This window comes from Gymnoscopelus braueri, assembly GCF_963280865.1.
Source record: "Gymnoscopelus braueri genome assembly, chromosome: 13".
In the NCBI taxonomy this organism is placed as follows: Eukaryota; Metazoa; Chordata; class Actinopteri; order Myctophiformes; family Myctophidae; genus Gymnoscopelus; species Gymnoscopelus braueri.
Genome location: NC_137615.1, coordinates 52,239,522 through 52,354,401, shown reverse-complemented (window position 1 = coordinate 52,354,401; position 114,880 = coordinate 52,239,522). Strand labels below are relative to the sequence as shown.

General features: G+C 42.0%; 4 protein-coding genes, 1 long non-coding RNA gene and 1 pseudogene across 6 annotated transcripts; all 6 read left to right on the top strand.

Annotated features, from left to right (window-relative positions):
- Positions 1-46,304: 46,304 nt before the first annotated feature.
- On the top strand, positions 46,305-50,914 carry LOC308098251. Its single transcript, XR_013934278.1, has 5 exons — positions 46,305-46,409; positions 47,261-47,389; positions 47,868-47,950; positions 48,508-48,704; positions 50,557-50,914. It is a non-coding gene; the product is annotated as an uncharacterized lncRNA (long non-coding RNA).
- A 1,187-nt stretch (positions 50,915-52,101) lies between these two features.
- On the top strand, positions 52,102-53,763 carry LOC308099688 (E3 ubiquitin-protein ligase arih1-like; the record flags this gene model as incomplete). Its single annotated transcript, XM_080448421.1, has 1 exon — positions 52,102-53,763. One exon carries the CDS (start codon positions 52,102-52,104, stop codon positions 53,761-53,763), a length of 1,662 nt encoding a protein of 553 aa, XP_080304547.1.
- A 3,729-nt stretch (positions 53,764-57,492) lies between these two features.
- On the top strand, positions 57,493-59,088 carry LOC308099687 (E3 ubiquitin-protein ligase arih1-like; the record flags this gene model as incomplete). Its single annotated transcript, XM_080448420.1, has 1 exon — positions 57,493-59,088. The coding sequence occupies one exon, from the start codon at positions 57,493-57,495 to the stop codon at positions 59,086-59,088; it is 1,596 nt and encodes a 531-aa protein (XP_080304546.1).
- An 11,859-nt stretch (positions 59,089-70,947) lies between these two features.
- Positions 70,948-72,576, top strand: LOC308099686 (E3 ubiquitin-protein ligase arih1-like; the record flags this gene model as incomplete). Its single annotated transcript, XM_080448419.1, has 1 exon — positions 70,948-72,576. One exon carries the CDS (start codon positions 70,948-70,950, stop codon positions 72,574-72,576), a length of 1,629 nt encoding a protein of 542 aa, XP_080304545.1.
- Positions 72,577-82,480: 9,904 nt separating this feature from the next.
- nfatc2ip (nuclear factor of activated T cells 2 interacting protein) lies at positions 82,481-114,663 on the top strand. The gene is made up of 10 exons (XM_080446473.1): positions 82,481-82,527; positions 85,862-86,173; positions 90,455-90,583; positions 92,445-92,505; positions 93,268-93,385; positions 93,856-93,945; positions 107,010-107,211; positions 111,138-111,282; positions 112,504-112,619; positions 114,381-114,663. The coding sequence occupies exons 2-10, from the start codon at positions 85,862-85,864 to the stop codon at positions 114,546-114,548; spliced, it is 1,341 nt and encodes a 446-aa protein (XP_080302599.1). The 5' UTR covers positions 82,481-82,527; the 3' UTR covers positions 114,549-114,663.
- LOC308098646 (type II inositol 1,4,5-trisphosphate 5-phosphatase-like) lies at positions 97,578-100,505 on the top strand (annotated as a pseudogene). Its single transcript has 3 exons — positions 97,578-97,585; positions 97,775-98,237; positions 98,429-100,505. The product of its transcript is annotated as a type II inositol 1,4,5-trisphosphate 5-phosphatase-like (transcript).
- Positions 114,664-114,880: the final 217 nt, after the last annotated feature.

Here is a 114,880-nt window from a genome sequence, read left to right as displayed (position 1 = left end):
AGGCCCACTTTCTTTCCAACATGGCTGCTGCTCGTAGAGCCTGTTGCAAGAGGTTGGCATTCCATGGAGTAAGATCTCCGAACTTTTGATTTATATGTCATAATTTGGTGGCGTCGTGTGCCGAACATAGCCGATCCATAAGCTCACAACGTGGCTATTTTCGGCTGTATGGCCGAGTATAAATTAAAGGGGGTGTATGTGATATGTTTTGATTGAATAAAGTTATTTGTTAAAAAAGCCAAAGCTCTAATATTCTGATTATGGCTGTGAATCATCTGCTAGCTCACGATTCAATTTGATTCCGATTCTTGGGGTCACGATTCCGATTTCTTCCGATTTTTTCAAAACAAATGATTCTCGATTCAAAAACGTTTTTTTCGATTCAAAACGATTCTCCATTCAAAACGATTCTCCATTCAAAACGATTCTCCATTCAAAACGATTCTCCATTCAAAACATAGGATTTCAGGATCTACTCCAGTCTGCTGGCATAGGAGCAGAGTACATTTACATAGCTTTTATAATTGTAAAGGTTTTATCAACTAAACACACAAAGGTAAATCCAAGACCCCCCCCCCCCCCTAAAAAAAAACGTTTTTTTTTTCCTTTTTTTTCAAAGAAATATAAAAAAAAAAAGAATCGATTCTGAATCATCCAACAGTAGGATCGTGATTTGTATTCGAATAAAAAAAATTCTGACACCCCTAATTCTGATAGTACTCATTGCTAGAGAACCGTGGTTGTCAACCGGCCCACCCATCTGACCACTCAACACGGCAGCCAATCAGTGCGTTTTCAAATCAAATCGGCTTTTGGATAGACACACAGTATTACACTTTAAATGTTCATATTTATCGGTATCACAATGATAAAAACAAAAAGATATCGTCTGTGTCGGTTGGAAACCTCATATGTCCTAAAACTGTCACTTTTCAGCATTCAAATTCAAAAGTAGCAGATCTACAAGCTCGAAACGCGTCGCTTCGCCCCGCATTTCGGCAACAATATATTATCGTCAACGATCTTTTCGCCAATGATTTGGGCTCCCACAGGTTAGGAATTGCTGTGCTATAGAGTGTTTGTTCAGTAACGGAAGGTCTCCCTGTCTCTCCAGCTCTGAACACACAATCTTACATTTTCAGGCTGGGATAACAATTTAATCCAATCAAGGATAAGGATAATTCCTTTTAACAGGTCGTTCATGAAAGTCCTTGCGGTCTTGTTTCCAATGGGGTTAAGAGTCTTGCTCAGGGACAAATTTCATATCATCGGCACATGCTGGGATAGCCTGGAATCGAACCTGGGGCAACCAGGGCCTCTGGTTCCCTAGGCGGGCTCACTAACCACTCAGCTACTGTATGGCCGCCCCATCAGGAGGCCCAATCAGGAGCGAGATCGCCACAAAGATCATTTATCAGCTAGCTTGTGTTCCGATTTAGTTTTCTTTTGTTTCATCAATTTCAATGTCACTTGTTCATTTTGTATCCTGCATGAGTTCTCTCCTGATTGGATGAAATTGGAAAATGCATTTTCTGTTTATTAAAGAGCTGGGGAGATGGGGAAAAAACACTATATAGCAATGATTACTATCACAATATAGAGCTATATAACAATTATTTTAACAGAAATGATCACTCACACCCCCTTAAACCCATTAAAACTGGGAAAGCATCTGTGTCATTTTCCATTTTATTGTTGGCTATTCAAAAATAGCAGATGTACAACATTTTTTGAAACATTTTTCAAGTATGAGAACTACTGATTTAGAAGGCATTTGCCCATTAAGACCGGGAAAGCTTCTCTGATTTATATTTTAGCCACTTTAACCATTAGCTTATACTTTGGCTATTAAAAAATAGCAGATCTACAAGCTCATGTGCCGCACTATGAGCTTGTAGATCTGCTATTTATTGATAAATCATGAACATTTGTGCATATCTTTGAATATATATTTTTTAAACCGATTTTTGAAAAGAAAACATGTTGCTGTGATCAGTGGTTCTCAAACTTTTTCATGTCGAGGCCAAAATTATATGTATTTGACCGTGCCCCCCCCCCCCCCCATCTCAAAATATGTTGTTCCAGGGACCCCCCAGAAGCAAAGATTTTAGTACTTTTTTTTTCTTCTTTTTTCGCTTTATAAAATATATATATATAGTTCAAAGACTTGCAAAAATGTTCACGATTTTCAAAAAATAGCAGATCTACAAGCTCATTGCGTGGCACTCGGTGCCACGCTATGAGCTTGTAGATCTGCTGTTTTTGTAATAATATATAGATGTAGAGACACTGGCCAGCTAATTCATCTGTTCTGGAGTTATTCTCTGGCCATTAGACTCATGCCACACATTCCAACTTTGGAGAGTCCCTAGACCATTGGTTCTCAAACTTCATGTCAAGGACCCCCAAAGTAATATGCATTTGCCTGCGGACCCCCGTCTGAAAATGTTCTGTGCAAGGGACCCCCATACAAGATTTGTGTTGTTGAAATGTTTCCGAAAATAATTTTCACTTTTTTTTTCTACCAAGACTTTTTGAAAATTGCAGATCTACAAGCACACAAGGATGCAATGCTTGTAGATCTGCTATTTGCAGACAGCCGGTGTATATAGAGTTAAAGAAATTAAACTGATTTTGATGCTATTATATTAAGACATTTTGCTGGGGACCCCCTCAAGGACCCCTGGGGGTCCCCGAGCCCCACCTTGAGAACCACTGCCCTAGACCACCGATTACCAATGTTTTGACCAATATTTTCTATTCAATATGAAAACCTTAGACTCGATAAAAGTTTCTATTTGAGAACTTTTAACTTATTAGCCAACACATCCATACATGTTTTAGTTAACTACTTAGCCCTGTTTAAAAAAGAAAACTGATAAGTTTGTAGATCTGCTATTTTGGAAAATGTATGGAATTATTTTTAATATTTTCACATACGTTACAAAATAGAGACAACAGGTGGTTAAACATCGGATGCATAATTGCGGTTAACGATGTTGCAAAAAAAAACTAATCTAATAGTCTGTTGGATTCTAGGCCAACGGTTCTCAAACTTTTTCATGTCAAGGACCCCCAAATTACCACATAATTAGCCCGCGGACCCCCATTTGAACACGTTTTGTGCCAGGGACCCCCAGAAGAGAAAATGTATGTAAAAATAATAATATCCAAATTTAGATACTGAATCTGAAATAGCAGATGTGAGCTTGTTGTGTATCTGCTATTTTTGAACAACCAAAGTATAACATAATATGGTTAAAATGGTCAAAATGATGGAGATGCTATCCCCCCCCCCCACTTTGAGATCCAATGCTCTAGTCGTCCGTTGTTGTGAGACTCAAGATGTGTGGATATAGATGTAACGCATCGTCACTGTCGGGCAGACACCTCGTATCTCCGTATTTCAACTTTGTATGATTGTTGGTTTAATTTAGTTTTGTAAATGAAAGCCCTACATCAGCATACTAATAGTGTCTCACACAAGTAGCAAAAATAGCCGATCTACAAGCTCACAACGCGCCGTGATGCGACGCATTGTAAGCTTGTAGATCTGCTATTTTTTAAACGTTTCACTTTGAAAGAGAAAGTGGTTAAGTGTGGTTAACAATGCAAATGTACATACGTACAGTACTTGAGTAAATGTACTTAGTTACTTTACACCACTGCTGAAAAGTAACAGTTTTGGACATGCAATGTGTTCTCATGTTAGACAGTACAGCTGTGCATTGTACCCGCTCATGTTCTTTTGTTGTTTTTAGTTGTTGTTTTTTTTACAGCGGTTGATGTTGAGTATTGCATGTAATGAGCCAAATCATGTATTTTTAACATAGCAAAAATAATAAACCAAAATGACTTTGTAACAAAGTTTTGTTTTGTTTTTCATAGATAAGACGGGAACATTTTGGTGATTCAAAGGATGGTTTCTCGGGTGGGTGACTACGAAGCAATATATGGAGATATATATTTCCAGATAGAGGTGTCTTGGAGATTCTTGATGGGTCAGTGAAATGGATACATGTATGGGGATGAGAATACACTGCTTTAACCCATTTAGACGGGGAAAGAATCAGTGTCATTTTTAGATTTATTTGGCTATTTCTTTTTAAATCGTGGAAAATGTGTGCAAATCTTTGAATATATATATATCTCTGCTGTCCGGCCGGAACCAGCTAAATCCAAAATGGTAATTGTTCAGGAAATGAAAAACAAAATATATTTTTTTCTGAAAATGAAGAAAACCTTATATTTTTAAAACAAAGCAATACTGCCTCATCAAACTTGGTATTGTGACTTTATATATTATCAGATACTTGCATGTGTCATTATATTATCACCACTTTACCCAAATCCAGCTCAAGTGGAGTTAGGAGTTTTGTCCAAACACAAATCCAGCGCAAGTGGAGTTAGGAGGTTTTGTCCATCATTGATAAGAACAGCTGGCAATGGATCTCAAAGCTCACAACACATCACAACGCATTGTGAGCTTGGAGATCAGCTATTTATGGTGAGCGCCATCCTCAGATACTAAGTATAGATCAAGCTGAATTCTGTACTTAAACAACTTTTATTTTAACATGCATTGTAAACAACCATGGATCTAACTGTTACCACTGTTGTTCTTCTACAGTTGAGTGCAACAAACAATTCTGCCTCAATACTCAATCATGTATTTAACAAAAGCAATCATGGCACACCAACAATAAATAAATGGCATATAAATACAAAATACATTCATGAAAAATAGAATCTGTAGCCTACTGCACTAACAATAACAACCACAGTTGAATTTACCTATCATATACCTACTGTATCAACATTTTATTATCACACTGTTGTGTGTTGTGTGTTTGGTGGGTGTTTCTTAGTGCTTTATATTGTCATAAAAGCTGTGAAAGTCCTTTGGCATGATCTCCTTGAGCTCTTGGAGATGTTTGAAACAAACTCCTGCACACACTCATTCTCTGTCCATTAACATTTAAAAAGAAAACACGAGCAGATGACCTTTGTGAAGACACCCTTCTCCTCTTTACTGGGGTGACATCTATCAAACCTTGCACATACATTCTCTTCTCTTCCCAGTTTGTTCTCCCAAAAGCATTGAAAAATCTTCTCCCTGTCTGCCTCATACAGAGCAGAGCTTCTCTGAGAGCCTGAGAGGAGGGGGGAGTTGTTTGTTTTTGACGGACAGTTTGAGGGTCCAATGGAGTTAGGAGTTTTCGTCAGAAGCGCTTTTTAATACTTTTCATATGTTATTATTACAAAAAAAATTACACAGATGTAGAGGGGGTTCAATAGCATTGATTTATGAAAAAAAAAAATGAAAATGGAGTTAGCTGGTCCCGGCTGGACACCGACGACATATATAACGAAAAAAGGGGACTCCTGCACATCCAAAAAACCCCGTTGGAGGTGCAAGTCTAGTCAGCAGGCATATAAATTGTAAAAAAAAAGGGAATAGACCTTCAAGGAAGGGACTGCACACCCCAGGGAACAGATGGACAACTTACTACTGCATTATAGTATTTTATTAGCACTGCTAATAAAATACTATAATGCAGTAGTAAGTTGTCCATCTGTTCCCTGGAGTGTGCAGTCCCTTCCTTGAAGGTCTATTCCCTTTTTTTTACAATATATATATATATATATATGTGTGTTTTAAAGCGAAAATGTTTAACTCCGATCTGAGCTTCTGGGGGGTCCCTGAAACAACATATTTTGAGATGGGGGGCCCGTGGCGAAATACATATCATTTTGGGGTTCAAAAGTTTGAGAACCACTGATATTGACATACGTTTTTTAGGATTAGGATTTAGAAGACATTTGTAGAATCCCCCAGAAGCAAAGATTTGAGTTACAAATGTTTGCCTTTAAAAAATATATACAGTATATAATCAAAGATGTGCACAAATCGAGTGCCGCGCTATGAGCTTGTAGATCTGCTATTTTTCAATAGCCAAATTAATCTTAAAATGACACAGATGCGTTCCCTGGTCTTAAAAGGTTATTATCGTACAGTATTTGCTCTTGTCATCATACAAGGTCACATTGAGTCATCCGTGGCCCGAATACGTAGAGATCCATGAGCCATGCCCAAATATGAATATGAGCTTGTAGATCTGCGATTTTTGACTAGCCGAAGCACTGTAGGTTAAGGACAGGAAGAGAGGAACGACACAATCAAAGGCAGCTGTAGTAACCAGAATCTGTTCACGTTCGGCCACCACAATTTGAAAACTATGGGGAAAAGCACAGTGCTAATCAGTCACCATTTCAAATCAATAGCCTACATACTAAATGACCCCAACATGATGGTCTATGGCAATCGTTATCAAACTTTTCAGGCTGTGACCCCCCAAAATAATCATATTTGAACACCCTGACAAGCACTTGGAATGTAAGAGTTGAGGCATTACATTTTGTTTGACTCGGTTCCACTGATAATTGTGAAAATAGCCAATTTACAAGCTCACAGCTTGTAGGTCGGCTATTTTCACATTCTTTGCCTCTTTCTTATATTATTTGACAATTTGGCCAATGTTTGACCAATTTTGATAGTAGGAATAGTGTGTTGATTACTTTTGATGCAGCAATGGTCTTTTTCTTTTCAGTTTTCTTTTGGGGTATGAAAAAAGGTCTTAAAAGTCTTTAAATTGACACTTTAAATTTCACTCTATGAATATTGATGACAACAAGATAATAAAGGGAGATGTCAAGGACCCCCATTTTAATGTTTTTGTCCACAGACCCCCATCCCAAAATACTTTGTGTCAGGGACCCCCTACCCATTTTCTGTTGTTAAAATGTTTAAAAAATATTCAAAATCTTTAATGCTTTTTGCGATAAAAAATTAAAATAAATGTGTGTGTGTGTGTGCATAAGTATAAACAAACACAGAAACAAAGACTGAATCAGCTGATCAGTTAATGCAAACTAAATGGCAGTTTTCCTCAACCTTTTTTCATGTAAAGGACCTCCAAATGAATATGTTCTTGTCCACGAAGCCCTGTCACAAAATATTTGGTGCCAGGGAACCCCACACAATATTTGGTTTGAAAAATATTTAAAAATCTTTCCATTTCTTTTTCAAGATTTTTTGGGGGAAAAAACTGATCTACAAATTCACAACATGTTCTGATGTGGCGTGTTGTGAGCTTGTAGATCTGCTATTGTGAAATAACCAATGTACAATATACAGAACAGGTTGCCTCCCAGTGCACAAAGCATGTAATGTTATCTCTGTCCTAAAAATAAGCAGTGACTGGATTCAAGTGACAAGGAGCACAGACGGCAGATGTGTTTGTAATGATAATTTGGACATAAATTTGCTTTCAGTAAAGGGAAGTAAACCAAGGAGGAACATAACACACATCTATGCACATATCTAGCCTACGTACATACATTACATACATTACATACACTCAAAACACCCCTCACACATGTCAATACATAAACACTGGCACATGACACTTTCATATATTATACACACATACATTGTACATACACATGTAAATACATAAACACATTCTTACGCACCCTATACCCCTTTTTGTATTTTTTGTTAAATTCATATTGCCGTTTAAAGCACTGATTGCATTGCATCTTACTTGGATGGCTGTGATTTCTCCATTGAATGTAGGGATGTTATGTGGTTGTGTGTCAATAGTGAGTGCTTCTACTGATTTGGGAATGGACAGATTTGGACGTGCAGCTATTTGTGAAGATTTGGAGCATGAAAGTGAGGTGGTGGGATATGTGTGGTAGGTTAGGTTTGTAATGGTGTAGTATGAGCCACCTTCTTGGATTTGGTTACCCCAGATGTCTTCCATGTTTGGTCCACGATTATGGCGTCTATTTTCTCTGGTCTGGCCCTGGTAGGTCAGGACCAGTTCAGTGTCACAATGCAATTGTGATGTGAGCTTGCAGATCTGCTATTTCTACTATTTTTCAGACCTTGTTGAAGCTCGCCTAAAACTAACACAATAAAACGAATCCATAAAAATAAACTCAAGTGGATGCAAACTCCACACCACAATTATTTCAAAGACAATGGTGAACAATATAGATATAAGTGAGTTATTGTTATAGATATAGTGCTTTGATGGGGAGCAGGCCCTTAATGAAAAAGTTTGCAAATAAAGCGATTATTTTCCATGTAGCTGGAGTGCAGGCTCTACTTTACTCATTTTTAGCCTTATTGGCCCAGCACCCATAGTCAATGCACATATACCTTGTGTAAAAGTGAAGAGAAGAAAGCAAGATGCAAAAGCTGACCAAATGATATGCAGTTTCACAATTTCATTATTGTGATACATATACATACAGTAGATCCATCTGATTAACTGTGCAGCCCCTTTCCCTAAGCCATGGTGTAGAGAATGAGCACAAGAGTAAGGAAATGAGTGAAGTAGGAGAAATGAATTACATTTGGGCCACCACAAACCAGACTCTCTGGTGCTGGTGTTGGTGGATTGGGTGGTGTACTACACACAGCACTTGCATCATCATCATCATCATCGGTGCCGGTGGAGGTAAACCTGAAGCCTGGTTGGTCAGTGGTGATGTGGCTGTTGATCCACCACTGGAATCGTGACACACGAGTATAGACTCCTGGGAGATTGGGCAGAGCACAGCCCTCACCGAAGCTCACCACCCCAGACTGGATCCATCTATTAACGTTGTAGCTCACCATCGGCCCACCAGAGTCTCCCTGAGGAAATGAGAGATTTATGTATTTTTTAAGAAGTTTATGCCCTTGATACACTTGATATTCAAAAAGCCTGAAATGAAAATGCACGGTATGAAGGCTTCATTGAGACATTACCGTGAGTTATGAATAAGTTACATTTGATTGCTGGTTCGAAGGGGTTGTCATAAATTAGAGAGAATGATAACGCTATATGCACAGAGGAAGGGTAGAATATGTCACCTGACATGAGTCCTTTCCTCCAGCTTCGAGACCAGCACAAATCATGTTCTCTGTGACGGTGAAATTTTGGTCATAGAAGTAGCCACACTGCTTGTTTCCCATGACCGGCAGCTCTACTTCCTGAAGAGTCTTGGGAGAGGGTAGGGGGACTAATGGAAGACATACAGTATGAAAACGGAATCATTTGTATGGTTTGCATTATTCCTAGTGCTTATTCAAATATTAATATCCATAATAGTGCGGCAGTTAAGCAAACCAACTGTGCATTTTAGGAAAGAAGCATAAAACTTTCAGCATATCATCTACATACCCCAAGGTTTGATTTCAGACGTGGAAGCACTTTCAGATTGACCTCTGGTGACCTTGAGCGGTCATTGACCTCAGAATTGCATTTTTGGCACTTTTTGGCCCATTATTCTCCATTATAATAATATATATGCTTGTTAAAATGACAGTTTTGTTCTAATAAATGAAAAATGAAACCTAATAGTCACTCTAGAGAAATGGTTATTATTACTATTATGACATTGTTATGACATTAAAAAACATCTAGGAGAGAGAGAGCAGCAGTAAAATAAAGAAAAACAACATTGGTAAGAAAGTGCTAATGCATTCAAAGTGCAATTTAGGTACAATACTATTCAAAGGTGCTATTCATCTCATGTTGGTTTTGGTTTTGGGGGCAGTATATGGTGAGCGTTCAGGGAAGGTATGGAAGGTATTGTGCATTTTATGAAAGAAGCATGAAACTTCCTACAGTGTTTCTACATATGGAAACCCCCATAGGGCCCATGTTAAACCCAGAAATCTTGTTTCCTGTAAACCTTTATGATTAAAATATCATCTATAGGCTTAGCAGATGAGTTTAAGCTTGATTCCTAAAAGTTGCATATTGGGCAATTTGAGTAATAAGCATAATCAGCAAATGAATCGCTTAATGAGCAAATTACCTGGGAATGACTAACATTTTGCGTCCAGTTAACTTAGAAAGGTGACTTAAGAGTCAAAGTCCATGTTTGTGATGTCCAGAAATTCATCTATTATCATGGTGAAGTCATGCAACCTTTCCTCATTTGCACAATTTGCATGTAATAATTAGACCCAAGACCAGGAAATAGTCTTGTTTTAGCATGTAGCCAATTTAAAAAGGTGCTCTTAAGCCCCCTTTCCACTGCAGCTTAAGCACCACACCACACCACACTACACCACACCACACCACACCGCATCAAAATATCTTCCGTTTCCATTACACAAAAGTACCCCCTCTCAAATCCACAGGTATGAGTAGCAGACTCCGGTCATTGACACTCATTTGTAATGTAAACATAGATGGAGGTCATTGCTTTTTGTCTAACAATGTAATGTAATAATTAGACCCAAGACCAGGAAATAGTCTTGTTTTAGCATGTAGCCAATTTAAAAAGGTGCTCTTAGAGACTAAGGGCCCCATTCTCAGGCCAAAAAATCCCCGTTAAATCGGGATAATGGACCTGCGCGGCCCCAATAGGTTATTCTAGCACCTGCTCTACCCGTCACCATTATGCCGACGCCGTTATTTGCGCGTGGAGGTGTGCCTGTGGGCGTGTTGTTGCTATATCCCCCACATTGCAATTCTACAGACACACATGGGTACGGCTTGGGGACGGGGGATAGTGGATTCTAGAAGCACCCGCTGGTTTATAAAATCACCCGTCAAGTGCACACAGACACTACAATGGCTTTGTGCGTTGGACCATGAGCCGTGTTGCCAGCCTTGGAGAGAAATAAGCAACCGCAGTCCGCAGGTCTATGAAAACAAAAAGAAGCAACTCTAAGGCCACATGAGCACTTCAAACTACTAACTAGAGCTTTCATATCCCCTAAATATTTCAGCCTGGCTCGACTAATAATTGACAAATTAGACCCAGCCCAGCCCGTCAGACATTTTTCTAAAGAAGCCTTATTTCTCATTAAATCTTGGTAATTCGTTAAGAACAGGAGTCATTCTACCCTAACAGTCTATATTTTATTTAAAAAACAGCTTGGAGCAAATAGGGCTATATAAATATATACACTTCCCCATAACCATTTTAAAAATGATTATGGTTATTCTATGAAATATATGTTTCATAGAATAACCGTAATCATTTTTGCAATGGAGAAATCACATCCAATCCTTCTGGCCGCTGCCTGTGCTTTCATTTGAAGAAGTAATCCAACATTTACTTTGAGGTGAAAAAGACATGAAGAAAGCTCTGAAGATCCATTATTTATGTCATGTTATGGTTTAAACTTTAAAGGGGGCTCTCTACTGCTGCGTCATGACAAGACAGTGATTGATTTGACCTAGGCTACTTTAGCGTTGCGCTGCCCTGTTGATTAATTATTTGGCATCAGCTGTGTAGGAATATATAACTATTTTAAATGGCTTTCATATACTCTTGGGGATCTGACTAATATGACAAGTTGCTTATTGTGAACACAATAGCCTACGCTACAAATTAATTAATATGTGAATTTATTTGGATGTAAAAAAAAACGTAGACCCAGCTCAGCCGGTGCCGACGGGCCGGGTCGGGTCCCGTTGGGTTTGGGCTAAAATCTTAAGCACTTACATTTTTTATAAGATGATCGGATCATAGTGTGATTTTCATTTTGGCTGCTGTCTCATTAAACCCCTGCTGCGGGACGTGCGGGTCAATATTATATTATAGCCTATATTATATATATTAGCCTATATTATTATTATATTCCCCGCGTAAACGCTACGTTCATGACCCCCCAAAATAACCATATTTGAACTGGGGACCCCCCCATTTTGTTTGACTCGGTTCCACAGATAAATATTGTGAAAATAGCAGATCTACAAGCTCGCCAGGCGTTGGGTGCTCCATTGTGGTCTCGACCCACAGGTTGAGAACCACTGCATTAAGCTCCAAGCAAGTTACATGTCTAGTATGTTGTTGACCACGTAATGTAATGTTTTTGGTTTAGTGATAGGCTACTCCGTGGCGCGCGCGCGCCTCATTGTATGCTGTCCAAAATAACAGATCTGTAGCTGTCGACACGACATGACGCAGCGCCGTTGATAGCTTGTATGTCTGTTATTTTGGGTAGCCGACGCACATACGCATCGCAGCAATGTGTCTGGGTTTGAGAGGCTTTGATTGATGTAAACTTAAAGTTTAGCTCTGTTCGGGATTACTGAACAAAGGTGGATGATGAAAGATAACGGGGACAATATGGATGTAAGTTAACTTTAACTGCGTCACTTCAGAGGAAACTATGGAGCAACTTCAGAGATGTTTACACACCCCTGGAATCCATTAGAACGGTGGAAATAGAACGATAACAGCCAACGTGAGTACATAGGCTATATAGACCTTTCCTAAAACTGTCCAATTTATTATACCCATGTGCTACTGTTTGTCTGTGTACCACGTAGGAGCGTTGTCGCAACATGATGTAATTAATTATTTGGGAGCAGCCAGTGTGTACCAATAGTATACATATTTTAAATGGCTTTCATATACTATTCCGGATCTGACTAATATGACAAGCTTATTGTGAACATAATAGGCTACAAATTAATATAAAAATGTATTTGGATTAAAAAAAAAGAAGGAAAACAAGCCCAATGTGGCTTATAATAATCAGACCAGGCAACAGTGCAGACAGGTAGATAGGCTAGAGCATATATTGGATCGGGATGACGGCTAGCGCAGTCTTCTCTTAAAGGCAATGGCTTCTGGCACGGTGATTGGTTTTATCATTGTAACGCCCAAACCACACCTATGCATAATGTAACGGGTAGCTCAGGTGTTTGGCGGGTGAGGGGGGTGCCATAGAATACCGAATTTTGCGGGGAAACGCCTCTTGCCTAGTCCGAAATCCCTAATTAGTGGTTTGTTCAAATGTCCCTGGGAATAGGGCCCTAAGTCTATTTTTGAATGTCCAGAAATTAATCTCTTTAAAAAAAAGCAATCCATGTCCATGTATCGATTCTCCACCTTCTCACTCGGATGTGCTCACAACCCTTGTACACCTTGAGAAATCAGTGACCTAAAAGATACCGGTGCAGAGTTCTTCTTCGCATTGTATTGACAGACGAATATGATTTTGCACACAGTATACTGCATGTTCATCTGCAGGTCATGTTGTGGAAGGCTGCAGATCAGAGCGAGCCACCTGCAGAGGAAAGAGATATCACTACATTCGGGTGGGAGGTTGCTATAGGAGGGGCTGTCATGCCCGCTGTTTACCATTCTGTAAGACTGACTATGTAAGTGTGAAGGAGGTGAGGTCCACTAGAACCCATTCACAAGAAGGGGGGCCATAGCTGAATGGGTAGAGAGGCCACCTGGGAAACAGAAGGTCCCAGGTTTGATTCCCAGACCTGACAACGTGTCGGGGTGTACATAAGCAAGACCCTTAATCCCTGTGGACAGTTGCCTACCAGTGACATCATCAGTAGGCAGGTTTGGTCATGTTTTCATTTTATTTTGTATTAATGCAAGAACAATGGCTTCTATCATAGCATGCAAACTTTCCAGGAATATAAAGCCTGCAGTTTATATTAGCTTGGATTCCCCATCGATGTCACTTTTAGACAGGTTTCTGACAGAAATGGTACCATATTATCTCCCTCCATATCCTTGAACTCCTGCCATCTGGTAGGAGGTTTAAGAGCATCGGGACAAGCACCAGCATGCGGTCCAACAGTTTCTTCCCCAAACCATCAGAACCATATACTGCACCCAAAACCAAAACCAACATCATGAGATGAATAGCACCTTTGAATAGCATTGTACCTATATTGCACTTTGAATGCATTAGCACTTTCTTACCAATGTTGTTTTTCTTTATTTTACTGCTGCTCTCTCTCTCCGAGATGTTTTTAATGTCATAACAATGTCATAACAGAACTATCATAATAGTAATAATCACCATTTCTCTAGAGTGACTATTCGGTTTCATTTATTAGAACAAAACTGTGATTTTAACAAGCATTTATATTATTATAATGGAGAATATAATATAATAATGGGGTAAAAAGTGCCAAAAATGCAATTCTGAGGTCAATGACCACTCAAGGTCACCAGAGGTCAATCTGAAAGTGCTTCCACGTCTGAAATCAAACCTTGGGGTATGTAGATGATATGCTGAAAGTTTCATGCTTCTTTCTTAAAATGCACAATACCTTCCATATATGAGCTTAACTGTCGCACTATAACCTTAAAATAGGGTTATACTACAGCATGAAGGTCAAAATGAAAAGGGCAATTCATCCTCTGGCCAAACAGGCATTATTTCATAGCTCAACAGCAGAAATGTGAGATTTTATCGTTCAAACAACACAGGCCAAGTCTTGTCCAAAAAGGTCTTGATCATTGGTGTAGTGGTGACGAAACCGCCATACCGGCGTACATGGGCATAGAAACTTTAAACTCTACTCTGCAGCTCACCTGAATTGTTGATATCTCCCCAGCCAGTGACCCAACTGCTGGTTCCATTGTAGAAGGTGCTCTGCGATGCTGCCAGACAGACAGGGAGAATGTATCCGGTGAAGGTGACAGGGCTAGAGAGCTTCAGGAGACAGATGTCGCTGTCGAACTGCACTGCCTTTTCATAGTCGGGATGGACAGTGATCTGTGTGACCATTCGGCTCACCTCATTGGGGTTTGTTCCTTCTTGGCTCTCGCGACCCAAATAAACGGTCACCGTGGACATAATGTCCGTTCTGAAAGAGAGGGGATTTTGATAATTGTTGAAGATCATTTTTATTCAAATGCTTTCAAATGCTCTCGCTCTCGCTCTCTCTCTCTCTCTCTCTCTCTCTCTCTCTCTCTCTCTCTCTCTCTCTCTCTCTCTCTCTCTCTCTCTCTCTCCCACTAATGACGGTGTCGAAAATTATACCTTTATACCTTATAAATGGGAGATATAGAAAAAAGTGCCCACACACTGATTGTGAGGGAGTGTCCTCACAGGATACAAGGATACAAATATAGTCTCAAGTATTTAGTGGTCTATAATGCAGTACAAGACAAAAGTACCACCGGGTTCGAAAAGAAAGAAAGCAACCTCAGTGTGACATTCCTTTTGTTCAGTGTGCAAGCATTTTCCTATGTCTCATCTTATGTGTTCAGCTTACGTATCCGAACCATTGTAAACCTGGTGTCTCTATTTTGGGCATGTCATTATTGGCGGAAATGTTCTAAATTTGTACATATACAAGCTCACAACCATTGCTACATGTTGCAATGGTTTTTTTTAAGCTTGTAGATAAGCTATATGTTGCTATTTGTCGTACAACAAAGTATAGGGCTCAAGTGGTTAAAAAAAGTTGTTTGGACTGGAAAAAAAGAGTGCAAACTATTTTCCTCTTATTAATGAAATACAGCCAAGTCTGCCTTGACATTGATTTCTCACCTTGGGAAGCAGTGAGCAGCGGTCAGCACCCATTCTTTATTGATAAGAGAACCTCCACAGAAATGGCCAGCACTGTTGTGTATACTGGCCTGCCAAGGCCAGCTTCCAGGGGTGGCATCATGGCCTCCAACAATTTTGCTCTTCCCAGGGCCCATACCGCACACTAATGAAACACAGATGAGGTTGAGTTAGTGCTTTGTTAATGTGCACTATTCGAGGCCCGGGCCGCTGGCGTAGTAGTCCGGGCACCTGTAGGCTGTAATGCCTAGCCTGACAGCGTGTCACGGGTTCGAGTCCGGATCCTGACGACCTTTGCTGCGTGTCACTCCCCATCTCTCTCTCCCCATTCCCTGTCAGTCTACCTGTCCTATCAATAAAGCCCCCCCCCCCCCACCTGTCATTCCTCTTTCTGCAGTATTTAAAACTTTTTTAAATAATATTTAGATTATATATATATTATATTCCTTAAAGAGGTGGTGCCATGGTTTTGCACTTTTTCAGTTTTTCATGTGTCTATGAGGTTGATAGAACTTCATTAAGCCCCCCGGTGGTGTTTTTATGGTGTTTTATGTCTTCTCTGACTATTTGGAGTTTCTTCCTGGAGGCTGAAACCTTGAGGGTCAAACGTGCCAATAGTGACATCACAAAGCCATACCCTCCCCCTCATTATCATAACACAACAGGTGTGGGCATGAGGAGGAGGAGGGACAAGGACAGGTTGGTGGTGCTAAGGTGGTGGAGGAGGTGCTAAGGTGAGAACCAGGTATACTTAATGAACTGGAGGCGTGTCCACATAAAAACATAATTTTAACAATTTCTGTACACTTTTTTGTTGTTGAAAAAAATCCTTACATAATAATAATACCTTATGATCAGGTTTTAGGGTTGAAAAATATCATGGCACCCCATCTTTAACCCATTAAGACCTGGAACGCATCTGTGTCACTTTAGATTTCTTTGGCCAATAAAAAATAGCAGATATACAAGCTCATAGCGTGGCACCGAGCTTGTAGATCTGCTATTTTTGAAAAATCTTGAAAACATTTTTGGGGGATTTTTTTCAAAAAACTGTTTGGATTTAGAAAACATTTTTAAGAATCGCCTCAGGTCTTAATGGGTTTAATAAAACTAATAAATAGGATGCCTATACACTTTGTGCTTGGCACTTATATTAAAAGTACAAGCAGCGATGAGCAAGCCCTCAGATATTTATGCACCTCGGGACATGCAACAGTTAACGTGGAGCAACTTAAGTCCAATCTGCACCAAACTTGGCACACACACTGTTGAGGAGTTTGCCTTTAGAATATAGTCACACCAATCTGCATCAACCGTGTTTGTGCCAAGGTTGATGCAGATTGGAACAACAGCGCACTTCAATGTACTATGACCATGCCGTTAGACCTGTGCACCTATGAAATAAATTAAAACAAATCTTTAAAAGATATGTGTTAAGATGGCAAAGATGGCAACACATATTTACCTTCGTTTGCAGGCAAGGAAGTGGATGGAGACCGTGTAGAACTCATGGAGTTACCTGAAGTTTTAATTTAACAGCAAGGAACAAAAATGAACAATAAAATCTTCAAATTATCAACAGAATGTCGGTCACAAAGAAGAAGAAGAAATTGTCTTTTAGTTCATATCTTGCCCGTTTTGCATGACACTACCATTTTGCAATTGCCGTTGCTACAAACTGGACCAAACTTGACACAGACACTGTTCAGGGGTTGGCCATGAGAATACAGGGGCCACAGGCACACTGTTGCTCCAATCTGCACCAAACTTTGCTAAAACACTGTTCAGGGGTCTGCCATGAAATGGGGCGTTACAGCAGTGTTAACTAACACTTCAAATGGCCATAACTTGGTGACCATTGCTCTGATCAGTGCAATTTCTGGATTTCTGAAAATCTAGTGTTTCAGGCCGGGATTATCAAAAACCTATGACATTTGAGTTGAGATATAAAACCCTGTTTATGCTACCTACTGGCAACATGAAACATGGCCATATCGCCACCTATTGGCAGTAAGTGACTGTGACCTTCAAGCATGTTTCCAGTAGGTTGCACTATGACAATGATTGGCACATATTGTATTATGTTTTCAGGCTGGGACTGTTATTAATGTGAAGTTTAAGGCAGATCTGAGCATGTGGAGTCAGGTAAGGCTGTGGATGGATACCTTGTATAGCTCATGGAGTTTTCTGAAGTTTTCATTTAACATTAAAGAAAATAAACATTAAAATCTTCAAAGCCAGCAAGCAACTTTTACTAAAATTATAATTATAACTAGAGGTTCGGCGGCCCGAACACCTACGCTGCACCGCCGGGCCAACTGATATGTCTGAGTCATAGTGTCTGGGGCTTTGTCAGAGTAGCCGTTGTACCCGTCTGGCTGTGTCCCTTAAGTGCCCATATATGGAGATCTCTGTATCTGCTAGTCTACCCGTATCCCTTTTAAGGCCATATATGGAGATCCCAGATGTCATCAGTATATGCCCATATATTGGCATGTCCATATGGGCATCATTCTCTAAGAAATAGTACCTGCTGGTGTATTCGTGGTGATTGTTGTTAAAGGTGCTGCTGTGGTGGGTGCTTGAGTTGGTGGCAAAACCACTGTAAAAATAAAACTTATATCGATACTTGTGCAGACAATAATTATTAAAAAGAAATAATGTAATGCCATTAAACATGTCATTAAAAAGGCACATTGTGAGCTTTTATCGGTTGAGTCAACAATTCTTACCAGTGGCAACAATAGATGTTGTGTTCACAAGAATGGAGAAATTAGAGCTGGATGCAGCCCCCACAAGAGTATTAACCACAGAAGTGGCATTTGGTGCTGAAATCCCGTTGAATATCAATTCAGCCTGCACCTTAATTGATCCTGATCCTCTATAAAAGTGACGTTGAAAAGGTTCTCTTTGTGTTATTAATATCATTTATTTATCTTACTACATTAATGTTTTTGTTATAAAGTATATATGTATAATATAATCAAAATGATTAATGACTTCTGTTAATCAATTAATAAAACATTTCTAAGTAGTACAGTAAAGACCAAATGGTGCCTACCTGAAGCCTTGTACAACAGTGCGATTGAAACTGGAAAATCTTGCTCTATAGACATTGTCCATCTGAAAACTATAAAAACTAATATGAAGTCATTGAAAAAACTAACTAATAATTCCAGAGGAATTCACTATTAAGATCATTATGATTGATCTGAAAACATGAAAATGAAGTCATTGCGGGACAATGAAAAATAAAAAAGCAATAATTCTAGATGATTTGTAATCACTGTTATTCCACCAAGATCATTTCATGGGTTATGAAGTATTTAATGTTCCTGAGAACAGGTTGAAAGCAGGGCGTAGGTATTTATTAACATTTCAATCAATTAGCATTTTTCTTACATGATAATTGTACAAAAAAGCAAAACATTTCCATATATTATGTTTCTCTGTAAATATCATTAGTGTTCCTTTGTCAGATAACTAAATTACAGTTACATTCATGCTATGAGGAATTTCTGAAGATATGGGGACTGTTTTATTGACACTCTGTATATCATGATACTGAACTTACCGCTGAAGCTACTTGGGTTGCTAAGGTCTGGAATGCAGCAGAGGATGTGTTTGCCAGGTCTGGTGTGAAGGTTTGCATTATTTTGAATTCCAACATGACCTTTGACTCTGCTGGTGGTGCTGTTGTTGTAGTTGCTGGTGATGCACAATGGGTAGAAAAAGTTTTTAACTGCTACAGTTTTATTGACTCAGTCTTCTTGAACTGAGTAGTGATTAAACGTTAGGGTCAAATATCGACCAATCAGAAAATGGGGCGGAGCTAAGTAACTCCAATGAAGGACAAGGACTCTAAACCAAATCAAGAGACCCAACTCACAAGTCTGTACGACAAACCCTGCAAAAGTGTAGCAAAAATAGGAACTATAAAATATCGACGAATCAGAAGAGGGGGCAGAGCTAACTAACACCAATGAAGAACAAGGACTGTGATCTGAGTCCAATGACATCACCCACTAGTCTGTATGGCAATCAGTTCAATAATTACATAGAAAAAAAGGATACAATTTGACCTTGTAGATCGGCTATTTTCACTTCCTGTTTGACGGTGAAACATGGAGGTTTGACACTTTGCCATGGTCACGTGGTCACTCTCTACCAATCTGCAACGTTAGCAACTGATCGGTTAAACCAGAACTGCAAAAAGTGGTAGAAGAAGAAAGAACTGACACGAAGTGTGCCTGCACGTAGTGTGCTTGCCCCCTGTTAAAACTAAATGATACAATAGGATGCCTATGCACGTTGTTTTGCTTGGTCCTGTAATTAGATCTGCAAGCAGTTATGATCCCTTTACCCTTTCTTTTCAAATTATGTTTTAACTCTTAATTTGTGTACTATTAAAACACATATTATTAATAAGTAATACCACCAGTATTCAAATATACCTCATATCTACTATGACTAATTCAAAATTAGCCTGTAGATCTGATCTGGACAGGACCAATTCGCTCCGTTCAGTTTCATTAATCCATTGTGCAGGAAAAATTTAACGTATTAAAATAATATAACATTCTCTATAATCAGTAACATGTGGGTGATACTTCTGTCTATAAAATATGGTTTTATTGAAAGGCAATCAAAGGCTAGAGTGTATGAAGCAAACGTCGGGTGTATAGTGTCCAATGTTATAAGTGCCTCAGTGCGGCCGCAGAGTGCACTTCGGAATTAAGTGATTGTGAATGCGATTGTCATTACAATTTTACTGTAATCCACAAAAGTGTGACTGTTAATTCCTTGGGTCAATAAATTGTGTTTTTATCTGCAGTTGCCAGTTAAGCTTATCAAAGACTAATACAATGTTGTTTGATCTGCGTTTGCTATAACCACACCAGACCATTTTGTTTAATTAATCCAGAACACTAGGAGATTTCTGCAATTTAAAGTTATCTATAACCGGCAATGTGTGAGTGATAATTCTGTGTATCAAATATAATTTTATTCCATGACAACGCCGCTCTTCCATGGGCAGAAGTAGATAGTACAAACCGGAAGTGGTCATTTTTTATGAAATTCAAAGTCTGTGGGACCACCCATCAACTTTGGAGCCTGTAACAGGCCGGGAACTGGAGTTATGGGGAATACGTGCATTATTGCCAGATATGGTGCCTGCAGCCTGGTTGTGCTGGCGAAAACTACCTCACCACAGCTCTGAAAACGTAACCCTTTGGAGGCTGGTATATCGATCATGTGTTTGTATACACACGATCCGACCATGGATTATAATGGATATAACATTTATGTGACGGGTTGAAAAGGTTATAAAACACGAAAATCGCTGGCACTGGGGTGAGTATATTATGAATTTACTCTGGCAGTTAATGTGTTAAAGCCCAGCAAGTAGCAAGCTTAAGCAATTAAAGCCTGTCCCTATTGGCCGTCTTAGAGCACACACAAAGTTTGGGGCATTGAGCATGCTGGGAAAGTTATGGCTGTTTAGAGCCCAACAAATAGGACCACAGAGGGGGAAAGACAACATACCAAGTGTGGGGCCTTTTTAATGCTTTGAAAGTGTGTCATTGTTTGTCAAATCTATATCTAGATTTTAAGTCATTTAATCAAATTTATTTCATACCTGCTTAAAATAACCTAACAGGTCAAAAGCAGCATTGCAATGTTTTTGTTGAAAATCTAGTCACTTGTAGTCAGTTCCACAGCTGGACTTTGTTCACTGTGACAACCTCTATCAACAGCTACAACACTGACAGAGTAGTTTTCACCACAGTCTAGATCAGTGAAGGAGCATGAGCTTGCAGTGCTTGAGTTACAGGTGTGGTTGTGTCCATCATGTGCTGTTGCTGTTGCTATGTATGTTAGCGCTCCTGAAACAGGGGACCAGTACACTGTGCTAATCCTGCATACTGTATTAACAGAAACATTACTGGGAGGGCAGGGACCTGGAGAGATGGAGGGAAGAAGTTGATGGAAAGAAAGATTATTCTATGTCATGTTTTGTAAAACTGATCAAACAAAACACTTGTTTAGCAAATCTTGATTATTCTAGCCAAATTAGTCTGTTGGAGACTGTTCAGATATATAGCTTTAAGATGTTAAGTCTTGTTCTCTGTCCATACCTGCAATTAAGTGATGAGGAATGCTGGGGATCCCAGCACATGAGTCAGCATATGGTGTCACTGTGATGGTATAGTTCTGGCCACAGTGCATGTTGATTAACTGACAGCTGGTACTGTTGGTGTAGCAGTCAAGTATGTGTCCACCCTGACCCACTGCTGTCACATTGTAATCTGTGGCACTGGGGCTTCTTACCCAGGTCACATGGACTGCGTTTGGACACACCAGACTGGCACTAACATTCACTGGGGAACATGGGACTGGGAAGAGAAAGCGGCAAAAAATGAATTTTATGTAAGGAATTGTATATATTTATGAGAAATGTTTACATTATATGTTCAGGGAATAGAATTGCAACTTAAAGGATCAACACACACTTTAAGAAACGTAATACATCTTTTACCTGAAATGTACATTGTAACATTCATCCAGTCATGCATTATTTTAGTAATTAAGTCAGTCATCCATACCTAGTTTCAAATCATTCATTCAAATTAAATCGTACTGAAGAACGTGTACATTCTACAGTCAAAATCAGCGTTACACTATCTTTGATGAACATCTTCTCACCTGTTTTCAGTTCCACAGCTGGACTTTGTTCACTGTGAAAACCTCTGTCAACAGCTACAACACTGACAGAGTAGTTTTCACCACAGTCTAGATCAGTGAAAGAGCAGGAGCTTGCAGTGCTTGAGTTACAGGTGTGGTTGTGTCCATCATGTGCTGTTGCTGTTGCCATGTATGATTCTGCTCCTGAAACAGGGGACCAGGACACTGTGCTAATCCTGCATACTATATTAACAGAAACATTACTGGGAGGGCAGGGACCTGGAGAGATGGAGGGAAGAAGTGGAGAGAAAGCGAGATTATTCTCTTTAATGTTTCCTTGAACTGATCAAATAAAAAGCAAGTTGAGACAATTGGATTTAGTCTCATCCCAATCTGGGAACCCAGAACCAAATAAGAATGAAAAACAGCGCCCTCTGCTGTTTGTACTATCTTACTTGGCTCTGGGGCAATGGCGACGTAGCACCCGTGCGCAAAGGAAACCGGGGTTTTGGTCTGCCTTCAGCTTTCACTTCCGGTGGTGCCACTATTTTTTCATTCCCACTAACAATATTTCTACACAGAACACTAACACCACTTCTCCCAGAGAACATGGATCGTTTTGGTTATAAGCCCACTTGTTTCTATGATGAAAGAGTAAGTTAAAATGTGAATATCTTTCCGTGGTTTTGTCTGCTCCGCGGACGCTATTGTTAAATTAGTTTGGGTTTGTTTCGAGGGGGAAAGATCGACGGACACGTGAATCCCGCCCACTACATTTGATTGGGTAAAGCGCGGCCTGCTTCCTGATCTGAAGGCACGCCCACTTGTAGCCCAGTGCGTACATGTTATGACGAGCCTTCACGACAGATTCCAACGCAGAGCAGAATCTGTTCTTGAGAGATTAGTCTCATCCAAATCAGTCTGTTGGAGTCTAACTACCTGCAATTAAGTGATGAGGAATGCTGGGATTCCCAGCACATGAGTCAGCATATGGTGTCACTGTGATGGTATAGTTCTGGCCACGGTGCATGTTGGGTATCTGACAGCTGGTACTGTTGGTGATGCAGTAATGTATGTGTCCATCCTGACGCACTGCTGTCACATTGTAAGCTGTGGCACTGGGGCTTCCTACCCAGGTCACATTGGCTGTGTTGGGACACGCCAGACTGGCTCTCTAACATTCACTGGAGGACAAGGGACTGGGACGAGACAAATATATAAATAATTAAAAGGTTGTTCCTATGTGGAGGGTCATGTTTTTACATGATTTAAGAAATACAGTCACATTCTCAACGATCAACACATTCACACACTGTTACAACTGCATTTCTTCTTTTCTTGAATCGTCCTTCATGGGATAGGATTAATTAATGTAAATAAGTCACTCATCCATATACATTCAAATTCATTCATTCCACTCAAATCTTCCTGAAGAGAGCATGATTAGACCCAAGAGGTCAAAAGCAGCATTACATTGCCATTGTTTTTAGTGGGTATACATAATATTCTCCATGTCTTACCTGAGCTGAATGTCTGGGACTGACTCTGGTCACTGGAGCAGTTGCCATTAATAGCCTTCACCGCTACAGTGTAGTTGGAGCCACAGGTGATGTAAAGAGTACAGTTGAGATCAGAGGACAGGCAGGTGGCATTGCCTTGACTACTCCAGGCAGAAACAAAGTACTGTAGCGCCCCCTTGCTGGCAGACCAGGACACAACAGCATTGTGGCTGACACAGTCAGGAGCTACCAAGACGTTGGTAGGAACACATGGCACTGCAAAGAGAGGATGGATACAGTTAAAAATCGATAGAGTTAAAAATTACACAGAAATAATATGGTGATGGAACATTGGGGAGGAAAATAAAACAGAAGTGGGTGGGCTCTGAAATATCATGTAGGAAATGTTATTTCTTACGATTAGAATGTCCAAATTAGTGACAGGACACGGAGCAATAAGTTATAAAAGAAATTAGCTCAGCTGAATCATGATGTATTGTTTATGCATTCCCAATTCAAAAATAATTGTACATTGTGGGGTGGCAAACTCAATATTTCCTTCCTCCATTTACTAATTTCACAGATTGATACATATCATTTGTCCACATTCAATCTAATTAAGTCGACTCAGAGGGAAAAAATTACCTAATATGTCTTAAGCAGCATTACAGTGTCTTTGATGAACATCTTCTCACCCGTTTTCAGTTCCACAGCTGAACTTGGTTCGGTTTGACAACCTATTTCAACAGCTACAACACTGACAAAGTAGTTTTCACCACAGTCTAGATCAGTGAAAGAGCAGGAGTTTGCAGTGCTTGAGTTACAGGTGTGGTGGTGTCCATCATGTGCTGTTGCTGTTGCTATGTTTATGTCTGCTCCTGAATCAGGCGACCAGTACACTGTGCTAACCCCACATTCTGTAGAAACATGAACATTACTGGGAGGGCAGGGACCTGGAGAGATGGAGGGAAGAAGTTGATGGAAGGAAAGATTATTCTATGTCATGTTTTGTAAAACTGATCAAATAAAACGTTTGTTGAGCAAATCTTGATTATTCTAACCAAATTAGTCTGTTGGAGACTGTTCAGATATATAGCTTTAAGATTGTATGTCTTTTTCTCTGTCAATACCTGCAATGAAGTGATGAGGAATGCTGGGGATCCCAGCACATGAGTCAGCATATGGTGTCACTGTGATGATATAGTTCTGGCCACAGTTGTTGGTTAACTGACAGCTGGTACTGTTGATGATGCAGTCAAGTATGTGTCCATCCTGACCCACTGCTGTCACATTGTAATATGTGGCACTGGGGCTTCCTACCCAGGTCACATGGACTGCGTTTGGACACACCAGACTGGCACTAACATTCACTGGGGCACATGGGACTGGGAAGAGAAAGCGGTAAATAAGGAATTTTATGTAAATAAGGAATTTTATATATTTATTAGAAATGTTTACATTATATGTTCAGGGAATAGAATTGCAACTGAAAGGATCAACAAACACTTTAACGTAATATATCTTTTACCTGTAATGTACATTGTAACATTCATCCAGTCATGCATTATTTTTGTAATTAAGTCAGTCATCCATACCTAGTTTCAAATCATTCATTCAAATTAAATCGTACTGAAGAACGTGTAAATGCTCCGGTCAAAATCAGCGTTACACTATCTTTGATGAACATCTTCTCACCTGTTTTCAGTTCCGCAGCTGAACTTTGTTCACTGTGACAACCTCTATCAACAGCTACAACACTGACAGAGTAGTTTTCACCACAGTCTAGATCAGTGAAAGAGCAGGAGCTTGCAGTGCTTGAGTTACAGGTGTGGTTGTGTCCATCATGTGCTGTTGCTGTTGTCATGTATGATTCTGCTCCTGAAACAGGGGACCAGGACACTGTGCTAATTCTCCATACTGTATTAACAGAAACATTACTGGGAGGGCAGGGACCTGGAGAGATGGAGGGAAGAAGTGGAGAGAAAGCAAGATTATTCTCTTTCATGTATCCTTGAACTGATCAAATAATGGATGGATAAAAAAATTGCTTTGCAAAAATCGGCCTCCTAGTGGTGCTATAATAGGGTAATGTTGAAAGTGTGGCATTTGCCCCTAAATGTAGTGTGAATGTGCGTGCAAAGTTTCACTGCAATGATGTGCGGCATTTTGTTCAAAATGGGCCACTCCTGCAAACTTTAGATATTCAATCAATATTCAGTCAATATTATTAGCCAATCAGGATGGAATATAAAAAAATAAAACATATTCGTCTTGATCACATGACTATAGCGATCATGTGTACCGATTTGCATGAAATTTGGAAAAAATGTGAAGAAGTAATGTGTTTTACATAAGTCGGCCTCCTGGTGGCGCTATAAAAGACATGTGTGAAAATCCAGGGCAAAGGTTTTTTCCTTGGCCTCTAGGGAGCGCGCACACAAAGTTTTACACAGATCGGTGCAGTTATAGCTAAAAACACAAATCAGCCTGTTATCGCGCCACCATAAGGCTGAATTGAAAAATTTCAAGTGGCATTTCAGTGCAAAATTGCACGGAAATTGCATGCTGTGTTCATGATGTGAGGCATTTTGTTCAAAACGGACCAATCTTGCAAACTTTGGAAGCCAATCTTAGCCAATCAGGATGGAATATGGAAAATCGGACAGATCCGTGTTAATCACATGACTATAGAGATACTGTGTACTTATTTGCGTGATTTTTGACAAAATCTGTAGGAGTAATATAAAAAAATATGTTTTGCAAAAATCTGCCTCATGGTGGCGCTATGACAGACTGATCTGAAAAATCGGGACAGAGGTTTGGAATTGGCATCCAGGGAGTGTGTGTGCACAGTTGCACTGCGATCAGGCCAACGGTGCCAGAGATTAGCTGCTCGCAGACAGACGGACGGACGGACGGACGAACACACGGACGGACGGACAGGGTGCAAAACATACTCTCTCTCGCCATGCCATTCGGCCTGGCGGAGACAATTAGGAATAGTAATGTGACATTGGATTACTTAAAATAATGTATTATGAAAATGGCATAGCAATAGTATTGTTTATGCTATTGCATTGTAGCAAAACAAGCAAGATCACATCTCAGATATTCCAATGAGTAAAAACAGACATCATTCATAGCCATACAGTATCATGACATTTCCCTCATGTCACAAACAATCCAACTCTCCTATGCCAACATTTTAGATCAGGAGAACCTGCCTATGAAGGTCGTTCACTGAAGTTTGTGGACTTTGCATGAGGATATGCTCTTCTTTGGGTGTGTGCAATAATGTACACTTTGCATGCATGAGTATGAATGGGTATGCATGTGGATGGATAAAGAACTCAAACATGTTTTTGGATGATGTATTGCCATGGTATGATGTCATTGTCATGATTGTACATTTCCATTATTTGAATACTAATTTATAATCTTCCTTCTGTCATACCTGTTGTAAACGGCACCTGCTCAGTGATGGTGCTGTTGCACTTCAAGTTAGTCGCGATGACGGTGCCATTGTAATTTTGCCCACAGTCAAGGCCCTCAACGATGCAATTTGTTGATGATGAATCACAGCGGTGCACCATGCCATTCGCATGCTGAGCCACAGCTCCATTGCTTGTTGTCCATTGAAATAATGCAGCATTTTGGCTGCAGCCCACATGCTACAGACATGTTTTCGGGGGTACATGGTGCTGGAAGGGAGAGAAGGGAACTATTCCATCATCATAATATAGCAGTAAACAAGTTTGCAAAGAAGAAGCCCAACAAATGTCTCAGAAACCATGCATGATGTTAAATGGTTGACAGTATTGGACATAATACAGTGATATTTTCCAGTGCCTACCAGTCACAGCCTTTTGTCCCAGCAGCACCCTGTTGGCACATTCACCGGCAAAGGCAGTGACCCACACGCTGAGGCGTTCACCGCATGGAACACTAGCCGCAACGCAGGTGTCGCCGGTACTGGTACAACTGTATTCGTCTCCATTGTTCCCAAAAACCTCCACCAGGTAGGATTCAGCACCGGCCGCAACATCCCAGCTTGTGGTCAGATTGTCAGAGTGGCAGTCTGATGATGTCTTCACATTTGTTGGTCTACATGGAGCTAGAAGAGAGAGAAGGGGAGGAGGAGCAAAAATTTTATGTATAAGATTTCATCTGAATATCCATCCTTCTGTGTCAGGAGGATAATAAGTTAGACAGTTTACTAGCTCACAACAAGTGCACTTTGTAATTGATCACCAAAGCTTTAAATTAATACTCACAGGCATGTACTATTGTAGGGGGGCTGACTTCACTGTCACACTCTGTACTTTTGGCGTACACAGTGTAATTGTAGGATAGACCACAGTGAGTGTCGGTGAAGAAACATGACGTTTCGGTGGTCCTGCATTCAACTTCCACCCCATCGCTGCTCACAGATTTGGCCACGTAGAAGATGGTATTGTTGGTGGCCTGCCAGCTGAAGACGACAACATCACTGGCACATTCTCTGAATGCCGCGTGAGTATCAGGTGTACAGGGAACTATGAACAACAGGGAAGAGAAACATTAATTACACAGCGATTCTGTGTTCTTTGTGACCTGGGAGTTGTGGAGGATGAGTTTCATTTAGTTTTTCACTGTCCACTGTACAATGATGTAGGACATTCTTTATTTGAAAACAATCCAGGATAAGAATCCATATTTGTTTTGGATGTCTGAATTTTGTATGTTAAGTTGGCTGTTCACTAAGGACGTTTTGGTTTTAGTCAAATTCATAGAGAAGGCATGGCAGTTGCCATGCCTTCTCTATAAAATGCCTACGATGTATCCGTAACCCACAGCCTGGACAATAAAATTATGTTTAGTTTATGTATTCTGTTTGTCGACATCGGTGTGTGTTAATTTTGTGAGTGTCTAAGCCCTTGTGAGCTGGGCACCTTGTGGTGCAGGACACTATAATACAAAAATTCTATCTATCAACACATATATGTGTGTATGGGGTTCAATCATACACCCACGTCAAGACTAAATCTATTTATTGCAATGATATATTGTGTTTGGTAGCGTGGCCCAGCTCATGTGATACTCCAAAACAATCTGCACAAGCAGTACAAATTCTGAGATAAACCCCCCGAAGCAGAGCCTACATAATGCAATTTTATTAAACGGGCATGATAACAGATATATGAACCCCTCGAAGAGAAGAACCTGAAGATACACACAGAATTAAAGAGCATGATACAATACATATGAACCTGCATTGAATGATATGCTGACTTAGTGGAACCCTAAATTCTACTACAGGAGGAAGCTGCACAGAGAGAACCATTAGGATTGTGGCCATACAGTATGTGTTTGTAGAGCATATGAGTGTGGGACAAGTTCCAGTCCACACTCATTGTTCATTGTCCATATAAAAAATATGACCAAAGATTATGTACAAAATCCACTGATGACAACTAGGCACATGGCTGTACAGTATCCAGGGCACACCTTTCATAGCCAAAAGATCCCAGATCCCTAAATATATATATATATATATATATATATATATATATATATATATATATATATATATATATACACACACACACACACACACACACACACACACACACACAGTGTAAAAAAAGTGCTGATAGGGCACACCTTTCATAGCCAAAAGATCCCAGGACACACCCGGGACATTTATATGTTTACACTGTGTGTGTGTGTGTGTGTGTGTGTGTGTGTGTGTGCGTGCGTGCGTGCGTGCGTGCGTGCGTGCGTATATGTATGTATGTATGTATGTATGTATGTATTGTGGAGTATCGCTGGGAGATCGCCTGTTAGGTAAGCACCGCACCTCAGAGAGGGAGCGGGACAGAGACAGAGAGAGGCTTCACAGACACAGTTACCTACCAATTGCCCTCATGAATCAGCCCCATCTGAGCGCACCTGTGTGATCGCCTAGGTGTGGCACCAAACTACAAAACAGTCGCTCTGTCTCAGTCTCAGCCTGGCTCTCTTGGTGAACAGACGGGTGCTCAGGCGGTAAGCGATTCTCCACTGTTTTCCCTCACAACTGTGTGTGTTAGTGAAATGTAAAACTAAAGGACATTCTCTGTTATCTTCATAGGCAACCTGCAGGAGGAATGACAACGGATGTTATGATGAATGACAACAGAGGTTATGATGAATGACCATGGAAATTAAGATACATGACAACAGAGGTTATGAAGAATGACCACAGATGTTATGATGTGATGCCCCGGACTCGGGAAGGAATTTATGTTGAAACGTTAATATTATTTACAAATATAAACATTGCTCTATGAGCCTGGCTGTTTCCTCCAATAAACGCCCTTGATTGGGTTTGTACCCTGACTTTTGCGTCTTGGCTTGTATCAGTTCCCCACATATGGTGGAGAATACGGGTAAACTGATCCACGCCAATACGTACAATGATGGAGCAGACCAATGCCTTAACGGCCCTGCTAAGAAGCCAAACTGACCTACAAACAGCGGTACAAAAGTGAATTGATAGAATCAGCCGAGATGTAGCCAGCACTCGCGCACCACGGGAGGTGCTCACCAAACTATCCCCAGAAGATGACATCGAGGCGTACCTGGAAGTGTTCGAGCGCACCGTGGCCCGAGAGAAGTGGCTGGTAGCAGACTGGGCCTCCCTCTTGGCCCCGTTCCTCACCGGCGAGGCCCAGCGTGTCTGTCGAGACCTGACCCTCGCCGATGCCCGGGACTATCGAAAATTGAAGGAAGCTATCTTGGCCACCCAGGGCTACAGCCTACCGGCTCATGCGCAGCGCTACCACAGCTGGGCCTACAACTCGGCCCAACCACCCCGGCCCCAGGTGGCGGCGCTCCTCCGCGCCGCGCACGGCTGGCTGACGACCGGTGGAGAGCCCCCTGTAATCGATCGACTGGTGATAGACAGATGCATCCGTTCCCTGCCGCCTGACGCCCGAAGATACGCCTCACAAGTGAGCCCGAACTCACTGGAGGCGCTCGTGGCCTTGTTAGAGAACCACCAAGTGAGCGTGGACATGATGAGGACCACCCGTACCGAAGCAGCCAAAACCCCCGGTGACGAGAAGCCCGGCCGAGACCGAAGGAGGTCGACGGCCCCGAACCCGTCCACCGCCCGGACTGAAGCCGCCGTCGCCGAAGGGCCCACTCGGGGCCCACACCAACGGCGCTGCTACGTCTGTGGCCAGGCGGACCACATATCCTGGACGTGTCCAGAGAGAGAGAGAGATGTTTCCATGGGGACCGCAGCCAGCTCGGACGGCACCCGGCCCTGCCTCCACACCGGTACCAGCCAGCGACGCCAGACGCGCCTGCCGGTGAAGATTGGCCGCACCGACACCCACGCCTTGCTTGACTCCGGCAGCGCCATGACGCTCGTGCGGTCCGACCTGGCGGGGAAGCTCAGCACGACCACAGTCCCCGTGACCTGCGTGCACGGCGACGTGCGCCACTATCCCGTAACCCGGATCCACATCCAGACGCCGAGGGGAGACGCTGTGGTGCCAGCCGGCGTGGTGCCGAACCTGCCCGTACCGCTCCTAATAGGCGCGGACTGCGTCCTGTTCGCGCGCTACTGGGACCCCGTTTGCTACGTGGGACCCCCCGCCGCCGCCGCCGCGCTCGGGGCCTTCGGGACCGCTGCACGCCTGCCCGGCGTTCCGTGCCACCTCGCCGGGAGGCGGGAGTGACAGTTCCCCGGGGGGAGACGAAAGGAGTGAGAGAGACGAACGGAGTGGAAGAGACGAGAGAGAAAAGACAGCCGAAAGCGGGGACGGAGACCAGAGACGCGAGGCGGAGGAAAACCCGACCCCGACAGACCGGGGAGTCGAGGACCCCACTGAAGCCGCGGACCCCTTCGCCGAGTTCCCTGGCGCCGAAGTACTCGAACCACCCCGGGTCGGGGAGTTCGCCACGGCGCAATGGAGCGATCCGAATCTGGACATGGCGCGCAAGAATGTAGCCGCCATCAATGGAAAGAAATGTGACGGGGTGAGTGCACTGAATCCCCCATTCTTTCTAGTAAAAAAAGACCTATTGTATCGAGGGGTGTTAGACAAGGGGGGGGACCTAATTGAACAGTTACTGGTTCCGAAGTCATATGTTTCACAGGTGTTGTACTTAGGCCACACGCACCAGTTAGGCGCACACCTTGGAGTGCAGAAGACATACGAGCGCATTTTGGCCCGCTTCTACTGGCCCGGTGTCAAGCGGGCAGTAGAAGACTTTTGCAAGGGCTGCCCTGAGTGTCAGAAAACCGCTCCACGGCCAACGTTCCATAACCCACTAGTACCACTGCCGATAATAAATGTGCCGTTCTCACGTCTGGCCATGGACATTGTGGGCCCTCTGCCAAAGTCCAGCCGGGGCCACCGTTACATACTGGTCATATTGGACTATGCGACTAGATATCCCGAGGCCATTCCACTGCGGGCGGCCTCGGCCAAGGCAGTGGCCCATGAGTTACTCATGCTGTTCAGCCGGGTGGGAATAGCGGAGGAAGTACTGACCGATCAAGGCACATGTTTCATGTCACGAGTTATGTCACAATTGTACAAATGGTTGAAAGTGAAACGCATACGGACCTCAGTCTATCACCCCCAGACAGATGGGTTAGTCGAGAGGTTTAACCAGACGTTAAAAAAAATGTTGAAAAAACTAACTGATGTGGACGGAAAAGACTGGGACCAGTTGATTCCGTATGTGCTGTTTGCCATTAGGGAAGTGCCACAAGCGTCCACGGGGTTCTCGCCATTTGAATTGGTGTATGGCAGGAGACCCCGTGGGCTGCTAGACATCGCCAAGGAAGCCTGGGAGTGCCAGCCTTCCCCCCACCGCAGCGTCGTGGAGCATATCGAGCGCCTCCAGGCCCGGGCGAAGACGATATGGCCCCTGGTGCGAGAGCATATGGAAAAAGCGCAACGAGACCAGGCCCGCACCTACAATCGCGGTGCCACACTTCGCGAGTTCCAGGTGGGGGAGAAGGTCCTGGTACTGGTGCCCAGCAGCGAGTGCAAGTTCCTGGCAAAGTGGCAGGGGCCATACGAAGTCGTGGAGAAGATGGGGCCCGTGGACTATCGTGTGAGCCAGCCCGGCAGACGGAAAGGCCACCAGATATACCATGTGAACATTCTGAAGAAATGGAACTCAGCCCCTCCACTACCGCTGCCGGTGCTGATGGCCACTAGCTCCCCACAGACGCTGCCCCCGGTGCCTATCGGAGACGATCTGGCCCCCGCCCAGACTCAAGAGATCAAGGACCTGTTGGGGCGGAACCGGGACATATTCTCCGAGCTCCCCGGGCGAACCACGCTCACCCGTCATGACATACGCACGGACCCGGGCAAAGTGGTGCGCCAGCGGCCGTATAGGATCCCCGAAGCCAGACGCGTCGCCATAAAAGAGGAGGTTGCGAAGATGTTGGAGTTGGGAGTCATCGAGGAGTCCTACAGTCCCTGGTCCAGTCCGATAGTGATCGTGCCCAAACCAGACGGGACGCTGCGCTTCTGCAACGACTTTCGGAAGCTTAACGACATCTCCGCCTTCGACGCGTACCCGATGCCACGAGTAGATGAGCTCATCGAGCGCCTGGGCCCGGCTCGGTTCGTCAGCACCCTGGACCTGACCAAAGGCTACTGGCAGGTACCGCTGACGGACCGAGCCAAGGCGAAGACGGCCTTCTCCACGCCTGACGGGCTGTTCCAGTATACGGTGCTGCCCTTTGGAGTGCATGGCGCGCCCGCCACCTTCCAGCGGCTGATGGATCGGGTGCTCCGGCCTCACCGTGAATACGCAGCAGCCTACCTCGATGATATAGTTATCCACAGCCCCAGTTGGAGTCTCCATCTGCAGCACCTCCACGCCATCTTGGACACGCTCAGACGGGCCGGACTGACGGCGAACGCAAAGAAATGTCGTATCGGCCTGACGGAGACCGACTATCTCGGCTACACCATTGGACGAGGGTGTGTGAGGCCCCAGACGCGAAAAGTGGAGAGGATCCGAGAGTGGCCTCGTCCCGTCACAAAAAAACAAGTTAAATCTTTTCTAGGACTCATGGCATATTATCAGAAATTTGTAAAAAATTATTCTACTATTGCAGCCCCTCTCTATGATCTGACGTGCCAGAAGCGGCCTAACCACGTCCTCTGGACGGCCGAGGCGGAGGCCGCGTTCCAGAGCTTGAAGTGTGCGCTCTGCGAGGAGCCGGTGTTAAAAGCCCCCGACGTCAGCCTGCCCTTCATCCTCCACACGGACGCGTCGGGCACCGGGTTGGGGGCCGTCCTCGCACAGGTATTTGAGGGCGAGGAACACCCAATTACCTACGTGAGCAGGAAATTGTTAGATCATGAGAAAAACTATGCGACTGTAGAAAAAGAATGTCTAGCGGTGAAGTGGGCCATACACCACCTCCGCTATTATCTGTGGGGCCGTACGTTTACTCTCATCACAGATCACGCGCCTTTGAAGTGGATGGCCACCAACAAGGACCGGAACGCCAGAGTGACGCGCTGGTTCCTAGAGCTGCAGGACTACCACTTTAAAGTAGAGCACCGACCCGGGAAGGACATCCCACACGCAGACGCCCTGTCCCGCATGTATGAGGTGGCAGAGATGGAAGCCCCCGGACCAAGCGGTGGGCTTAGGGGGGGGATATGTGGAGTATCGCTGGGAGATCGCACCACACCTCAGAGAGGGAGCGGGACAGAGACAGAGAGAGGCTTCACAGACACAGCAGCAGGCTGGGCTGCGTCATAGAGGGGCGTTACCTACCAATTGCCCTCATGAATCAGCCCCATCTGAGCGCACCTGTGTGATCGCCTAGGTGTGGCACCAAACTACAAAACAGTCGCTCTGTCTCAGTCTCAGCCTGGCTCTCTTGGTGAACAGACGGGTGCTCAGGCGGTAAGCGATTCTCCACTGTTTTCCCTCACAACTGTGTGTGTTAGTGAAATGTAAAACTAAAGGACATTCTCTGTTATCTTCATAGGCAACCTGCAGGAGGAATGACAACGGATGTTATGATGAATGACAACAGAGGTTATGATGAATGACCATGGAAATTAAGATACATGACAACAGAGGTTATGAAGAATGACCACAGATGTTATGATGTGATGCCCCGGACTCGGGAAGGAATTTATGTTGAAACGTTAATATTATTTACAAATATAAACATTGCTCTATGAGCCTTGGCTTGTATCAGTTCCCCACAGTATGTATGTATGTATGTATGTATGTATGTATGTATGTATGTATGTATGTATGTATGTATGTATATATATATATTGTGGAGTGTCGCTAGGCAACCGCCTGTCAGGTAAGCACCTCAACGGGGAGAGTCAGTGGGGCAGAGGCCAGCCAGGCCCCGCCTCCAGCTGGACTGCGTCATCAACGGGCGCTACCTGCCAATCTATCTGTGGAATCAGCCTGAAGTGAGCGCACCTGCGTTGCCCAGCTGGGGAGTGCACAGACAAACCAAAAGCACCGTCTCTGCCTTAGTGTGGCCTGACTCTCCACGTTGACCAGACGGGTGCACAGGCGGTAAGCAAACCTCCACTTATTCTCCTCCTCATTACTTGGTGTTATATAACTCTGAGTCTAATTGCTAAATTTCTGTTCAAGGCAACATAGGACCCGACACTGTCTAAACGGAATGTTCATGGACTGGAATCCCACGCAGAGGGCGTGAAGGAGAAACGCATGGACAATTAATGACACAAGAGCCCTGAAGGGGTGAAAAGTTTATTAATTTACGAGTCATATTAATTTATGATTTGAATATGCCTTCACCAAACGGCACCATGGGGGTTTCCCCCCTGTGGACGTGCCATTCTTTCAATAAAAAGCCCTGTGAGCCCTTTGCAAATACTGTCTCCGAGTGTTGGTTTGGTTCAGTCTTCACAATATATATATGTATATATATATATATATATATATATATATATATATATTATATATATATATAGTGCCCACAAACAAAGACACACACACACCTGCACGTGCGTGCACACCCACACACACAAACCTGTGTCGAAGAGGGTGGTGGTGATGGAGACGCTCTCGCAATCGTCGGAGATGGCTGTGACGCGGACCTGGTACATCTCACCACACTTCAGACGGCTGATGGTACAACTAGTGGAGGCGGAGGTGCAGTTGAGTTCTGCGCCCGTGCCGTCGCTAGCCATGGCCTTGTAGGAGTTGGCCCCAAACACCGGTCCCCAGGTCACCGTCACTGTGCTTGTCGTACAGTTGTAGGTCACTGAGATCGAACTGATGTTGTTTATGGCTGTGAGAGAAAGAGAAACATGTACAGAGCTTAATAAACAAGATATGACACAGTCATATTATACCAGGTTGCTTATTTCTCTCACTAAACATGGCAAAGTTTTTAGGTCTCATATGGTTGCTTATTTCTTTCACTAAACATGGCAACGTTTTTAGATCCCATATTCTGAGAGGACATTGAGCAACAGCGCCACTTACCATAGAGTTACATACAGTGGCCGAACACAGTATTGTGGGTCGTCTTTAGATCCCATATTCTGAGATGACATTGAGCCCTCATTGGCTAAAGGATCAGTCAAAGAGGGCAAAGTCACGCAAAACTCAGGACTAGCGAGTAAGTCAGAACTAGCGAGTGTAGCTGTAGACCAGGTTTTGCAACCTGGTAAAAAGGATAATGCCATTTTTGGTAGGAAGATGAAGAGAGGAGGGAGATGGCATGTCCCATAGTAAATTTAATGCAGCTTAAATTAACAACTCCTGATTCTACTGTGTACACAGTGCTTAAGCCGTGGACAGGGTCCATGGCACTGCAGCAACGTAGTTGACAAATTGACTGGTTGATTCACCAGTACATCAGGTAGTTGATTTATAAAACATGTAGCATTGACTGAAAATCTCATAGTGCAACAAGTTTGAATGCAGTTTGGAGAAACCATGCTGATAATCAGATGATCAATATACTTACTGCTGGTTATGTGTGAGATCTTAGCAGGCTCGCCAGCCACCAGGAAGTTGTTGACTGATGACACTCCTACTGTGTAATTGGAGCAAGGCTGCAGATCAGTGATGTCCATAGTTGTAACAGAGGTTCTTTTGACAACCGAGGCGATGCTGGAGTCATCGTTGTCACTAAGGGTCACTTGATACAACAGGACATTGCTCACAGCAGCCCATGTGACTGTGGCTGTGCTTTTTGATGTTGACGTAAGTTGCACATCTGTTGGTGGCTGTACCACTGTGAGGAAAGAATATGGGCTGTTCAAGCTCCCCGCCATTTACAAATGTAATTTCTAGTTGTCCTTTACATAGTTTGCACACTAAGTTTAACTAGTGTATTTGGGCAACTTCTAACTACTTATATTATTAATTCATTCAATAGGGCCTATTGTCATTACAACTTTCATGCTGACTTACATGTTGTGATTGTCTTAGATCTGCTCCTGGCCCCCATGCCAGCACTATTAGAGGAGTAAACGTAGAATGTGTAGGTTGTGGATGGAGTTAGACCATCCACCTGTCCACTGGTGGTAGTGAAGCTCTGGTTGAAGATCGGTACTGGGGTCCAAAAAACCAAGAAGTACTCATTCACCCCTGTAATGTTGGACCATTCAAACTTTATGGAGGTACTGGAAATGGCTTTGGAAAGGGTGAATTGGGATGCGGCCGGTACTGTAGGAAAGTAATACCAAGGATAGTAGGCGGGTTTCTGAACTGTCCACAGCCCTCCTATGAGACACAGACAGAGTAGATTTTTTTTTTACCATATCATAACTAGAAAGTACTGTTCCTGAAGAAACAGTGTGGGATCGCTAAGAATGTTAATAGTATTAAGTATTGACAGTATTAGTAGTGTTAAATGTGTTAAAGTATTAGTAGTGTTAAAGGTTTTAAAGGTTTAAGAGTTGGAACGGAGTTTGTAGCTAAAAGTATGAAGGACTAGTTAAGTGCCAAAAAACGGGCGGAATATATAATAATAAACAGTGGGAATAACATCCCACAATAAAGAAATAGTGAGGATAACATTAGTGTCAGCCACCAAGTCTCAGCGAGGCAGATGCGGAGGCTCTAGACAGTTCAGTCTCCATAGTGGAAATAAAGGAAGCAGTTCATGGGATGCGCAAAGGCAAGTCTAGATGAGATACCCCCTGAATTTTACACAGCATTTTGGGATGATCTGGGTCCGGCAATTTTTCAATATGTTTCAGTATGCTATTGAAAAGGGCTCCTTATCCAGGGATGTTAATGTAGCTGTTACAAAGATGACGACATCGATATCCGGTACTACGCCCGTATACGGACACAACGCCAGCGTGACGTAGTCTTACGACCGCATGGCATCATATCCTACCCATAAGTACTACGACTCTCAGACAGGATGGTGTCGGCAGTCATAAGTAATAATAGCTAATAGCAACAATAGCAATAACTAGATAAACACCAGGGCCTTTTCACCATATCTAAGGTGTGTGATTAAAGATCCATCTCCAATCTGGGCCCCTGTCAATCACTCGCGGCGATCAATAGAAAGAGTCAGCACATTAGGAAATACAGTCCTTATATCTTTCAGCATCTCTGCAACAGTAGCCATTATATCCTTGCTGTTGAAGAACAAATATCCCACGGATTGTGCGCGCTACAGACCTCATTCGCTTCTGAATGCTGATCTGAAAGTTGCTAAGGTGCTTGCACGACGCTTACAGGTTTACATGACTAGGTTACTACACTCGACCAAACAGGCTTTATAGGAACCAGATTGGCCTCTGATAATGTCAGTTGCATATCATTGTATCATCTACTGTATGTATACTGGCATAATTGTATTGCTGTTGTAATTTGATGAATAAAAACAATTGAGAACAAAAAAAAAGATAGGTTGAAAATGGGTGAAGTTGTCCTTTAATGAGCTGCAGGCACACTTTATCATTATCTAGTTTGTCATTGCACTTTATAATGTTCTACATTTTATCGTGAGAAATGCATGCTTTATATTATTCTTCTGTGGTAACTTACCAGAGGCCACCATACCTGCAAAGTAAATAAATCAATGCATACAAACAAACTTTGGATACAAATAAACACCCATAAGCACATAATTTAGTTAGCTAGTTAGCTTACATTTCTAGATAGAAACAGATCAGACAGAAATCTACTCACTTATTGTCCCTAAAAGCAACACAGGCAACATGATTGGCAGGATTCCAGTCTGCTCACCCATCTGCTCAGAACAGAATTGTTAATTAACCCATTAAGACCTGAGGCGATTCTTAAAAATGTTTTCTAAATCCTAACAGTTTTTTTGAAAAAAAAAAAAAAAAAAGTTTTTCAAGATTTTTCAAAAATAGCAGATCTACAAGCTCATAGTGCGGCACTCGGTGCCGCGCTATGAGCTTGTATATCTGCTATTTTTGAATAGCCAAATAAATCTAAAGTGACACAGATGCGTTCCAGGTCTCCACCAGGCCGGACGGCCAAAGGTGTTTACCCTTGTCCATAATATGGACACTGCCGCTCATTGGCGCCAGTGGTGCCGCCGATGAGCTGTTCACAGTCAGACAGTTACACATACTGTATACACATATTATGTGTGTACAGTATGTGTAACTGTCTGACTGTGAACTGTGAACAGCTCATCGGCGGCACCACTGAACCAATCGGCATGAAACTTTGCGCAAACACTCCCGGCAGGCCAAAGAAGAACATCTACCACAAATGGATTATTTGGCTGACACAGCTCCCCATATCTGCGCCGCCCATTTCTGCTTGCCAAGACTTTCCGACATTTAGCATTTTCTTCAAAACCCACTTGTTGCAACTACTCCTACAGAGTTTCTCTAAAACTCGCAAAAATCGGTACACATTATCTCTGTAGTCATGAGATCAGGTTCTATCTGTTACATTCCATTCCAAATGGCCTCAGTTGCCTATCAAAGCTTGCAGGAGGGGCCCGTTTTGCAGAAAATACCACAAATCATGATCAGCATGAACTTTGCACACACAATAACTGCAGGCCAAGAAAGAACTATCGCCCCAATTTTTTCAAATCTACCTCATGGTGGCACTATTAGTGGTCACTTAACTTTTCTTCAAAACAAAAGAGTTTCACACACACCCACACACACATTCGCAAGCCCAACTGCGTGTGCATTTTGGAACACTGTGGAAACCGCAGTCTTTGCCAGTGGGATTACTATGTATTCCGTGACTGTAAAATCTTTGTCAAGTAGTGCATGAATCAGTCACATCATCATGAATGGAATACGTTTATATATTAATTTAACCCATTACCTAGCGCAGTGCCAGTGCGCGTGCGTTCTAGTTACACTAAAATAAACCAATCATGTTTGGCCCGTGAATCCCGGGCTGCCATGATGCCACATTAATGAGATATCAATTCAATTTAATCTTTATTTCAAACCCAGGGAGATCCATATCACAATACTAGCCAGGTCAGGTAGGTTAGTGTGGGCCAGCAATGTTCGGAATGTGCCAATCAGGCTGGAATGTGAAAAATCGGACAGAACGGACGTATCCGTCTTGATGACTTAACTAAAGAGATAATATGTACCGATTTACCGATGTTTGGACAACATTTGTAGGAGTCATATACATATATATATATATATATTTTTAAATCAGCCTCCTGGTGGCACTATGATTTTATTTATTTATTTATCAGGGACAGTGCACATTAATCAACATATTTTTCACATCCATGAAAATGAGCCAGAGTTAGCCAAAGGCAAAATTTCACCTGTAGTCCCATGATAGGGCAATGTTGAAAGGGTGGCATTTGTTCCTCAACGTAATGCGAATGTGTGTGCAAAGTTTCACCGCAATCGGACGCTGCGTTCATGATTTGCGGCATTTTATTCAAAACGGGCCACTCCTGCAAACTTTAGATGTCAATCTTAGCCAATCAGGATGGAATATGAAAGATCAAATAGATTTGTCTTGATCACATAACTAATTAAGATCATGTGTACCGATGTGCGTGAAATCTGGATAACATTTGCAGGAGTAATATCCAAAAATGTGTTTTACATAAGTCGGCCTCCTGGTGGCGCAACAAAAGGCAGATGTGAAAAATGCAGGGCAAAGGTCTTTCCTTGGCCTCTAGGGACTGCACATACAAAGTTTTACACAGATCGGTGCAGTTACAGGTAAAAACACGAATCGGCCTGTTATAGCGCCACAATGAGGGTGATTTGAAAATGTTCAAGTGGCATTTCTTCCTCGGCCTAGTGGGAATGTGCCTGCAAAAGTTCACGGAAATTGCACGCTGTGTTCATGATTTGAGGCATTTTGTTAAAAACGGAGCACTCCTGCAAACTGGATGGAATATGAAAAATCTGAAAGACCCGTTTTGTTTAATGACTACTTCTAGATACTATGTACCGATTTGTGTGATGTTTGGACACAATCTGTCAAAACAATTCTTTTGCAAAAAGCGGCCTCCTGGTGGCGCTATAACAGGGCCATGTGAACAATTTGGGGCAGAGGTTCTGAATTGGCATCCAGGGAGTGTGTGTGCACAGCTTCACAGACGGTCGTCGGTCGGACACATGGATACACGGATACACGGACGGACCGACAGGGTGCAAAACATACTCTCTTGCCATGCCTTTCGGCCTGGCGGAGACAATTATACAACACAACACAATAAAATAACTAGCCTGGCGGTTTTATATCATTAACCCAGGTTACACAAAACTCCATAGGACACGCTACTGTATATAAGTTTGGAGACCTCACTGTCCATGAAAAGATTAGAGCGGCGGCACCGCGCCGGTCCCGACTCCCGAAAATGCTCTCGCATAAGCACTCATATATTTTGAAAATAGGAGATCTATAAGCTCACAACGCGTCGCAAGTCGCATTGCGACAGTTGTGAACTTGTAGATCTGCTATTTTCAAATAGCCAATGTAGCCAGATCTGCAATCTTATCTGAACGACTGTTGAAGCAGTTTGTTTAAATGAGTGAATGATTACCTAACTTGTAACATTTCAAATAGGCTATGTTAGATTTTATTTGCTTGTCATTGTCACTTGGAAATAAAATAGGCGTGCATGTCCATGTATGCCTTATTTTATCAATTTATATAATGTTATATTTTCACATGGATTATTTATTAGTGTGTTAGATATACATTTTGGAGTGGAAACATGTGTCCAGATGTCTGTCAGATGGCCAGACAATGCTGCTCCACAGGTCTAAGATGGAATAAACAGGTGCAGCCAAGGTCTACTGTACACGCCCTCAGACCTGACATGAGATCTGAGCTGAAGTCAAAGTCACGATAGATTGATAAATGCCGAAAATTGCGGCGATCTCGCCGTACGCCCATTATTTGGTCTACACCACTTTGATAAATGAGGGCCAATATCTCTGGAGTGATGTGATCAAGATGCTTATGCCAAATTTTTCATAATTCGTCACCTTGCTAAAATAATGGCCTACGTAATATTTTTTTGTTTTTCAGGAAAAATAAAAAACTGATCCAAAACAAAACTATATGATATTTCTTAATAATTTCACCCAAAACGTTTATAAAAAATTATGACTATTAAAATAAAAATAACACTGTCTGTCAGTTATGTAACATAAGAGATTTAAATAGGTTTAAATAGGATTAAATCTGATTTAGGCCAAAACAAAATCCTAAAAATGGCCGAAAATCAGTAAATAATTTGGCCTAAGTCACAAAACCATGTGACTTAGGCCCAAAAAATGGCCTATTTTGGCCTAAGTCACACTAGGGAGTTAGGCCATTATACTAAAAGGGGAGGGAACAGCATGATCCTTTTCAATTAGGAGACAGGCGATTTTACTAGAGGTGGCCAGTGTCATGAGGAGCTGACTTAGGCAAAAATATAATTTTCCTCAAAAAATTACTTAGGCCATTAGTTTAGCAAGGTGACGACCCATTTCAAAGTGTGCAGGCCCTGGGTAGTCAACCCGGCTTGGCGGAGATCCGCACTCCGAGGAGCACACTTTTCTAGTTTGGACCTATTTTTGTAATAATTAGTAATATTTATTTACTAAACTTTCCATAACATTATAATTACCATGATAGGACAACTTACGAACTCCTACTGAAAATGGATTAGCTGTCAACAGTCAGGTGTTGACTGATTGATTGGCGGACAGCTGTCAATCAGTGACTGTCAATCAGTCTAGCAACACCTGAGAGTTTATGGCTGCCCAGTGAGAAACTTACTCTCTCTGCTCTTTGGATACCTAAATGAAATGTAGAGTGTACATGGAAAAACAAGACAGCAGAAAAAAATGTGTGATATGTTTTCTTTTCTTTTCCAGAAGCGATTATTTTACAATGGTCTCAATCATTCAGAAATAATGTTTGTTCATGAGCTGGTCCAGCCGGCTCCATCCACTGCAATGTAATTCAACCACCTTCCGGTAGGAGGTTTGCCACCCGTGAGTGTCACGTCATATATCTAGAGACTTTATGTCCTTTCCTTTCAAAAGCTTCCTTGTATGAAATAGGGAAGTGGTCAAACTGATTTTGGTGCTATCATAGCCGACATATTAAAATTGGCCAATGGGCGGGCCGCTAGGCCGGCCGGCGGACCACTGCTTCAGTATGACTCAGACATAGCCATACATAGAGCTCACTATGACTAAGACGTAACCATAAATAGAGTTCCCACTGCAGCTATACACCCACATATGGCGTGTGTCATGCTGACTGTCCCAAACAAACCGTGTCATCATGCCATCAGACTCAAACAAACCATATAAGGATCCATATAAATGTGGGCAGTGGTGGAAAAAGTACTCCAATGTTTTACTCAAGTAAAAGTATCAATACTGCAAGGTAGAAGTACTCTGTTACAAGTAAAAGTCCGGAATTCAAAATTTACTTGAGTAAAAGTACAAAAGTATTGGTATCAAAATGTACTTTAAAGTACCAAAAGTAAAAGTACTAAAATGTTGCGACGCGTTGTGAGCTTTTTTCAAATAGCATAGGTATAAAATAGGGCTAAAGTGGTTAATGTATGTTTTATAATATAATGATTTATATCTGCAAAGTAACAAGTAACTAAAGTTTTCAAATAAATGTAGTGGAGTAAAAGTACAATATTTGCCTCTGAGATTTAGTGGAGTAGAAGTAAAAGTATAGACAATTGGAAATACTCCAGTAAAGTAAAAGTATCTCAAAATTGTAGAGTAAATGTACTTAGTGACTTTACACTACTGCAAATAAACCGTGTCATCATGCCATCAGACTCATATAAGGATCCATATAAATGTCCCTGCTGAAAAAACCAGCACAAACCAGCTTATGGTGGTTGCTGGTTTTAGCTGGTTTTAGCTGGTATTAGCTGGTCTTAGCTGCTCTTAAGCTGGTTTAGATGGCATACCAGGCTGGACAAGCTGGTCAGGCTGGTCAGGCTGGTTTGCCAGTGTAGTTGGTTAGCTGGTCACTAAGCTGGATTCTGCTGGTCTTTGCTGGTCAGCCAGCTGGCTGGCTGGACTGACCAGCAAAGCCAAGCTGGTAGCTGGTCTTTGCTGGTCAAATGGGTGGACTGCCCAGCAAAGACCAGCTTACCAGCTAGACTTAGCTGGTCAGATGGCTGGACACTGGACAGACCAGGAAAGACAAGTTTGGTTAGATCAGTGGTTCTCAACATGTGGATCGGGACTCCCAGGGGGGTCCCCACGTGATTTGGGGGTGGTCCCCAGATGACAGTGAAGTGATAATTTAAGGACCTTTAAGACCTTTTTAATGCTTATTTGCATGTCATGTGTATTTTTTGTAAACACTGAATAATTCCAGTAAAGTACATTTTTAAAAAAAGAAAAGAAAAGTGTTGAGAACCACTGGGTTAGATCACTGTTTCCCAAACAGTTGGTTGGGACCTATTTGTCCCAGGAAAGGTCCCTTTTTTTCCCGTTTCCTACAAAAATATATTATATTATTCTTTCAAAAGATTTCCCACCCACAAATCTAAAATCTTCATAAATAAAAAAAAAATATTTAAGATTTCTCAAAAAAATTTAATTAATAAATAAAAAAGAAGAAATTCCATCAATTAATAAATAAAAAACACACACAGTGAAAATAGCAGATCTAACAAGCCCGGGACGCGTTGTGAGCCTTCAGATCTGCTATTTTAACTGTTTGGATCCGGGGAGACATCATACCTGCCAACATTAGACTTTGAAGATTTTCTTCAGTTACAATTGCCCCAACCAGTATATATACAGCATATTATTATTATTATTATTATTATCATCATTATTATTTATATTTTTTGTCCTTTTCTTGTGATGTGACACAAATAATATATGTAATAATAATAATTATTATTATTATTAATATTAGTTTTAAAAAGGGTAATAATAATAATAATAATAATAATAATAGTAATAGTAATAATAATAATAATAATAATAATAATAATAATAATAATAATAATAAATTATTATTATTATTATTATTATTATTATTATTATTATTATTATTATTATTATTATTATGACAACATGCATCCAATGACTTATTTACTTAATATGGCAAATGGCAAATAATATGCTAGATTGATTCTAAATAACACTTGGTGACCAAAATGAACAGATCTAAAGATCTACATCTTGTCGCAATTCGACACGTTGTGAGCTTGTAGATCTGTTGTTTGTTTTTTACAAGCAATGCATTCTGGGCCATGAGCAGTGTTGCCATATCTGCTTATTATAAGCGACTTTGGTCTTGTTTTTCTGTAAAGTTGCTTGTAAATATTGGTAGTTGCGGGTTGCTTTTTTGGGGGGGCTTGTTTCTAAAGTGTAGTTATTTGGGCTTGCTTCCATTTAAAACATTTGTTTAAACCAGTTCTCAAACATTTGCATGTCAAGGTCAAGGTCTTTTTTCAAATTAATGTATTTTTTCCGCAGACCCCCATCTGTTTCAAATAATATTCCAAATATTTCACCTTTTCTTTTTGAAAACGGCAGATCTACAAGCTCACAACGTGTCGCAAATGCGACGCACGGTGAGCTTGTAGATCGGCTATTTTCAAAGAGCCAATGTGTGGTTTAAAGTGCAGACTTGTTTTCATAGACCTGGCTCCTTATTTCTCTCACACAATCTGGCAACACTGGCTGAGCGCTCGAGAGATTGGCTCGAGACACTGGCTCGCGACGCAGCGGGAAGATGGGAAGACTGTTTAAAGAAAGTTAGACAAATTGTGTTGCTTTGGATTCATCAAAAGAATTATAAACCGGCTTCAGAGAAGATAAAAGAAAGAAGAAGAAGCGGCGGACATTTTAGGTGAGTGTTGACACACAGAAATACTATTTATGTAGGCTTTTTAGCCTACTATTACTGTATTGAAGTGCGTAGGCTGCATGTCTGGATGTTTTTGAAGTCAATCACAAGTCATCATGACCCAACTCTATGGTCAGGACACATTGTTTAGTTATTTAATTTGTCTTGATAAAGGGATTATGACAATAATTACAAGAAATGATAGTGGGATATACAATATAATTTATGATATAGGCTACTGTCTGTACTGTGTGTGTGTGTGTGTGTGTGTGTGTGTGTGTGTGTGTGTGTGTGTGTGTGTGTGTGTGTGTGTGTGTGTGTGTGTGGACACACGCTTTCAGTGATGAAGCTACAGAGTGTTTTAATAGCCTATCTCGTGAACTCTGAACATTAATGATTCGCTTATCTCTCTGTGTGTGTGTGTGTGTGTGTGTGTGTGTGTGTGTGTGTGTGTGTGTGTGTGTGTGAGAGAGAGAGAAAAAAGAACCCAGGAAGAGAGAACCATTATGTGTTTTGCCACCCCCCTCCCACAAAGAGAAGAAAACAGTTTGAAGGTAAAGTGATATTGTTTTGTTAAATATTAAAGTAATCATTACTTGTTCAGTAACAGGGGTCTCCCAGACTCTCCACCTATTTAGTAAGCCGAAAATGCATGTCCAGGAATACCAAATTTAACCAATCAGAACTCATACAGGATACAGGATAAATAAGTGCAATTGGAAGTGATGACACAAAGAAGTGGGCATACACAATTTGAAACTGAATTGTCTACTTAATTAAAGAGATGGAGAGACCCCTGCTTTAACCCATTTAGACCAGGAACGCATCTGTGTAATTTTTTTGATTTCTTTGGCTATTCAAAAATAGCAGATCTACAAGCTCATAGCGCGACACCGAGTGGCACGCTATGAGCTTGTAGATATGCTATTTTTGAATACATATTTTTTAAAGCGAACATTTGTACCTCAAATCTTTTTCCTTTTATGTTCAAAAAAACTTTTAGGATTTAGAGAACATTTTTAGAATCGGCCTCAGGTCTTAATGGGTTAAAGCTGCACTATGTAACTTTCCTCTTCTTCAAGTGCTGTAACCTTTTACCATTGAGCTAATAGAGCCTGTCTGCTTGCTCAGGTGATACATTGAATCTTGACCATGAGATCAAAATTCATGTCAGATCCTGTCTGTGTCTAGGTGAGAGCAGGGAGACGAAATACAACCACCCCAATTGTATAAGTTATATAGTATTATTTGTATTAACATACTCTAACATACAGATTGTATAAGTTATATTGTATTAATATACTCTACGATACAGATTGCATAAAATTACATTTTATTCCACTTAAACTTTCTAACAAAAAAACATCTTGTTTAATCCAAAATATATCACTTGCACTACCTTTAGACTCTGACTCGTCTGAATACGGTGGAGATGCTGTTGTACCCCAAGCTATCCACGACGAAATGTCAAGTACAGTCGTACCCAGAAGAAGGCCAAAGAGTTGGACCTGGACCTACAGCATCTTAAAACTAAGTAAGCAATGACAAATTTTAACGAAATATTTGCATGAGTTTGCTCTTCTCTTTTTGTATATATATATATGTTGGTTATTTGTTCTCATGTTCTTTTTTACTTAGATCTTGACCACAAATGTTAAAAAAAAAACATTATATAGAAAGCATGTTATATGGAGTGGACAGATGCTAGGTTCATTATTAAACTGGTATCCTACTAAGGCATACATCAATTCAGTTTTTATTTTTTATTTTTCCGTACCCTGTTCATGCTTTAAGATGCAACAAATTAGAGATTGCAAAACAGAAACTGGAGGAAGGGCCCCAATATAGCTCTGCAGCAAAGCCTGACATCCCTGCTGCAGATAAGCAAACCAGTGACAGCATAGGTGTGTTTAGACAGTGATACTGTTCTATGGAAAATGGTGACAATGTGTACAATATAAGTACTGTGATACTGCCAAAAGGAGCTTAAATATGATTCTCTACATTTTCAGTTGCAACTCCCTCCGTTTCCTCTTCCCCTGAGTCAGACGATTTGGCATCGACACCTGGGATGTTTGACACCAACGGTGACGAGGTATTGAAGAAACATACTGTGTAGGACAGTGGTTCTTAAAAATAGGGTCCCCAGGGGGTTCCACAGTGTCCCCAGCTAAATAAGAAACAGTTAAGCACAAAAGCACTATTTCAAAAATAGGCAACGTGTCATGATGCATCGTGAGCTTGTAGATCAGCTATGTTTAGCTATTTCTGAACTATTTTTGAACAGTTTTGCCTATGGCATGCACAAAATAGGGATGCCAGGCATAAAGGGTTATTACCAGCTAGAATGTAATCCAATGACAATGTACTGTATAATAATTAATTTAACTCTCCCCACCTACAGTATAGACAGTTGTAGAATTCTGTACTAAATCTAATCCAACAATTAACATCTTCTCTATTGGAGGTCCATGGCACCAACTCTTTTACAAATGGGGTCAACATTTGGGGGTCCTTGACATGAAAATGTCATTTCTTTACAGTAAACTCTGTTTGAAGTGTGCCTGCTTTTGTCCAAAATGAAAGTCTGGGAAATGTCATGGTAAAATGTGTTTTAATTTCTAAAACATGTCTTGTTTTCTTCTGTTTCAGGTCCACATTGGCTCTGGTGTGTGGCTCCAAAAGGAGATCTGGAAGATGGTGGCAGCAAACACCAAGGACTCCCTGTTCATGAAGGAGCTTGCTGTTGCCATTTGGGGAACAAGAACCTGAAGACCACGAGCCTTACAAACAAAGAATGCCCCTCTAGCAAGGGCGAGGTCAAACCCTCCTGACCCTAGGACTCAGAGGTATGTTTACTGAGGGGTGGGGGTGGGGGGGGTTTCATTATGACTTGATCTCATAATTCAATCTGTTTTGGCTCTGTGCATGACTGTAGTTCTCTTTTCCAGAAGGTGGAATTCCTGTTAGCGTTACTGTTCATACCTTCATTTGGTTGTCTCAGTGGCATCAATTTCAACCAGAAACACATATAGAGATGTTGGGTGTTTCCAATGTATATCTGCTGCCGAGCCAATCAACTGAAGCTATGAAAAACTGAACGGGAAATGGGAATGTCACCTTCTGGAAAAGAGAACTACAGTCATGCACAGAAGCCTATTATTAGTTTATTATGCAAGTCTTATTAGTTTATTATGCAAGCCTTATTAAGCTTATTAATCAATCATAAAAGAAAATACTCTATTGTAATAAAATAATCGATTTTAGGGCTGAAAAAAATGCCGATCTACAAGCTTGCAACTTGTTGGACGCGTTGTGAGCTTGTAGATCAAAAAAGTTATCAATAGAATAATCGTGTAGAATAATTGATAGTGGCAGCCCTACATGCATGTGTGGCAGGGGTAGCTTTTTCCCCCCAATTGTTGTTGTCCATTGTAGCCATCTGGCTTATTGCCTGCCCACTGCCCACCCACCTTTTCCATTAAAATGCATTTTCCATAACTGAAACAGGGGTTTAAAAAACCACTTCACCCCATTTTCAATTCATCTTCATATAAGTGGTCCTCACTAATACACATTTTAAGATGGCACCATTTATGTCTACTCACTCTGTGTTTCATTGATGGTTCGTGGACAGTTTAGAAACCTGCCTACCTTTGACATCATCGGTAGGCAGGTTTGGTCATTTTGAACAACATTTTAAACTTTTTTATTTGTTAATTATTAATGCAAGAACAATGGCTTCTACTTCTGGCATGCAAACTTTCCAGGCAGAGACAAACTGTAGTTTCTATTAGCTTGGAATTTCCATTGGTGATGTCACTGGTAGGCAGGTTTCTGAACGAGTAGACAGAAATATTGCCATTGTATAATGAACATTAGCGAGGACCAGTTATATGAAGATAAGGTTGAAAATGGGTGAAGTTTAAGTTACATTAAAGGATCTACACCATGAATTTAAAAAAAATATTTGATATTTAATATCATATGGTGTATGTCCCTCTGAGCCTAAATCATCACTCAGATATACTCAGTCATCCCAAGTCAATTGTCTCTGGCTTATACAGCACTTTCAGCTGCAATACCAAAACGTCCTCTTGGGCAGGGGGGGGGCTACTGAGCTGTTAATAAAAAAAAGATTAAAAAAAAATTAAAAAAAAAAAAAAAAAAGGAAAGATTCTGCATAAAAAGAAGCATCTAAGAAAAATACAAAATCGAAAAAAAAACACTTTGAACATTTTTGAACAATTCCACCAAGTGTTTGAGGTGCCTGTTTCACCCACTTCCGGGGGGCGGAGCCAAAATCCGAGCCCGAAGTATTTGTTCGTAGACCCCCACTTAGGGGGGGTAAAAAAAGTTTCGGAGCGATTCGGGCACTTTTCATTTAACATTGGGTTTGCCATCATTAATGTTTGTGACATCAGAAACATTTCCATTCTGAGATCGCCTGTTCAGACACGCCCATTCTGGAAATCCATGAAATGAGAAGGAATGACTGAATTTTTTAAAAAAAACATTTTTTGGGGTACAAGAGACACTGGGGACCCCAAAAAATACAAAAAACCAAGAAAAAGGTGATTTTCATGGTGTAGACCCTTTAAGTTATTCTCAAAACATCACAATTCATACAACTCACCCCATGCATGTCTAAGCTAATTATATTTGTTTTATTGGTGGGGGTTCTTGTTTGTTTTCTTTCAGACTGTTTCCATTGGTGGCTGGAGGGGCAGATCATTAATGGGGAAGATCTCACAAAGAGGAAGAAGGCCATGGGGAGATACATTTCAGAAAAAAATCCAGGACATCAATAGAAAGGACAAGAAATTGTGTGTCTGTGTATGGGGGGGTGATATGGGGGTAATGCGTTATAGCGCCACCAGCAGGCCGATTTTTGCAAAAACATTTTTGGCTACAACTCTTGCAGATGTTTTCCAAACATCACACAAATCGGTATACAATATCTCCATAGTCATGTGATCAAGACAGATCTGTCAGATTTTTCATATTCTCTCACTCTTTTCCAGTCATTTGAACACTGTGTGTGTGTGTGTGTGTGTGTGTGTGTGTGGGTGTGGGTGTGGGTGTGTGTGTGTGTTCCTCAGGTTGAAGTTTATGAATGTATTTGTTTATTTACATAATTATTTGTTATTTGAATGTTTTTTAGGTTTTTTATAAGAGTTTAATAAATTATTGTTATTTATTAAATTGATTCATGATTATTTATTCCTTTGTGGATTTTGCTCACTTTTATATAGGCTACTGTTTTTTAAATATACCACGTGCTGTGGGCACCTGGCTGAAATTCACCATGATCATGCATCCTCTCCAGCAAAGTTGGTCACTGCATATCAGAATACACTTGAATACACATAAATACCAGATAGCAGCTTAAACCAGCTTAAACCAGCTACCAGCTAAACCATCATAAATACCAGCTACCAGCTTAAACCAGCTACCAGCTTAAACCAGCTAAACCATCAAAAATACCAGCTACCAGCTTAAACCAGCTACCAGTTTAAACCAGCAAAACCTACCACCTTAAGCTGGTCAACCACCAAGACCAGCTTAAGGTGTGTTTTGGACGTCCAAAACACACCTTAAGGTGGTCAACCACCAAGACCAGCTAAAACCAGCTGGTCCAGCTTAGGCTGGTCTAAGCTGTTTTTTTCAGCAGGGGTGGTTACAACTAACGTAGAGATCAGGTCGTTATGGTTACCACTGTTAGTCAGTCAGATCTGACCGATACGCCCATATATAGGCATATACAGTATGGAGATCAGGTTGTCCAGAGGCACAGATCCCACTGTTATACCCATATATGGGTATGACCATATATGGGCGTATACAGATGACATCAGGGATCTCCATATATGGGCATATGGATCGGATAGCGACGTAGGTGTGAGGGCCACGTAGTGGCGTGAACCTCTAGTATATTAATAACTAATTTAGCTGGGGACTGCCTGGTACCCTCTAAATGACCCCTGGGCCCAATTTGAGCACCACTGGTACAATGTCTTTGAACATGACTAAAGTCTGTTTTGATCTCTGTTAACTGGTAGAAACCATGATGACATCAAAATTCTTCGTCCAATCAGCGTCTAGCTGTGACGCCCCAGCTTGGGAGAGTATAAGTAAACATGGCACGTATCCTAAATCATAAAGAACAGTCTCCTCTCCCGAGACCAGAAGGTTATCGATTTTATAAGGACGTGAGTACGAATAGAGAACGTCATTACCCTGAAAATGGAAACATCGGAGGAAGTGCAAGTAGAGGAGACAAAGAACTACCAGATGATGGCAGCCCTCAGGGACGAGAGGGAGGATGAGAGGAATGAAGAATGGGAGGATGACACAATCCAACCGGTTCTGGAGAAGGACGACTTGGCAGAGCAGGATGACGACGACGTCACTCTTTATCCAGGAGAGTCAGATCTCATTGACACCGTGGTGGACGCAAGGGAATGGGAGGACGAGAGCGCCGCTTACAACGGAATTCGCCACGGACCGGGACATGAGGAGAAGAACTACTGTTATGAGGTGTTGACCACCGAGCAGCTCGTCCGGCATATGGTGGAGTGTATCCAGGAGGTCAACGAGGTCATTCAGAACCCTGTGACAATCACGCGCATTTTTCTCAGTCACTTCAACTGGGATAAAGAGAAGCTGATGGAAAGGTACTTTGATGGGAACCTGGACAAGCTGTTCTCTGAGTGTCATGTGGTCAATCCCAATGAGAACTCGCAGACCCGTCCTCCGATCAACATGACATCAACTGCACAGGATGTGTCATGTCAGATCTGCTATTTGGACTACCCCAACACTTACTTTACAGGCCTGGAGTGTGGACACAACTTCTGCACGGAGTGCTGGGGATATTACTTGACCGACAAAATCATGGAAGAAGGAAAGGGACAGACCATTGCTTGTCCTTCTCATCGATGTGACATATTGGTCGACGACAACACGGTCATGCGTCTCATAACAGATTCAAAAGTGAAGTTGAAGTACCAGCATTTAATCACTAATAGTTTTGTAGAGTGTAACCGACTGTTAAAGTGGTGTCCTGCACCCGGCTGCCATCACGTCATCAAAGTCCACTATCCAGATGACAGGCCTGTGTGGTGCAAGTGTGGCCGCGAGTTCTGCTTCAGCTGTGGAGAGAACTGCCACGACCCCATCAGGTGCAAGCGGCTGAAGAAATGGATCAAGCTGTGCAACGAAGACGGCGAAAGTGCAAACTGGATTGAAGCAAATACCAAGGACTGTCCAAAATGCTCCACCCCAATCGAGAAGAACGGTGGCTGCAATTGGATGTTTTGTGGGAAGCAGAGCTGCAACTTTGAGTTCTGTTGGGTCTGCCTGCGTTCAATGTCACACTATGGTGCCCATACGTGCAATAATTATGAAGATGCTCCTGGGGCAGCCAAAGAGCGCTCCAGGCGAGCCATGCAGAGGAACAGGTACCTGTTCTATTTCAAACGCTACATGAACCACACGCAGGGCCTGCGCCTCGAGCACAGTCTCTACGCTAACATCAAGCAGAAGATGAAAGAGGTGATGCTACACACGTCCTGGATCGACGAGCGGTTCCTGAAGACGACCGTGGATGTGCTGGCACAGTGCCGTTCCACACTCATGTACACCTACGCCTTTGCCTTCTACCTCAGGAAGAACAACCAGGCCGTTATATTCGAGAGCAACCAGGCGGATCTGGAAAACGCCACCGATGTGCTGTCTGGCTACCTAGAGCGGAAAATCTCCCAGGATTCCCTGCAGGACATCAAGCAGAAAGTACAAGACAACGTCAAATACTGTGAGAGCAGGCGAAGAGCGCTGCTGAAGCATGTGCACGAAGGCTATGAGAATGACCTGTGGGAGTACATTGTGGATCTGCATACAGACTGAGTATTTTGACAAAATATAGAGCTGATGTAAATTTATTTCATTTTATTGATTAATTGATTGATTGATTGATTGATTGATTGATTGATTGATTAATTTGAATAAAATAATGAATAAATGAATACTTTATTGACGGTACAGCAGTACAATGAGTAAAAACAGACCAAATGGATAACACAAGAAGCCAGAGGCTTATTTCCATTGTGGTCCATTAAACATTCAACACTCAACTGGAAAAAAACGACAGTGAAGCAGAAACAAGTAGACAATATCGAAAATCTAAATATACAGTAAGACAGTGACATAAAGTGTGTGGGGGCCCCGGTAAATGGCACATCGAGCCGTTTTCAAACCCGGGAGAGGTCAGCCAGGGAACGAATTTGGGCCCACTCTTTAAGTTTGTGGAGCCATGCTTTTAGTTCTTAAACCTGGATGGGGAGGTAAAAAAGGTAGAGCATTGGTAGGGCATTCCACTGTGTTGTGGCTGCGTAGTAGAATACCTTTTTACCTGTAAGCGACTTGAACTTTGGAGCGGGAGGGGGGGTACTTATACTTACGAGTACTTATGAGCATCCTCTACTCTAGAAGTACTTGGGAACTGTACCTTGTATCTTTAAAACCAGACCCATTATAGCTGGGAAACTCTTCCGCCTTGAGCCATTAACAGGGTGCCATTCACACTGAGCACTATAACTATAGGCTAACTATATCGTTCACCATTGTGTTTTTACCAGGTTGCTCGAAGAGTAGCCGGGTCTAAGAAGAGGCTGAGCACTAGTCATTCTCATTCTCGACATGTTTTCGATCATTGGCTGTCCTTTAAGCCAATGGGGAGACTTCCCCGACACTTCCGCATATTAAGCCAATGGGGAGACTTCCCCGAGACTTCCCCATACTCTGAACGGCGGCCGTCCTCCCTTGCTATGGGATCATAACCTTACTACACACGCCTGCTTGCAAGGGTCTTATTTGTACCCTCTGAGAGTTAAATTAACACCGGTAAGTGGCCGCTGAGGGATCCCATGGGAAATAAACACAAAGAACTGCTGTGCTAAAACAAGAAGAATCTCAGTAAAACACTGTCGTACATGGAGAAGTCTCTCTCTGTCTCAAGGCAGTGTGCCTGCTGCTAAACTCTCCCTCCCCCCTCCCCCACACACACAACGAGAGAGAGAGATAGAGAGAAAGTGCCCGCCGGAGAACTACAGGTAGTTGACTCCGATTTGACCAGGCACTGTCACGTTTGATCGGGGCAAAAAAAAGCAACCTGGTATAATATGACTTGTCATTTCTTTTTTTTATAGTTGTTGTGAACTCTATATTTATACCCACCCCAATCTCCAACAGCTGAGGAACCCAGAGAAGAGACTCACCCCTGTCCCCAAAACACAGAGCAGATCTGCTTTTAGATTTGCACACATTTTCATGATTAAAAAAAAAATAGCAGATCTGCAAGCTCATGGCGCGGCACTCTGTACCGCGCTATGAGCTTGTAGACCTGCTATTTTTGAATAGCCCAAAGAAATCTAAAATGACATAGATGATGCTTTCCCGGTCTTAAAGGGTTAAGTAGAGGGCAAAGAAACTAGGATACCTGGTAAACAGAAAACACAGTCTGCTTTACACTTCCGGGGTGTGGCCTGTACTGCTGCTGCCGAAGCGGTTTGCCCACAAGCTATGCTTCTCTTTTATTTTTTTTAGGAATTGTGTTTATACTGTTCAGTGTTCTCTATACATAAGCAATGTTAAGCCTCATTCAACCCACATTGACGCCCGCTCAAAACGCATTCCCCCTTCGTTCTTCAGACAGAACATCTGAACCTACAGTAGGCTACTTAGCAGGTCTCACAAATTCACAATGGACCATTGATATGCATCCAGCCAGGTCGGTTATTTCTTGTTAACAAGAGGTTTGGGCCGCTTCGCGGCTGTCAGGGGTTGGTCAACACACGAACACTCCACTTGACCCGGAACTTGCCCCGGACTGTTGATCAGAGCTCTGGCTATAATATAGGCTTCTTTTCCCTCCTTCAATGTACTTACATATTGTACAAGACACGGCAGCTTTCCTTCTGTCTGGCCGCAGCATCTCTTTTATTTTTCATCGGGCCTAGATGTGAGGGCCGCGAAGCGGCCCAAACCTCTAGTTTTCCTTTTATTGAGATGCTGGTGAGACTTTACTAAACAACGAGTGAAACTGTAGAACAGACACACAAAATACACAATCAGCTCAATAACATAACATAAGCACATACTAAAAGCATTTAGTAGTTTTCCCTGGGAAAACTACTAAATGCTTTTAGTGTTCTCAAAGTGGGGTCCGCGGACCCCTGGGGGTCCGCGAAATAATTCACAGATTAAAAAAATATATATTTTTTGATTGAAAATATGTTTTGATTCAAAATATTTTTTGATACTTTTTTGATTATTTTTATGGGGGGGGGGGGCTAGTGAAAGTTGCACAAGTTCTAACTGTATGGTGTGTGTGATATGAAATGCGAGTTTACCATAATCACAGTAATCCTCATCATATTCAAGGGCTTTTGCAGAGAAATGAGACAGACTCCAGTCACTTTCAAATTAGAGCACTGCAGAGGGCAGGTGTTTGTGTCTGTTTCCAGCTGATGCTCGTTGACGCTCGTTAATGTTATAGGCATCAGAGGCAATCATGCTTTTGCACTGTCAAATAGGCCAACATCTAATCTAAGATTAGTGGGATTCATTCAAATGACCACCAGTGAGTCCCGGGACTTATTTAATTGAAAACCTAACAACATCACTGTATAAATATTAGATGTATTAGATATTTATTAGATATTACATTGATTTTATAGCTATTTTATTTGATTAGATATGTGATGTTGTTTAAGAGAAATGAAGAGTTGGACAATATCGGAATATCGGATATTGGCAAAAAAGTTAATATCGAACATCCCTAACAATAAATGTATTATTTTTTAATTGAAGCACCTACTAAAAGTCATCTTTAGACTGGTCATTTTACATGTCTGTTTTTATTAGGACTATAGAAGTGTTCATTTTCTGAAGTCTGAACCATTAAGATCAGTTACTTGAAAAGTGTGCTGTCAGGTTTTGCACAAAAGCAATTTGAATAAAATGACTATTGGCACATGATTCATATAGTAGTAGTGGTTTCTGTTTATGGCTATGACATGGGTCTGAATGATTTTGATTGAAACATTTTTTAATACAAATAGTTCCAATGGCATCTAAATGTACACATGTGGTTGTAAGTATATGCTTATCGGTGCTGCGAGGACGAGGGGGTACCTGGAAAAATGTGTCCCCTCCAAGGGGTACCTGGGCCAAAAAAGTTTGAGAACCCCTCTACCCCACACAAGGCAAGCAATCAATCATTAAAGTTATTAAGCATCCCACATATAACACAAGAAAAATCTCAAACAAAGTTGTTTTCATGACTGAGCAAATTTACACAAACAAAAAAGCCTATCTATAATAAACTAAATGCCTATGACAGCACACATGGCAATCATGATGTCATCAACATACTCTTTCCACTCAGCTTGTACTGTAGCTGTGATGCACCAACTTCAGAGAGTTCAGAGATATTAATAAACGTGTCAACGCTTAGTGAATCATAAAGTCTTGTCTCTCCAAAAGAGACGGTTAAAAGGATTTGTAGCCAGGTCCACTAGCCAGGGACAGCAATCCTGACAAGTTTGGAGGAAGTGAAGGACAAAACTCTACCAGATGATCGCAGCCCTCAACGGAGACATGAGGGAGATGAGGAACAAATGGGAGGAGACAGGTCAACTGATTCAGAACAAGGAGGCAGAGATGGACGATGAAGACATGACGGAACTGGAAGAGTCGGATCTCAGTGGCAGCATGGTGGACGGAAGGGAATGGGAGGACGAGAGTGGCGATTCCTGCGGAAGTGGCCACAGACCGGGACATGAGGAGGACTACTGTTATGAGGTGTTGACCACCGAGCAGCTCGTCCAGCATATGGTGGAATTTATCCAGGAGGTCAACGAGGTTATCCAGAACCCTGTGACAATCACGCGCATTTTTCTCAGTCACTTCAACTGGGATAAAGAGAAGCTGATGGAAAGGTACTTTGATGGAAACCTGGACAAGCTGTTCACTGAGTGTCATGTGGTCAATGCCAGTGAGAACTCGCAGACCCGTCCTCTGATCAACATGACATCAACTGCACAGGATGTCCCATGTCTGATCTGCTATCTGGACTACCCCAACACTTACTTCACAGGCCTGGAGTGTGGACACAACTTCTGCATGGAGTGCTGGGGATATTACTTGACCGCCAAAATCATGGAAGAAGGAAAGGGACAGACTATTTCTTGTCCCTCTCATCGATGTGACATATTGGTCGACGACAACACGGTCATGCGTCTCATAACAGATTCAAAAGTGAAGTTGAAGTACCAGCATTTAATCACTAATAGTTTTGTAGAGTGTAACCGACTGTTAAAGTGGTGTCCTGCACCCGGCTGCCATAACGTCATCAAAGTCCACTATCCAGATGACAGGCCTGTGTGGTGCAAGTGTGGCCGTGGGTTCTGCTTCAGCTGTGGAGAGAACAGCCACGACCCCATCAGGTGCAAGCGGCTGAAGAAATGGATTAAGCTGTGCAACGAGGAAGGCGAAAGCGCAAACTGGATTGAAGCAAATACAAAGGACTGTCCAAAATGCCACACCCCAATCGAGAAGAATGGTGGCTGCAATCACATGCATTGTGGGAAGCAGAGCTGCAACTTTGACTTCTGTTGGGTCTGCCTGCAATCACTGTTACACCATGATTACCTTAAGTGCAATAATTATGAAAATGATCCTGGGGCAGCCAAAGAGCGCTCCAGGCTAGCCATGCAGAGGAACAGGTACCTGTTCTATTTCAAACGCTACATGAACCACACGCAGGGCCTGCGCGTCGAGCACAGTCTCTACGCCAACATCAAGCAGAAGATGAAAGAGGTGATGCTGGACACGTCCTGGATCGACGTGCGGTTCCTGAAGACGGCCGTGGATGTGCTGGCACAGTGCCGTTCCACACTCATGTACACCTACATCTTTGCCTTCTACCTCAGGAAGAACAACCAGGCCGTTATATTCGAGAGCAACCAGGCGGATCTGGAAAACACCACCGATGTGCTGTCTGGCTACCTAGAGCGGAAAATCTCCCAGGATTCCCTGCAGGACATCAAGCAGAAAGTACAAGACAACGTCAAATACTGTGAGAGCAGGCGAAGAGCGCTGCTGAAGCATGTGTACGAAGGCTATGAGAATGACCTGTGGGAGTACATTGTGGATCTGCATACAGACTGAGTATTTTGAAAAAATATAGAGCTGATGTAATTTTATTTCATTTGATTGATTGATTGATTGATTGATTGATTGATTGATTGATTGATTGATTGATTGATTGATTGATTGATTGAAAACTGTAGGATTTAGAAGACACTTGTAGAATCCTCCAGAAGCAAAGATTTGAGTTAAAAATGTTTGCTTTAAAATATATATATTCAAAGATTTGCACACATTTTCACGATTAAAAAAAACATAGCAGATCTACAAACAAATATCAATACAAATAATACGGAAAAAGATAATACTACTACTACTACTAAGATAATACTTTTAAAAAATTAAAACAATTTAAAAAAAAGGGGGGGGGGACTATACAAGAACAGGGGGGGGGTTGGCTGTCTAACGGGAAAATGGTACTACCTCCTCTTTTGGCCCCCTGAAAGGTGAGTTTTTAAGGCTCTTTTAAATGAGCCCAACGAACTGCATTTTTTGGGGGATGGGGTTAGACTATTCCAATCCTGGGTGGCAGTGCTGTAGAAGGAGAATTTGCCCATGTTTGTTTTATGGGTGGGTGGTACCAAATTGTTGTTAACGCTCCCTCTAGTATTGTGACTGTGGTTGTCGCTAACTTTTTGGAGGTTTTTACTCAGATATGGGGGCATATCCGGCAAATTTGCATTTACAATTTTGAAGACCAGTCCCATTTTGTTTAACTAAAAATGTCTTCCACCCTGAGCCAGCCTAGGCTGGCAAAATGGGTGGGAGAAAGGTGGGTCATGGGCCCCAGTCCGAGGAGTAGCCGAATCAGTTTGTTTTGGGAGGTTTGAAGCTTAGTCTTCAGTGACACTGAGGTGTTGGAGTACCAAGAGGTGCAAGCATAGTCAAAAAGTGGCTGAATCAGGGCCCCTGAGAGGGGCCTGAGGGTTGACAAAAGTGGAAACTCTGCCCATAAATTTGGTTCTCTGGTTTACTCTTTTGACCACCTTTGTCGCCATGCTTTCACCTGTCAGGTATTTGTCAAGAATACAACCCAAATAGGTAATCTCTTCTTTGCTAGAGGTAATTGGGTAGCACTTTACAATAATGACCCGTTATAAAGCATTTATAAATGTTTATATGCAGTTTGTAGACTATTAACAAATCATTAACAACCTGTTTGTTGACATTCGTAAATGATTACTAAAACCTTTATAACTACAGTTACAAATCATTTATTAAGGTATTAGTAAGTAGTGAACTATTCATGAATAAACCATTTATATACATCTGTAAATGATTATTAAATCATTTGTAACTGATGTTATATAATATATACAAGCTATTTGTAGATAAAGAACTAATCATAGACAAACTATTTATATACATTGGTTAATGATTATGAAATCATTTATAATAACATTGTAGAACATTTAAAGGTAGGGTAAGGGCAGGTACACACTGCAGGAGATTTGGTCCGATATTGCTGTCGCCGACATTTTTTGGCGCTCGCCGACAAAACCTCCCGATCTGACACAGATCGGCCTTTGATCGGCGAGCTAATGCTCGCTGTGTGTGAAAGGCTCCGCGAGACGATATGGCCGCGATTATCCGCTCTGCGACGGCTTTCCGACCGTTTTCAGATAACTAGCATGTTAGATATTCAGCTATGTCGCCGACTAGACATCTCACAGTATCATACAGTATGAAAGGGGTCTGCGAGGAGATCAGCGCCACAGCCAATGAGAGCACATTACAGCCACCCTGGCTATGGAAGGTCCACAACAAACAGATCTCCCGCATAGTTACTGTCCAGTCCTGTATTAAGTTCAACATTATTATAAAACAGAATGAGAGTGAGCGAGTGTGTTCAAAGGGGGCTGTTTATTTGAGACTATTGCACAGAGATAGAGAGAGAGAGAGACACACAGAGAGCGAGCGATCTGTGTGTGTGTGTGTGTGTGTGTGTGTGTGTGTGTGTGTGTGTGTGTGAGTGTTGCCAGATTTTGCGAGAGAAATAAGCAACCAGGTTTGTGAAAACAAGCCCAACAAGCGACTATGCATGAAGCCTATATACAAATACATTGGATACTTGAAAATAGACGATCTACAAGCTCACGTTGTAGATAGGCTATTTTTAAAGAAGAAATCTTGGGGGGGGGGCGGGGGGGGAATTGAAATATTTTCCAAATCCACGCAGATCTTGTATGGGGGTCTATGGTACAACATATTTTCAGAAGGGGGAGGTCTGCGCCTCTGCGGACAAATATTAATTTGGGGGTCCTTGCCATGAACATTTTTGAGAACAACTGGTTCAAACAACATTAGGAAACAAGGCCAAAAAAGCAACTACACTTTCAAGCAACTTTACAGAAAAACAATCCGAAATTCGCTTATAATAAGCGGACATGGCAACTCTGTCACTAACTGCTTCTGCGCACTTGACGTGCGAGAGAGAGAGAGAGGGAGAGGGAGAGAGAGAGGGAGATCGAGGGGCATATCACAGGATACGTCGATTAAAATGAATTGGAATAAACACAAATGTATGTATTGGGTCTGACTCTGGAGATAGCATCCTAGTGAACTATCCTACAGTGTGTAATCCCTGGTCGGGGATCAATCTATAGTGTGAAAACCACAACGATATATGACAGCCGATTTCAAGAAATAAACTCCTGCAGTGTGTAATGCTTAATGATCAGATGACCCCCGACCACTTAAAGGTCCTGCAGTCTGTACCTGCCTTAAGTGATTTTCTTTGGTTAAAATAAGTGTTAAATAGCTCTATATTCTGATAGTAGGCCTCCTCATTGCTATAGAGTGTTTGTTCAGTAAAAGGAGTCTCCTTGTCTCTCCAGCTCTTTACAAAACAGAAAATGCATTTTCGTTTCAGTTCCAGCTTCATTTCCAATTTTATCCAATCAGGATAGAGAACTCAATCAGGATCTATATTAAACAAGTGAAATTGGAAGTGATGACACTAAGAAATGAGCAGGCAAAATTGGAAGTGGAACACTCTAAAAATGAAGCTTAAAAATGGGTACTTTCTCCTGATTGGCTCATCATAGGTCATATACCTACCAGAATATGTATTTTCTGTTTATTAAAGAGCTGGAGAGACGGGGAGACTTCTGTTACTGAACAAACACTCTATAGCAATGATTACTATCAGAATATAGTGCTTTAACCTTTTAACAAAATACTTTTTGTTTTAACCCAAAAATATCACTTACCCTACCTTTAAGAATCATTTAAACATTATTTAAAACACATTAAAACATTATTTATTAGATTTTGTTCATCATTAAATAATGTAATTTAAAGGAGGAGTTCACCCAAAAAATTACTTATTTTCTATCAATTACACAGCCCATGAAGCCTTGATTTCATGGATTTATTTTTGTTTTTGTGGCATTCCTAAGACAATAATTTGATGACGTGTGTATTTCCGGTAGGAGACACAAATAACTACTTTGTGTCTCCTACCGGATACATTAGCCGGTAGGAGACGGGAATCAAATTATTAGCTTAGGAATGCGACAAAAACAAAAAATAATCCATGGATTCAAGGCTTCATAGGGTGTGCAATTGATAGAAAATAAGTCATTTTTTGGGTGAACTCCTCCTTTAATGTGTAGGAAATCATTTGGAAATGATTCATATAGTGGTATAAATTTAGTTTTTTAGGGAGTTTTTCTCATGTTTAGCAAATGATGCGTAAGACATTCGTAAAGAGTATGTAAACCATTTGCAGACGTTATCATGGGCCTGAGCCTAGTTGCTTCTTTTGGGCTTGTTTTCATAGACCTGGCCGCTTGTTTCTTTTGCAAAATCTGGCAACACACTGATTACCTGCATTACACCTGCAGTAGCCTACTAGGGAGGAAGTGAACAGTGATGCAGTTGCAGACTGGACAGAAATATGTCTAATTCATGTTTTATGTGTTTTAACTGTCTTTGTTGCAGGTGATCAAGGTAACATAAAATGTCTAATCTTACACACATGAAGTAGCATTATGACCATGGGGTATTTTGATGGTGGCCGTTTGTATCCACAATGTTTGTTTTGATGTGTAGGCTAGTAATGTCCTCCATGCTTAGCAGTTTAGCTTAGCAGCTAAAGCTAACTTGCACTGGGAGATGGTGACTGCAGAGGCTCCAAGCTGCTACTCTGTGATTCTGTTGTAATGAATTTCTTTGTTTAAATGTCAGTGTGTGTGCTGTGTCCAAAAGTTGCTACATTTTATATCTTAATAAATAGTTTTATACTTTTATACTCTATAATGTTACTTCTGACACTTTTTGATGTCACATGTTTTATTAATCATTGTTAAACATGAAATAATAATGCATGGTCTTCACTTTACTATAAGGCCCATGATAACGTTTGCAAATGGTCTACATACTCTTTACGAATGTCTTACGAATCATTTATTAAACATGAAAGATAATTCTGGAAATTGTTTGGTGTCTGCATTCATGAAAGCCAGGTAGTTTGCAACAGGTAAGGAGAAAGTCACATTAACAGACAGTTGTGTTTTGAACAATGATTAAATGATTCTTAAATATTCTACAATGTTATTATAAATGATTTAATAATCATTAACCAATCTATATAAATAGTTTGTCTATGATTAGTTCTTTATCTACAAATAGCTTGTATATATTATATAACATCAGTTACAAATTATTTAATAATCATTTACAGATGTATTATACATGGCTTATACATGAATAGTTTTACTACTTACTAATACCTTATAAATGATTTGTAACCGTAGTTATAAAGGTTTTAGTAATCATTTACAAATGTCAACAAACAGGTTGTTAATGATTTGTTAATAGTCTACAAACTGCTTATAAACGTTTATAAATGCGTTATAACGGGTCATTATTGTAAAGTGTTACCGATAAGGGTGTCATCGACTTTGACCTTGAAATCATTTACATCCATCTGTCTGAGGGAATGTTTGGCCCCAAAGAGAATGGATTCAGTTTTCCCAAGGTGTAGTGACAGTTTGTTATCGGTAAGCCAAGTACGGATTTTGGTGAGTTCGGAGCTGAGCGCTTCCTCAACTTGCAACTTGTCCTCTCCCGAGATCAGGAGTGCAGAGTCATCAGCGAACAGAAACAATTTGCAGTTACAGGCAGTATTCATGTCGTTAATGTATAGAAGGAACAGTAACGGCCCTAAAATGCTGCCCTGAGGAACCCCACAGCTCACTGGGAGGGATGAGGACATGGTTCCGTTGATGTCAACCACTTGTTCTCTACCCTCCAGGTAAGATCTCATCCAGTTTAGTGATGTGCTATCAAAACCAATCACCCTCAGCTTATCAAGTAAAATTGAATGGTTTACAGTGTCGAACGCTTTTTGGAGGTCCAACATGACCATGCCGCAGTATTTGCCCGCGTCTACCTCACGTTTGATGTATCGGTCAAATATATTATACAAGTTTTTAACTCTATTGTAAATATGCATGCCCCTTTTAAAAAGCAAAGAATACAAGCTAGGACTAATCCTTGGTTCACTTCAGAATTATCATCTCTGCTTCAGGCGAAAAACAAGACCTGGGTTTTAGCCAAGAAGTCAGGAAACCCCTCTCATTGGCTTGCTTTTAGGCAACTGAGAAATGCCTTCACATCAGCTGTAAGGAAAGCGAAATCGGATTATTATCTAGATGCTATACTTCGATGTGATTCTAACCCAGCTAAATTCTGGAAAACTGTAAATTCAGTCAGAGATAAAAAAGGTACCTCACTACCTGCACATGTAAACGTCGGTCAGTGTGTCTTTTCTGACCTAAGCGATATATGTACAGTTTTTAATTAACATTTTGCTGCTGCAGGTCACCTTTTTGAGAATGAGGTCATAGCAAATGAAAATTCTGGAAGCACACATATGGACGTTGTGAGCCATGTCTCTAACATTGAGAGACATGACTCTCATTTTTCTCTGAAGCCTTTTATTGTCTCCGCCGGAGGCGGAGAGTATGTTTTCGCTTCGTCCCGCTGTGTCCCCCCCCCCCCCCCAGCCAAGCTAACATTGGTCAAGCTCCACTTGACACGTGACAATATGTTGACACCAACGCTTTTGATTGGCTAGAGGGACGCATGACAAAAAAAAAAAAAAAGGTGTGTCACTTCAAAAAGCCATTTATGTTTTTGAAGTGAGGTAAGACAGGATCAATCAGTCTTGATTGGAACAGTACCTTCCAGTACAAATCACCCGTCCGTGCGTGTGTGTGTCCCTCTGAGAACACCTAACATTGGTCAAGTTTCACGTGACATCACAATATGTAATATAAATATATAAATAGCTTAGACAGCTTAGACAATAGCTGTCTCTGACGGACTGTCCAATGGAGTATGCGGAACAGTTGTTCACATCCATCAAACAAACACAACAGTCGAAACCATCCTGGTCAACTTTGATAGTGATCGTGTAGGAAAAGCAGCCAAAACAGCCAGTCAGTACAAAGAACACTTTCCTGAAGCGGTACCCATACAAAGGCACACTGCGCAATTCTACACAGGTACCAAAAACACTGTAGAAGCAATACGAGTACAATTCCCACTTACTCTGGCATGGGCATGCACAATTCATAAAGTCCAAGGAAGAACATTGGACAAGATCGTAGTCACCGTAGAGGAAAAGGGCATCTTCAACCCGGGTCAGGTCTATGTTGCACTCAGCAGAGTAACATCACTACAAGGCCTGTACCTCCTCAGCTTTCATGACAAACAAATCAAAACTCACCCTGCTGTACTCGAAGAAATGACTCGACTACGCAAGACACAACTACAAGTATCCCAACAGATCCCACTTGCTCCAAATGACTCCACCCTAACTATCGCCATGCTGAATATCAGATCATACTTGCAACATTTACCTGACCTCAAAAAAGATCCAACACTGACAGAATTTGATGTGTTATGTTTCGTGGAAACATTTCTGAAATCACACCACAACTTAGATCCAGATGCCCTCATCCTACCAAACTCCACGTGCTTCAGAACTGACAGAGAAACAGAAAAAGGAGGCGGGATCATGACAATAGTATCAAATGACCTTTCTCCAACAGATAGATATATCTTTTACCCTATTGTATCTCATTACTTATTGTTATGATAATATAATTGCTATGATATAGTAACATGTTCTATTTTACGTAAGAATTAGAACATTCCTAGAGAACTATGGTTAAAGATAGGGTAAGTGATTTCATTTGATTAAAATAGCACGGGTCTGCTGGCGGAGACTTGTGCTCCGAGGAGCACATTTTCTAGTTGTAAATGATATTGCTTCTGCTGTAGATAAAATAAAACATTGTGCTGCACTATTCATAGATGTATATAAAGCTTTCGACACAGTTGATCATTCATTACTCTTAAATATACTACACAGCACTGGGTTTGATGGAGATACCTGCACTTGATTTCAGAGCTATCTGACTGAGAGATCCCAGTGCGTGAAAGCTGGGAGAGCCCAATCAGGGTTCTTACCAATCTCCAAAGGCGTCCCTCAAGGGTCAATTCTGGGCCCTGTTTTATTTACTTTATATATAAACAACATGGCTTTGTCTCTTGGTAGCTGTCAAGTCCATTTTTATGCAGACGACACCATTCTTTATTGCATTGCTGAGTCTGTCCAGCTGGCAACTGAAAAATTGCAGTTGTCATTTAATGCGTTTCAGGACTCCCTTAAAGAGCTGAAACTTGTACTTAATACAGGAAAAACTAAATACATGTTATTCTCTATGGCCAGGGAAATAGATTACAATAGCCTACATATTACTACCTCAAATGGAACCATCATAGAAAGGGTTACTGAATATAAATATCTTGGAATCTGGCTTGACGAAAAATTAACTTTTAAATATCATCTAGACAATCTTGCCTGCAAGCTCAGACAAAAGATTGTCTTCTTCTACAGGAATAAAGCTAGTTTCCCAATGACCTGTAGAAAAAGAGTCATTGAAGCTGTTGTTCTCCCTGTTTTGGACTAAGGTGATGTCATTTATAGGAATGCTTCCCCTTCTACCCTCAAGGTTTTAGATTCAGTTTACCACTCTGCTCTGCGCTTCATTTCTGGTGAACAGTTTAGGACCCATCACTGCATCTTATATGACAGAGTAGGTTGGCCATCCTTGGCTGACAGGCGAAACAAACATTGGTACCTATTTATTTTTAAGGCAATTGTTGGGACTTTGCCATTATATATTAATTCTTTGATGGAATGGAATCCTGGAGCGCATGGGACATGCTCAAATAACTGGCTGACGCTAAAAGTCCCTAGGGTAAAAACTGAACTGGGGAAAACAGCCTTTTGCGTTAGTGCCCCAACTACGTGGAATGACCTGCAGCTGAAATTTAAGATCAGTTCGCCCATAACATATGGTCAATTTAAATTTTTGATTGCAGATCTACCCACAAATGTCTGTAACTGTTTTTAATTTTGTTTTTGTTCTGAATCTGTTATTTATATGAATATTGATGTTGTATTGATGTTGTACTGTGCTGTATCTCGACGACACTGCAAATGAGGGCAACCTCAATGTCTTTCGAGAATAAATAAAGGTTTGAATGAATGAACAGTAGGCATGTGTCAGTGGAATGGGAGGTTCTGAAGCCCGATTGGAATTCAAACAACAGTTTATGCTCGCTGAGGTAGCTGTTGATTTGTTCTTGAATTAATCACTCTACAACCTTTGAGATGGAACAAAGGATGGAAACAGGCCTATAGTTGCCAGGTTCTAATTTGCTTCCTTTTTTATGCAGAGGGATTACTCTTGCCAACTTGAAATCTTGTGGGATGTGACACTGGCTGATGGATAGGTTTGTGATTTTGGCTATGGGGGCAATAGCAGTAGCTGCGTCTCTGAGGAATCTGGTGGGGATATTGTCAAGGCCGGTGGCCTTGTTTGGCTGGAGGTCAAATAGTTTTTTCAGCACATCATCAACATTTACTGGTTTGAATGAGAAGGAGTCTTTTTTAGCCCCTAGTTTGTCATAGTGAGCATGGATGTGGTCAGAGCCGTACAGACCTGAATGCTGAGGAAGCTTGTATATCTGCTATATATCTGCTATAGTATATCGGGACCGTACCGTATCAGGAAACACTACCCTTCCTCTCTGCCTGACCTACTTGTTGTTAACTAGTTGTACGAACGCTTGTTTTCTATTGTTGTATTGTTTATTGGATCTTGTTTAGTCGATACACTTATTTGTTTTAGCTCATGCTCATTTGATTTAGCTATTTTGTCTCATCTGTTTAAGGAAATAGGTAGCTGATATATTTCACTTTTACCCTAGCGCTAGGTATACTCTTGGTTGCTTGTTTTTGCAGAAAATGCACTAAAGACTTCTGGTGATTAGTAGTTTTCGTTCCCTACCTATGTTGAATACACTTATTGTAAGTCGCTTTGGATAAAAGCGTCTGCTAAATGACTGTAATGTAATGTAATGTAATGTACCTATGTTCCCCGGGTCCTATGTTCCCAGGGTTCTATGTTCCCCGCTTTCCTAGGGAGAGCGGGGAACATAGGACCTAACCTAAACCTAACCCTAACCCTAACCTTAGTGGGGGAACATAGAACCCGGGGAAAATAGGGATGACCCCTAGTATATCTACTGGTAAACATAAAACACAGTCTGTAAAAGTATAATATTTGCCTCTGAGATGTATTGGAATAGAAGGAAAAGTATTGCAAATTGGAATACTCCAGTCAAGTAAAAAATACCTTAAAATTATACTCAAGTACAGTAGGTACTTGAGTACATGTACTTAGTTACTTTCCACCACCGTCAGCATTAGATTAATTACTTAAGTTACTCACCTTCTACAAAGATGACGAAAGAGAACACACTTTTGTTCCACAGTCCCACATTGTCTTGGTTTCAGAGAGCATGGTGGTAAATATTAACTTTTGCCCCAAAGTCTTTATATTCCATAATGTGATGTCCCACGTCCGTCCGGTGTTGTTTACTTTTTGAGAACGTCAACGTAAACTTTCGTAAAGGCTTGACGCAGACGTACGTTAGTCAAGGAGCCCCCAGAAAGCTGTTTCCATTCAAAAAAAATCACATTTCAAAATAAGAGTTATTTTAATCTATACTTGTAATGTTATAATTCAACATACGTTTTATTTTGAAATACTACTGGAAATAGAAGTAGCCAGGTAGCCTACTTCACGCTATTGGGATGAAATCAGCAGCTTTATGTTATGGAACGGGAAAAAAAGAAAAACAGACAGACAAAAAGTGGGGGGTATGAAATCACGGAGCTGTGAGAGTGAGGGTGTCGCGTCGTACGCACAGTGAATGGGCGTGACGCCCCTGGTTCTCTATACGTATAGCAAGGTTAAGCCTCATTCAACCCACATTGATGAAATTAAAGTTGAACTTGTGCGAAGCCCGCTCAAAACGCATTCCCGAGTCCTTTAATGCAGCTCCCATTATTATAGCGCTTGCCTTGGACTGATGTCTGATGTCAGCACTATGACATTAGCGATGACAGTGTACTGTAAATGCCTATTGCAGACTATATTATTGTAGTAATGTGATATATTGTATGTATGGGATTTTGTACTTATTGTTTCTGTCTGTGTTTATTGCAGAATATTGCTCATTCATAGTCGCACTCAGTGCTTGTACCATCCATCCATTCTGCAAACCCATGCCTGTATGCGACCCCTGGGGGCGAATGATGCATAACCCCATATATAGGCTACAGTCCTTTCCAAACCATCTCCAACTATGCCCATATATGGGGACCTCTGTATCTGTCAGTCCTTGTCCCTTTTATGCCCATGTATGGAGATCCCTGATGTCATCAGTATATGCCCATATATGGAGCTGACTGATTTGTTTGGGCCTGATGCCATGATGATGACGACACATCGAGGTTAGACAACACACTCCATATTTGGGCGTAGATGCATTGGGAACTCCTTATATGGTTATAGCCAGGGGTGTGCTGTGGATTTTTTTAGCTAGTGGAGCGCTACGTCGTGCGCACACGCTCGCACACGTGCGCGTGCGTGCGTGATCCCCGATTGAAACAGCCTCTTTAATATATAGGCCTATTTATTAACCCACAAATACTGTAAATATTTGTATTCTATTTACTTGCATAATGGGGACACTTTAGTGTTGTCATATGCATTTACCTTGCAGACGTCAATTTAATTAGTTCATGAATCCATCAGCCACTGTTATTCTACTCTTTTGACTGCTTCAGACAGAACATCTCAACCTACAGCAGGCTACTTAGCAGGTCTCACATAATTCACAATGGTAGCCTCGCGTAGCCAGACTATATCACTGCGTGGATATGAGTCTGGTGCTTCTATGAGGACGTTTTTTTTCCCAAGGGGTGGGATCAAAACAATGGCTCTGGACGCAATTGGTTAGACCTACAACTATTTACCAATTACAGTCTCCCATATTTGAATACTGGGCCCTGATTGGGCCCTGATTTTTGCACTAGCAGATTTGTCTGGTCCCAGGCTATCACAATGGACCATTGATATGCATCCAGCCAGGTCGGTTATTTTTTGTTAATTCACGCTGGTGAAAGACTTGACACTCGGCAGCTTTTGTTAGCGAGGTGTGAAAACTGCAAATGGATGTTTTTGAGTGTCAGAGTGTGTCATGGTGACATGAGTGTGACATCAGAGGTCTGACTTGTTTCGATTTTTGCTACCATGGCAATCATGATGTCATCAACATACTCTTTCCACTCAGCTTGTACTGTAGCTGTGATGCACCAACTTCAGAGAGTTCAGAGATATAAATAAACGTATCAACACTTAGTTAATCATAAGTCTCGTCTCTCCAGAAGAGACGGTTAAAAGGATTTGGAGCCAGGTCCACTAGCCAGGGACAGCAATCCTGACAATGGAAAGTTTGGAGGAAGTGAAGGACAAAACTAACTACCAGATGATCGCAGCCCTCAACGGAGACAGGAGGGAGATGAGGAACAAATGGGAGGAGACGGGCCGACTGATTCAGGACGAGGAGGCAGAGATGGACGATGAAGACATGACGGAACTGGAAGAGTCGGATCTCAGTGGCAGCATGGTGGACGGAAGGGAATGGGAGGACGAGAGTGGCGATTCCTTCGGAAGTGGCCACAGACCGGGACATGAGGAGGACTACTGTTATGAGGTGTTGACCACCGAACAGCTCGTCCAGCATATGGTGGAGTGTATCCAGGAGGTCAACGAGGTCATCCAGAACCCTGTGACAATCACACGCATTTTTCTCAGTCACTTCAACTGGGATAAAGAGAAGCTGATGGAAAGGTACTTTGATGGGAACCTGGACAAGCTGTTCACTGAGTGTCATGTGGTCAATCCCAGTGAGGAATTGCAGACCCGTCCTCCGATCAACACGACATCAACTGCACAGGATGTCCCATGTCAGATCTGCTATCTGGACTACCCCAACACTTACTTCACAGGCCTGGAGTGTGGACACAACTTCTGCACCGAGTGCTGGGGATATTACTTGACCGCCAAAATCATGGAAGAAGGAAAGGGACAGACCATTTCTTGTCCTTCTCATAGATGTGACATATTGGTCGACGACGACACGGTCATGCGTCTCATAACAGATTCAAAAGTGAAGTTGAAGTACCAGCATTTAATCACAAATAGCTTTGTAGAGTGTAACCGACTGTTAAAGTGGTGTCCTGCACCCGGCTGCCATCACGTCATCAAAGTCCACTATCCAGATGACAGGCCTGTGTGGTGCAAGTGTGGCCGTGGGTTCTGCTTCAGCTGTGGAGAGAACAGCCACGACCCCATCAGGTGCAAGCGGCTGAAGAAATGGATCAAGAAGTGTAACGATGACAGTGAAACTGCAAACTGGATCGAAGCAAATACCAAGGACTGTCCAAAATGCCAGACGCCCTTCGAGAAAAATGGTGGCTGCAATTGGATACAGTGTGGGAAGCAGAGCTGCAGATTTGAGTTCTGTTGGGTCTGCCTGCGTTCAATGTCACACGATGCAGTAGGTATCCATAAGTGCAATAATTATAAGGATGGCAGCAAGGCAGCCAGAGTAGATCAATCCAAGGCAGCCTTGGAAAGGTACCTGTTCTATTTCAACCGCTACATGAACCACACGCAGGGCCTGCGCTTTGAGCACAATCTCTACGCTAAAATCAAGTGTGCGATGGAGGAGAGAGAGAAGAACATGTCCTGGATCGACATGAGTTTCCTGAAGACGGCCGTGGATGTGTTGGGACAGTGCCGCTCCACACTCATGTACACCTACGCCTTTGCCTTCTACCTCAGGAAAAACAACCAGTCCATTATATTCGAGAACAACCAGGCGGATCTGGAAAACGCCACCGATGTGCTGTCTGGCTACCTAGAGCGGAAACTCTGCCAGGATTCCCTGCAGGACATGAAGCAGAAAGTACAAGATAAGGGCAGATACTGTGAGAGCAGGCGAAGAGCGCTGATACAGCATGTGCACGAAGGCTATGAGAAGAACCTGTGGGAGTACATTGTGGGCTGAGTACATGTCCCCCATGCAAACAGACTCGAGTTTCTCTATAGAATTTAGAGATAATGCAAATTACAAGGTGCTAAAAATTGCTATTAACGTATTATAACACATTTCAAAACATTGCCCTTGACCCCTTCCCCCAGATCATCACCACTAACGGAATGTTTCAGCCCAGATCCACTTGGGGTGTGGGCATGCATAAAAACAAGACACACACACAGACAACACAGGTTGGGAATGCATGCAAAATCCACCTGGTTATGCAATATCTGTGTCCCTATAATGCCCATATACGGAGAAATCTGTATCTGTTTTTAAGCCCATAGGTCCCTGATGTCATCAATATATGCCCATATGTGGGTGTATCAGTCGGAACGCAGCTCTGGACAACCATAAACCATAAATATTCGATATATGTATTCCCCGAATTTGAAGTAGATCGGTATGGCTCTGCTTTCTTGAACGATTCAAGTTGGGAATGCAAACCCCTCTCGGTTATGCAATACCCCTTGTACCCATTGTACCTGTTGTCAGAGTACCCTTTTTACCCATCTGTCTGTCTGTGTCCCTGTTATGCCAACACATTGAGATCTCTGTATCCGTCTATCCGTGTCCCTTATATGCCCATATATAGTCCATGGGCCAGACCAGAATTCGGGGTCACCTAAGGCGGAAAAATTTCTTTGGTACCAGTTTGTTTGTAGGGTCCATATAAGTACTTTGAAACATGATAGCCTTTTCAAATGAGTGGCTGTAATACTTTTTTGGGACCATTTGGGATCATTGTTTATCCATTATCTCCCATTATATGCAGAGTAGGATTTTGGCAGTTTACTGTATCCGGTATTATGTGACAATTAGGTTTGAGACACACACACGCACACGCACACGCGCGCACGCACACACACACACACACACACACACACACACACACACACACACACACACACACACACACACACACACACACACACACACACACACACACACACACACACACACACACACACACACACACACACACAAAGGCTATAACATATAAAAGTATGTTATAAAAGAAGCCTATATACATGTAGGCCTATAATAATAATAATACATTAGCATAATTAGCTAATTATTCCCCCAAAACAGGAAATGACTGTAACTTTGCTTCTACTTAGAAAGGTTATCTAAGAGTAAGTCCATGTTTGATTTCAAAATTTTTAATGTCAACTTAGAAAGATTATCTTAGACTCTCTAAGACTCTGAGTCTATACATATCTTGCCATAATTAAAATATGCAACCTTTTGTCACCAAGCACATTTGCATAAATATTATGAAATAATTAGGCTGAAACCCAGAAATAACTATAAATATATTTTTGTTGTACAATTTCCTCTTTGTTTTATTATTTTCCGGTTTTAGACATCCAGTGTCAGTCATTACAATAAAACAGTTAGATTTTTTTTATCCCCCGTTCCCCCACCCATCCAGGGACATCAACCACACAGCAGAATCACATAAACAGACACATGAAATCGAGAAAAAAAAATATATACAAATACGGGTACAGATGCAAAACTCAAGGACAAAAATAATAATACAAATAAAAACGAAATAGGATAATAATAAGTACCACCATCGGCCAAGACGTAGGAAGGGGGAGGCAGAGGCCCAGTAGGCCGACGCCAGCCGCCTGGGCCGGCAGCGCGCGAGCATGATCCAGCCCCGGAGCCGCCAGTGTCGTCCCACACCGCCAGCGCCAATGGTCTGGCACCCATACATCTGGCCCACCCGGTGCCAGCCCGACTAAATATAAATGTTTTGCTTTTAGTTTATTGAGAAGGATCTTACAGTCTAAGTCTGTTTAGATGTCCATAAAATGTCACAATTAAGTCATGTAACCTTGAAGACTTTAAACCCTGGGACAAGCCTTGAAGGAATCAAACCCTACTATGCACGAGACGTGCTCTGGCCCTACTTTCAAGTTTTGTCATCCGCACAACTGAAGCTGAGGATGTCCAGGTCGTGGGCACCATGTCAACAGATGACCTGTCACCCTCTCGGGGTTCCTAGCAAGTCCCCTCTAAATTGCTTAAATGAAGGCCCTGCAGACCACAGATATACAGAGATATACCAATAATTTGTCAATGGACATTTCACTTTTAATAAGAATCAGATGCCATTCTGTGCAATTGGGTGGAAAATGCACTTGATCACAATCACATCACGAAGGTCACTGGAGGCCTTGTGGACTTTATTCAGAGGAGAGAGCAAGGTCAAGACCATAATCAAAAAGCTCTCCAACCAGAAGAGGACTGGCGATGACTTTGGTTATGTTGTACAGCAACCAGAATGCTAACACTGAATGATTTCCCCTGCCAACAAAGACCAAAGGTTATAGCGGAATCCATGTAGTTTGACCGCCATGATCTCCCATCTTCCATGAAGGAGGCCACATGGAAGAGATGCCAGGGTGTCAAGCCCCCAACTACTTATCATGACAAGACAGGACACCAACAGGGAAGTGTCAGGGGAAAACAAGTTCCTGTCAAGGACCAGCACCAAAGATGAGCTGAATGTTTATCTTGCCATGCAAACCCTCCAACACTTTAAGGGGAAACCCCAGGTTTTCATGGTAACGGCAAGGCAGGATATCCACTCAAATTGTATCTCAATAGCTCAGAAGAAGAGACTGACGTGGATATTCCTGCTCAGCCTGGATTCTGTCGGAAGTGGTACAAAACTCTAGCTCGAGTCCACTGACACTGATGTGTTTGTTCTTTCAATGAAACTATACCATCAGCCATGCAATCTGGCGTGGGAAACAAGAAATGCATAATCCCACTGGAAACCGTTGTGCATGTAATTGGTACGGGGAAACCTGCAGCAATCAGAGGGAGGAGGAGGATGTAGAAGTTGAAGGGAAACTGATAGTATAATATACTGAAAGTATAATAGTACTGTATAATATGGAGTTTATGATGATGTTCATTGATTAACCACTTCCTTCGTTGAGTCCGCGTTCTATACGTGGTTTGCTCCTTTTTCCCTCTACACCAAATCTCTTCATTGAAAATAGCTGCTCCACATGTTCACATCGTGTCACAACGTGAGGTGTTGTGAGCTTGTATATGCCACTTGCTGAATGTTTGCCCCAGAGGCATGCTAGGGTTATAAAATGAGTTCTGATAAAGTAGAACATACTTCATAATCAGAATACATCCTCCTTTCTCCCCTCCTGTGTTTTTTTTTGCATTAGTGTAGAAATGTTTTCACAGCTTTACTTTCCTGGGGAGGAGGTAAAAAAAAATTAAACTAGAAAAAGTGCTCCTCGGAGCACAGGTCTCCGCCAGGTCAGCTAGGATAGTGTGGGGCAGCAATGTTCGGAATTCGCCAATCGGAATTCATTCATCAGAATGTGAATCATCAGAATCAGGCGGATCGGACGGATCCGTCTTGATCAGTTGACTATAGAGATCGTGTGTACCGATTTGTCTGATGTTTGGATAAAATCTGAGGGAGTAATATAAAAAAATGAGTTTTATATAAGTCGGTCTCCTGGTGGCGCTATAATAGGGCAATGTTGAAAGGGTGGCATTTGTTTGTCAACGTAGTGCAAATGTGCGTGCGAAGTTTCACCACAATCGGACGCTGCGTTCATGATTTGCAACATTTTGTTCAAAACGGGCTACTCTTGCAAACTTTAGATGTCAATCTTAGCCAATCAGGATGGAATATGAAAAATCTAACAGATCCGTCTTGATCACATGACTATAGAGATCATGTCTACCGATTTGCGTGAAATTTGGATAAAATGTGAAGGAGTAATATTTAAAAAATGGTTTTATATAAGTCGGCCTCCTGGTGGCATAAAAGGCAGATGTGAAAAATGCAGGGCAAAGGTTTTTTCCCTGACCTCTAGGGAGTGCACACAAAGTTTTACACAGATCGGTGCAGTTATACGTAAAAACAGTAATCGGCATGTTATAGCGCCACCATGAGGCTGATTTGAAAATGTTCAAGTGGCATGTCTTCCTCGGCCTAGTGGGAATGTGCAAGCTGCAAGCTGTGTTCATGATTTGAGGCATTTTGTTCAAAACGGAGCACATCTGCAAACTTTGGAAGCCATTTTTAGCCAATCAGGATGGAATATGAAAAATCTGAAAGACCCGTTTCGTGTAATGACTATAGAGATACTCTGTACCGATTTGCGTGACGTTTGGACAAAATCTGTAGGAGTACTGTAAAAAAAATGTGTTTTGCAAAAAGCGGCCTCCTGGAGGCGCTATAACAGGCCCATGTGAAAAAATTGGGGCAAAGGTTCTGAATTGGCACAGTTTCGCTACGATCAAGCCAACAGTGGCGGAGATAACCTGTTCACAGACGGACACACGGACGGACGGACGGACGGACACACACACACACACACACACACACACACACACACACACGGACGGACGGACGGACAGGGTGCAAAACATACTCTCTCGCCATGCCTTTCAGCCTGGCGGAGACAATAAATAAACTAATGAATGAATCAGTATTTGCATGGACGTTCAAGAGCAAGAGCAATAGTATATGTACAGTCTGTCCCGCACATTTAGCCAGCCCATTTAGCTCATCTGAAACATGCTCCTTAATCACTCCTATCCAACCAGTATGGGCCCAGAAGATGGCAAAATAGCTGTGTACGCACGCAGTTGGGACGGACAGTGCAAGGACCCACCAACTTCCTCAATCACTCCCGTATATACTCCTCAGTAGTCACTTCTCCCTCGGTCCAGTATATTCCCTCGGCTGAGAGGCCTACTAGCCCCACAGTGTCAGAAGAGCCCCGGAACCAGACCTTTGGTGCCCACCTAAGCACAACTGACCAGCCAGAGACAGTCCTGCATGGGTCAGCTGCGCTCCCTATGTCTGCTTCGGCCTGCATTGACACAGAGCTCAGCTCTCTCTCATCCAGAAGGCCCAAGATAAGAGCTTCCCAGCAGAGGTAAAGGCACTACAACTGGGTCGGCCGGTTTACCCAAACAGTCAACTCAGTACACTCTCCCCTGAACTAGACCCAACAGAACAGTGGGTCTCATCCCTGTCGGCTACTGGTCTGCCCGACGACAGCCTTCAAACCCCATCGTAATCGCTCCTGATCATCTGACCACACAGCTTCTGGTCAAGGACTCTGACCTAGTTGATCCAGACCCCATATCTCCAAACCTGCTGCTGATGGGGCGACTGGATTCATCTCGACCCCAGGCTGTGTACGTGCCCCCATCGTAGATTCACGTACCCAAATGGCTAGTTTGCATAACAGTTTTACAAGTGAGTGTGAAATGTATCCTCAGATTCCTCACACCTCGCATCTATCGGCTACAGTGTAGCCTATAGATGTTAACCGGCTCTGCGTGTAGCCGCTACACGCAGAGCCGGTACACAGCATGTTGGCTTCAGTAGCTGCTGCTGCCAGTGCATCTGCACGCAACAATGCCTCAGCCACCGTCGAAGAAGAGAAAGATACTCGCTCAAAGCAAACTTTTAGTTTCAGCTCTATAATTCAAGGCATTCCTTGAATTTGTATTAGTTTAACCCTTTAAAGGTCACCCCAAGAAAAAAGCATTGGAAAAATTATTTCTTTGCATTTTTTATTTATTTGGGGCAATAGTAACAACAATCAATTATAATTTCTTTAACAGACCCAACAGTTTTCCAAATATAGGCCTCTACCAAACGGTTGAGATGTCACTTTATGGTAATGGTAAAAGTTTCATGCATTAACATTGATTTATATGCATTCACTGAGAAATATAGATATTTCTATTCATACATATCTCTGTCTATGATCATGACTACAGTATGTATACAAGTTGGAAATGTAAATAATCAACAAAAACAAAATACATTATCATAGCGAATGTATCAAAATACATTCAAAAGTGCAAGCCTATGTAGAAATAAACCAGTGTGGTGTGGGTGGTGGCTGATTTAGGCAATCACACCTGGCCACCACCCTCCAAACTAATAGGCTCTATGCACAGCAGACATATTTGAAAGAAATTGGGCCTCTTCCTTACTTGCTTCAGTCACAGGCATTACCAATGATGCTAATGAAGGCTCTGGTCCATTTAGTATAGCACAGTGGTTCTAAAACCTTTTAATTTCAAGGACCCCCAAAACTTTGAGAGAGTACAGATGGAACCAAATGTACCCTTATTTGTACACTTTCAGTGTTACACACCTGTAAGGGGCCATTTGGAATCCTCTCAATAAACCATGAGGGTCGCAGGACCACACTCTGAGACCCACTGGTGTAGCAGAGTGTTTCCAGTGAGCCAACATGCACAATATCAGCACTCTGTTTGACCAGAATGGAACAGAGCCTTCATTAGTATCTTTGGAAGGGGCCCAAAGTTTTTCCAATATGGCTGTTGGGTGCCTGATTTGAGTGTGGTGCAACAGCACAAATGAATTGGGGTATTAGATACACTGTCTTATCTGGTGGTACGCTACGAAGCATTTCCATTTTGGATTCAAACACAGGAAAACCATGCATTTCTGGCACCTTCATCTGGACACACCCTTTGGACAGAGTATGCGTTGGCCCTGCTTGTCACAGCGAAGTGGTCAATGTCCACAGTTGTCATAGTGCACATCTGGTTGTGGTTGTGATGGTCTTGTTTAGCGTTTCTTCTGAAAAGGCACCTGTGGTGGAGAGGAAGATGATGGCTAACCAACTATGAATGCTGGTTTGTTGACTTGCCAGCCAGAACCTTTTGAGAGACATTGGTTTCCCGTTCAGTAGAACACAATCCCACTTGTAGACCAGCGAGGAATTTGAGATGCACAGGTTTAGGATGTATCCAAACAGGGGAAAGTACCATCGCCTCGACTTGGCTGGGCCTGGGGTCTTGTACCAGAATGTCAGAAAGATCAATGTCTCCCATAATGTTCCCCAGGCTCTTCTGCTTGTGAGAGTTGATCAGCATCATCTGTTTGGTCATCTTCTTCATCACTCAGATCATCAAATTGGTCCATTTATTATTTCAGCACCACTGCCTTTACCACTAAATGACAATTCAACCATTTGGTTGAGCATGTTTTTTTAGATGGGAATAAAATCATACTAATACATTTTTTTCAACATAAATATAATGAAATAACATTACATGTATTATATTAACAACACTTAATTAGCAGAAGCCCTATTTATCCATAGCAAATAGTACATTTTAATTACTTTAGTTTAGCTTCACTACTTTTACCATAAAGTGACAAACAACCCGTTTGGTAGAGCATGTTTTCAGAAAATTAATAGACCATTATTAGATTTTTTTTTTAATTATATCAAGTTACATAATCAGGTTCAGTAACACCTCTGAGATGATAATATGACAAAAATAATCTTACTTTCAACCAAAAAAGCCCACCTTTCAGGAGTGGCTTAATTGATTTTCACTTCCTAAAAAGTGGCTACCTGAGAATCCATGTGACTGGGAAACAGTGATATCTGGTGGACCTTTTTTTGCCATAACATACCTCAACCAAATGGTAGAAAGGGCTCAATCAGTTAAGTTCAGCAATGTTTTCAATGAGACTTAGTGACTTAAAATGTGCTCTACCAATTGGTTGCGCAGACTGTTAAAGGGATAAAAAGACTAAAACTAAGCTAAAAACATTTCCTATACAAACAGGTTTCCTAATTTAAGGTAAAATAAAATGCGCGTGGTGTGCGTGTGCCGTCATTAAAATACCGTACGTCCTGCCAGTAAAAAAATCACCATGACAGCTGGTGCTGACGGTAGAAGCCGATGAGCTTCCCTTCCATTGAAGGGACAGTATATACTCCCCTGACCAAACTCATCCAGCTGCCGAAGATGCCCAAGGATGATACTATAGCCCCACTTAGCACAGCAGGATTTTAGCTTATTACACATTAATATGAATGTGGGGGCGGCTGTGTAAAATTATTTTACAGAATGTAGAATGTATCTCTGTATGTCTATCTACATACACTTTATTCCAATACTCTGTTACTGAGCTGTCAATAAACACTGTTAATTGGAATCAACGGAATTAGCTGCATTTCTCTGACCGGAAATTAGGCCATGTTTATCCAACAACAACTATCATAATTATCATTAACTTTCACACTAGAAGGTCCTGGGTTCGATTCCCGCCGGGGACGCTGTGGGCACTGGGGGTGTGTCTTCTCCGCGTCACCAGCGCCCATACCCTAGGTGGGGTTGGCGAAAGGGCCTACTCTGTGTGGAGTTTGCGTGTTCTCCCCGTGTCTCCTAGGGTAGTTAATACCCTCACAAAAACATGTAGTAATCCTGGTCACTATACTGCCTCCCCCTGGTCAGCCGGGGCGCCTGATGGAGGGGAAGGGAACTGGCTGGAATAACGTGTTCCTTCCACGCGCTACGTCCAACCAGGGAAACTCTACCCTGTCAGGTGACAAGAAGGTCAGTTGGCTCTCATGCATTGAAGGAGGCATGAGCTCGGCCCTAGCCTCCCTATAGGCTGGTGGGGGGAGTGTAGTGCCCAGGATCACTTAGCAAATTGGCACCGGGTGAAAAAAGGGTTACAAAGTCGAGGGATAAAAATTAAGAACTTTCACACTTGCGTAAATGTCTGTATCACTGGTTTCCAGTGTTGGGCATTATTACTCAGGAGAGTAATATGTTACTTATTATATATTACTTGTTAAAAAAAGTAGTAATATTGTATTACTTGGAATCAAGAGTAATATATTATATTACATATTATATATGTTATAGTGTTGTTTGAGATATACAACAACACAATCTGTTTAACCAGCTCTTTTTAGAACTGAATACATAGTAATATGGTATAATATTACTGTTTTGGCAGTAGTAGCCTACCTTACACTACTCGTTAGTGGGTAAAATTGATTGATTGATTGATTGATTGATTGATTGATTGATTGATTGATTGATTGATTGATTGAATACTTTATTTAGAAAAAACATGGAAACAGTACATGGAAGTACAATTCCCAATACAAGGTCCTCTGAAATGGATTGCTCATAAAAACACAAAGGCTTATTTAAAATGAGATCCCCATGCACGCACTCAAATCATGATGACATTTAAGAAAACAGACAGATATACACTACTACTTCTTTGACAGGGCCCAGGGGGCAATTTGGAATTGCAGCCCATGGGTTGAACATGATCAGTGGAGCTGCCTCTGGTGTTATGGATTTCATTTACGTTTCTGAAGTATTTAGACAGGTACACGGGTATCCCAATGTTGTGGTGCATCTTAGGCCCATTGCAAGTTGCTGTAGGCTACTCAACCCTGAGCCATAACCCTAGCAAAATGAGCAGGGGTTAGGTAAAATAATAATATTACAGTAATATATTAAAAGTAACTCGTTACTGCCCAACACTGCTGGTTTCATTCAAAGCAGTATAAACTAAAAAGTTGTGGTGGCCTATTAAAACCGCCAGCAGAGGGCCTAATAAATAAACCAAGGCTGTTGTACTTATATCTATCTACTGTATCTTCCATCATTGAAACTTCGAAAGCAGTTCTATTGGGTCACTGTCACATCCTTCATACATTATGATTAATTTATGCCCCGAAGGTAAATAATATTTGTAATCAACAAAAAGTAGATTAAAATGCGCGTGACACATTGGATTTTGGGCTAGGAGGCTCGCCTCGCGTCACTATGCGTCACCTACTTTGACCTGCGCGGCGGAAAGCCTGTTTCTGTTCACTTCTCAGTGCTCGGATCCGGTCTAAAGCCCGCCCTATTGTATCCGGTCATTTCAACTCACATATGCATTGACGCAGGCGGACCGTTTCCGTATCCGCTTAAGACCGGATATGAAAACACCCAACGTGAATGGATCCCCAAGTCTAACATAACCCGGAAGTGAAAGTGTTAAATAATAAATAGCTGTAAATAATAAAGCTTTGTCGGGACACAACTATAACCTGACGTCTGGCCGTGAGTCTTTATTCGTTTGTTTTTGTTATATTGTTCTTTTTACTGATATTTGTACAATAACAGAGGATATATTCCGTTATTGTATAGTTTGATATGAATAATAGACCAATAGAAAAACGTTTAGTTTTTGCTTTATTGTAGTTTTTTTGTTGTTCAAATCTGTTACTCAGACTGTTATTCAAATTCAAAAGTAGCAGATCTACAAGCTCGAAACGCGTTGCTTGTAGATCTGCTACTTTTGATACTTTTGTGTGACTCTGTACTATGACCAAGTAGCCTAGTTAATTTACGAAAAAAGTTAGAATATTATGGAGATCTAGGAGGTTTCCGCCAGCAACGATATAATAAGAGCTAAGGGAAAGAAAGGCAGGTGCGCTTCCTCTGGATGCCGCTCAGCTATGAATATGACTTAGTTCAAATACCACCGAAACACGTTTTAAATCTGTACTGAGGATAGCCCCATTACGAACCTCTCACTCCGTTATACAGCTCCGAGATGAGGTTCCACTGCGAACTCCACCGGAATCGGTGGACTGCTCGCTAAGGGTCCGTGGATTACCCTTTTGGCCACATCGAATCCAAAAACTAATGGTAGTTTCCAAACTGTACAGATGTTTGAGGATGTTCCGGAACGCTAACTTTTTGGACCGGCCCGAAACAACCTTTTAAATCGCTTAGTTAGTCAGCTTGGGCCATGTTTTCCCATTGTAGCCGAACCGGGAGCAGTACTGGCACCTTACGTAGGGGAGTTTTCCGGGTTGAATGGGAAACATGGCCACAGGCTGACTAAATAAGTAATTTAAACGGTTGTTTCGTGCCGGTCCAAAAAGTTAGGGTTTCGGAACATCCTGAAACGTTTGTAGAATTTGGAGACTACCATTAGTTTTTGGATACGATGTGGCGAAAAGGGTAAACAGCGGACCCTTTGCGGCCGTTCAACCGATTCCGGTAGAGATCGCAGTGGAACCTCATCTCGGAGCTGTATAGCGGAGTGAGAGGTTCTTAATGGGGCTAGTCTGAGGAAGGCTGAGGCAGAGACGCTTATTTAACCCTTTAAGACCGGGAGAAGCATCTGTGTCATTTTTTGATTTGACCTAAAAAGCATTATTTTACACTTTGGCTATTCAAAAATAGCAGATCTACAAGCTCGCTTGTAGATCTGCTATTTTTGAGAAATATTGCGAAATGTGTGCAAATCTTTGAATATATATATATATTTTTTTTAAAGCAAACATTTTAACTGAAATCTTTGCTTCTGGGGGTCCCTGGAACAAAATATTTTGAGATGGGGGTCGGTGGCCAAATACATATAATTTTGGGTGGTCCTTGACATGAAAAAGTTTGAGGACCACTGATTATAGCAACATACTTTTACTACAAAGACATTTGTAGAATCCCCAGAAGCAAAGATTTGAGTTAAAATGTATGCTTTAAAAATATATATATTCAAAGATTTGCACTCATTTTAATTTTTTTTCAAAAATAGCAGATCTACAAGCTCATAGCGCGGCACAAAATCTTTTGAAAATAGCAGATCTGATGCCACGCATTGTGAGCTTGTAGATCTGCTATTTTCAAATGGCCAAATGTATATAGGGCTGAAGTGATTAGTGCAAGGGTCTTCAACGTTTTCAGCCCAAGGACCCCCTAGCTGAAAGAGAGATGAAGCAGGGACCCCCTCTATATTGTATACAATTGTGTTTCAGATTCAACTTTTTTTGTTTACGCGGTCTGCTCTTTTTTCCCTCTACACCGATAGCTCTTTGCCAAAAATAGCCGATCTACAAGCTCACAACGCCTCGCAGCGCGAGGCGTTGTGAGCTTGTAGATCGGCTATTTTTGGCTAAAGTTCTCCTCAGAAAAGGGATGCTAGGGTTCAAGTGGTTACGGTAAAAAAATACATATATCACACAAAGATTTTGGCGGACCCCCTGTAGTAACTCTGAGGACCCCCTGTTGAAGACCCCTGGATTAGTGTATGTTTTGTTTTGTAATAATAATCCAAATCTACAAAGTAACTGGTAGCTCAAGTTTTGAAATAATTGTAATCGAGTAAAAGTATAATATTTGCCTCTGAGATGTAGTGGAGTAGAAGTAAAAGTACTGCAAATTGGAAATACTCCAGTAAAGTAAAAATACCTCAAAATTGTACTTAAGGACAGTACTTGAGTAAATGTACTTAGTTACTTTACACCACTGGGTCTCTCCTTTTACGGAGTGAAACTGTGTATTGTTTAATCTGCATATGTGGATCCACATGGACATTAGTATTTGTGGGTATTGAGCCAGGTATTGAGCTAAATAATTAGCTAAATAATTTGCCAGGCCAGATATTAAGTTAACACTTAAACAAATCGATATATAATTTGCAGTGCCATTAGGGTGATTTTATTTATACAGACTATGAAATAAATAAATAAAAAGAGCTGTTTGCAAAGTAGGCCAGACTGCGGGGCACATTGAAACCAGTGGTGGAAAAAGTACTACCACAATATAAAAAATACTCTGTTACAAGTAAAATGCCTGTGTTCAAAATGTTACATGAGTAAAAGTACAAAAGTATTGGCATCAAAATATACTTAAAGTACCAAAAGTAAAAGTACTAAAATGTTTGAAAATAGCAGATCTAGAAGCTCACAACGGGTCGCGATGCGACGCGTTGTGAGCTTGTAGATCTGCTATTTTCAAATAGGGCTAAAGTGGTTAATGTGTGTTTTACAATATAATAATTTATATCTGCAAAGTAACTAGTAACTAAAGTTTTCAAATAATTATAGTGGAGTAAAAGTACAATATTTTCCTCAGAGATGTAGTGGAGTAGAAGTAAAAATACTGACAATTGGAAATTCTCCAGTAAAGTGAAAAATATATTTTTTTTTTACTGAAGTACAGTACTTGTGTAAATGTACTTAGTTACTTTACACTACTGATTGAAACAATGCACAAACAAACCGGTCAACACCATCCTAAAGGTGGTTTTGTTTGTTTTTTAGTTTTTCTCCACAGTGCCATATTGGTGCTTGTTACAAAAGATAATAATAATAAAGTCTTTTTCAGCGCTGTTCCTTTTCAGCCATGTTTTAATTACCCAGTACTAACGAGGCTTGGCTCTTTGTAGCGAAATCATTTGAGACCGGTGTCGCCCTGCTGAAAATAGTAGATCTACAAGCTCACAACTTGTTGCGGATCCGGCTCGTTGTGAGCTTGTGGGTCTGCTATTTTCGACGTGCGGCACCATCGTGTGACGGACGTATGAATCCAAGGTCTCTCTCTCTCTCTCTCTCTCTCTCTTTCTCTCTTTCTCTCTCTCTCTCTCTCTTTCTCTCTCTCTCAGATGTCTGACAGTGACAGCGATGTGGAGTTCGTCCCGGCAAAGTTCGTCCCAGTGATGCGCTCACCCAAAGTGAAAAAACGTCCCCGGCGCGGTATCGACCCTTCACCCAGCTATGTGGAGTTCGACTCAGCCAGCTATGTGGATTTCGACACTGGGGTGATACACTACCCCAAAGTCAAACGCCGTCAGCGCGGTAGACCTTCAGCCAGCGATGTGGAGTTGACCCCCGCGACATGCTCACCCAAAGTTAGAAAACCCCGTCAGCGCGGTACTGACCCTTCAGCCAGCGCCCCGGGGCCCATTTCAGACAAGGTAAAGGCTCTTGTTTGACAGCTAAGACAGCTTTGTGGAATGGCTGGGCAATATATCAATTAGACCAGGGGTCTTCAACAGGGGGTCCGGGACCCCTAGGGGGTCCTCAGAGTTACTACAGGGGGTCCGCCAAGTCTTTGTGTGATAGGATTTTTCTTTTTACATTAACCACTTGAACCCTATAGCATCCCTATTCTAAGGACAACTTTAGCCGGAAATAGCCGATCTCACAACGCCTCGCAGCGCGAGGCGTTGTGAGCTTGTAGATCGGCTATTTTCGGCAAAGAGAGGGAAAAAAAAAGCAGGCTAAGTACAGAGTGAAAGTTTACTAAATATCGACGGTTTAAGTGTCTAAAAATACACATTAACATCAATCCAACATCTATGAAAAAGTGCAATCTGCAACACAATGTTATGCAATATATATAGTGGGGGTCCCTGCTTCACCTCTCTCTCAGAGAAGCGGTCCTTGGGCTGAAAAACGTTGAAGACCCCTGAATTAGACAAAAGAATCTAACATGAAATAAGCATTGATTGATTGAATACTTTATTATTAAGTTTTCAAAAAGTACAGATGTACAGTTATACAATGATGCTAAAAGGATGACACAAAAAGCCCTGAGGGCTTGTTTCCATTGTGGTCCTGTCACTTCAATTCATCAAGACTTAAAGACGTACAATACCATACAAGAAATCATCAATACTAGAGGCAATATAAGTATATTTACATTTATGTGGCATAACAGTAGAATTAATTCATCCCCAATCCATGTTTGTGCCGAATCTGGGGGGAATGAGTTCAGAGGAGCTCCCTCTGGTGTTGTACCCATGGGTGTTTCGAACTCTTTTGAAGTAGAGTTAGACAGGTACATGGGCACTGGTCCCTTGAGTATCTTGAAAACCAGGCCCATTGCAAGTTGCTGTACTCTTGTCCTCTACCCTGAGCCATCCCACTCTAGCATGTCAAAGAGAACATAAAAACATATAAATATAATATCAACATGTCTACATACACATAGCATAAGACCTGTAGATACAGTATGTACATTTAGGTGTGAAAGTGGTAACACATTGGTAGATCCACATAGATGGATTTTTTGTTGACAAACATTGAGACTGCACACACAGGTGCTGGTTTCATGTAATCAATTCCCAACAGATCCCCAAACCTGTTGTTTTGGGGAGCATTGGTTTCAATTCATTCAATCTCTCCTCTTGTGTGTTGGCTGGTGAGACGCTCCTAGCGAGAGAGCTCTCTCTCTCACTCACTCACTCTCTCACCCACACCGCAACGGTATTGCGTGCCGTTAACAGCTGACATACAAGCTCACATCGCGGATGTGACCGTTGTGAGCTTGGAGGTCTGCTGTTCTAAGGTGTATATCTTGGATCAATGGAACTAACATAGTATACTTTAACCGATTAAGACCAGGGACACATCTGTGTGTCATTTTTAGATTTATTTGGCTATTCTTTTTTAAATCATGAACATTTTTGCAAATCTTTGAATATATATATTTTTTAAGCAATTTTTTTTTACTCAAATCTTTGGTTCTGGGGATTCTACAAATATCTTCTAAATCCTAACAGTTTGTTTGAAAAAAACGTATGTTGCTATAATCAGTGGTTCCCAAACTTTTTCATGTCAAGGACCACCCAAAATTATAAGTATTTGGCCCCCATCTCAAAATATGTTGTTCCAGGGACCCCCAGAAGCAAAGATTTGAGTTAAAAATGTTTGCTTCAAAAATATATTATATACATTATTAAAGGTAGGGTAAGTGATTTGCGTTGGTTAAAATAATTGTTAAATAGCTCTATATTCTGATAGTACTCATTGCTATAGAGTGTTTGTTCAGTATTAGGAGTCTCCTTGTCTCTCCACCTCTTTATTAAACAGAAAATGCATTTTCGTTTCAGTTTCAGTTTCATTTCCAATTTTATCCAACCAGGACAGAGAACTCAATCAGGATACAGATTAAACAAGTGCAATTGGAAGTGATGACACTAAGACATGAGCAGACACAATTGGAACTGGAACACTATACAAATTAAGCTTAAAAATGGGTACTTTCTCCTGATTGGCTGAGATTTTGACACCTACCGAAAAATGTATTTTCTGTTTATTAAAGAGCTGGAGAGACAGGGAGACATCTTTTACTGAAAAAACACTCTATAGCAATGATTACTATCAGAATATAGTATTTGAACCTTTTAACAAAATACTTTTTGTTTTAACCAAAAAATATCACTTACCCTACCTTTAAGACTTGCACAAATTTTCACGATTTTTCAAAAATAGCAGATCTACAAGCTCGTAGCGCGGCACTCGGTGTCGTGCTATGAGCTTGTAGATCTGCCATTTTTCAATAGCCAAAGAAATCTTTCAAGGTTTTAAAGAAAAAAAAACCTTAATTGTTTACATTACATGTCTAGTATTAATGTTATATTATCATTACAATCTTAGTATTTTGCTTTGTGCAGCTGCAGAACCAAGTATTTCAATCGTTTACTACCCAGCAGTAGGGATGGGACGATATGAAAACTACACATAATTGCGATTCATGATATCCCGATAATCCAGATGTGCTTAAACTTAAAATGGTACTTTTGTTAACCACTTGAACTCCCAGCCTCCATATTCTGTGGGCAACGTTTGCCAAAAATAGCCCGAATTACAAGCTTGTAGATCTGCTATTTTTGGCGAATCGATTTGTGTAGAGTGAAATTAGAGCGTACCTTATGCGCTCTTTACAGGTCCGTTTTATCAAGTACAGAGGGTTTAAAGGAGAATACCACTCATTTTCCACATTGAACTATGTCTTTAATACACCTTAGAGCTGTTGTGGAAATAAGAAAAAAGTCCCCCCCCCTCTATGTAGCCTAGAACTGTATAATTGATTGAGGTCATATGATCAGTGACATACGCAGGGTGTACTTTTGGCTCCACCCCCTCAGCCAAAAGTACACCCTGCGTATGTCACTGATCACAATCACCCCCCACCTGAAGGGGGGGGTTCTAAGGTGTATTAAAGACATAGTTCAATGTTGAAAATGAGTGGTATTTCCCTTTTAAGTGGTACTGAATTTGCAGCTCAACAAAAGCCAATTCATCCTAGTAGTGTATGACAGAGGACAATTTCACGATAAATTAAAATCTCCATGATACAATTATTGTGTTTTTTTATCACGATAATAACGATTATCGTCTCATCGTTACCAGCAGGTAATAACAACATTGCAACTGAGGACTTTTTTGTTGTTGTTTTTGATGCTGTTTTTATTCTGGGACCAGGCCTAAAACTATGAGTATTTCTCACTGATTGACTCAGTCCATATTGTTGAAAAACGTGCTTGTAGGGCTGGGTCTTATGGACTACCGTAAACCGAATGTCACAATATATCTTTTACCGGCAATGACATTATGAAACCTGGTTCTGCTTGTTTTTACAAAATGTCAACATCCTTGTTGATTTTCCTTTCATGAGGATCCGCTGATCCAGTCTGGGTCTTTTGCCCTAATTCAAAAGGCAAAATCAACAGGAAGTTGACATTTTTGTAAAAATAAATAATGCAGAACTGGGTTATGTAATGTAGTGGTGTAAAAAGTACTCGAATGTTTTACTTAAGTAAAAGTATCAATACTACTATGTAGAAATACTCTGTTACAAGGAAAAGTCTGGAATTCTAAATTTACTTGAGTAAAATTACAAAACTATTGGCATCAAAATGTACTTAAAGTATCAAAAGTAAAAGTACTTATTATGCAGAATGTCCCATTTCAAGTTATCAAATGTATAAACATCTTTTAAAAATAGGAGATCTACAAGCTCACAATGTGTCGCATTGCGTCGCATTGTGAGATCTGCTATTTTCAAATAGCCGAAATATATAGAGAGCTTAAGCGGTTAATGTAGGTTTAGTAATACAAATAAAAATCTAAAAAGTAACTAGTAACTAAATTATTCAAATGATTGTAGTGAAGTAAAAGTACAATATTTGCCTCTGAGATGTAGAAATGAAAGTATTGGAAATTGGAGTAAATAAACAAATACCTCAAAATTGTACTTGAGTATGGTACTTGAGTAAATGTACTTAGTTACTTTACACCACTGGAATATGCAGATCCGCTGATCCAGTCTGGGTCTTTCGCCCTAATTCAAAAAGGCAAAATCAACAGGAAGTTGACATTTTTATAAAAGAAAAAAAAAATGCAGAACTGGGTTCTGTAATGTTGGATATTGGCATAACCCTATAGTTCTAACGTATCATCTCCCTCAGATGCCCGACAGTGACGTGGAGGCCAACAGTGACAGCGATGTGGAGACCGCTGCAGTGCTTGTCCCGCCCAAACGCCGGCGCATGATCGACGCTTCAGCCATCGCCCCGGTGCCCATATATTCCAACAAGGTAAAAAAAAGAAGACTCTGTTTGATTAGTGGCTAAGGAAGCTTTGTGGAATAGCAAGGCTCAAAACGTAACCCCATTAAGACCAGGTAAGCATCTGTCATTTTTGTGGTGCCAACCACTCCTACATTTAACCGTGTGTGTGTCTATCCGTCGTATGTTTGTGTCTGGCCTCAACAGCTGCAGCTGATTGCAACACAAAGATGCAACCAGTTACACTAATTAAACACAAACAGGAGTGCAACACATGCGCATAATGAACTCATCAAAGGCACCACTGACTTCATACTGGGTGTGATTTTTAGATTTGAACCACTTTAACCATTATCTTATACTTTGGCTATTCAAAAATAGCAGATCTACAAGCTTGTTTTTATGAGCTTATTTCTTTTGAAAAATCATGAAAATGTATGCAAATCTTTTGAGTATTACTTAAAGGTAGGGTAAGTTATTTTCTTTGGTTAAAATAAGTGTTAAATATCTCTATATTCTGATAGTACTCATTGCTATAGAGTGTTTGTTCAGTAAAAGGAGTCTCCTTGTCTCTCCAGCTCTTTATAAAACAGAAAATGCATTTTCGTTTCAGTTTCAGGTTAATTTCCAATTTTATCCAATCAGGATAGAGAACTCAATCAGGATATAGATTAAACAAGTGAAATTGGAAGTGATGACACAAGAAATGAGCAGGCAAAATTGGAACTGGAACACTATAAAAATGAAGCTTAAAAATGGGTACTTTCTCCTGATTGGCTGAGATTTTGACACCTACCGGAAAATGTATTTTCTGTTTATTAAAGAGCTGGAGAGACAGGGAGAGCCCTGTTACTGAACAAACACTCTATAGCAATGATTACTATCAGAATATAGAGCTTTAACCTTTTAACAAAATACTTTTTGTTTTAACCAAAAATATCACTTACCCTACCTTTAAATACTCATTACTAATTACTTAATGGGTTAAAGATATATAAAGATATTCGATGTGAAAATAACTTGTCTTGGTGCTCAGCTGAGTGTCTGTACTAACACAATTTGTGTTCGGGGGAGGGATTAATTGGCTTAATGACTAAATTGTGAGGAAAAAAAGGGGGTTGGCGAAAGGGCCTCGGTCTCTGTGTGGAGTTTGCATGTTTTCCCCGTGTCCCCTAGGGTAGGTACCCTCACAAAAAACATGCAGTAATCCTGGTAAGCCGGGGGGCGCCTGATGGAGGGGAAAGGAACTGGTTGGAATAACGCGCTATGTCCTACCCAGTGGCGCGGGAAGGGGGGGGCTATGGGGGCTGCAATATATATATATTTTGGGACGACCGCATGGCTGCATGGCTAATTTGCGTACGCGTAATATATTCACGAGGATATGCAAATGAGCCATGCGGTCTCTGGTCTTATAAGAATGAAAACAAACGCCAGCCATGGATCATAGCGGTCTGTTACGGTCATGGATGAACTTCAACCTGGTGTTTGCACTGTCTTTCTGCCTTTCTGCGGGCGCGAGGAGTCCCCCCCCCCCCATGCAAAGCCCCCCTAGGTATTTAGGACTCCCCCCCCCCCCCCCCCTGTCAGTTCATAAGAAGCGGCTTGCTAGCTCCTCATGCATTGAAGGAGGCATGAGCTCAGTTCTATAGGCTCTCCCTAGGCTGGCAGAGCCCAGGATTACATAGGCAATTGGCACTGGTTGAAAAAATGGGTTATAAAATTGTGGGATAAACATCATTATAAAGAGTATTCCTGACTCAGACTGACTGAGTCCCTATTGTTGAAACGCATACCATGACAACAATCACTACCTCACTCTTTGTACAAATAATTGATTTCATGTTTGTATGCGTGTCAAAGTCTTACAGTAGACTGTTCTCATCTCCAGGTGTTCAGCTGCTTGGATCTCAATAAGAAGCCTGTTGAGCTGGATAAGAATGACACTACAGGTAAGGATTTTATGAACACAAACAAAAGTGTGTGTGTGTGTGTGTGTGTGTGTGTGTGTGTGTGTGTGTGTGTGTGTGTGTGTGTGTGTGTGTGTGTGTGTGTGTGTGTGTGTGTGTGTGTGTGTGTGTGTGTGTGTGTGTGTGTGTGTGTGTGTGTGTGTGTGTGTGTGTGTGTGTGTGTGTGTGTGTGATATTGACAGATACTAGAAGACCTGTACTGTGCCATGACAAGGAAATGTTGATGCTGTTTGCTTAACCCATTAACACCCGAGGTCGATTCTACAAACGCCTTCCGAATCAGTAGTATGTTTCGTGCCAAGGTACACCCACAATGATATGTATTGTGGCCGTGAAGAGGTTTTGTGCCAGGGACCCCTCCAGAAGAGAAGATTTGTGTAAAAGAAAATGCAAACACCTTCAAGATTTTTTTGTTTTAATGTTCAAAAATAGCAGATGTACAAGCTTGCAGCGTTTTAATGGGTTAAAGGGATAGCTCACCCCCAAAATGACTTTTTTTCCTGTGGATTAGTCATGGAGACTTGAATTCATGAATATCGTTTAATACTAATTTGATGACCAGCAGCGGTTCCGGTAGGAGACACAAAGTCTCCTACCGGAACCGCTGCCTACTGGTCATCAAATTATTGGCTTAGGAATGCGACAAAAACAAAAAAATTCCATGGGGTGACTAATCGATAGAAAACTAGTTTTTCTTTTATGTGAACTATCTATAATATTGAATTGATTGAATCCTGTTGCCAGCTGCCGTAGCTAAGCGTACAGATGACGTGGTGCTGCCTGAGACCACGGCCCAGACAGACAGCTCTGCCATCTTCACTGACTCAGAGGACGAGGAGCCACGCACGGTCGCCATCCAGCCGTGAGTATAGTTCATCTTCTCAATACAGCAGAGCCTCCTGTCCCATGACAGATGTATGGGTCGTTGCAATCGGACAAAAAAAAAAAGTTTTATCTCTAACTTTTTATGTTTTCGTAAATTAATGCCCAACTTCAACAGACAAGAATGCAGCACCAAGGTCGTGATAATAGCCGATCTACAAGCTCACAAAGCGGCGCTTTGTGAGCTTGCAGATCGGCTATAGGCTATTTTCACTACTTTAACATGTTTTTTTTAAAGAATAATAACAAAGTAACGGTTTTAGGCATACAAGAAACAACAAAATCTTGAAATCAATTTGAAAAACATATATATATTTTTTTTATAGTTAAGTATATATCAACCACACACAATGTTTAGTCTAACTGATTGGTTTGAGGGCAGGAAGAGATTGAAGCTAGGGGTTCTAATACTTCACTAATTTGTCTCTCTCTCTCTCTCGTGTTTTGCAGGGTAACCACTATCTTCCGCTCGCCCTCTCCACCACCGCCCCAAGGGAGTCCCAATACAAGATCCACGCGGGCCAATCGGCGGAAGGTTAGGTGAGTTGGAGAGGCCCTCATTCTGCTGGAGTTCATTCTTTTGGACATTTCTAGTAATCTAGGGCTGTGGTTCTCAACCTGTGGGGGGGGGGGATCTTTGCGGGGGGGGGGTCCCCAAGTGACAATTTAAGGACTTTTATGACCTTTTTATTACCTCAAAAAGAAAGAGACCATTACTGCTTCAAAAGTAAACTATACAATAAAAGCTGGTGAAACGTTGGCCAAATTGTCAAATATAAGTGGCAAAGATTTTGAAAATAGCCGATCTACAAGCTCACAACGCCAGGCGTTGTGAGCTTGTAGATCTGCTATTTTTGTTTTAATCTTTGTGATAGGAACTTTCTTTTTTTTACATTAACCACTTGAACCTCTTCTGGTGGGAGCATTCCACCAAAAATAGCCGACCTACAAGTTTACAACGTTGTCACATCGTAAGCTTGTAGAGCAGCTATTTCGGTGAAGAGGTTTGGTGTAAACACAACACTGACGATAGTGCTGTGAAACAAGTCTATGAATCTACTGTATCTATAAAGGTTTAATCTGCAACACAATACAATTATGTCGTGGGGGGTCCCTGCTTCAGCTCTCTCTGCTAAGGGGTCCTTGGCCTGAAAAAACGTTGAAGACCCCTGCTCTAGTTGGATAATGTAGCGCTTGCCTTGATCGACGCAACTCTGCCCCCAAACAGCCAATGCTATCAAACCCCCATTCCTGAACCAGTCTCGAAAGGTGATAGCTACAAACCTTTTCAAGTGTAACAACACTGACTACAAACTGCGTCACCTCCTACAAACCAGCGGGGGATAATACAAGTCAGGAAGTCACAGCAGATGGCCAGCAGGTGGAACCTCATGACCACTGAATGTACGACTTTACAGCAGAGTGCTGCAGATTCCCCCAAAGTGACACTACACTAGCTGCGGTTACATGGACAATATTTATTCATTCAGAATGAACTCATTCCGAACAGAGATTTATACCCTAACTATTTACATGGAACCTGAATGAAAGTATTCCTCGTTTACATGACACAAAGCGTTCATTCCGAATTTAACTTTTGACATGCACAAAGTGGTTCCCGCCTACGCCCGGGCATGGACCAGGGGCCGCCCGGCTCCACTACCCGGGGCGGAGCTTCCCCTGGTGGGCATGGGGAGGAGGCAATAGCCCCCTTGTGCCTCCACGGCGGAGGTCTGTCGGTCGTAGGCAGGCCCGGGAAGCAACTCACTGACTCCTGGCCAAGCAGCGTTTGTATTCCGCAAAGCAAATGCATATAGTGACTGGGAGACAAATATAAAACGTTTATAGTCAATTCAAATGACATTTGTGTGAAATCTGCAGACCCCCCCTCTGCTCTCTTTGTAGCACAACGGTGTTGTGTAAAAAAAGGAAAAGGGCTACAAGCTAACAACACGTTGCGTTGCAAAGCATCGTTTATAGCTTATAGATCTGATGTTTTCTGGCATGTGACTGCCTCTAAGCTTACGGAGGTACCACAACTCTCACTTATTTCCACTGAAAATGCTGCTTATTTGACATGATTTTATACACTTGCCGGCTGTCTGATGCACTCGACACCGGATCGCTTCACTTGACTTACCCGCCTGATTGGTCCTGTAAGCATAAGCAGTTGTGTGTGCACACAGACACACGTGGCATTCTCTTCGCTCTCTTGTCACATAAGCAGCCGCACCACTTTAAACAAAAGTATCACTGTAGGCAGAATCACTAACAGACATTTATTGTATGGAAATAAAAAAACATTTAGTGAGGAAGGAACTCCTATTTGTTTTACACACCAGAATGGCCAGCCAAAGAGGAAATGTACACACGTTTGTTCCTCGCTTGCATGTTCATATTTTGCATGTTCATATCAGCCTGCACTCTTTCCCAACACTGCTGCACTGGCTACATTCTTTCAGGAAAGCTTTGTGTGTGTATGTGTGTGTGGAGTACTTCAGTTAAGTTAACCAGCAGTAGTAGCTTAAAAAAGTGCACAGTTTATAACTTATTAGCCTTCTTCTAGTTTTTCAATTCAATTGCATTCCGTTTTTGCTAGCTAGCTGCAATTTTCTCTTCCGTTTTTCTTTTTCCCTGTTGAATTGTTGCACACATTCCTGATTCCCTGTGTATTCTAGTTCTTCGTCACTGCCACTCCAACCATTATTTCTAGGGAGAGTACAGACAACCAACCACGTCTCCTGCAATACGTGTGAAGTCGAGGCCACTTCTTTTCACCTGACAGTGAGGAGTTTGACCTTGAGGATGTACTGTATGATAGAGCAGGGGTCTTCAACATGTTTCAGACCAAGGAGCAGGGACCCCCACTACATATTGTATAAAACTGCGTTGCAGATCAAACTTTTTCATAGATAGCTTCATTGACTTTTTTGACAGCACTATATCAGTGTTGTGTACATTTGTTTGCAGTTGCACATGATCTTTTCTATTAATATGTTTGATTCATGTTAATGTGTATTTTCAGACACTTAAACCCCTTAGTTAAAACCTCAATACTTGGTAAACTTGACGTTGGCTCTGTACTTAGTCTGCTCTTTTCCCCCCTCTACACCAAAAAACCTCTTTGCCGAAAATAGCAGATCTACAAGCTCACAACACCTCAGAATAGGGATGCGAGGGTTGAAGCTCCTATCACACAAAGCTTTGGCGGGGCCCCCTGTTAGTAACTCTGAGGACCCCCAGGGGTTCCTGGACCCCCTGTTGAAGACTCCTGATGTAGATGAACATGCTATTCCTCCTCCAGGGTTCCCACACATTTTTACCAATTTACAAAACTTTTCCAGAATATTTAACCCAATTTCCAGGCCTATATAACAATCATTCAGCGCAATAATGAGTCTCTTTTACTCCTATGTGCAATGCCCAAAGACAGGCAGTGTTGCAAAAATAAAGCATACAATTTAATTCCATTCCAAATTTCGTGCCAAATTTACTAACTAACTACGCATCTCGCTGCAGCACGTTGTGAGCTTCTATCTGTTATTTTTGTCACGTCCGGTATACATTAGGCCGCAATTACGCAGCCCGTTCGGCAAAAAACGACTTATGTTACATATTTCGTGTAATGTTATACAAAAACACACATGCATAGCCAAATATTTTGCCAGGACCCTTGATAAATTCCAGAACCCTTGATAAATTCCAAACCTTTTCCAGGACTGGAAAAAGTTTTCTCTAATTTCAAAATATTTCCAGGAATTTCATGACCGTGGGTACCCTGCTCCTCCAGTAGTTCCACACCCCTGTCAAACGGGCGCTCTGGCCAATCTGTAGGAGTTACTATAGTGCAGCAAGACCGATCACCCTCCCCGTCCGGCATAGTCTCTGTGGTGGTGGGCTAGAACTTTACCCCTAACTTTACTTTAAATTTGTTCATTTTGAACCCTAAGTTTACACACAGCCAGCCAACTCGTCTCATGGCACATTTATAATTAACTAATGGACTTGTTTCTATTTGCATATTTCATGGGTTTTGTGAAAACTAAAATTTTGTGAATTCATCACCCATCGTCCTGCCGTGCCTCCATATTTGGGCAAAACTGACGTCATCAATATTGTCATAACACGACCCAGTCCAAACTCTCCTATTGGCTATTATACATGGCTGTCAGATGAGAGGGTGTGGGCTTAACCGAGTGATGTAACGCCCAAGGAATAAAAAGAGTCACGGCAGGTCTGCGGGTGTGAGGAACGGAGAGAAGTCGCTGTGTCCTGTGGAAGACGCTCATTCACACCAGGTGTGGTATTACAGACAATGTTTGTCCGATGATGACATAAAGGTCTGTCTATTTCCCCCACGTCCCCACAGGCTTTTTGCGTGCAACCACAGGAGGATGGCCACTGACGTGTCACTCGAGGACATCATTCCAGTATCCTATGAATTCGCTGTTGTGGAAGTGTTGCCACTGGATGAACTAGAGGTCGTGGACGCTGACACCAGCTTCCGGGAGCAGGAGCTAGAGCTCAAACTCCCTTTTGGTTCCCATTCACGCCTTTTTCTCAGCGACCGGGCCTGGAGTGATGTCTGCAAGTCCCCCTCGCAGGCACCGATGTTAGAGTGGCTCTGCAATTACCGCAAAAGAGTCGTTAAACAGGCCCTCACTCCCCTCGGGGCGACTCTGACCAAAATCAACAAACACCGGAAAACGGGAAAACCATTGAGGACGGACAAAAAGGGATCGCTAGAGGAGCACGTCGGTGCCGACAGTGGATTAAAGCAGTCCGGGCCGGAGAGCCCAGGCAAAGGGAGTCCTGAAGGCAGGGAAGACATGGTGAGCCCGTCCGGCGACACAACGTCCAGCCACACACCGGCCAGCCACGCGCCGTCTAAAGCCCAAATGCTGGGCATGCCGGTGCGCCCGTCCGGCGACACGACGTCCAGCCACACACCGGCCAGCCACGCTCCGTCTAAAGCCCAAATGCTGGGCATGCCGGTGCGCTCGTCCGGTGACACGCCTTCCAGCCACACACCGGCCAGCCACGCGCCGTCTAAAGCCCAAATGCTGGGCATGCCACGGTTTAGCGGCTTTCGCAACCACCTCATCAGATGTGAGCTGCAGAAAAAAGAAGACAGCTACACGTACCTGGAGAACTTCAGTTTCTTCCTCGGTACCTACAATGTGAACGGTCAATCGCCGAGGGAAAGCCTCCGTCCTTGGCTCGGCTGCAGTCCCGTCCCCCCTGACATGTACGCCGTAGGTTTCCAGGAGCTGGACCTGAGCAAAGCGGCTTTCTTTTTCAATGACACGCCCAGAGAGCCCGAGTGGATGACGGCGGTATTCGAGGCTCTGCACCCCGAAGCCAAGTATGTTTTAGTGAAGCTGGTGCGTCTGGTCGGCATGATGCTGCTGTTCTACGTGAAGAAGGAACACGCCAAAGTCATCTCTGAAGTGGAGGCTGAGTCCGTTGGCACCGGCATCATGGGAAGAATGGGGAACAAGGGAGCGGTGGCGATACGTTTTCGCTTTCACAACTCCAACATCTGTGTGGTCAACTCACACTTATCGGCCCACATCGAGTGTGAGAGACGCAACCAAGACTACAAGGACATTTGCAGCCGTCTCCAATTTCACCCCCTTGACCCCATGCGGGCCCCCCTCCCCATCATGAAGCACAATGTGGTCCTGTGGGTTGGGGACCTGAACTACAGAATTAGTGACCTCGATGTCAAACATGTGAAGAATCTAATCACTAAGAAGGACTTTGAAACGCTGCACAACTTTGACCAGCTGAAGAGGCAGATTGATGAGCAGGCTGCGTTCATCGGTTTCGCCGAGGGTGCAATTGACTTCCAGCCCACCTACAAATACAACACGGGCTCTGACCAGTGGGACACGAGTGAGAAATGTCGGGTGCCTGCCTGGTGCGATCGGATCCTGTGGCGAGGGAAGAACATCAGACAACTGCAGTACCAGAGCCACATGACCCTGAAAGCCAGCGATCACAAGCCAGTCAGCTCCCTGCTCGAGATCGGCATCAAGGTGGTGGACGAAGAGGCCCACAAGAAGACCTTTGAAGAGATTGTACGCTCCATAGACAAGATGGAGGCGGAGTGCACTCCGTCCATAACCTTGTCCAAGCAAGAGTTCCACTTTAAGGACGTGAAATACATGCAGCACCAGGCGGACACGCTTAGATTGTACAACAACGGGCGCGTCCCGTGTCAGTTTGAGTTCATCCAGAAGTTAGACGAGCCCGCCTACTGCAAGCCGTGGCTCACCGCCACTCCGCACAAGGGCTTCATCGCTCAGGGCGGTCACATGGACGTCGACCTGGAGGTGTTTGTCAACCGGTCGACGGCCACCGAGCTGAACTCGGGCCGGCAGGAGATCGAGGACATCCTGGTGCTCCACTTGGAAAGGGGACAGGACTACTTCGTCTCCGTGTCGGGCAACTACCTTCCCAGCTGCTACGGCAGCTCCATCCACACGCTGTGCCAGCTGAGGGAGCCCATCCAGCGCACACCTCGGGAGACTATCCGCGGACTGAGCGAATCGTCGGTGGACGAGAGCGCGACAATCGCCGACAAGCCTCCGGAAGTACCTAAAGAAATCAGGACGATGGTGGACCACTTGCTTCGCCGTGCCATCAATCAGGAGGACCTCTTTCAGCAGCCCGGGCTCCGCCGGGAATTTCGGGAAATAAGGGATAGCCTTGACACGGGTGTGCCGGATTCTCTCCCCGGCAGTAACCACTCGGTGGCCGAGGCTTTGCTTCTCTTCCTAGACGCCCTCCCGGAGCCTGTGGTGCCCTACTCCTCCTACAGGCAGTGCCTAGAGTGCTGCTCTAATGTCAGTGAGTGTAAGAAGGTTATCTCCATGTTGCCCCGGTCCCATAAGAATGTGTTCGGCTATTTGGCTGCCTTTCTCCGAAAGCTGTTGAAAAACTCTGCGTTCAATCGACTCGACGTCAACATTCTGGCCGCCATATTTGCTCCTTTGCTTCTGAGGTCCCGTACGAAGCAGGACCTGGCGGAAAAGAGGAAGACGCAGGAGTTCTTTCAGCACTTCTTGATTGAGGATCCCACTTCACCACCGTGAAGAATATTGACGAACACGTAAATATAATATGTAAAGAATCAGAATCGGCTCAATATTCAAAATCCATTGTAATGGTTTCTTCTATGTTCCTAGATGGGTCTCTGTATGGCATGGTCAAGTTAACGGGTAGTAGACCCATCCTCTCATTCGGGCAGCTGAGTAAGCATTAAGTATCACGCACAGGCCATTCCAACGCAGACTGGTGTATCTGAGTCCAGTCCTTGCGGTACAGTTGAGTATGCTCATTGAGGTCAAATGTGCTGAAGGGATGGAGGGATTCTCCGCTCTGTCATACCTGTAAATAATTATATTATTTAGCTTATTCTTTTTCAATCTTTTGTTAAAATTTTCCATTCAAGGTCACTTAAAATAGAATGGGGGAAAGACAATTTGCATGTAAAATAATAGAGTGGGTATCCAACATTGAAATCTACAATCCAGTTTTGACCAGTGGGTGATTTCCCTGCCCTCCTTGTCCGTGGTCAGACGGGGACTAAATGTCATTGTAAACTAGCCTGGGATCCAGCCTGATTCACTACGTTCCGCTGACTTTTTTTTTTCTCACTTCGCTTCTCAGTCTGGAAAGGCTCCTATTTGACTCGTTTTGCAGAACCACACTGGAACTACATGTTACGTAGGCAACGTCGTTGCTGATTGGATGTTGTTCCAACGAATCACACTGGTGTTTTTGTCCCGCCCCGCACAACAGACCAATCAGAAGCCACGGTTCGTTTTCAGCCGTATGGCATGTCCCGCCTCCCTTGGAGATGGGAGGAGATGGGAGCCTTTCCAGACTGAGAAACGGAGTGAGAAAAAAACAAATCCGCCGAACGTAGTGAATCAGGCTGGATCCCAGGCTAATTGTAAACCACCAACCATGCACTTGCTCTGCTGCACAACATAGAATGAGGTAACCGTGTGAAGGATGCGGTGGAATCAACATCGTTTAACTTGTGTTTGGCTTGGTTGTTTGTTTGCCAATGCTGGTTCTTACTGCAGCTAGAAGAGGGTCTCTCTGTCCACAGCTAACCTCGCCAACCCACACTGGACAGATCAGCACCAAATGTTGTGTGTGCACGCTAGGATGGATTCAGCCCCTGAATATTTTTCACATTTTGTGAATTCCTAATCTAACATCTTCCCCAGTGATGTAAAGTAACTAAGTACATTTACTCAAGTACTCTATTTAAATTTTGAGGTATCTTTACTTTACTTGAGTATTTACAATTTTCAGTGCTTTTACTTCTACTCCACTACATCTCAGAGGCAAATATTGTACTTTTTACTCCACAACAATTATTTGAAAACTTTAGTTGCTAGTTACTTTGTAGATTTTGATTATTATTACAAAACATACATTAACCACTTCAGCCCTATGTATATTTTGTCCATTTGGCCATTTGAACATTCTGCATAATGAGTACTTTTACTATGTTTTCCAGACTTTTACCTGTATAATGTTGTAATTCTACATTGCTGTATTGATACTTTTTACTTAAGTACAAAATTTGAGTATTTTCTCCGCCACTGGCTGTCCCTCCATATTTGGCCACGAGTGGTCAAATCACAGGTCCACAGGGAAGTTAGTCGCTGTTTTTGTTTCTGCATTCAGTTCCTGATGGAGTTGTTTTCCTCTTGTGTTTTTTGTTTTGTCTTTGTTGTTTAGTCGTGAGCTCGCTGTGGGTTTTTCATCAAGTGCACACACATCTTTACAGCCTAGCTCTACAGAAGGGCAAGCCGTTAACCCAGTAAGACCGGGAAGACATCTGTGTCATTTTAAGATGTCTGTGGCTATTCAAAAACAGCAGATCTGCAAGCGCTACGAGCTTGTAGTTATAGCTACAAGCTTGTAGTTATAGCTTGCAATTACTATTTTTTTTAAACTGCAGTATATTTTTAATCTTGAAAATGTGTGCACATTTTTGAATATATATTTTTAAAGCAAACATTTGTACAATATTTTGTTACCCCCCCCCCCTCCCCGTAGCAAAGATTTGAGTTACAAATGTTCACATGTTCAAGATTTGTATAAATGTTCACAATTTAAAAAATAATTGCAGATCTAGAAGCTCATGGCGCGGCACTCGGTGCCGCGCTATGAGCTTGTAGATCTGCTATTTTTGAACGGCCAAAGAAATAAAAAAAATGACAGAGATGCGTTCCCGGATTGAACGGGGTCTAGAACAGGGGCCCTTGTCTTTTTGTCTGTATGGTTGTCTGTCCAGGATAAATCTCAGGCAGACGTCACTGATCCACAGGGAAGCCACGCCGTCACTAGACACCAACTTTGTTTTTTTACACGCCGTGGCTCTGTAGGAGGCGGTCTAGAAATGGGTCTGTCTCTGTGCGTCTGGCTCTCTGTGTCACCCGTGGCTAATCTCACAAACTGCTGCTGGTCATCAATAGGCCAAGGAAGTAACTCGTCGTTTTTTCACGTTTTTATATCCTCCTATAATTCGACAAAGCTCTGTGGGTGGTGAGTGGCTGGAGTAATTGATCCGAATTTGCACACAGCCATTGACTATTACCATGTGTGCACGGAACAGCGAAGCCCGTTTTTCTCTTTCCCCAAATGTCAGCTGTTTATTAGCGTTTTCGTGTTCGCTGGCCAAATCATGTGCGCATATCCCCCCACGGGTATGGTATAGTATATATTAAATAATGGAAGTTAAAGCCTCACTAATATGTAACTTTTTTTAAATGAGTACACTGTCATTTTGTCCAATCTGTTAATACAATATAACTTGTATAATTGGGGTGGTTGTATTTGGTCTCCCTGCTCTTCTATTGAGACATTTAGATTGTGTCAAAGGTCATGTCTCACCTAGACACAGGATGTGACACGAATTTTGACCTGATGGTCAATTTATCCCCTGAGCAAGCAGGCCGGCTCTATTAGCTCAATGGTAAAAATGTCAGCACTTGCGCAGGAAACCGGGTTCAAATCTGGGGTAGAAGAGGAAAGTTAGTGCTGCTTTAATGGAGGTTGGACTGTTCATATGAAGTCCCAGATACACATGGAACCCATGCTGTTATGTTTTATGCCAAACTAGTTAAGGCCCGTTCATAGTCCCTACATGGGTCTAAAACGTGCGTCAGGGGGTGAGGGATTCCGTCCGTTCTTTACGGACGCATGCATAGTCGCTCACGTTATTTAGGGGTTATTTTATTTATTTTAAAGTGTACAGGCGTAATACACCTATTCATCCACTAGATGGATATGTACCGGTACCCATAATGTTGCCATGTCTGCTTACTATAAGCGACTTTGGGCTTATTTTTCTGTAAAGTTGCTTGTAAACAAACAAGCAATTTTGTATTGGTGGTTGCGGTTTTATTTGGGCTTGTTTCTAAAGTGTAGTTGCTTATTTGGGCCAATTATTATTTAAACCAATGATTCTCAAACATATATATTGTAGATACCCCCCCAAGGTCACTGCGGTCTGCTGGCCAGCTAAGTCTCGAGGTCACAGTAAGGACCAAATTAAAGACCAGAGGCGACCGAGCCTTTGCTGCCATAGCCCCCACCCTATGGAATGCGCTCCCCCCCATGTTAAAAGGGCCCCCACCATTGAGACTTTTAAATCTCGGCTTAAGACACACCTTTACGCCTTGGCATTTTAACCCTGCTTGAGAGTTTTCTGTGGTCTATGTCTTATTTGTTTTCTGTGTTTTTGATGGTGTTTTCTGTGTTTTTAGCATATTTTAGCTTGTATTTTGCATGATTTTCTGTACAGCACTTTGTAAACCCTTAACCCTGGTTGTGAAATGTGCTATACAAATAAAGTGGATTGGATTGGATAGAGCTGCTATATCCTAGTCGATTCTTTTGGGCTTGTTTTCATAGACCTGGTTGCTTATTTCTCTCACAAAACCTGCTGGCATCAGCGCAGCTAACAACATGAAGCTACCATTGTAGCATCTAGCCAAAACAACGCATTAAAAGACACAAACTAGTCCACAAACTAGACAAAAACAATGGTTGTCTACAAAACGTGAGTTTCGACCCCTACTGCACTGTGCTATATATGCTATATATTGTCACAGACCGTGGATCGACGGGTCTAAGTACTTAAGTACATTTACTCAAGTACTTCCACCAACCAACGTGGGTCTTTTTTTGGAGAAAGAGGGCCCGAGGAAAACTTTTTTTCCTTATACTGCCAACGGGCTCCACTGGTACTACAGGCCGCTACAGGCAACGTACAAACGAACGTACGTCGGCCTGACGGTGAATGTCGACTGCACGGACGGAAATCCTGGAGCCGTAAGTGACGGAGGGGGAGACAAAAACGACAACGCAAGGAGCGCTGGCGCTCGTTACGTCTCCTTACGTCCGACTATAAATGATACTTTACCTGGAAGATTATTTTATTACAACAGACCTTTCTTATAATACAGTATTGCTAAGGAAATGCTGTAGGGTCCACTACTTCTACTTCTACATGGCAAGCAAGCATGGTCTTGCTTGCCATGTTTTACTATTTTGAAAAACATTTTAAAATAGTTCAACCTGCCAATCTACATCGACACGTTGTGAGCTTGTAGATCGGCTATTTGAGTTATTTTAAAATGTTTTTCAAAATGGTAAAAGATAGGGCCCATAGACTCAAATCTATAACTTGCTACTTTGTTTCTTTGTCTTAATATATGTTTTATTTTTTACATTTTTACACAATGTTTAGCAGTTTATGTTATACAAACATATATGAACCAGAAGCCTGATGACAGATTGAACTGTACAACCATTGTGAGCTGCTTACTTAGATCGGCTATCTTTGGCTAAGAGAGATTTGGTGCAGACAGAAAAAAGCAGACCAAATATACAGCCAACTCGGATCCAGTTTACCAAGTCTAGAGGGTTTAAAGGGATAGTTCACACCATAAATTAGGTCAACATTCAAGACCTGCACTGTATGAAGTGCCTTTTTACATACATTCTGCTGTGATTTGGTGCTATATAAAATAAATTTTACTTGCAATGGTAGGGGGTGGTCTATACAGTACAACCTGTATATACAAGTTAACAGTATCCAGGAGCAATGTCAGAGCCAACAAATGCCAAGCCAAATAAGTTTTTAAATGGAAAGACCGGGTTAGTTATAGCAGTGGTCCTCTTAACTCATTTTCATGTCAAGGACCCCAAATTGATATGTTTCTGGCCACAGAAAAATATTTTGTACCAGGGACCACTAAGATTTGTGTCGTTAAAATCTTTCAAGAATATTTCAAGTGTTTCACCGTTTCTTTTGCCTAAAAGCTGATCTAAAGGCTCATTGCGTTTTGAGCTTTGTAGATCAGAGCTTGTAGATCGGTTATTTTAGAAAAGATTTTCTAAAAAATAGGGTTTAACTGATTTTCTATAAATAGGGTTTAACTGATTAACTAATTTCTATAAATAGGGTTTAACTGATTAACTAATTTAAATATTTACCCTTGGACCCCCCCCCCCTCGAACCCTGGACCCCCCTGGACCCTACTTTGAGAACCACTGATTTATAGGCTAACCCAAGGGTTCCCAAACGCTTCAGGCCACGACCCACCCCCCAAAATAATCATATTTGAACTGGGGACCCCCCCCCCACCCTCACAAGCACTTGGAATTGTAGGCATTACATTTAGTTTGACTCGGTTCCACAGATAAATATTGTGAAAATAGCCGAAGTACAAGCTCACGACGGCGTTGTGATTGTAGATCGGCTATTTTCACAATATTTGCCTCTTACATAATATTTGGCCAATTTGGTATTAAAAAGGTCTTAAAAGTCATTCAATTGTCACTTTAGAAATGTGCAGATACCCTGTATACATTTATACAGGTGTACATGTTGGTTTGTTAACCGTCGAGTGAGAAAACAATGTTGCTTATTAATTAATCATCTGGGGACCCTCTAACATAATTTGGTGACCTGTTTGGGAACTACCGGGCTAACCCCTATGCAGTGGTGGAAAGTAACTTAAGTAAATGTACCGGTACTCAAGTACTGTACTTAAGTACAATTTTGAGGTATTTTTACTTTACTTGAGTACTTCCAATTTTCAGTACTTTTACTTCTACTCCACTACATCTCAGAGGCACATATTGTATCCTCTACAATTATTTGAAAACTTTGGTTACTTTGTAGATTTTTATTATCATTACAAAGCATACATTAACCACTTCAGCCCTATATACATTTCGGCCATTATGAAATAGTCGATCTACAAGCTCACAATGCGTCGCGGTGCGACACATTGTGAGCTTGTAGATCTGCTATTTTCAAAAGATTGTTATACATTTGAAAACTTGTGAAATGGGACATTCTGCGTAATGAATACCTTTTACTTTGGTACTTTAAGTATATTTTGATACCAATACTTTTGTACTTTTACTCAAGTCAATTTTGAATTCCGGACTTTGACTTATGTACGTATTTCTACATTGCAGTATTGATACTTTTTCTTAAGTAACAAATTCCACATGTCGCTCTCTCCCCCCCTCTCTCTCCCGTCTCTCTCTGTCAGTGAGATGAACAGAAAGCTGAACCTGTTGAAGTCCGGCCTCCTAACGTCGCCGCTGAAAAAAAACAGGCGACGCGGCGACAGCACCCCCTCCACGCCGACCGCGGGATGCGCCCTCAACGAGGACGACGACAACGACGACGACCGGGAGGTCACTCTGAAGTTCCGCTGCCGCTCGGTCTTGCACAAAGTCACGGTGCCATCTGTACGTTACTGACGCCATGACACGTCATCTTTGCCTTTACATAGTTTGTACATGAAGTTGAGCTTGAACTTCCGCAGAGTGTGAATTGTTTCATTGTTTTCTCCCCAATGTAGTTGTTATGCCAACACATAGGATCCTGCATAGTAATTATGGACCGATACCAATACATTTTTGAAGCAGAGAGACAACTTAGTAATAAAAACCATTACAAAGAATTAAGGGAACCAATCTACAAAAACACAGCAATTGAAGCTAAGAGGATTATAAAACAAATGAAAGAGAAGAAATTAATAAGTAGCAAACAAGAGGCCTACCTCTCGGGTCAGGATACACCGCGACCAAGGGTTTTCTATCTATTGCCAAAAATACATAAATACCCGGCCACATGGACCGTACCCTTTGAAATCCCACCGGGCCGACCAATAGTTTCTGACTGTGGCAGCGAAACCTATCAGACAGCAGAATTTGCTGAATATTTCCTGAAACCTCTCTCAACCCAGCATCCGAGCTATGTGAAAGACACTTATGACTTTGTTGAAAAAATCAAGAAAATAACAATGCCACAAACGGCCTTGTTATTCTCAATTGATAATGACAGCCTATACACCAACATTGAGACAGATGCAGGGTTGAAGGCAGTGAAATACATTTTCAACAAATATCCGGATAGGGGAAGGCCAGATGCTGAATTATTAGAATTGTTAAGCCTTAATCTGACCAAGAACGATTTTGAATTTAACAATAAGTTTTATTTACAAACAAAGGGGACAGCAATGGGAAAACGGTTTGCTCCTTCGTATGCTAATATTTACATGGCAATGTGGGAGGAAACAGCCTTAAAAAAATGTATTCTAAAACCAACCCACTATTTTAGATTCCTGGATGATATTTTTGGGATCTGGGAGCACTCCAAGGAGGAATTTGAAGATTTTATTGAAGTTCTAAACACACATCACCGATCCATCGCTATAAAATTTGTAACAGACACAGACAAAATTGATTTTCTGGATGTAACCATTTTCAAAGGACCACTGTTTAACACCAGTGGCAAATTAGATCTCAAAGTCTACTTTAAGGAAACTGACACCCACGCTCTCTTACATAAAACGTCATTCCACCCACCACACTGTTACACAGGGATTGTTAAATCACAGCTACTACGATTCCACAGAATTTGCACACAAGAACAGGATTTTAAGACAGCCTGCAAGATCTTATTCTGCGCCCTACGAAAAAGAGGGTACACAAGGACCTTCCTACGAAAGGCCCAAGACACCTTTCTGGAAGTAAAGGAAAAATACCAGGGCCCACAGCTGGCCCTGGTCACTACATACTCCTCACAAAGCAAATTAGCTGACACCAGGATAAAAAGGAATTTCCAGAACAGAGGAAACACTCTTTTAAATGGGTTTAAAATCATTTCAGCCTACAGAAAAAACAAGAACCTCAAAGATTATCTAGTCCACAGCACTCTTAAAGGAACGAATAGACCAACTAACAGGAGACCACATTACTTTAAAAGCATCCAAATGGTGACCAACAGACACAACAAAAGGGTGTTTGGCATTAAACAAAAAATACAAGCTAACACTAAAAACTGTATTTACTTAATCACCTGCACCAAATGTAACCTTCAATATGTGGGTGAAACACAAAACACAATCGCCACCAGATTAAACCAGCATAGATATAATATAAATAATGCCAAGAAGACCAATTTAATAATTGTTCAACACTTTATGACACATGGCATAAATTCCCTAAAAGTCTCTGGCCTAGAACATAACCCAAATTGGACACTAGGACAAAGGCAATATAACGAAAGACAATGGATAAACAGATTAGGTACAATTTTTCCAGAGGGACTTAATATGACAAACACTAGAAACACACAAACCAACCCTTCTTAATTCAATCAAACAAACTCACAGAAACACAAAGAGACCACCAGGTACTCAGAGAGAACTAAAAGAACAAAGACCCACTCAGAGAAAGGAGGAGTAACACCTGACCTAGATACTAGATTAAGGACAATCACAGAAGCATCAACGACCCTAGGGGAAGACAAGGGGCTTCTTCCTGACCCATAGCTTAAGACCCAAATAGGTGTGAGGGTAGTCAACCCAAATGCCTACTCAAAACCTTCAAAAGGACTAAGTGGGTTAAAAACACACATAATCAAACAATGGACCTAGGAAGACTTAGATGAACAAATGCAAAATAATAAGGACCTTAAAAATAAATGTCTTAAGGTTCTCATTACTCTAACCCTAACCCCTGTAGCAGAAATAAAGAATTGTGTCAGTCCCAGGAAAGACGCACTAGGATTGACCAGTAGTCACTGGGAGATTCAGTTGGGGCAAACGCAGTCCCCACAAACATCATTTACTATTCTGTGCCTATCGGTACATAATTCGGACGGGGCTGAGTAGGCTCAAAGCGAACTTCGCAACGTTCAGCACGGCAACTCGCGCGCCCTAGCGCGCTCGGTGGTGCTTCTCGTGGCTCAAGTTCGCTTGAGACTGCGCCCCTCCATCGCGGTTGGGTCCATAACTATATTTGTATTCTTAAATCTTTTATTGAGTCCTAGTCCTGTAAACATTCTTATAATGAGACTATGGATGATTTTTGGTATGCGGTCCAACTAAGGTGGGACTCAGGATGACTGGACGTACCTGCCATGCACAGTCCCCAGTGAACATTCCTCACAAAGTTCACTGGCAATTTTATTTATAGTTTGTAAACATGCCTAAAAACCTAAACTTTAAAGAAAGGGAAAATGGTTAACCCTAATGGGGAATCCTTTCTTAGGAAAGGCGAAACAGCCAAAAAGAACTTAGGGCTAAGATTTAGAATTTAGATTAAAGACTTAGTTAAACAGAATGTAAAATTATAAGGACCTTAAAATTAAAGAGTAACGGGATCCCAAAAAGACTTTCTTTCAAAAACAAGATGGCGAGAGCAAAAATTCCTTGCTCTGCCTTTTTCGGAAAGGATGCCCTTTCTAAAAAGGCTTAGCACTGAAGTCCAACCCAAACCATTCCCTAACCAGTGGTGTAACTAAGTACATTTACTTAAGTAAGTACTGTACGCACTACATCTCAGAGACAAATATTATACTTTTACTCCACTACAATTATTTGAAAACTTTAGTTACTAGTTACTTAGATTATTATTACAAAACTGACCGCAGGGAACTACACCGCTTGCATCAGCGACGCGTTGTGGTCTTGCAGATCGGCTGGGGCGGAGCTACAGCTCTGCTCCGTCAATAACTGCATGTCGCACACGGACAGAGAGAAGCAGAGCTGAACTCCTCTTAAAGCGACATTTTTTTAAGTAACAATGATTGTCGTTTGTAATGTAGAGGAGTCCTCTACATTACAAACAACAATGTTACATAAAAACTTTCTCTGTTGTCATAATTATGAAAGTTTCTTAAATGTAACTTTCAAGTGAAGTTTATGGGGGGAAACTTAAAAGGCTGCTGGACCAACGTGGTGTGTCTCAGCGTGACCAGTCAGACACACACACACACACACACACACACACACACACACACACACACACACACACACACACACACACACACACACACACACACACACACACACACACACTCAGGTGAGCGCCGAGCATGCACAACACAGACACATCGAGTGGTATAGCAGCGACTACGTTCTTAACTCTCTGTGTGCAGTGCATGCACTCAAACTTTATGATGTTAATCATGCGTGACATGATGAAAGCATTTGTTTTCGCATTGGTAGTTCAGGAAATAAAAAATAAATAAATATATTATAATGAAGAGAAAAAATGTTTTGTTCACATTCGAATTATTTTCGAATAGAGAAATTGGTTCTAACAGCCCTAATATATATACAGCAGGCTTATGTACCTCATTGACACTCTCTTTACGTTTTCAGTCTGCGCCGCTAAGCAAGGCAGTGGAAGAGCTGTCCGTCAAGATCAAACTCCCGCCCTCCCGGATCCTTTTGCTGATGAAGGAGAGCGAACTGCCCACTGACTCCACAGCCAATGAGCTCGGCCTCGGCATCGCTGACATCATAGGTGGGTCGCATACAACGCACGGCTTGAGTCAACGGACGGACTCCCGGGCCTCACGTCTTTTGGGACGATGCAAGTGACAGGGATTAGGCATTGACTATTTAACCCTATTAAGACCGGGAACACATCTGTGCCATTTTAGGATTTCTTTGGCTATTAAAAAAATAGCAGATCTACAAGCTCATAGCGCGGCACCGAGTGCCACGCTATGAGCTTGTATCTGTTTGTATCTTGTATCTGCTATTTTTTTTTTTATCGTGAACATTTGAAAAAGATTGTAGAATCCCCTAGAAGCAAAGATTTGAGTTACCGTACAAATGTTTGCTTTAAAAATATATATTCAAAGATTTGCACATTTTCACGATTAGAAATAAATGGCAGATCTATGAGCTTGTATATCTGCTATTTTTGAATAGCCAAAGAAATCTAAAAATGACACGGATTCTTTCCCGGTATAAATGGGTTAAAAGTCTGAAAATACACATTAACATGAACCCAACACAACGCTACACATCACTGATGATAGTGTTGTCAAACAAGTCTATGAAATCTATCAGTTAAATCTGTGACCAGTGGTGTAAAGTAACTAAGTACATGTACTTTACTTGAGTATTTCCAATGTTCAATACTTTTACTTCTACTCCACTACATTTCAGAAGCAAACATTGTACTTTTACTCCACTACATGTATTTGAAAACTTTAGTTACTTTGTAGGTTTTGATTATTATTATTACAAAACATACATTAACACTTCAGCCCTATATACATTTCGGCCATTTGAAAATAGCCGATCTACAAGCTCACGATGCGTCGCAAACTTGTAGATCGGCTATTTTCAAAGGATTTCTATGAATTTTATTCATTTGAAAACTTGTGAAGCGGGACATTCTGCGTAACGAGTACTTTTACTTTTGATACTTTAAGTACATTTTGATACCAATACTTTTGTACTTTTACTCAAGTAAAATTTTTATTCCGAACGTTTACTTGTAACAGAGCATTTCTATTACATTGCAGTATCTGTACTTTTACTTAAGTAAAATATTTGAGTACTTTTTCCCCCCACTGTCTGCAAATTGTGTGGGGGTGGGGGGGGGCCCCGCTTCATCTCTCTCTCAGCTAAGGGCTCCTTGGCCTGATAAACATTGAAGACCCCTGCAGTAGACTAATTGAGGCTTCACAGCTCATCCTCATCATGCCTTGTTTTCACCCCCCTGTCCCAGACTGTGTGATCATCGAAGAGGAGAAGGAAGAGGCGGACGAGAACGACGACGGGATCATAAGCATCAGAATCCAGAACAAGGAGAGGAGTGCAGCGCAGACCTACTCCATACACAGAGTATGTGTATCAACCTCACCTACTGGTTCTGAAAACATTTGAACCCATTAAGACCTGAGGCCGATTAAAAAAATGTTTTCTAAATCCTAAAGGCGGTTACACACCGGCGAATATGCGAATATACGCAAAATTCGGACTCGTTCCGAATAATTAAAAGACGCTTTTTTCGCTCCGCGAAACTGGTGTGGAAGCTTGCATTGGAAGGTTTTTAAAAAAAAACGTATTATTCGCATGAAAAAAATCGCCCCAGTGTGTAAGGACCTTAACTCTTTAAAAAATATATGTATATTCAAAGATTTGCACAAATGTTCACGATTTTACAGAAATAGCAGATCTACGAGCTATATCTATGAGCTTGTATATCTGCTATTTTTGAATAGCCTAAAGAAATCTAAAAGTGTCACAGATGCGTTCCCGGTCTTAATGGGTTAACAACACAAAACACACATCTTTCATTCAAAAATGTAAGCTTTTTTTTTTTATTACTAAAATGTTTTATCCCACAATTTTGTAACCCTTTTTCACCCGGTGCCAATTTTCTAAGTGATCCTGGGCGCTATACTCCCCCCACCAGCCTAGGGAGCCCAGGGCCGAGCTCATGCCTCCTTCAATGCATGAGAGCCAACTGACCTTCTTATCACCTGACAGGAGGGAGTTTCCCCCAGTAGGACGTAGCGTGTGGAAAGAACACGTTATTCCAACCAGTTCCCTTCCCCTCCATCAGGCGCCCCGGCTGTCAAGGGGGAGGCGGTATAGCGACCAGGATTAATACAGGTTTTTGTGAGGGTATTAACTACCCTAGGAGACACGGGGAGAACGTGCAAACTCCACACGGAGTGTTTTAAATTAAAGCATTTTGGAATCATTTAGATTTTTTCCCCCAACCCATTAAGACCGGGAACGCATCTGTGTAACCACTCTTTAACCATTATCTTATACTTTGGCTATAGCAGATCTACAAGCTCATAGCGCAGCACTCTGTATTTTTGAAAAATTGTGAAAATGTGTGAATATATGTATTTTTTAAAGAGAGCATTTTTAATTCAAATCTTTGCTTCTGGGGGGTCCCTGGAACAACATATTTTGAGATGGGGGTCCGCGGCCACATATATCGGCCTCGGGTCTTAAATGGATATTTCACTTACAAAACAAATTTTGGGTCATTTGATCGTCTACTCCAGCTTTTGTGAGCCCCCAGACAGTTTTTAAGTTGCTCGATTCAGTATTTAGATATTTGATATTCATTTTATCAGGCACACCCCCTTCCTACTGTATATAAACCCATTATAACTTCAAACTCCATTTTTAACATGTTAGATTCATCAAAAACACACGTCCTTGGTTCTGGTGACTCATCCTGCCCTCCTAATACGCGAGGGGGGCGTGTTTTTTAATTACCTTTTTTATTTAATTGTTTTTATTGTATTATTTTTACATTCTCCAAAAAATATTAAAAAAATTTATGAAAAAAATAAACGAAAAACACTAATAGAAGGACAATATCAGTCACCAGAACCAAGGACAGGTGTTTCCGATGAATCTAACGTGGTTAAAATGGAGTTTGAAGTTACAAGTTTGTATAGGAAGTGTGTGTCTGATAAAATGAATATCAAATATCTAAATACTGAATCAAGCAAAAAAAATAAGAAGTGAAATATCCCTTTAATGGGTTTTAAGAGTGTTTCAAGGAAACAGTTTTGAGAAGCACCACTTTAGGTTTGTGGGACATAACTTTACCTCCGTTCCTGTGTGTTTGGTCAGGACGCAGCCCTGGGCTCGGTGCTCCGCCAGTACCTGTCCAGCACGTACGCCGGCGCCAAGCGACAGCCCAAGGTGGTCTTCTGCTTCGACGGCACCACCATCAGACACAGCCAGACCCCCTCCCAGCTGGACATGGAGGACGGTGACGTCATCGACGTGTGGGCGTGAATATTTAACTGTACTGTTGTACTGTTGCACTTACTTTTTAATTATTATAAAAGTTTTTTCTTTTCTTTTCTTTTGCATTGTTTTGTTATTATTTTAATAAACAGTTCTTGGCAGTCTGTGGCTTGTTGTTCTTTTGTAATTAAGCGCTGTAATGCGATATCGTAATGTTTTCATGTCATGTTGCTTGTTGATAATGTTGTGGTTGCAATGAAAATAGTGACTTGTTAAAATGTAAAGCTTGCTGTGGTGGCACAACAGGAGGGAGACTGCTCTCATGGGGAAACTAATTTAGCATGAACTCCTACTGACACATCATCTCTTCCATATTTTTG

Excerpts from the sequence above, each read along its gene's own strand:
- nfatc2ip (XM_080446473.1), top strand. The coding sequence starts at position 85,862 with ATGTCTGACAGTGACAGCGATGTGGAGTTCGTCCCGGCAAAGTTCGTC. Across the intron at positions 92,506-93,267 it reads GGATAAGAATGACACTACAG|CTGCCGTAGCTAAGCGTACA; the intron begins GTAAGGATTTTA and ends TCCTGTTGCCAG. Across the intron at positions 111,283-112,503 it reads CGGCATCGCTGACATCATAG|ACTGTGTGATCATCGAAGAG; the intron begins GTGGGTCGCATA and ends CCCCTGTCCCAG.